Source organism: Saccopteryx bilineata, chromosome 8, assembly GCF_036850765.1.
Source record: "Saccopteryx bilineata isolate mSacBil1 chromosome 8, mSacBil1_pri_phased_curated, whole genome shotgun sequence".
NCBI lineage: Eukaryota > Metazoa > Chordata > Mammalia > Chiroptera > Emballonuridae > Saccopteryx > Saccopteryx bilineata.
This window is the reverse complement of record NC_089497.1, coordinates 84,513,111-84,639,838: the sequence shown is the minus strand read 5'-3', so window position 1 is coordinate 84,639,838 and position 126,728 is coordinate 84,513,111. Positions and strand designations below refer to the sequence as shown.

Genomic DNA, 126,728 nt, shown 5'->3' with positions numbered 1-126,728 from the left:
CAGAGCAGAAAAAGGAAAAGAGACTCAAAAAGTCTGAGGAAACTCTAAGAGAGCTCTGTGACAACATGAAGAGAAATAACATCTACATCATAAGGGTTCCTAAAGAAGAAGAGAAAGAACAAGGGATAGAGACTTTGTTCAAGCATATCATAGCTGAAAACTTCCCTAAATTAAGGCAGGAAAACATCTCACAAGTTCAAGAAGCACAGAGAACTCCATTAAAGAGAAACCCAAAAAAATCTATACCAAGACACATCATAATTAAAACACCAAAGCTAAGTGATAAAGAGAAAATATTAAAAGCTGCTACAGAAAAAAACTATCACCTACAAAGGAGCCCCCTTAAGGATGACTTTCGACTTCTCAACAGAAACACTTGAGGCCAGAAGGGAATGGCAAGAAATATTCAAAGTAATGCAAAACAAGAGCCTACAACCAAAACTTCTTTATCCAGCAAGGCTATCATTTAAAATTGAAGGAGAAATAAAAAGCTTTCAAGACCAAAAAAAAACTCAAGGAATTCACTACAACCAAACCAAGGCTGCAAGAAATGCTAAAGGGCTTGTTTTAAACAGATCAAAGGGGAAAAAATATATAGCAAAAGAGGAATACAGTTTTAAAGAATAAAATGGCAAAAACAATTACATATCAATAATAACCTTAAATGTAAATGGATTAAATGATCCGTTCAAAAGACATAGAGTCGCTACGTGGATAAGAGAACAGGACCCATACATATGCTGTCTACAAGAGACACACCTTAAAACAAAAGATGCACATAAAAGGATGGAAAAAACCATTTTACGCAAATGGAAATTTAAGAAAAGCTGAGGTAGCAATACTTATGTCAGACAAAATGGACTTTAAAACAAAGACTATAGTAAGAGATAAAGAAGGTCACTACATAATGATAAAGGGAGCAATTCAACAGGAAGATATAACCGTTATAAATATCTACACACCTAATATAGGAGCAACTAAATATATAAAGCAGACTTTGATGGATTTAAAGGATGAGATCAACAACAATACTATAATAGTAGGGGACTTCAATACCCCACTAATATCACTAGATAGAACCTCAAGAAAGAAAATTAACAAAGAAACAGTAGACTAAAAGGACTCACTAGATCAACTCAATTTAATAGATATCTTCATAACCTTTCACCCCAAAGCAGCGGAATATACATTCTTCTCAAGTGCTCATGGTACATTCTCTAGGATAGACCACATGTTAGGGCACAAAAGTGGTCTCAACAAATTTAAGAAGATTGAAATAATATCGAGCACTTTCTCTAATCACAATGGCATGAAACTAGAAATCAACCACAACAGAAAAACTGAAAAATACACAAACATTTGGAACTAAATAGCATGTTATTAAATAACAAATGGGTAAACAGTGAGATAAAATAAGAAATTAAAAAATTACTAGAAAAGAACGATAACGAGTATACATCAACTCAAAATTTATGGGACACAGCAAAAGCTGTCCTGAGAGGGAAGTTCATAGCATTACAGGCATAACTCAAGAAGCTAGAAAAAGCTCAGATAAACAACTTGACCCTGCATCTAAAAGAACTAGAAAAAGAACAGCAAGTAAAGCCCAGAGCTAGTAAAAGGAAGAAAATAATAAGGATCACAGCAGAAATAATGACATAGAGGTTAAAGAAACAATACAGAGGATCAATGAAACCAGGAGCTGGTTCTTTGAAAAGGTAAACAAGATCCATGAACCTTTAACCAGACTCACCAAGAAAAAAGATAGAGAACTCAAATAAATAAAATTAGAAATGAGAATGGAGAAATAACAACTGACACATCAGAAATACAAAATATTATAAAAAAAATACTATGAAGAACTGTACGCCAAAAAACTAGACAACCTAGATGAAATGGACAAATTCCTTGAAACATATAATCTTCCAAAAATTAATCTGGAAGAATCAGAAAACCTAAACAGAACGATTACAACAAATGAGATTGAAACAGTTATCAAAAACTCCCAAAAAAGAAAAGTCCTGGGCCTGATGGCTTCACAAGTGAATTCTACCAAATATTCAAAGAAGAACTAACTCCTATCCTTCTCAAGCTATTTCAAAAAATTCAAGAGGAAAGTAGACTTCCAAGCTTCTTTTATGAGGTGAGTATAATTCTGATTCCAAAACCAGGCAAAGACAACACAAAGAAAGAAAATTATAGGCCAATATCCCTGATGAATTTAGATGCTAAAATCCTCAACAAAATATTAGCAAACCAGAACCAGCAATATATGAAAAAAAATCATACATCATGATCAAGTGGTATTTATTTTGGGGAGGCCAGGCTGGTACAATATTCACAAATCAATCAATGTAATTCATCACATAAACAAAAGGAAGGAGAAAAACCACATGATAATTTTAATAGATGCAGAAAAAGCATTTGATAAAATCCAGCACCCATTCATGATCAAAACTCTCAGCAAAGTGGGAATACAGGGAACATATCTCAACATTATAAAGGCCATCTATGACAAACCCACAGCCAACATCATACTCAATGGGAAAAAATTAAAAGCAATCCCCTTAAGATCAGGAACAAGGCAGGGTGCCCTCTTTCACCACTCATTCAACATAGTTCTGGAAGTCCTAGCCACAGCAGTCAGACAATAAAAAGAAATAAAAGGCATCCAAATTTGAAAAGAAGAAGTAAAACTATCATTATTTTCAGATGCAATCCCCTTTATCATTGCAACCAAAAAAATAAAGTACCTAGGTATAAATTTAACCAGGGAGATTAAAGATTTGTACTCAGAAAATTATAAAACATTGATTAAAAAAATCAGGGAAGATACAAACAAATGAAAGCATTTACTATGCTCATGGTTAGGAAGAATAAACATCATTAAAATGTCTATATTACCCAAAGCAATTTATAAATTCAATGCAATACTGATTAAAATATCAATGACTTACTTCAAAGGTATAGAACACATATTCCAAAAATTTATATGGAACCAAAAGAATACACAAATAGCCTCAGCAATCTTGAAAAGGAAGAATAAAGTGGGAGGTATCATACTTCCGGATATCAAGTTATACTACAAGGCCATTGTACTCAAAACAGCCTGGTACTGGCATAAGAACAGGCATATAGATCAATGGAACAGAACTGAGAACCCAGAAATAAACCCACACTTTTATGGACAACTGATATTTGACAAAAGAGGTAAAATCATACATTGGAGTAAAGCCAGCCTCTTCAACAAATGGTGTTGGGAAAATTGGACAGCTACCTGCAAAAAAATGAAACTAGACCACAAACTTACACCATTCACAAAAATAAACTCAAAATGGATAAAAAACTTAAAATGTAGGCCATAAAACCATAAGCATCTTAGAAGAAAACATAGGCAGTAAGCTCTCTGACATCTCTCGCAGCAATATTTGCCGATTTATCTTCACAGGCAAGTGAAATAAAAGACAGGATAAACAAATAGGACTATATCAAACTAAAAAGCTTCTGCACAGCTAAAGACAATAATAACAGAATAAAAAGACAAACTACACAATGGGAGAATAAATTTGACAATGTGTCTGATAAAGGGTTAATAACCAAAATTTATAAAGAACTTGTAAAACTCAATACCAGGAAGACAAACAATCCAATAAAAAAATGGGCAAAAGAAATGAATAGACACTTCTCCAAAGAGGACAGACAGATGCTCAACAGGCATATGAAAAAATGCTCAACATCACTAATCATTAGAGAAATGCAAATTAAAACCACAATGAGATATCACCTCACACCAGCCATAATGGCGCTCATCAACAAAACAACACAGAATAAGTGCTGGCAAGGATGTGGAGAAAAGGGAACCCTCCTGCACTGCTGGTGGGAATGCACACTGGTGCAACCTCTGTGGAAAATAGTATGGAGATTCCTCAAGTATTAAAAATCAAACTGCCTTTTGACCCAGCTATCCCACTTTTAGGAATATACCCCAAGAACACCATAGCACTGTTTGAAAAGGAGAAATGCATCCCCATGTTTATGGCAGCATTGTTCACAATAGCAAAGATCTGGAAACAGCCCAAGTGTCCGTCAGAGGACGAGTGGATTAAAAAGCTTTGGTACATACATACTATGGAATACTACTCAGCCATAAGAAATGATGACATTGGATCATTTACATTTACAACAACATGGTTGTACCTTGATAACATTATACTGAGTGAAATAAGTAAATCAGAAAAAACTAAGAACTATATGATTCCATACATAGGTGGGACATAAGAAGGAGACTCAGAGACATGGACAAGTGTGTGGGGGTTACGGGGTGGGGAGGAGGAGAGGGAAGGGATTGGGGGAGGGGAGGGGCACAAAGAAAACCAGTTAGAAGGTGACGGAAGACAATTGGACTTCGGGTGATGAGAATGCAGCATAATCAAATGGCAAAATAACCTAGAGATGTTTTCTCTGAGCATATGTACCCTGATTTGCCAATGTCACTTCATTAAAATTAATTTTACAAAATTTTGTGTTTATTACATTTAAAGATGGAAACGGATGGAATGTATCAGAATCAAGATTCACAATGACTGCAGTAGAATAGGAGAGTGGATTTTAACCAAGAAGTTAAGCAGTGGTGAGTATACAGTTCAACAAATCAACTCTACGTCTGTGGATGGCCGGTGACTAGGGAGCTGATACAGTAGAAGGCTTGAGTGCTTCAGCTCAGCAAGGTGCCTGGCCCAAAGCTACTGGGATGTTAGGTAGCATAATAAAAATGTCACACCTAGAACAAGGTAAATGTTCACCCATTCTCTGATTAGATGACAACCTTTATTACTTGTATATTTGTGCCCATATGGGTCAATTGTATTGCGTTGGAGAGGGGAGAAAAGAGAGATGTTTCTTATCTCAGAGAATTTTGGAAACATCCCTCAACTCCAACACAACCACACTATGGCTGCTGGTGTTCTCGAAGTTCATACTCTTCTTTGGAGCTAGTACTGTACTTAGATTGGCTAAGGAGCAGATACCTTATGCAATTTCCCTAACTTGTAACTTCCTCCCCCATGAGAGTATTTGTAAAAATATATTGCATAAATTCTTTCAAAATTGTTAGAACTAAGCTTGTTTCTGATGTCCAGGCCACAAATGAATTTAAAATTGATGGCTAGAAGTATTCTACTTTCATTTGTTAAAATCATGAACTTGGATTTGGTCTTGGGCGGAGGAAGTGTTTTTTGCAATGACATCTCCTATAAGAGGAGATGGCTATTTGGCTTAATGGATGTTGATTGACTGTTTGCCAGAAGTCTTTTAGCTGGCATCAGGATAGGCTCTCTGATTAGTCATCTCAGTTTAAAATTTGCAGCCTTTCTTTCTTTTCTTTTCTTTTCTTTTCTTTTCTTTTCTTTTCTTTTCTTTTCTCTTCCTTCTTTCCTTTCTTTCTTTCTTTCTTTCTTTCTTTCTTTTTTTCCCTCCCTTCCTTCCTTCCTTCCTTCCTTCCTTCCTTCCTTCCTTCCTTCCTTCCTTCCTTCCTTCCTTCCTCCTTCCCTTCTTCTCTCTCTCTCTCCTCCCACTTCCCTCTGTATTTTTCTTTCTTCTCTATCCCTTTCTTCCTATCATCTTTTTCTAGAGTCAGAATGCTAAGCACAAAATAGTCGGTGACTGATAGTAATAGCTGCAATCTTTATATAATTGAAGCCCAAAGCCCACCCTAAATTATTGCAGATTCAGACAAGCTCAGGGACATTCCAGGTCCAGCTGGCTGAGGACTTCCCTGGGGAAAAAAACTCCCAAGGAAAGAGAGTCAAGGCCAGAGACTTGGCCCAAAGATAAAGTGCTAGATCAGACTGGGACCGTCTGCCAAGGACACACAGCAGCACAATTACTTCAGCAGCTGGAGGAAGGCATGGGGCACAGGGCCACCTAGAGGCAGCTGGAGGAAATGAGTGTGGGAGGCTGAGCCGCAGGAATGGCAGACTCCCAGCAAGACATGAACATTATCCTGGAGAACTGGGACAGTCCCATAACTAACTGCAGGTGGCAGTAAAGCCAGAGGAAAATGGTGCGGTCTGGGGAATCATAGTGTTTTGAACTATTATGAAAAATCTGAAGAGAAAAGTGATGTTCTTCAACAAGCATCTTTCCTTATGAGGAAATACTGATAAAAGGCAACTCACCTGGGCAAAGCAGCATCCTCTGTTTACAAATGCCGCCTTTAGATTAGAGAGACCAGCTGATTGCTTATTCTACAGCTACTGAAATGGGTATTCAAAAGGAAGACGTTTGCTCACTACAGTGCACCAGAAAATGTTGCAAATCTCCCCTCTAACAAAATAAGAGCACAAGATTTGCCGAACTGAAATAATTACACTTTTCAACACATAATTAAATCTATGTTGTAAATACTTCCTGTGTTCGACAAAACATATGTGTGTATTGAAATGTCTCTTATAATTACTACTTTTTGTAACCCAGAATTAACAAGAAAAAAAGTAAATAGATTTAGGGGAAATTTGTATTGCCGTTATTATTGTTGTAAATACATAAAAATGAATTCTTCACAGTATGTGTGGGTTTAGCCAACCACAGCCAAACATTTCTAGTACTTTAATGATGTTAGACTTCCATAAGCTTCTTAGTAGCACCTTGTAGTAATGCGGTCTGCCCTCCTCACTGCGTCTTCCCTTCTGTGGCTGTCACACAGGCTTCAGTGAGGGCTCTCTGGGGCCCTGCTGTGGGTATTAAAAGCCCGTGGTTTATCACTGGCCTAAAAATGCATATCACTGGGAGTATTAAACCCCGTTTTATTTTTATTTTTTCTATATCAGGAAAGGAGAAAATATAAATTGTGCGTGAGCTGTCTTCTGGGACCCTGACTTGCATTAACTGTATGTGGCTTTGTCTCTGGGACTCGGACCGTGTGCTCATTTCAATATTTACAGAATGTATTATTAGAAATGGGGCAAAAGAGTAATAATTTGTTTTTTATTTTGCCTTTTGTAGAGCAATTTGTCTCAATCTTGGCACGAACTTGAAAAATAGAGGTTGTTAAGCTAGCCTGGAAAGAATTTTAAGCAAGAGCAGGACCCATATTCAACTTTTTGGAACTATGAAAATGAAACCTGCTTGGAGGATAGAAAGGGATGGTAAAGATTGGTACATGACATTAGAAGAGCAGTGTTTAAAAAAAACATTTGTCAATTTAGCATTAAGAAAAACAAAGGGTAAGCATTTTGTGATTTGTGTATGTATGTCTGTGTGTGGGTGTGTATAAATGTTGTCTGCTTTCAGAGCTCTTACTGTGTCTTACTCCCTACACACACTGCACAGACTCGCCTGCCAATGGCCCAGATAGAAGGGGTCTGCTAATGATGGCAGAGACTGCCTCAGGGCCACCACGCTGTGCTGCTCCTTCCTGCCAATGGCCCAGAGATAAGGGGTCTGGCTAACGATGGCAGAGACTGCCTCAGGGCCACCGCGCTGTGCTGCTCCTTCCTGCCAATGGCCCAGATAGAAGGGGTCTGCTAACGATGGCAGAGACTGCCTCAGGGCCACCACGCTGTGCTGCTCCTTCCTGCCAATGGCCCAGAGATAAGGGGTCTGGCTAACGATGGCAGAGACTGCCTCAGGGCCACCGCGCTGTGCTGCTCCTTCCTGCCAATGGCCCAGAGAGAAGGGGTCTGGCTAACGATGGCAGAGACTGCCTCAGGGCCACCGCACTGTGCTGCTCTTTCCTGCCATTCATTAAATGCCGATTTCCAAATAGAACCCTTCAACAATTCTTCCTTTTCCCCATTATAGGAAATAATTCTCTTCACACATAAACACCTCACCCCAAGTTTACAAGAACATGGATCAGGAATTTGACCTGACTTTTTAAAAGTTGCCCACTTTAATATGGAGCCTAACAAAAAGAAATGCCAAAATAACAGTGGATACTATGTTACATATCATTGAGGCTCTAAGGGGCAGGGAAAGGAGAATCTTTGTGAAGACAGAATTGAGAGAAGAAGTAGAGTTCACTCTGTTTTTAAACATTTTAAGTGAATCTGGTATCAAAACCACAAAGCAGGCCCTGGTCGGTTGGCTCAGTGGTAGAGCGTCGGCCTGGCGTGCAGGAGTCCCGGGTTCAATTCCCGGCCAGGCACACAGGAGAAGCGTCCATCTGTTTCTCCACCCGCCCCCTCCTTCCTCTCTGTCTCTCTCTTCCCCTCCCACAGCCAAGGTTCCATTGGAGCAAAGTTTGCCTTGGCACTGAGGATGGCTCTGTGGCCTCTGCCTCAGGCGCTAGAATGGCTCTGGTTGCAACAGAGCGACGCCCCAAGATGGGCAGAGCCTCGCCCCCTGGTGGGCATGCCAGGTGGATCCCGGTCAGGCGCATGCGGGAGTCTGTCTGTCTCCCCGTTTCCAACTTCAGATAAAAAAAAAAACAAAAAAAAAAACCCACAAAGCATAGTTGTATCCTCAAAGGATGTAAAGGAAACAGAATCTTTAGAAAAGAATATCTGTGTTTGGGCTGAAAAGAACATTTTGTAAGAAAGTGAAACTTCAGCCAAGTACTTAGTGTTTTCAACCTAAAACCAAAACTATAAAAGTGAGAAGAACCCTTGTCTTTGGGACCAGACCGAAGGATTTACATGATCGATCCTACGAGCTAACTTGACGTGAACTATTCCTCTCCCTTTTCTAAGCTCTGCAATGTGATTTAGGAGCTTCTGTCCTCCACTTTCTTTTCTGCTAAAAACCTATGCTGTTATCAGCATCACTGCCTGATTATTGGTATTACAAATAGTTATTGGTAAATAGCCCCCAAAATTTTATGTTTAGCAACAATATGGGAGGCATTGTTTTGTTATATATATCTAAAAAGTTTTAAAAGCAGTAAAAGATAATTATAACATATGCGACTTGTAGAAGTTGAACATTTATGCTGAACTTATACCAAATTTTACCAAGTGGAAAGAACCGAGTAATGATATTAAAGATTTATATTTTATACCTGAATTTTATAACCTATAAACTGAAAGGTGAATTGGAAATTTGCTCTCTTCTTAAAATACAAACTTGTGTAAGCATGACCTGTTTCTTCCTATGGTGTTACCATTCCCATTGTGTACCACTGAACTAGTCTAATGGCTCATCTGTCACTAGAGGGGGTTAAAGCATTTCCGTCCTCATTTGCCATGGGAAAAGAAAAGTTCTAGGAAGTTGTCCTTTCTCCCACTTTGTCTGTGTGGGAGTATTAAACCCCCAATAGAACAGCGCTAAACTTTTTTTTAGATTTTGTTTTTCTATAAACAAACTTTATCTGTGGCCTTGTAACAGACAAGTCAGTTCCAGTAAACACACAGCTAACAATGTCATTCCCCTTGCACTGCACATAATATAAAAACAGAGTTTAAGTAAATATTTGAATTAGGACAATTTGAAAAATTTAACTTTGGAGTAGCCTTTCCCTGGCATATATCGATCACTTTCCAGAGCAGCTGTTTCAGTGGGTTCAGTATTTAATAGAAGTTAGTTCAATGAAACATGTAATATTCTAGCAGACTATAATCTTAAAAAAAACAACAACAGCATTTGCAGACTAGAACTCAAATGAACAGGTCCAGTTCCTGATGCATATCAAAGGAACACCAGTCTATAAATAGCAGAAGAGCAGCACCTAGTGTTAAAGGCAGATATAGCAGAGAGATCTTTGGCCACAGCTGACCTATTATATTTTAGGTTAATGTTACCATTAAATGGCTTTTCCCCTTGGTATCTTAACCATGGAATTATTCTGTGAAATGTCAGGCGAGGATTGGCTGATCTCTCAGTCCTTTCAGCTGTGTTTGTAATTCTCCAATTAGGTTATTCCTGTATACTTTTCATTCTCATTGCCCCACCGTCTTTTTAAGTGAACATGTCCATTAGATAAGGGAAATTTACTTAGGCCTAGCTTTTCTCTTTTATGTCGATTAGGTTTTTGTGGAACGTGGGAAGAACCAGACAGGTTTATGTACACTGGGACAATGTGATGGGAAGTCCCAAGAAAGTCCCTTCTCTCCTAGTGTGCTTCTTTAAACAAAAAACAAATAAACAAACAAAGTAAATAAAAGCCAGAGCAGGATATCTGCATATCTGCATTGTTGAAAGAAAAAAGAAAAGTGTGGGACTTTTTATAAAAATTATGCCAATGATCTGCAGAGAGTAGGTGGTGTTTATACTATGCTACCCTGTTCCTATGTCATAGGGATGCACTCCATTTACTGGGGCTGTCTTATCTCAGAAAAGATCACAATATCGATATGGAAATACAATAGGAACATAAGTTTGCAAAGTAAAGTTATCCCAAGTAAAAATTTTAATATCTTTATTGTTTCATTATTCTATGGATTAGGGGAAAATACTTATTTTCTATAAAAAGTGGTCAGATAAAAAAAAGTACAAAAGTATGTGAAAAAATAAACACCAGTAAATTAGATAGATAACCATGAACATGAACTTTTTTAAGAGTTAGTATTATCAGTACATTAAAAAGGTGCACATCAGAACTATCTCCCAGAAGCAGAAGTTCTTGCTTGGATTCATGCGGTTAGTCTGTGACCTGATGTCTTCCTCTATTTAACACAGAGTCATATGGCAGTATGTCACATGCAAGACCAAAATAATCCCAGAACGGGGCATTTGAGTCCACTTCTCCCATACATCTACATACAATGCTCATGCGTTTATAGTGCAAATCTCACCTCTTGGTAACCTAACCTGGAAAACTGTGCTTGTGCTTCTGTGTGGATTTTCATGGAGGTATTTAAGGTATCAAGATATTAAATGTTTCTAAGTGATGTCCTGAAGAGCTAACTTTCATAGCAAAATACTCCAGATGATTAGAGATTGTGATAAACAGTGACCTCCTCATTCATCAATACTTCCTAGGTTTTCACTATTGACCAGGCATTATTTTTGGCTCTGCAATGTAGCCGTGAACAGAACTAAGCCCTTGTCTTCATGGAGACTTCATTCTAGTTGAGAAGACACATAGTAAACATATAGCCAAGATCTACACAGAATAAAGTCAGGTAGAAAATTGAGGCTCCTGATATTTTAACAATTGCTTATAAAACACGGAGTAAGGCCTTTGTTTCCTGAATAATCAGAAACTGGTTTAGAGAGGTTCACTCTACCTGGTCACCTCTGGCCAGGGGATGAAGATTTATTTGCCATGAATTCTCTGCATGTCCAGAGCTGCCCTGAATTCTCACCTCTCTGTTCATCTACACCAGGGGCTCCAGGCCTGGGAATGCCACCAGCTCCTTCCCAGCTTTTCATCCCTTTTTAAGAGCTGGGTAAGAGGAGTGAGACATTTTCATGTTTCTTCAATTCTTGCCTTCCTTGGCCTCTGCTGTTTGTAGGTAAGTTTTAATTATTTTATGACATTGTCACCAGAGCTGGACTGAGGTCACCAATTTGTTATTCAGAGGCTATTAATTATTCAGCTGGTGGATGCTGGCCCCCGGTTGTGGCCTATTTATGTGCCATGAGGGTCAAAATGAGGCCACCTTTGAGGAGCCCTAGTTGAAACCTCTCTAGCAAGAATCCACTGACCAGTATACAGTGTGCAGTGCTTATTATGTATGCATTGCTTGTACCAGCTAGAGGGGGATCTAGCTGGCAATCTGGCCCTGAAGGAGATTACATTCTTACTGATAAAGTCTTCTTGGAAACAGGCATTTTGGCCACATGGGCATGTTTGCTCTTTGGGGATTTATTTTAGGTCATGAAATCATAGATATAGAAGGAGCCTTAGAAATTATATAGTCTACCCTCCACATGTTGCTGAGAAGGACAACAAGATTATGAGAGGTTTGGATGTACTCAAGCCAAACAGCCCTGCTCTCTTTCTACTGCCCTGGGCTGCTCCTCATCTTCTTCATTTTGTTTTAGCCCATGCGCCCCGAAGCAGCCGTCCAGCATGTGACAGCCATCCATCCCATCCCGGTCCACCTCCATATTTTGGGAAAGAGCCCACACATGAAGTACTAAAAAGTGGGAAAATAGCCACCACAATGCACTCGTTAGGAATTCTGGGATTTTTACATCAATACAAAGAAATGAAACTTTGGTTTTAGGTCTCTCCCCTTTGTTCTAATTTTAAAACAGAAATACCAAGAAGTCTGTTGTTGTTTTTTCTTTTCCTTTGTAACTGGGAGTAGAATCAGCAGTTCTAATAATGTCTCTTTCGTGCAGATGCAGCAGCATCTCCATTCCTGTGTGGCCTTGGTTTGGGTATAGCTCCACATGCTTTGGCATACTTCATGGTTCAATTTTCAGGTGTACGTGTGTTTGAAAAGACGTACACTTGTGTACTGATCTAGTAGAGAAAAAAATTGCAAACTTTGGAGTTAAGCATTCCTAGGTTCAAAATCAGGATTCGACACTAATTTGTTGTGTTATCTTTGTCATTTAATATCTCAAAACCTCAGTTTTGTCATCTTTTAAATGGGACTAATACTGACAACTATAAAGGACTTCTATGAATGCACCTTCACCATCCTTACCTCCTGTGCCTTTTGCATAATTGGATCAAAAAATGTGTTTAGTTTTTCACTAAACAATATCAGCCTCATTATTCTCAATGATTCTCAAGGATTATTGAGGCAACATTACTGTCTGAGTAAAATTTTAGCCTTTTATTTTATGTAATTAATAAAGCTAATCTTTACTTCCCTTCTGTTCTCTTACTTATTAATTTGAAATTTTCAAACTTAGAGAGAGGTTGAAAGAAAGCAACTTTTGGTTCTTTTCTTGAAAATGCCCAGAGAAGGAACTAAATGAATATATTATTTCCTGTTTGAGAGGACTTAAGGTTTGTGCCTAAAAAGCACTTAAAACAAGCACAATCTGAGAACAATTCAAGCACTTAGAGCTTCTTTCTCATTCTGCCTTTTTTTGTTGTCAGTTTTCCTCTGTTTATTTCCCCTTGTTCTCCCTCAAACATCTTTTATAAAACGTACAGGAACAACCCATATCCCCCATTGCTCCTCTGTCCCAGAATCAGCCCTGTCCAGGCCCAGGCTCTGGATCTGTGAGTGATGCAAGAAGCTGTTTTTGGCTTCAGAAATGTTTTCCTCTGTGTTTCCACTCCTCTCTTGTTGTTCTTCTCCATCTTTTCTGCCCCCCCCCTTCCCCAGATTCCCCCACTGTTTCTCTCTTCCTGTTTTCTTAGTGTCTCTCCTTTCCTTGGTTGCCAAAGCACCAATCACAACCACTGTCACAATCACAGTTCTATCTGCGGCTCGTCTGTCTCCGTGATAAAACAAGAGAAGAGTGAGTAGCCTTCTGAAAGACAGACAGTAGCCTGTGGGAGGCTGCCTGGCACGGTCAGGTCTGCCAGTGAGAGCATTTCCTTGCAGCTGCGAGGCTTGGGAAAGCAAACCAACAGCTAGCTGTACAAGTTAGTCGGTGACACACTTAAGTTGTTTGGCTTTGCAGAAACATGGGAAAATTCTGATAAATTCCAGATGATTTCAAAACATATCTGAAGGTCAGATATACAAAAGGCAGATAAAATCTGAATTAGGTAAGTCCAAGCTGATGCACAAATCTCTACTTAGGCCCAAACATCTTGCAGATTGGAAGGCTTTAAATTTGACAATTCCCAGTTAGGGATGATAAAAATTGAACTTTCCTCTCCTTAAACCCCAAGCCATTATGGGAAGAGAGGGTTCATTCAGAGTTGAAGTCCAACAGCTAGTAAAAAGCTGAGGGAAATTTGCATTATAAGCAAGCATTGGAAAGGCTTTTCATCCAGTTAAGAAACTGGAACTGGAATACTGGAAAGGCAAAAAAAGAAAAGCTGTACAGGATAACCTAACACACCTGTTCCATCGTTCCTGCTGGAGGAAGACGGTTTCTGTACAGCGCTGGGGGAGGGCAGAGCAGCCCCCGCCTCACCTGCCTGACACTGCGACCTACACCCATCAATATTCCCAAGGAGCACTGAGCCACCATGGCTGTATGACTGAGGAAAAGTTAGACCATTCGCTGTATGCAGTTCATAAAGCTAAATCTTTTCTTTCTCTTTTGTTCTCTCACGTTTTAATTTTAAATTTTCAACGCCACAGAAATGTTGGAAGAAAGCCTAAAGAACACTGTTGCCTAGTTCTAGGCTATTCTCTTACATGATTACAATGGCATTCCTACTCTCAAGGTACTTAACGCTGATACACTAGTATTGTCTAATATTAATGCCATATTTGAATTTTCCTGACTATCCCTGTAACTTTTTAATTATCTTTTATGACATGGACATTTTGACTAGTCCAGGCTAGTGCGTAGTCAAATGTTCCTGTAATCTGTATTTGTCTGATTGCTGCTTTGGGATTGGATTCAGACTAAACATTATTTCCAGAAACTCTATATGGGTGACAGTGTGTACTTCCAGTGCGTCATATCAGGAGGCAGTGATGTCAGTTTGCCCCGGTGTTGATAATATAAAATTTGATCACTTGATTAAGGTGGTGGCTGCCATATTTTCCATTGTAAAAGCATCCTTAAGCATTGTGTTTCTATCAGTTATGTATTGAGGGTAGCAGAGTTTTGATTTTCTAGGTTTTTTATTTTATTTCTTTTGTATAGATCAGATGTAATCCCTAATATCAAACCCAGGTCTTTCTCAGGCCAAGCTCACACTCTTTCTACTATAGGTGCTACCTCTCTGATGTGTGAACAAATAAAGCTAGCCATCTGAAGCTGCTGAGGAAATAAAGCTTCTTAAGATTTTATCTCTTGTTTGGAGCTTTATTTTCTTTTATGCTGGCAATTAAAATGGACCTCTTTTGTAGCTTTAAAACCTAATTTTTTTTAAATGCTATAGCACACCCAGAGCTCTTGTTTCTAGGGTTCACAGATGAAGGAACATATTTAAGGAGACAGAGAACATCCAAATCTGCTTCTTTCCCTCAGCTGGTGTTGTCTCATCTCCTTGGGGGATCAGCTACTTATTATTGTGTGGCTGGATGAGTGAGTGTTGGAATCAAACTGTCAGTTTGCTGGGGGGGGGGGGGGCGGTGCTTTTTGTGTATGTGGTAAAGAAGGATTGAAGAGTTTGGTGGAACTTCTATCATTCTTCTGTGAGCCAAGATCATGGGAGCCCCTGGAGACAGGGGCCAGTAGAGTCTGCAAAGCAAAGTCCTCGACTCCACCACGTCCACCAAGATTACAAACCCACCTTTCAGTAAATTAGTGTCAAACAGGAGGGAAGGGTCCTGGAAGGGACAGAGGCCCTATGAACCTTGCTGGCTGCTGGACACTGAGAACAGAGATGTGAAAGGAAGCCCCAGCCAGGAGCAGAATGACACTTTCTCTTCCTGCCTATTCGCTGCCCTCCCTAAAACTCACCTTGCTTTCGGGAACATGTGGAAAGATTCCTACAGGAAGATGCAGCTAGGGAAACAGACAAACTCCTAGTTCTACCTGTCCCTTCTCTTTGTTATGTTAAACAGCAACTCTCATGATTGTTAATAAATTCAAGTTTACAAGTCACATTGGCAATGTCAGGGTTAGCCTGTCAGTATTACAAACAATAATTGAGCCGCCCCCCCAAATTGAAACAAAAAATATTCTCTTTGTTTGTCATCTTTGTACTGTTTAACATGAGTATTTCAACAGTCTTTATTTTCCAAACAGGATAAAGTGATCTGACCCACACAGTATATTGACATACTATGTAGCTATAACCTTGAGATAAAAGTAAAGGAAAAAGTCAAAACAGCTCAAATCAAATACTAACACACGAGTCTTCTTCAGTACAGACCGCTTCCCTGGATACCAAGCAAAAGCACTAACATTATTAGCACACCCTGGCGACAGTGGACACACAAAGCAGATCCACACCTGGCAGACCCATAGGACACCAAATGCATAGCTCACAAGTCTAATGCGTTAATTCACTAATTCAACAACTGTATACTGCTCTGAGCTGGACATGATTCTAGGTGTTGGAAATGTCATGTACATCTAGGGCAGCAATTTTCAATCAGTGTGCCACAAGAATTTTTAAAACATACAATGCTTGACTATTGAGTCAGGGCAAAGATCTTTTCCCTTAGATAAAAAATGACAATGGCCAAAACACAACAATAGCCATCTGGTGTGAATGAATCAAAATTATACGTATTATTTTTGTCAGTTCTTCAAAAAAATTTTTGGTATACTGCAGAATTTTAGTTTTCATTGGTTTATGTGTGTTATGACACAAAAAAATGTTGAAATTGCTGATCTATGTGGTGTATGAGGCTTGTAAGCATCTGCCTTTGTGGAATTTATCTAGTGGCATTAGGAAAATGTAAAGCAGGGAATGTACTCTCACAATGTGGAGAGAAGATGGAAAATAACAGCGACAGTAGAAAGCCTAGGCTGGTTTCCTGGATTCTGTACCTCTAGGCATGCAACTGCTTCAGATTCTGGCTTACCTTGTGGAATGGCTATTAAAGACAAATAGAAAGAAACAAAAGTAGGAATCAAAGAAGCTTTATTTCTCACTATACAGGAGGTCCTTTTGGGAGCTTCTACCAAATTGATCTGGAAGAGTCAAATCTAATGTTTAGGGAAAAAAGATAGCAGTGGAGTAAGCGGATGCACAGACGCACAGCTCTCACCACCAAACTGGAATACAAATCAATTCAGGAAAAATCAGCATGAAAAACCAACTCTGAACTGCAAGAACAGCTCTCAAAAACCAAGGAGCAGAGAAGAAGCCACAAAAAAACCTGGTAGGGAGCGCCTGAATCTCCCTGCTTACAGGAACGGAGGGGGGGAGTGTGAGGCTGAGAGTCCAGAGGGGATCTCAGACAGGGAAAAGAGCAGAAACTACTGCTCACAGCCACTTGCCTGGTGACCAGGGAGTGAGGTGTGTTGAAAAGACCAGCTTATCTCCCAAGTGGAAAGGACGGGGAGAGGGACAGACTGTGAGGGGCTAAGGAATCCAGGAAATGAACTAAAAAAGCTGACTCATCCATGCTGGAGGCGGCCATATCTGGGGGAGGGACTGAACCTTTCACAAAACAGAGCTGAATTGCTTCCGGATCAGAGATCTCTGGACATCTATCCAGCTACAATCAGCACAACAAGACACAGCTGAAAACAAGAAGTGGAGAGGAAGGGCAGTAACTCAGGTCTCCATGGAGATCTGAGATACACCTCCCCCTACTGAAGCTGAGAAAAAACCCTGCCCCCAGTGAGATTAGTTGGTGGAACAGACCTTCAGCGTCTCAGTTTACACCCACAGCATTCCTGGTTACAGTTTCAAGGAAGCCCCCTGCTGAGATCAGTAAACAAGACTATCACCTGTTAAGAAAACAAACAAATCAAGACTTCACAGCTGCCCAAATCCGAAAGTGGCTTACAGATAACAGCTAATACCAACCCAAGAAAACCTAAAAATAACACAATTGAAAACTGGAGGCAGACAACACCAAGCCTAGACTCAACCAACTCTACAAATAAAACACCCAAACACAATGAGAAGACAAAAAAGTTCAATCCAAATGAAACCACAAGAGATACCTTCAGGAGATGACCTGAGTGATATGGAAATAATCAAACTTCCAGATGCGGAGATCAAAATAATGATTGTAAGGATGCTTAGGGATCTTAGAACAACAATGGATGGTCATTATGAAAACCTAAATAAAGAAATAGCAAGTATAAAAAAGAATCAGTTGGAGATGACAAATACAATATAAGAAATAAAGACCACAATGGAAGGAATTAAAAACAGGATAGATAGAGCAGAGGATTGAATCAGCAAGTTAGAGGAAAACTGGAATAAAGGCATGAAAGCAGAGAAGAAAAGAGAAAAGAGACTCAAAAAGTCAGAGGAAACTCTTAAAGAGCTCTGTGACAACATGAAGAGAAATAACATCCGCATCATAGGGGTTCCTGAAGAAGAAGAAAAAGAACAAGGGATAGAGATTTTTTTCAATCATATCATAGCTGAAAACTTTCCTAAATTAATGCAAGAGAAACTCACACAAGTCCAAGAAGCACAGAGGACTCCATTAAAGAGAAACCCAAAGAAACCTACACCAAGACACATCATAATTAAAATACCAAAGCTAAGCAATAAAGAGAAAATATTAAAAGCTGCAAGAGATAAAAAAGTTATCACCTACAAAGGAGCCCCCATAAGGATGACATCCGACCTCTCAACAGAAACACTTGAGGCCAGAAAGGAATGGCAAGAAATATTCAAAGTATTGCAGAACAAGAACCTACAACCAAGACTACTTTATCCAGCAAGGCTATCGTTTAAAATCAAAGGAGAAATAAAAAGCTTCCCAGACAAAAAGCAACTCAAGGAATTCAATACAACCAAACCAATGCTGCAGGAAATGTAAAGGGGCCTGTTGTAAACAGATCAAAGTGGGAAAAGAATATAGCAAAAAAGGAATACAACTTTAAAGAAGAAAATGGCAATAAACAACTACATATCAGTAATAACCTTAAATGTAAATGGATTAAATGATCCAATCAAAAGACATAAGGTAGCTGCATGGATAAGAAAACAGGACCCATATATATGCTGTCTACAAAAGACATACCTTAGAACAAAAGACACACATAGATTGAAGGTGAAAGGATGGAAAAAAAACATTTCATGCAAACGGAAATGAAAAAAAAAAGCTGGGGTAGCAATACTTATATCAGACAAATTGGACTTTAAAACAAAGGATATAGTAAGAGATAAAGAAGGCGACTACTTAATGATAAAGGGTGTAATCCAATAGGAAGATATAACTATTATAAATATCTATGCACCTAATATAGGAGCACCCAAATATATAAAGCAGACTTTGATGGATTTAAAGGGAGAGATCAACAGCAATACTATAATAGTAGGGGATTTCAATACTTCACTAACATCACTAGATAGATCCTCAAGAAAGAAAATTAACAAAGAAACAGCAGACTTATTGGATACACTAGATCAACTCGATTTAATAGATATCTTCAGAACCTTTCACCCTAAAGCAGCAGAATATACATTCTTTTCAAGTGCTCATGGTACATTCTCTAGGATAGACCACATGTTAGGGCACAAAAGTGCTCTCAACAAATATAAGAAGACGGAAATCATATCAAGCAGTTTCTCCCATCACAACAGCATAAAACTAGAAATGAACCAAAACAGAAAAGGTCAAAAATTCTCAAAAACATGGAAACTAAATAGCAGGTTGTTAAATAATGAATGGATTAAGAATGATATCAAAGAAAAAGTAAAAAAATTCCTAGAAACGAATGACAATGAGCATACAACAACTCAAAATTTATGGGACACAGCGAAAGCAGTGCTGAGAGGGAAGTTCATAGCACTACAGGCACACTTTCAGAAGATAGAAAAAGCTCAAATAAACAACTTAACCCTGCATCTAAAAGAATTAGAAAAAGAACAGCAAGTAAAACCCAAATCTAGTAGAAGGAAAGAAATAATAAAGGTCAGAGCACAAATAAATGACATAGAGGCTAAAGAAACAATACAGAGGATCAATGAAACTAGGAGCTGGTTCTTTGAAAAGGTAAACAAGATTGATGAAGCAATACCCTTAAGATCAGGAACAAGGCAGGGATGGGTGCCCCCTTTCATCACTCTTATTTAACATGGTCCTGGAAGTCCTAGCCACAGCAATGAGACAAGAAGAATAAATAAAAGGCATTCAAGTTGGAAAAGAAGAAGTAAAACTATCATTATTTGCAAATGATATGATATTGTATATAGAAAACCCTAAAGTCTCTGTCAAAAAACTACTGGACCTGCTAAATGAATTCAGCAAAGTGGCAGGATATAAAATCAATACTCAGAAATCAGAGGCATTTTTATACACCAACAATGAACAGTCAGAAAGAGAAATTAAGGAAACAATCCCCTTCACAATTACAACCAAAAAAATAAAGTACCTAGGAGTAAACTTAACCAAGGAGACTAAAGACTTGTACTTGGAAAATTACAAAGCATTGATAAAAGAAATCAAGGAAGATACAAACAAGTGGAAGCATATACCATGCTCATGGTTAGGAAGAAAAAACATCATTAAAACGTCTATATTACCCAAAGCAATCTATAAATTCAATGCAATACCAATTAAAATACCAATGACATACTTCAAAGATATAGACCACATATTCCAAAAATTTATAGGGAACGAAAAGAGAACACGAATAGCCTCAGCAATCTTAAAAAAGAAGAATAAAGTGGGAGGTATCACACTTCCTGATATCAAGTTATACTACAAGGCCATTGTACTCAAAACAGCCTGGTACTGGCATAAGAACAAGCATATAGATCAATGGAACAGAACAGAGAACCCAGAAATGAACCCACAGTTCTATGGACAGCTGATATTTGACGAAGGAGGTAAGGAAATACAACGAAGTAAAGACAGCTTCTTTAACAAATGGTGTTGGGAAAATTGGACAGCTACTTGCAAAAAAATGAAACTCGATCACCAGCTTACACCATTCACAAAAATAAACTTAAAATGGATAAAAGACTTAAATGTAGGCCGTGAAACCATAAGCATCTTAGAAGAAAACATAAGCAGTAAGCTCTCAGACATCTCTAGGAGCAATATATTTGCTGATTTATCTCCACGGGGAAGTGAAATAAAAGACAGGATAAACAAATGGGACTATATCAAACTAAAAAGATTTTGCACATCTAAATACAACAAGAACAGAATAAAAAGACAAACTACACAATGGGAGAACATATTTGACAATACGTCTGATAAGGGGTTAATAACCAAAATTTACAAAGAACTTGTAAATCTCAGCACCAGGAAGACAAACAATCCAATAAAAAATGGACAAAAGAAATGAATAGACATTTCTCCAAAGACGACATACAGATGGCCAATAGGCATATGAAAAATGCTCAACATCACTAATCATTAGAGAAATGCAAATTAAAATCACAATGAGATATCACCTCACACCAGTCAGAATGGCACTCATCAACAAAACAACACAGAATAAGTGCTGGCGAGGATGTGGAGAAAAGGGAACCCTCCTGCACTGCTGGAGGGAATGCAGACTGGTGCAGCCACTGTGGAAAACAGTATGAAGATTCCTCAAAAAACTGAAAATCGAACTGCCTTTTGACTCAGCTATCCCACTTTTAGGAATATACCCCAAGAACACCATAGAACGGCTCCAAAAGGAGAAATGCACCCCCATGTTTGTGGCAGCATTGTTCACAATAGCGAAGATCTGCAACAGCCCAAGTGTCCGTCAGAGGACGAGTGGATTAAAAAGCTTTGGTACATATATACTATGGAATACTACTCAGCCATAAGAAATGATGACATCGGATCATTTACAATAACATGGATGGACCTTGATAACATTATATGGAGTGAAATAAGTAAATCAGAAAAAAAAACTAAGAACTATATGAATCCATACATAGAAGGGACATAAAAATGAGACTCAGAGACATGAACAAGAATGTGATGGCAACAGAGGTGGGTGATGGAGGGATGGGGAATGGGGTGAAGAAGGAGACAGGGGTTGGGGGAGGGCAGGGGCACAAAGAAAACCAGATAGAAGGTGACAGAAGACAATATAACTTTGGGGGAGGGGTATACAGCACAATCAAATGTCAAAATAATCTAGAGATGTTTTCTCTCAACATATGTACCCTGATTTATCAATGTCACTGCATTAAATTTAATAAATAAATTTTAAAAAAGATAAAAAACCCTGAATAGCCAAAGCAGTCCTAAAGAAAAGGAACAAAGCTGGGGGCATTACAATACCTGACTTCAAACTACATTATAGAACCACGACAATCAAAACAGCATGGTATTGGCAGAAAAATAGACACTCAGACCAATGGAACAGAATAAGAAGTCCAGAAATAAAACCACATATATATGATCAAATAATTTTTGATAAAGGGGCCAACAACACACAATGGAGAAAAGAAAGCCTCTTCAACAAATGGTGCTGGGAAAACCGGACAGGCACATGCAAAAGAATGAAACTTGACTACAGTTTGTCCTCTTGTACTATAATTAATTCAAAATGGATCAAAGACCTAAATATAAGACCTGAAACAATAAAGTACATAGAAGAAGACATAGGTACTAAACTCATGGACCTTGGTTTTAAAGAGCATTTTATGAATTTGACTCCAAAGGCAAGGGAAGTGAAGGCAAAGATAAATGAATGGGACTACATCAGACTAAGAAGTTTTTGCTCAGCAAGAGAAACTGATAACAAAATAAACAGACAGCCAACTAAATGGGAAATGATATTTTCAAACAACAGCTCAGATAAGGGCCTAATATCCAAAATATACAAAGAACTCATAAAACTCAACAACAAACAAACAAACAATCCAATAAAAACATGGGAAGAGGACATGAACAGACACTTCTCCCAGGAAGAAATACAAATGGCCAACAGATATATGAAAAGATGTTCATCTTCATTAGTTATTAGAGAAATGCAAATCAAAACTACAATGAGATACCACCTCAACCCTGTTAGATTAGCTAATATTAACAAGACAGGTAATAGCAAATGTTGGAGAGGCTGTGGAAAAAAAATGAACCCTCATTCACTGTTGGTGGGAATGTAAAGTAGTACAACCATTATGGAAGAAAGTATGGTGGTTCCTCAAAAAACTGGAAATAGAACTACCTTATGACCCAGCAATCCCTCTACTGGGTATATACCCCAAAAACTCAGAAACATTGATACGTAAAGACACATGCAGCCCCATGTTCATTGCAGCATTGTACACAGTGGCCAAGACATAGAAACAACCAAAAAGCCCGTCAGTAGATGACTGGATAAAGAAGATGTGGCACATATACACTATGGAATACTACTCAGCCATAAGAAATGATGACATCGGATCATTTACAGCAAAATGGTGGGATCTTGGTAACATTAAACAAAATGAAATAAGTAAATCAGAAAAAAACCAAGAACTGCATTATTCCATACATAGGTGGGACATAAAAACGAGACTAAGAAACATTGATAAGAGTGTGGTGGTTATGGGGGGGAGGAAAAAGGGAGGGGGAGGGGCACAAAGGAAACTAGATAGAAGGTGACAGAGGACAATCTGACTTTGGGTGATGGGTATGCAACATAATTGATTGACAAGATAACCCGGACATGTTTTCTTTGAACATATATACCCTGATTTATTGATGTCACCCTAGTAAAATTAATAAAAAATAATAATAACCACGTAAAAAAAAATCTAATGTTTATTAGATGATAGATAAAAGCAACATAATGACTGTGCCTCTGTCCCATGCTGAAATAATTACAAAGATGAAATTCTCAACACAAGAACAAAGAACTGAGTATCTTTGCTATGCGAGGCTCAGTGCTAAGTAAGCATTTTACATGTTTGTCTCATTTAATCTTCTCAGTCAACACCTGGTGAGATAAACGTTGATTTATTCCCATTTCCTATATGAAGAAACAGACCTGGATAGTTAAGTACATTGGCCTTGCCCAAGGAAACATACCTGGCAGAGAGTGGGCCAAAACGAGGATCCTAGCTCTGTCTGAGACCAAAACCATGTTTGAAACCACTGTATTTCCATCCATAAAATTATTTTTCATCATTTTATGTAAATAAAAAGGTACTGACATTGAATAGAAAAATAATTTTGATAGCTTCAGAATAAAGTCTGTGTTTTTAAGATATTATCTTGGAGAGACAGCCAAACATACCTCTAAGTCACAAACACGTATGTACCATCTTCTTAGATACAAGGAAGATTTCTGCAATTCCTTAAATGTACAGAAGCCTGACCTCTAAATCTTAAATTATGATTCAAGAATAAATGGAAGTCAGTCCTTTATTTAACTACTAAATCACTCATCAAAATTTATTTTACAACTGCATACATTTCTATCTTTGCAGTTTACTTGATAATTGAATTATCAATAAAATAATTAAGATGAAGCCAGTTTAGTGAAAACAGTGTAGGATTCCAGAATAAAGTGTATGCCTATTTAGGAATAAATTCATATAAAAATTTCTATTAAAAAATAATTATAGAGTGACGTCACGGAAATGGCGCCGTGAGCAGCGCGTCGGTCAGCTCTCCCCTAAATCACAACAAATTTATCACCTAGAAACAGAAAAATTTATCCTCGGAGCATTCCGGAGTTCCACACAAACTGATAGTGAAAGGACTGTTATCACTTGAATCTGAGAGACGAGGGTGTGGAGGAATCTACCACAGGGACGTTCTTTCAAACCGCAAGGAAGTGCGCCTGTGGTGAGTCAGCCCATATAGTTGGGAACGGCGAGCCGCCGCCGCGAGCCACCATGAGCAGCCCCGCGCGCGCCCGGTCCGGTTGAGCACCGCTGACGTTCCCAGCGGCCTGCACACTGCGAGTGGGGGTCGCCGGCCACCGGTGCCCGGAGCGCCCCATTCGCGCGCGTGCCTTGGGCATTCCACGCGCCCAGGGCGCCCTGCTGGCCCGCACACCCAGGGGGCTCCATTATCCTGCGCCTGGTGCAGTCCAGCTGCCAGTGGCAGGGCGAGTGGGAGAGGCTTGGGAGATTCTCTCCGTGGGCGGGGCACCTCACCCAGCCATTCAAGCTAACAATCAAGCGTTGGGGGAGGGGCACGCGCAGGCAGCCTAAAATACCTTCGGAAGCACAGCTGCGACCCAATCACTGAAATTAGCTTAACCCATGAAATCTGCGCACCCTCGGTTCTAATGGATAAGATCTCTCTCAGTTCAGCGATCCAAGACAAGAGGCGTGATATTTTTTAGTGCCTCTCACTAAAGGGGCGGGGGCAACTTCTGATTGATAGAGCCTCCATATTCAGGGATAAACGCTAACAAGAAGGATTTGGCAGATAATAAGGTCTATACTACACTAGTCGTAAGCAGAGACTAGTGCCTCTTCTTCCCTGCAAAAACAGGCTACAAAGTGTGGAAAGCCAGGGTTGAGAGGTCCAACTAAATGATAGGCGCTGAACAGTCACCTTGACAACAATTGACTCCCACCCCCGCCTGATTACACTGGAGGCCCTGACTCTCAGAGCCTTTCCCAAAGCCTTGCACTGAGTGGGGATAGAGTGGGGATTTCCCAGCTCTTTGAGCCTCTTACTCCCCAGGCAGAAGCAGTTGCAGCCTTATAGCTGGATCACCAGGCTGCTAATTCAGAAAGGGGGGACTAGGAGAGAGAATCCAGGAAAGCAAACTCTCTCATCGTTGGACCCTGCAAACGCCAACAAGCCTTTACTTCCAGCAAGACTAAAGCCAATTATATGACATTGCCATAGAATCCCATCAACTGCAAATCCCTACCTAAGAGTGACACAGGGGCAGAGCCTGGGGTACAGAGTCACCGACCAGGAAGAGGGAGAGAAAAGAAAAAGGAAGAAGTTAACCTCTCAAAATCAAGAAAAACCCACAGACTTTACAACTTGATCCACTAATTTTTTGTTGTTGTTGTTGTTGTTGTTTGTTTCTTCTATCTTTTTGCCTTTATTTCCTCCACCTCGGTCCTTCTATTCTCTGCCCATCTTATGCTTCCCCTTTCTTGAACTGCACTACCCATGAGTGTTGCATTTTATTTTTCTTCTTCATCCTCACCCTCCTTTAAGGTTATACTCCAAAACACTTAACTCTCACTCTCTCCTCTTTTGTTTTTTTTTTTGTCTTGCTTTATTTTGTTTTTTTCTCTTCCTATTTTATTTCTTCCTTCATTTTTCTCTTTTTCTTATTTTTTCCTTTCTATTCGTTTTTTCTTTTCTCATTTTACTTTCCTCCCATATAATCCTCAATCACGAACAAATTAGTTAATTTGGGACTCAAGGCTTTTTTTTTGGCTTTATTTCTCTTTTTTGCTTTTGTTTTTATTTTTTTTTCTTGTTTGTTTATTTTTGTGGCATTTTGGGTCCTCCCAACCCAAGGTCTCCATTGCATTTAGTCTTCGCTCCACTTAATACAATAGATTTTTACTTATTATTTTTATTTTTTCTTCTTTATTATTCTTTTTTGGTCCTTTTTTCTGGTTCCCTCTTATCCCTCTCATTATATCTCTTAGTTGACCATCACTTACAAGCAAATCATCTTATGCTTGTCTAAGATTTTCTTCCTTTTTTTTTTTTTTTTTTTGCATTTAGTAGGTCCCTACTCCCTTTTTTTTTGCCCCTTGAACTCTTCACCCCAAATCAGGCCCTCCATTATAGGCACGATATTTCCCTGAGGAGGGAAGAGGAGGGAAAGAGAAGAGAGAAAAAAAGGGGGAAATAATAAATTATTACTGTTTTTTTTTGTGGGGTGTTTTACCTTTTTTTTTTTTTTTTTTTTTTTACTTTTTACTCTTTATTAATTCTAATTAGTGCTATCAATAAGACCACCCTCAGATGCCGATAAGAAAGAGGAAATCGAATATTATGGATACAAAAGAAAGAGAGGTAACACAAATAGATGTGGAAAAATCTATGGAGAAAAGACAACATATTGGAAGCCTTGGAGCTAAATGACAGAGAATTTAAACTAGAAATCTTAAAAATACTCAGAGATATACAAGAAAACACAGAAAGGCAATTTAGGGAGATCAGAAAACAACTCAATGAACACAAAGAATATATTACCAAGGAAATTGAAACTATAAAAACAAATCAAACAGAAATGAAAAACTCAATTCACGAGCTGAAAAACGAGGTAACAAGCTTAGCTAACAGAACAGCCCAGATTGAAGATAGGATTAGTGAAATAGAAGACAAACAACTTGAGGCACAACAGAGAGAAGAAGAAAGAGACTCAAAAATAATAAAAAACGAGAAAGCCCTACAGGAATTGTCTGACTCCATCAGAAAGAATAACATAAGAATAATAGGTATATCCGAGGGAGAAGAGAAAGAAAATGGAATGGAGAATATACTCAAACAAATAATAGACGAGAACTTCCCAAGCCTGTGGAAGGAACTAAAGCCTCAAATTCAAGAAGCAAACAGAACACCAAGTTTTTTTAACCCCAACAAACTCACTCCAAGGCACATCATAATAAAGATGACACAAACCAATGACAAAGAAAAAATTCTCAAAGCAGCCAGGGAAAAGAAGAGTACAACATATAAAGGAAGGCCTATTAGATTATCATCAGATTTCTCAGCAGAAACTCTACAAGCTAGAAGAGAGTGGACCCCAATATTTAAAGCCCTGAAAGAGAGGAACTTTCAGCCAAGAATACTATACCCATCAAAGCTATCCTTCAAGTATGAAGGAGATATAAAAACATTCACAAATACAGAAAAGATGAGAGAATTTATCAACAGAAAGCCCCCACTCCAGGAAATACTAAAGGGGGGTTTTCCAACCAGATTCAAAGAACAAAAGAAAACAACACCACAAGTAACAGCTCCACCAAGAACACAATAAAACCAAACTTAAACTGTGACAACAAAGGAAAAAAAAGGGGGGAGAGGATGGAGATTAACAGTAGCAAAGGATGAGGAAGTGCAGAAATACTTATAAGATAGGGTACTACAATGAATATGGTAGGTACCCTTTTCATTACTTAATGGTAACCACCCTTAAAAAAACCACCACAAAAACACTTGACTTAAAAAAGGTAGCAACAGAGGAAAGAAGTATGGAACACAAACAAACAAAAACAAATGATAGAAAAACAAAAGAGAAGAATCAAACTAGATACAAAAACTAACAGAAAGCAATTTATAAAATGGCAGTAGGGAACCCACAAGTGTCAATAATTACACTAAATGTAAATGGATTAAACTTACCAATAAAAAGACACAGAGTAGCAGAATGGATTAAAAAAGAAAATCCAACTATATGCTGCCTACAAGAAACACATCTAAGCAACAAGGATAAAAAACAAATTCAAAGTGAAAGGCTGGAAAACAATACTCCAAGCAAACAACACCCAAAAAAAAAGCAGGCGTAGCAATACTCATATCTAATAATGCTGACTACAAGACAGAAAAAAGTACTCAGAGACAAAAAATGGTCATTTCATAATGATTAAGGGGAAGTTGAATCAAGAAGACATAACAATCCTTAATATATATGCACCAAACCAAGGAGCACCAAAATATATAAGACAGCTACTTATTGACCTTAAAACAAAAACTAACAAAAATACAATCATACTTGGAGACCTCAATACACCGCTGACGGCTCTAGATCGGTCATCCAAACAGAGAATCAATAAAGATATAGTGGCCTTAAACAAAATACTAGAACACCTGGATATGATAGACATCTACAGGACACTTCATCCCAAAGCGACAGAGTATACATTTTTCTCTAGTGTACATGGAACATTCCTCAAGATTGACCATATGTTGGGCCACAAAGACAATATCAGCAAATTTAGAAAAATTGAAATTGTACCAAGCATATTTTCTGATCATAAAGCCTTGAAATTAGAATTCAACTGCAAAAAAGAGGGGGAAAAACCCACAAAAATGTGGAAACTAAACAACATACTTCTAAAAAATGAATGGGTCAAAGAAGAAATAAGCGCAGAAATCAAAAGATATATACAGACAAATGAAAATGACAATACGACATATCAGAATCTCTGGGATGCAGCAAAAGCAGTAATAAGAGGAAAGTTCATATCACTTCAGGCCTATATGAACAAACAAGAGAGAGCCGAAGTAAACCACTTAACTTCACACCTTAAGGAACTAGAAAAAGAAGAACAAAGACAACCCAAAACCAGCCGAAGAAAGGAGATAATAAAAATCAGAGCAGAAATAAATGAAATAGAGAACAGAAAAACTATAGAAAAAATCAATAAAACAAGAAGCTGGTTCTTTGAAAAGATCAACAAAATTGACAAACCCTTGGCAAGACTCACCAAGGAAAAAAGACACAGGACTCATATAAATAAAATCCAAAATGAAAGAGGAGAGATCACCACAGACATCATAGATATAGAAAGAATTATTGTAGAATACTATGAAAAATTATATGCCACCAAATACAACAATCTAGAAGAAATGGATAAATTCCTAGAACAATACAACCTTCCTAGACTGAGTCATGAAGAAGCAGAAAGCCTAAACAGACCAATCAGCAGGGAGGAAATAGAAAAAACTATTAAAAATCTCCCCAAAAATAAAAGTCCAGGCCCAGACGGTTATACTAGTGAATTCTATCAAACATTCAAAGAAGACTTGGTTCCTATTCTACTCAAAGTCTTCCAAAAAATTGAAGAAGAAGCAATACTTCCAAATACATTTTATGAGGCCAACATAACCCTCATACCAAAACCTGGCAAGGATGGCACAAAGAAAGAAAACTACAGACCAATATCTCTAATGAATACAGATGCTAAAATACTAAACAAAATACTGGCAAAACCGAATACAACAACATATTAAAAAAATAATACATCATGATCAAGTGGGATTCATCCCAGAATCTCAAGGATGGTTCAACATACGCAAAACGGTTAACGTAATACACCATATCAACAAAACAAAGAACAAAAACCACATGATCTTATCAATAGATGCAGAAAAGGCTTTTGATAAAATACAACACAATTTTATGTTTAAGACTCTCAACAAAATGGGTATAGAAGGAAAATATCTCAACATGATAAAGGCCATATATGATAAACCATCAGCCAACATCCTATTAAACGGCATAAAAACTGAGGACTTTCTACCTTAAATCAGGAACAAGACAGGGTTGTCCACTCTCTCCACTCTTATTCAACGTGGTGCTAGAAGTTCTGGCCAGAGCAATCAGACAAGACAAAGAAATAAAAGGCATCCATATCGGAAAAGAAGAAGTAAAGCTATCACTTTTTGCTGATGATATGATCCTATACATCGAAAACCCGAAGGACTCCACAAAAAGATTATTAGAAACAATAAACCAATACAGTAAGGTCGCAGGATACAAAATTAACATACAAAAGTCCATAGCCTTTCTATATGCCAACAATGAAATATTAGAAAACGAACTCAAAAAAATAATCCCCTTCACGATTGCAACAAAAAAAAATAAAATACCTAGGAATAAACATAACAAAGAACGTAAAGGACCTATATAATGAAAATTACAAAGCATTGTTAAGGGAAATCGAAAAAGATACAATGAGATGGAAAAATATTCCTTGTTCTTGGATAGGAAGAATAAATATAATCAAAATGGCCATATTACCCAAAGCAATATACAAATTTAATGCAATTCCCATCAAAATTTCTATGACATTTTTTAAAGAAATGGAACAAAAAATCATCAGATTTATATGGAACTATAAAAAACCCCGAATAGCCAAAACAATCCTAAGGAAAAAGAATGAAGCTGGGGGCATTACAATACCTGACTTTAAACTATATTATAGGGCCACGATAATCAAAACAGCATGGTATTGGCAAAAAAATAGACACTCAGACCAATGGAACAGAATAGAAAGCCCAGAAATAAAACCACATATATATGGTCAAATAATCTTTGATAAAGGGGCCAACAACACACAATGGAGAAAAGAAAGCCTCTTCAACAAATGGTGTTGGGAAAACTGGAAAGCCACATGCAAAAGAATGAAACTCGACTACAGCCTGTCTCCGTGTACTAAAATTAATTCAAAATGGATCAAAGACCTAAATATAAGACCTGAAACAATAAAGTACATAGAAGAAGACATAGGTACTAAAATCATGGACCTGGGTTTTAAAGAACATTTTATGAACTTGACTCCAATGGCAAGAGAAGTGAAGGCAAAGATAAATGAATGGGACTACATCAGAATTAAAAGTTTTTGCTCAGCAAGAGAAACTGATATCAAAATAAACAGACAGCCAACTATATGGGAACTGATATTTTCAAACGACAGCTCAGATAAGGGCCTAATATCCAAAATTTACAAAGAACTCATAAAACTCTACAACAAACAAACAAACAATCCAATAAAAAAATGGGAAGAGGACATGAACAGACACTTCTCCCAGGAAGAGATACAAATGGCCAACAGATATATGAAAAGATGCTCAGCTTCATTAGTTATTAGAGAAATGCAAATCAAAACTACAATGAGATACCACCTCACTCCTGTTAGATTAGCTATTATCAACAAGACGGGTAATAGCAAATGTTGGAGAGGCTGTGGAGAAAAAGGAACCCTCATTCACTGTTGGTGGGACTGTAAAGTAGTACAACCATTATGGAGGAAAGTATGGTGGTTCCTCAAAAAACTGCAAATAGAACTACCTTATGACCCAGCAATCCCTCTACTGGGTATATACCCCAAAACCTCAGAAACATTGATACGTGAAGACACATGTAGCCCCATGTTCATTGCAGCACTGTTCATAGTGGCCAAGACATGGAAACAACCAAAAAGCCCTTCAATAGAAGACTGGATAAAGAAGATGTGGCACATATACACTATGGAATACTACTCAGCCATAAGAAATGATGACATCAGATCATTTACAGCAAAATGGTGGGATCTTGATAACATTATAAAGAGTGAAATAAGTAAATCAGAAAAAACAAGAACTACATGATTCCATACATTGGTGGAACATAAAAATGAGACTAAGAGACATGGACAAGAGTGTGGTGGTTACCAAGGGAGGACATGGGAGGGAGGGAGGGAGAGAGTTAGGGGGAGGGGGAGGGGCACAGAGAACTAGATAGAGGGTGACGGAGGACAATCTGACTTTGGGCGAGGGGTTTGCAACATAATTTGATGACAAAATAACCTAGACATGTTTTCTTTGAATATATGTACCCTGATTTATTAATGTCATCCCATTACCATTAATAAAAATTTATTAAAAAAAATAATTATAATAGAATTGAAGTTTGAGGGAGAGAGAGGTCTTATTTTTGCTTTAAATCATTTACATTACAGGGAATGAAAAGTGATCAAAGTGCTTTTTTGTTAGTTTGTTTGTTCGGTGGGAAATTGTGCTGGGAATGTGGATCTATTGTGCACAGAGGATGTTGGCTTTATGCTGGAACCACCAGGCAGGTTGAGCTGAGAAACAGTTAGCTCAGTCAGCAAGATTTTGAATATGATTAAGCCAGGAAGTGGTCACTCCCCAGGACAGGGCAGAAAGAAGGAAATGAAGGCATTAACCCCAAACGAGGAATGATCTCTCCCTCTCTCTCTAAAGTAAACTATTAGGAGAATTTATTGTGTCTTTCAAGGATTATTTCATTACATTTTATCATCATAGGTCTAATAAATCAGAGTCTTGTTTCCAAGTAGATCAACAGTCCGCGTATGTCGTGGCTACCGTCTCTAAGAAACTTCTGTTTGTTGAGGGCTGACATACCCTCATGTTTTAGTAACAGAACATCATTGAGACCAAGGACCCAAGTCACAGCGTAAAATGTAGGGCCTGTAGCAGGTTGCTGGCCGAGTTCTCATTACTTTGGGGGCTCTCAGTGTTTTCTCTGTAGTCACTGCTTTCTTCCCTCTCTTTTCTTACAAGCTTTGGTTCACGGATGGAGCGTCTGGATTGCTTGTCCCATTTGGAATGGAGCTTTAGTAAGAAAACATTTTATTACATATATTGAGAGAATATAGGAAGGAGGCAGGGAAAGAGGAAACAGAACACATGTCCTTTTTAAGTTTTCCAACAATATGAAAAAGTCAAAATTCTACAGAAAATCAGGACTTAGCCTAGTACATTAATTTCTATTAGCTGCATTTTAAATATAGAATTTTTCTTAAAATCATTTTATCATGTGTTATGTATACTATAACATAAATACTGTTCAAGAAATTCTTAAAAACTTATTTTGTTTTAGCCTGACCAGGTGGTGGCACAGTGGATAGAGCATTAGACTGGGATGTGGAGGACCCAGGTTTGAGACCCCAAGGTCGCCAGCTTGAGCACGGGCTCATCTGGTTTGAGCAAGGCTCACCAGCTTAAGCCCAAAGTCACTGGCTCGAGCAAGGGGTCACTCAGTCTGCTGTAGCCCACGGTCAAGACACATATGAGAAAGCAATCAATGAACAACTAAGGTGCCGCAACAAAGAACTAATGCTCTCATCTCTCACCCTTCCTGTCTGTCTGTCCCTAACTGTCCCTTTCTCTGATTCTCTCTGTATCTGTCACACAAAAAAAGTTATTTTGTTTTAATCCCCTCACCTTGATATTCTGAGAAATTTAAATCTTTTTTTGAAACTGGAATTTAAATATATATATATTATATATATAATTTCATTTTAAATACATATATTTGATTATAAGATATCTATTATAATATATCATATTATATATTATATGTTATATGTTATATATTATATATCAGGAGGTGGTGGGAGGTAGAAGAGGATAAAGAAGGATAAATGGTGATAGAAGGAGACTTGACTTGAGGTGGTGAACACAGTACAATATACAGATGATATAGAATTGTACACCTGGAACCTATATAATTTTATTAGCCAATGTCATCCCAATAAATTCAATAAAAAATATCAACCATGAGAAAGAATTTTAAAATGGAAAACAGAGTCAAATAACTTTCAGACTTAATGCTTTCATTGGAAATGCTGATATTTGTCTGCATGACCCAGATTCACAAGCCCAAAATCTTACTTCTCCCTCCTTCTCTGTACACAACTGTTTGACCTGAAAATAATTCAGGAAGTTGAGTGATGGATTTCACACCTTCCAGTTCCCTAGGAAGGTATGCATGTGCCAAGTATAAGTTAGCACCGAGTAGGTGCTCAGAGTCTGCTCAATGACTGATTGCACATATGACAGGTCAGACTGGGAGGTTGGCTCTGTGGGTCACAGAAGTGAGCTCATCTAGCCCTGGCTCCAAGGTAGTAAGACTGAGGAATTACAGAGGCACACAGGCCTCTTTTACTCATTATTTCACGAGTTACCTGACATTCATCACTGAAGAATTCAACTGTGGAGCTTTTGATCTTAAGAAGTTTCCTATTAAAATGTAGTCACTCTTGGGAGGGGAAACATTTTAAGTCTTTTAAAAGATCAGACTTTAACTGAGATGTTACCTAAAAGTGAGGCTTTGACGTTCTTGGTATGTGGTCAGGCGCAGAATCTCCACTTAGCCAGTTCCCCATTGCTTTTGCCTATAAAATGTGGGTATTTACAGGTAAGAAAGCCTATGAGAAACTGTCTAACTCTAAGACACTCAGAATGAATACAATTTGAACATAGATTGTATGATAAAGAGCTTTGCCAATACTAAAGCCCTATACAAGTGCTAGTTGTCACCACACCTTTCACCGGTGCTATCTCTCTGTCCAAACCCTTTGTTGCTAATCCCTTGCCACCTGATGCACCCATCCCATCCCCTGATGACCTGCTGAATTCCCCATCCTGTCACCTCCCGGACTTCATCACCTACCACTCTCCATTAGCTCATTTCTTCCCCATCACATTGGTTGACTTCTTATTCTTTTCAAAGATGCCAAGATGTGTTTCTGCCTCAGGGCCTTTGTACTGCCTGTTCTCTGCCTGAAGCCTCTTGCCATATGTGGCTGGTTCCCAAACCTCTTTTAATTCTTTGAACAAATGCCACTTTCTCAATGATGACTTCCCTCATTACCCTATTTAAAATTGTAAACCTCCCTTACAATTGGCATTTCCTGTTCTATTATTTCCCCAAAGCCCTATCACCATCTAATATACTATATAATTTACTTATTTATTGTTTGTTTGCTCTCCTCCAATGTATATTGTACAAGGTCAGGGATTTTTTAAAATTTTTGTTTACTGCTGTATTTCCAGCACTTGGAAAAGAATGAGTCATATACTAGATGTTCAGTAAATATTGTCCGATTAACATTATTGAATAAGTGAACAAATCCCATGCAATCCATGCTAGTGGTACAGAATTATTTATACGGTTGAACTCTGATTAGGTTGCAAAAACTAAAGATCAAGCTGGTATTTATACTGAAGCAGGAAAAAATCCTCATAAAAAGGAAAGTATTAAGAGTGCTCACTCTTTTAATAATGTTTAAATTTGAAACACAATTTCTCTTTCCTAGTGTGAGTTTCCTACTGAACCACACAGCTCTGTCTGATCAGGGTCAGCCTCAAAGGTCTCGGACTCATTTCACAACCTTCCTTGCCAGTCACTTCTCAACTTGCCTGCAAAGTGTATCTTCCTCTGGTAAAAAGATAATTTATACACTTCAATCGTATTGACATTTCCCTTTGCAAATAACTCCATATCTCTTTGGAGACTTGAAAGAGATTTTTACAAGTGGCACAGCTCTTTGAATTTGTTCGGTGCCTTTTATTCAAGGCTTCCTAAATTCTTCACAAATTTTAGTCCTCAGACTCCCCTAGTACTAGTCTGCCAGCCACGTGATAACCAGTTTTCCTAGAATTTCTGAACTAATTATTTAAAGGCATGATCTGCTAGAAAGCATGCAGCAAGGAGACCATAGCAGCTTAACTACTGAGTTCTACTTTAATCCCAGAAAACCTGGCTTTTAAATCAAGCCTGATGAAGAAACCAAAGTACAGTGAGTTTCACAAGATCTGAAACTTGAGGGTCCAGTGACTTGACTAATGGTGAGCAAAAGTGCTTCACTCAGAACCCTGCATTGAGACGGGAAGTTGGGAGGAAGGTAGGGCTGGATCTCCACATGCCTTTCCGGATCCCTCCTCTGCTACAGAAGGGACTCAGTTTCACCATGGCTCAAGTCTCTTACGCTACAATGGCCCTGTGATTTCTAGCCACCTGATGGTCAATTCTCCAAGTAGATATTCTAATTTTTTTTTAAGTTTAGTGTAAGGCCAGTAGTCACCTGGCCTTTGCAGGTTTGCATTTGATTTGAACAGATGGTAATGAAACAACAGAGCCAAGAACTGGTGGGCCATTAGCTTTAATCCTAGCTTGCACCCGGCAAGCAAGAAATACACACAGTGGGAAAACACTTCCCTTTCCATTCAGGGCTCCCAAAGCCACTGACTCATCCGAGTATTCCTAGAATCAAAGGTTTCTACCTCATCAGGCTTATTCACCTCTGTTCCCATCTTCTTCTCTCTGCACAAACTCTGCACAAACTGGCTTCTCCTTCAGCACTCTGCCATCTTGGCTGCCTCTCCTCTGCAATGCTGATGGCAGGAACTGAGAGAGAGAAAGAGAGAGAGAGAGAGAGAGAGAGAGAGAGAGAACTAGCCCCCGGTCTGCCTTATTTTATAGTGTAGACATTAAAGCCTTTAAACCAATATACAAATAAGGATGTCTCTGATACAAAGTCACTTATCTGAGGCATAAATGGGATTCCTCATAAGAGTGCACCACCCCACATCATGCAACAGTCAAGGGTGTGGGGAAAAGCTTAGTTTTGAGAAGATCTTAGTATTAGAAGGATGTTGAAAAGACCTTAGCATTAAAAGGGAGGGAAAGGCTTAGTCTTAAAACTAAGCCTATAAGGACTTTGCCAGCTTACAGCCTGTCCCCCACACCCAATGCAAACTATAAGCAAGTAAACATATACATCATATTTACAAATTTATTTGACCAACGTTCAGCTTATCCAAAAAAAGAAATTAATTGTCTTACCACCACAAGCAACTATTTCTTCTTCTGACTTCCTTGTCTTTGAACCTAGTTTTAAACCTTGGAGCAATGTTTGACTCAATCCTTTCCTCTAAATTAGTGCTTCTAGAACTGTAATGTGTATGTGAGTCACCTGGGGATCTCGTGAACATGTAGACTCTGATTCAGTAAATCTGTGGGAAGGCCTGAGACTCTGCATGTCTGACAAGTTCGCAAGGACTCATCCTGCTGTCCCAGGACTGTGCTCTGGGTTACACTGCCTGAAACCTCCCACCCTCTGTCCCGCTCCTGCCCCGTCGTATCCAGTTGTCACCAAAGTGCACTAATGAAGTTCATTCTGTCTGCACACTCGGGCCAAAAAGTGCACACAAGCTGGGGGTTTGCAGTAAAGAAAGGAATTCATTTATTAAGATTGACCAACCTGGAGATGGGCAAGCTCATGTCCTGAGAAAGCCAACTCCCTCATGACACCATAGACTACAGATTATATAGGGGTAAGTCACAGGACACTATGGGTTAAAGATCCAGGTCTGTTAGGATTTGATTGGTCAGGGATGAGATAAGGGTAATAAATCATTCTGTCAGGTCTTGAGGACAATTCGAGGTCAGCTCTGGGATCCAGAACTAGTTTTAAGGAGAGATAGCCAAGGGAGTCATGCTGCCTTATTGGCTCAGGAGCTAAAACACAATTTAGATAAAGATGTTATCCTTTTTAGCCTGCCAGGGACTTAAACCTTGTGACTGTTAGTCAGAACCCAGCTATTATTTTTTGCTACCTCAGGGGTCAGTTGTCATCAAGGTGAGAGACTATGGTCTTGTCACATGAGAGAGAAAAGGAGGCAAAAAATGATTGCTTTAAAACTACAGTTTAACTTTAAAATTACAGTTTAAATCGAATCAGAACTGCGAGGACCCTCAGTTTCACAATCAGTTTCCAAGTAACGTTTGTTTTGTTATGAGGCGTATTCGTATGCCTCACTGCTCACTCCTCTTGTTCTCACTGTGCAGCCACCCCCAACGCTGTGCCACTTCCCATCCCTCCCAGGTTGTATGCCTACACAATTTTGGTAGCCCAACTGCGACACTCTCACCGTTGGTGAGTTATAAAATCAATTCATCGTGTAGCTAACAGCATTTATATAACATGAATCAAATAGAATAGAACAGAGAATATTAGAGTGTACCACACAAAATAAGGATATTATTATTTTTGCTAGATATAAAAATATTTATAATTTGGCCATGATCCAAAATATAAGGTCTCCCGGAAAGTTCTGTCTGTTTCTATCACAAGTTTCGACACGTAAGGACATGTTTATTTGGTGCATGTGTGCCTCTCTATTTTTATCACTTAATGTATACATACTGACGTAGCAAATTAACTAAAACAAAGTTGATTCACGTTAGTCTTATGTGTGAAGCGATAGTGTACCCATGGCTACTGATAAAGTTCATTTACGCCACTGTAATTTTTACGAATTTCAATAAAGAAGAAATGCTACAGAAGCATGTCTGTCGCATCCACCATATTCCCCGGATTTAGCACCCTCCGACTATCACTTGTTTTTGTCCTTACAAAATTTTTTGAAGGGCAAAAAATTCAAAAATGAAGAAGATATCAAACAAGCACTGGTTCAATTTTTCGCATCAAAAGATAAAACATTTTTCAAAAATGGGATATATAAATTGCCCTCATTGCCCTCACGCTGGCAAGAAATCATTAATAATAATGGCAATTATATTATTTAATAAAGTTTATTGACGGTAAGAAAAATTTGTATTTTGTTTTATTCCAAAAACGGACAGAACTTTCTGGTAGACCTTAAATATTTCTTACTGTGAGTAGAGATTTAAAAAAATGTGAAGACCAAGGCCCTACGGTGACCTCCCATGCTCACTCCATTTCAACCCAGTATGCTTGCAGTAGTGTTGGGCAAGCCAGTGTGTTACAAGAGCATTAGGTTTGCTTGCTTATACTCTCCTGGTTGGTGCTTGAGCACGGGGCAGCACCATGTGTGTGTAGTCTGTGTAAGACTGCGGGTGCTTGCCTTCAGGGTGGCAGATTGCAAATTGTGGATTGCCTGCCACCATTGGGAGGGGTCATTGCTTGCTATTGTTTGCTGGAGAAAGGGTATTTTCCCCCAGCCAGTTTTGCCTGGGAGTCCTGAGAGAGAGAAGCGGTTTTTCCTGCCTGCTTCATCCACCATTGTGAGACTAATAAGGAAATGGCCCACCATCCTCAGGCTCCACAGTTCCTTTACTGTCTGCTCGAATCCAGTGGGAACCTGCATGGCCACGGCCACCGCCATTACAAATAGAAAGCTCAACTTTCTGAACCTCTGCTGTGTCAGAAACCTTTCGTGTTGCTTCATTGTCTGAAATTTATGTATGTCAGCCTGAATTGCGAGGCTCCTCAACCTGGTTTTCCATGGCTTTCAAGCCTGATTTCCCGCTCTGCCCTGCTGAGGAGCGACCCTGCACAGGGCTGGGCCCCTGCATGACTGCTCCCCCAGGGTGACTGCCACTTGCCTACCTGTGCGCCTGCTGCTGTGCTGCCTGCATGCACTTCCTTTTGATTCCCACTGAAATCACAGCTCTCTTTCAAATCTACTTCAAGTTGTAGGGGCTAAAAATAATATTTTTTTTCCTCCCACTAAGTTCTTCTAGCTGAGCTAATAATCAAATTAAGAGAGGCAGAGAAAATCAAATTTGAATACATGTGCACAGGAAACTGACATAGGCAAGAAAATTCCAGAAACAGTGAGGCAACATTGGGTACATATGACATTTTGGACAAAAGAGAAGGGCAGGAAAGGTGGGGAAGATTTCGGAAAAGGACCTTAGATTTCTGAACTGAGAACTGGTGATGTACAGGTGATTGAGGAAGAGTTGAGCACACAGGACAGACATATTCTTGCTAGGCAACCCAGAAACAATGGGACACTCTGGGCTTTCTAGTAACAGGCCCCTGCCTAAAGCCTTCCTATTTACTACACTTAATTTAAACTAAGCTAAAGGGAACATCCTATGATTTCCTTCCTGAAGCTGGTTTTTCTATTTGACTCTCTTGGCAGAAAGAAGGGGAATGAGCAAAGTTTCTTCTCGAGTCTTGTATTTCATTTTTTTCTTTTCTTTTTTTTAATTAAATTTAATTCAGTGACATTGATAAATCAGGGTACATATGTTGAGAGAATACATCTTCAGATTATTTTGACATTTGATTGTGCTGTGTACCCCTCCTTCAAACTTAAATTGTCTTCTGTCACCTCCTATCTGGTTTTCTTTGTGCCCCTCCCCTCCCCCACCACCTCTGTCCTTCCTCGCCCCATCCCCCCTACCCCCGCCCCCATTGACATCACATTCTTGTCCATGTCTCTGAGTCTCATTTTTATGTCCCATCTATGTATGAATTCATATAGCTCTTAGTTTTTTCTGATTTACTTATTTCACTCCGTATAATGTTATCAAGGTCCATCCATGTTGTTGTAAATGATCCGATGTCATCATTTCTTATGGCTGAGTAGTATTCCATAGTATATATGTACCAAAGCTTTTTAATCCACTCGTCCTCTGACGGACACTTGGGCTGTTTCCAGATCTTCGCTATTGTGAACAATGCTGCCACAAACATGGGGGTGCATTTCTCCTTTAGGAGCCGTTCTACGGTGTTCTTGGGGTATATTCCTAACAGTGGGATAGCTGGGTGAAAAAGCAGTTCGATTTTCAGTTTTTTGAGGAATCTCCATACTGTTTTCCACAGTGGCTGCACCAGTCTGCATTCCCACCAGCAGTGCAGGAGGGTTCCCTTTTCTCTACATCCTCGCCAGCATTTATTCTGTGTTGTTTTGTTGATGAGCGCCATTCTGACTGGTGTGAGGTGATATCTCATTGTGGTTTTAATTTGCATTTCTCTAATGATTAGTGATGTTGAGCATTTTTCATATGCCTATTGGCCATCTGTATGTCCTCTTTGGAGAAGTGTCTATTCATTTCTTTTGCCCATTTTTTGATTGGGTTGTTTGTCTTTCTGGTGTTGAGTTTTACAAGTTCTTCATAAATTTTGGTTATTAACCCCTTATCAGACATATTGTCAAATATGTTCTCCCATTGTGTACTTTGTCTTTTTATTCTGTTCTTATTGTCTTTAGCTGTACAAAAGCTTTTTAGTTTGATAATAGTCCCATTTGTTTATCCTGTCTTTTATTTCACTTCCCCGTGAAGATAAATCAGTAAATTTATTGCTCTGAGAGATATCAAAGAGCTTACTGCCTCTGTTTTCTTCTAAGATGCTATGGTTTCATGGCCTACATTTAAGTCTTTTTATCCATTTTTAGATTATTTTTGTGAGCAGTATAAGCTGGTGATCTAGTTTCTTTTTTTACAGGTAGCTGTCCAATTTTCCCAACATCATTTGTTAAAGAGGCTGTCTTTACTCCATTGTATTTCCTTACCTACTTTGTCAAATATCAGTTGTCCATAGAGTTGTGGGTTTATTTCTGGGTTCTCTGTTCTGTTCCATTGATCTATATGCCTGTTCTTATGCCAGTACCAGGCTGTTTTGAGTACAATGGCCTTGTAGTATAACTTGATATCAGGAAGTGTGATACCTACCACTTTGTTCTTCTTTTTTAAGATTGCTGAGGCTATTCGTGTTCTCTTTTGGTTCCAAATAAATTTTTGGAATATGTGATCTATATCTTTGAAGTATGTCATTGGTATTTTAATTGGTATTGCATTAAATTTATAGATTTCTTTGGGTATATAGACATTTTAATGATGTTTATTCTTCCTAACCATGAGCACGGTATATGCTTCCACTTGTTTGTATCTTCCTTGATTTCTTTTATCAATGCTTTGTAATTTTCCAAGTACAAGTCTTTAGTCTCCTTGGTTAAGTTTACTCCTAGGTACTTTATTTTTTTGGTTGTAATAGTGAAGGGGATTGTTTCCTTAATTTCTCCTTCTGACTGTTCATTGTTGGCGTATAAAAATGCCTCTGATTTCTGAGTATTGGTTTTATATCCTACCACTTTGCTGAATTCATTTATCAGGTCTTGTAGTTTTTTGACTGAGACTTTAGGGTTTTCTATATACAATATCATATCATCTGCAAATAATGGTAGTTTTACTTCTCTTTTTCCACCTTGAATGCCTTTAATTTATTCTTCTTGTCTAATTGCTGTGGCTAGGACTTCCAGGACTATGTTAAATAAGAGTGGTGAAAGGGGACACCCCTGCCTTGTTCCTGATCTTAAGGGGATTGCTTTTAATTTTTGCCCTTTGAGTATGATGTTGGCTGTGGGTTTCTCATAGATGGCTTTTATCATGTTGAGGTATGTTCCCTGTATTCCCACTTTGCTGAGAGTTTTGATCATGAATGGGTGCTGGATTTTATCAAATGCTTTTTCTGCATCTATTGAAATTATCATATGGTTTTTCTCCTTCTTTTTGTTTATGTGATGAATCACATTGATTGATTTACGAATATTGTACCAGCCTTGCCTCCCCAGAATAAATCCCATTTGATCATGGTGTATGACTTTTTCCATATATTGTTGGATCCGGTTTGCTAATATTTTGTTGAGGATTTTAGCATCTATATTCATCAGAGATATTGGCCTATAATTTTCTTTCTTTGTGTTGTCTTTGCCTGGTTTTGGAATCAGAATTATGCTCGCCTCATAAAAGGAGCTTGGAAGTCTTCCTTCCTCTTGAATTTTTTGAAATAGTTTGAGAAGGATAGGAGTTAGTTCTTTGAACATTTGGTAGAATTCAGGTGTGAAGCCATCGGGCCCCAGACTTGTCTTTGTTGGAAGTTTTTTGATAACTGTTTCGATCTCAATTGGCGTAATCGGTGTGGTTAGGTTTTCTGATTCTTCCAGATTGATTTTTGGAAGATTGTATGTTTGAAGGAATTTGTCCATTTCATCTAGGTTGTCTAGTTTTTTGGCATACAGTTCTTCATAGTATTTTCTTACAATATTTTGTATTTCTGTTGTGTCAGTTGTAATTTCTCCTCTCTCATTTCTAATATTATTTATTTGAGTTCTCCCTCTTTTTCTTGGTGAGTCTAGTTAAAGGTTCATCGAGCTTGTTTACCTTTTCAAAGAACCAGCTCCTACTTTCATTGATCCTCTGTATTGTTTCTTTAGCCTCTCTATCATTTATTTCTGCTCTGATCTTTATTATTTCCTTCCTTCTACTACATTTGGGCTTTACTTGATGTTCTTTTTCTAGTTCTTTTAGATGCAGGGTTAAGTTGTTTATTTGAACTTTACCTACATTCTTAAAGTGTGCCTGTAGTGCTATGAACTTCCCTCTCAGTACTGCTTTTGCTGTGTCCCATAAATTTTGAGTTGTTGGATGTTCATTGTCATTCGTTTCTAGGAATTTTTTTACTTTTTCTTTGATCTCATTCTTAATCCATTCATTATTTAGTTTCCATGTGTTTGAGAATTTTTGAGCTTTTCTTTTGTGGTTCATTTCTACTTTTATGACCTTGTGATCAGAGAAAGTGCTTGATATGATTTCAATCTTCTTATATTTGTTGAGACCACTTTTGTGCCTAATATGTGGGCCATCCTAGAGAATGTACCATGAGCACTTGAAAAGAATGTATATTCTGCTGCTTTAGGGTGAAAGGTTCTGAAGATATCTATTAAATCGAGTTGATCTAGTGTATCCAATAAGTCTGCTGTTTCTTTGTTAATTTTCTTTCTTGAGGATCTATCTAGTGATGTTAGTGAGGTATTAAAATCCCCTACTATTATAGTATTGCTGTTGATCTCGCCCTTTAAATCCATCAAAGTCTGTTTTATATATTTGGGTGCACCTATATTAGGTGCATAGATATTTATAATAGTTATATCTTCCTGTTGGATTACTCCCTTTATCATTATGTAGTGGCCTTCTTTATCTCTTACTATATCCTTTGTTTTAAAGTCCAATTTGTCTGATATAAGTATTGCTACCCCAGCTTTTTTTTCATTTCCGTTTGCATGAAACATTTTTTTCCATCCTTTTACCTTCAATCTGTGTGTGTCTTTTGTTCTAAGGTGTGTTTCTTGTAGACAACATATGTATGGGTTCTGTTTTCTTATCCACGCAGCTACCCTATGTCTTTTGATTGGATCATTTAATCCATTTACATTTAAGGTTATTATTGATATGTAGTTGTTTATTGCCATTTAATTCTTTAAAGGTGTATTCCTTTTTTTTTTTTCTGTATTCTTTTCCCACCAGGCCCCTTAATATTTCCTGCAGCATTGGTTTGGTTGTAATGAATTCCTTGAGTTGTTTTTTGTCTGGGAAGCTTTTTATTTCTCCTTCAATTTTAAAAGATAGCCTTGCTGGATAAAGTAGTCTTGGTTGTAGATTCTTGTTCTGCATTCCTTTGAATATTTCTTGCCATTCCTTTCTGGCCTCAAGTGTTTCTGTTGAGAGGTCGGATGTCATCCTTATAGGGGCTCCTTTGTAGGTGATAGCTTTTTTTTCTCTTGCAGCTTTTAATATTTTCTCTTTATCGCTTAGCTTTGGTATTTTAATTATGATGTGTCTTGGTGTAGGTTTCTCTGGGTTTCTCCTTAATGGAGTCCTCTGTGCTTCTTGAACTTGTGAGGGTTTTTCCTACATTAATAGGGAAGTTTTCAGCTATGATATGATTGAACAACATCTCTATCCCTTGTTCTTTTTCTTCTTCTTCAGGAACCCCTATGATGCGCATGTTATTTCTCTTTATGTTGTCACAGAGCTCTCTAAGGGTTTCCTCTGACTTTTTTGAGTCTCTTTTCTCTTTTCTTCTCTGCTTTCATGCCTGCATTCCAGTTGTCCTCTAATTCGCTGATTTGATCCTCAGCTCTATCTATCTTGTTTTTAATTCCTTCCATTGTGGTCTTTATTTTTGATATTGTATTTGCCATCTCCGACTGATTCTTTTTTTTTTATAAATAAATTTTTATTTTAATGGGGTGACATCAATAAATCAGGGTACATATATTCAAACAAAACATTTCCAGGTTATCTTGTCATTTAGTTCTGTTGCATACTCCTCCCCCAAAGAGAGATCATCCTCTGTCACCCTATATCCAGTTTTCTTTGTACCCCTCCCCCTCCCCTTCCTCCTCTCCCTCCTTCCCTCCCCCTACCCCCCGTAACCACCACACTCCTGTCCATGTCTCTTAGTCTAGCTTTTATGTCTCACCAATGTATGGAATCCTGCAGTTCTTGTTTTTTTCTGATTCTCTGATTCGCTTATTTCACTCCGCATAATGTTATCAAGATTCCACCATTCTGATGTAAGTGACCTGATGTCATCATTTTTTCTAGCTGAATAGTATACCATGGTGTATATGTGCCCCATCTTCTTTATCCAGTCTTCTATTTTTTTTACAGTGATTTAAAGCATTTAAGCAAACTTTTGGCCAATACAGCAAGAATCCATAAAAGAGTAGTGTCCTTAACATGTTCACCAAGTCCAAGTTGGCCCCATCACCATGCCAAATCCCTGAAAAATGCAACCCAACCACAGTTCAGTCTGTTAGGAGCTGTCACAGGGAGCAGGAGTCCAGAAAAGTCCACATCCAGGAAAAGTCCTCATGGCACTGGAATTGTTGTCACCATTCTATACTTTGCAGCTCATGTCCAAGTCCCAATGACCGCTGCTTCTAGCTGGTAATGATTCAGGTAGACTGGAAAAGCCATTTGCAGCATGCGTGGATATGGAGCTTCTGTTCTCCTCTGCCTGCAGAGTTGAGACCAGGTTGCTTTTCCCTGGAGCTCTGCGACTGTGACATGGTAAAGAGAACCTTGGGATACACTAAGCTGGGTGGCAAAGGTAAATTCATAATACAAAGTGGCAAAAGGGGGAAAGAGAGCTCTAAATTAGGATTAGGTCCCAGCCTGAAATCTGAGTGGGACATTGAGGTAGGAGGGATAAAGGAAACACTATATTTTAAGCAAAGCAGAAGAAAATAGGACTATCAACACCCACAACAGAGATCTTTGAGGGAATAATAAAAAATCTGACTATTCAGGCAAAACATGGTTAAGTGGCCCTTGTGCAAATGAGAACAGTTTACCTGCTTCTTGGAAGAAATACCCTAGGCTCGTCCATAGTGTCATAGATGCGGCCGATGGCCCTGGGCACCTTCAGCCTCCAGTGGCAAACCCCAGTACTCTGGGCATGGTTAGGTCATAGGTGGCTGGAGCAGGGCTGGAAGAGACTGAACCCTCCCTTAGAGGAGCGAGGGTGAAGCCTACCTTCCAGTGTCCCTGTTTCCTAACAGCAGAGGCATGTAAGCCTGGCAGGCTTTATTTAACTCAATGACCTTCCTTTCCACTATTGAAGCAGGACCCAGATGGCATCCTATGAGACCCCTTTGGGGCATTGGAGCCTTTAAGGAGTTTTTAAGGGTGTATCCTAAAAGCTGGTAGTTCCCCTGATCTCTGTTGGGCTTTTTCTGCCTCTAGGTATCTTAAAACCCATGCTCAGAAGATCTCGTTGAGGGGTTTGAGGATCCCCATCCGTCTATATAAATCTTTTCCATATATCTGGAGCTATTTGGAAAAAGACAAAACAGTGTTATTAGCTGGATCTAATAAAGAAGGTAGCAGTTTGCAGGCGAAAAAGATTTGGTGTCTCCTGTTCATCAGCCTTCAAAAGAAATGTAATTTTTTTTTTTAAGTAAAAAGCATGATATGGTAGACCCGTAGAAGTCATTGGCCTGGTGTGCAGGATTTCCAGGTTCGATTCCTGGCCAGAGCACACAGGAGAAGCGCCCATCTACCTCTCCACCCCTCCCCCTCTCCCTCCTCTCGGCCTCTCACATCCCCTCCCTCATCCAAGGCTCCACCGGAGGAAAGTCACCCCGGACACTAAGGATGGCCTCATGGCCACCGCCCCAGTCACCAGAATGGCTCTGGTTGTAACAGAGCAACATCCCAGATGGGCAGAGCATTCCCCCCTGGTAGGCATGCCAGATGGATCCCGGTCAGGCGCATGCGGGAGTCTGTCTGACTGCCACCCCATTTCCATCTTCAGAAAAATACAAAAAATAAATAAATAAAAGAAAACATACTACAACAAAAAAAAAGAAAGAAAAAGAAAAGATGAAAGAAAAAAAAAGGGCATTCCCTTGTGTTATACCTCCAGGGAGCATGGAGTGAGCTTCAGTATGTCCTATGAAACATGGAGCTCTATGTTGACATATAAGTTTTTGAAGAAGGGGGAACTGCTGAAATAGTTCATCAGCATTTGTCCCTAAGACAGCAGTCTTTATAGTGGAAAAACCATAAGTAAATATTTGCTGTCTGTCTATAGATTAAAGAAGAAATATGGCAAATGCTGAAAAGCCATGCTCTTTGTGCCCTCCCCTCCCCCTCCCCCCTCCCTCTCTTCCCCCCACCCTGTACCCCCAACACTGTTGTCCATGTCTCTGAGTCTCATCTTTATGCCCCACTTATGTATGGAATCATATAGTTCTTAGTTTTTTCTGATTTACTTCTTTCACTCAGTATAATGTTATCAAGGCCCATCCATGTTGTTGTAAAAGATCCTATGTCATCATTTCTTATGGCTGAGTAGTATTCCATAGTATATATATACCAAAGCTTTTTAATCCACTCGTCCTCTGATGGACACTTGAGCTGTTTCCAGATCTTTGCTATTGTGAACAATGCTGCCATAAACATGGGGGTGCATTTCGTCCTTTCAAACGGTGCTGAGGTGTTCTTGGGGTATATTCCTAACAGTGGTATAGCATGGTCAAAAGGCAGTTCGATTTTTACTTTCTTGAGCAATCTCCATACTGTTTTCCATAGTGGCTGCACCAGTCTGCATTCCCACCAGCAGTGCAGGAGGGTTCCCTTTTCTCTACATCCTCGCCAGCACTTATTCTGTGTTGTTTAATTGATGAGTGCCATTCTGACAGGTGTGAGGTGATACCTCATTGTAGTTTTAATTTGCATTTCTCTACTCATTAGTGACGTTGAACATTTTTTCATATGCCTATTGGCCATTTGTGTGTCCTCTCTGGAGAAGTATCTATTCATTTCTTTTGCCCATTTTTGGATTGGATTGTCTTTCTGGTATTAAGTCTTACAAGTTCTTTATAAATTTTGGTTATTAACCCCTTATCAGACGCAATGTCAAATATATTCTGCCATTGTGTAGTTTGTCTTTTTATTCTGTTCTTATTGTTTTTAGCTGTGCAGAAGCTTTTTAGTTTGATAAAGTCCCATTTGTTTATCCTGTCTTTTATTTCACTTGCATGTGGAGACAATTCAGCAAATATATTGCTGCAACAGATGTCAGAGAGCTTACTGCCTATGTTTTCTTCTAAGATGCTTATGGTTTCACGGCTTACATTCAAGTCTTTTATCCATTTTGAGTTTATTTTTGTGAGTGGTGTAAATTGGTGGCCTAGTTTCTTTTTTTGCAGGTAGCTGTCCAATTTTCCCAACACCATTTGTTGAAGAGGCTGTCTTACTCCATTGTATTTCCTTACCTCCTTTGTCAAATATCAGTTGTCCATAGAGCTGTGGGTTTATTTCTGAGTTCTCTGTTCTGTTCCATTGATCTATGTGCCTGTTCTTATGCCAGTACCATGCTGTTTTGAGTACAATGGCCTTATAATATAACTTGATATCCTGAAGTGTGATACCTCCCGCTTTATTCTTCCTTTTCAAGATTGCTGAGGCTATTAATGTTCTCTTTGGTTCCATATAAATTTTTCAAATATGTGTTCTATACCTTTGAAGTAAGTCATCGGTATTGCATTGAATTTATAAATTGCTTTGGGTAATATAGACATTTTGATGATGTTTATTCTTCCTAACCATGAGCACGGTATATGCCTCTACTTATTCATATCTTCCCTGATTTCTTTTATCAATGTTTTATAATTTTCTGAGTACAAGTCTTTAATCTCCTTGGTTAGATTTATTCCTAGGTACTTCATTTTTTTGGTTGCAATGGTAAAGGGGATTGATTCCTTGATTTCTCTTTCTGACAGTTCATTATTAGCGTATAAAAATGCCTCTGATTTCTGAGAATTGATTTTATGTCCTGCCACCTTGCTGAATTCATTTATCAGGTCTAGTAGTTTTTTGACTGAGACTTTAGGGTTTTCTATATACAATCTCATATCATCTGCAAATAATGATAGTTTTACTTCTTCTTTTCCAATTCGGATGCCTTTTATTTCTTTTTCTTGTCTGATTGCTGTGGCTAGGACTTCCAGAACTATGTTGAATAAGAGTGGTGAAAGGGGGCACCCCTGCCTTGTTCCTGATCTTAAGGGGATTGCTTTTAATTTTTGCCCATTAAGTATAATGTTGGCTGTGGGTTTGTCATAGATGGCCTTTATCATGTTGAGGTATGTTCCTTGTATTCCCACTTTGCTGAGAGTTTTGATCATGAATGGGTGCTGGACTTTATCAAATGTTTTTTCTGCATCTATTGAAATTATCATGTGGTTTTTCTCCTTTCTTTTGTTTATGTGATGAATCACATTGATTGATTTGCGAATATTGTACCAGCCTTGCCTCCCAAGAATAAATCCCACTTGATCATGGTGTATGACTTTTTCCCATATATTGCGGGATCCAGTTTGCTAATATTTTGTTGAAGATTTTTGCATCTAAGATCATCAGGGATATTGGCCTATAATTTTCTTTTTTTGTATTGACTTTGCTTGGTTTTAAAATCAGAATTATGCTCACCTCATTAAAGGAGTATGGAAGTCTTCCTTCCTCTTGAATTTTTTGAAATAGCTTGAGAAAGATAGGAGTTAATTCTTCTTTGAATATTTCGTAGAATTCACTTGTGAAGCCATCAGGCCGAAGACTTTTCTTTTTTGGGAGTTTTTTGATAGCTGTTTCATTCTCATTTGTAGTAATTGGTCTGTTTAGGTTTTCTGATTCTTCCAGATTGATATTTGGAAGATTATATGATTCAAGGAATTTGTCCATTTCATCTAGATTGTCTAGTTTTTTGGCGTACAGTTCTTCATAGTATTTTCTTACAATATTTTGTATTTCTGTTGTGTCAGTTGTTATTTCTCCTCTCTCGTTTCTAATTTTATTTATTTGAGTCCTCTCTCTTTTTTTCTTGGTGAGTCTCGTTAAAGGTTCATCGATCTTGTTTACCTTTTCAAAGAATCAGCTCCTGGGTTCATTGATCCTCTGTATTGTTTCTTTAGCCTCTGTGTCATTTATTTCTGCTCTGATCTTTATTATTTCCTTCCTTTTCCTAGCTCTGGGCTTTACTTGCTATTGTTTTTCTAATTCCTTTAGATGCAGGGTAAAGTTGTTTATTTGAGCTTTTTCTAGCTTCTTGAGGTATGGCTGTAATGCTATAAACTTCCCTCTCAGGACTCCTTTTGCTGTGTCTCATAAATTTTGAAGTTGATGTATGCTCATTATCATTTGTATCTAGGAATTTTTAAATTTCTTCTTTGATCTCAAAGTTAACCCATTTGATATTTAATAACGTGCTATTTAGTTTCCAGGTGTTTGAATGTTTTTCAATTTTTCTATTGTGGTTGATTTCTAGTTTAATGCCATTGTGATCAGAGAAAGTGCTTGATATGATTTCAGTCTTCTTAAATGTGTTGAGACCGCTTTTGTGCCCTAATTGTGGTCTATTCTAGAGAATGTACCATTCTTGAAAAGAATGTATATTCTGCTGTTTTAGGGTGAAAGGTTCTGAAGGTATCTATTAAATCGAGTTGATCTAATATTTCCTTTAAGTCTGCTGTTTCTTTGTTGATTTTCTTTCTGGAGGATCTATCTAATGATGTTAATGGGGTATTGAAATCCCCTACTATTATAGTATTGCTGTGGATCTCGCCCTTTAAGTCCATCAAAGTCTGCTTTATATATTTAGGTGCTCCTATATTAGGTGCGTAGATATTTATAATGGTTATATTTCCTTTATCATTATGTAGTGACCTTCTTTATCTCTAACTATGATCTTGGTTTTAAAGTCCATTTTGTCTGATATAATTATTGCTACCCCAGCTTTTTTTTCATTTCCATTTGCGTGAAATATTTTTTTCCATCCTTTTATCTTCAGTCTGTGTGCCTCTTTTGATTTAAGGTGTGTCTCTTGTAGACAGCATATGTATGGGTCCTGTTTTCTTATCCATGCAGCTACCCTATGTCTCTTGATCAGATCATTTAATCCATTAACATTTAAGGTTATTACTGATATGTAATTGTTTATTGCCATTTTTTTTCTTTGAACTGTATTTCTCTTTTGCTATATAATTTTTTTTTATCTGTTTACAACAGGTCCCTTATCATTTCTTGAAGCCTTGGTTTGGTTGCAGTGAATTCCTTGAGGTTTTTTTTTTGTCTGTAAAGCTTTTTATTTCTCCTTCAATTTTAAATGATAGCCTTGCTGGATAAAGTAGTCTTGGTTGTAGGTTCTTGTTCTGCATTACTTTAAATATTTCTTGCCATTCCCTTCTGGCCTCAAGTGTTTCTGTTGAGAAGTCAGGGTGTTCGTAATGACCATCCATTGTTGTTCTAAGATCCTTAAGCATCCTTACAATCATTATTTTGAACTCCACATCTGGAAGTTTGATTATTTCCATATCACTCAGCTCATCTGAAGGTTACTCTTGTTCTATTTGGATTGTACTTTTTTGTCTTCTCATTGTCTGTGTTTGGGTGTTTTGTTTGTAGAGTTGGTTGAGTCTAGGCTTGGTGTTGTCTGCCTCCAGTTTTCAGTTGTGTTATTTCTAGGTCTTCTTGGCTTGGTATCAGCTATTATTTGTAATCCACTTTCGGATGTGGGCAGCTTTGAAGTCTTGATTTGTTTGTTTTCTTAACAGGTTTTAGTCTTGTTTACTGATCTCAGCAGGGGGCTTCCTTGAAACTGTATCCAGGAATGCAATGGGTGTAACCTGAGACTCTGAAGGACTCTTCCACCAACTAATCTCTCTGGGGGCAGGGTGTTTTCTCAGCTTCAGTAGGGGGAGGTGTATCTCAAATCTCCATGGAGACCTGAGTTACTGCCCCTTCTCCCCACTTCTTGTTTTCAGCTGTGTCTTGTTGTGCTGATTGGAGCTGGAGAGATGTCTGGAGATCTTTGATCTGGAAGCAATTTAGTACTGTTTTGTGGAAGAATCAGTCCCTCCCCCAGCTATAGCCACATCCAGCACAAATGAGTCAGCTTTTTTAGGTTGTCTCCTGCATTCCTTAGCCCCTCAAGTCTGTTTCTCTCTCTCTCCTTTACATTTGGGAGATAAGCTGGTCTTTTCAACACACCTCGCTCCCTGGTCACCAGGCAAGTGGCTGTGAGCAGTATTTTCTGCTCTTTTCCCTGAAGTGAGATACCCTCTGGGCTCTCAGCCTCACCACCCCCCTTCCATTCCTGTAAGCAGGGGAGATTCAGGCACTCTCTACCAAGTTTGTTGTGGCTTCTTCTTTGATCCTTGGTTTTTCAGATCCTTGGTTGTTCTTGTAGTCCAGAGTTGGTTTTTCATGCTGATTTTTCCTAAATTGATTTGTATTCGTTTGGTGGTGAGAATTGGGCATCTGTGCGTCCGCCTACTCCACTGCCATCTTCAGGTCTCTCGAGTCTTGTATTTCTTAACAGCCCCTTAAAATCAGTAATCCAAAGGGCAGCGTCAGGGTGTGAACTCTGGTCCCTGTCCAAGTCTTGCTTCCTCCACGGTGCCTTCCCCCATGATCGTGCCTCTGCAAGTGGCATCTTGTCCTTGAGCTCTTCTCACATCGAAAGCACCCATTCTTGCCTACTTTGTGGACAATCGTATATATGCACTATTTTCCCATCTGGACTGTAAATTCCATTGAGAGTCGAAATCATTATTTATAAAACTATTACTTAGTGAGCTTGTTCACCTTATTTAGCTTCTCTGTGCTTCACTTTAAAAGTGCAGCAATTCCTGACCAGTGGTGGCACAGTGGATAGAGTTTTGACCTGGAACCCTGACGACCCAGATTTGAAATCCCAAGGTTGCCAGATTGAGTGTGAGGTCACTGGCTTGACCACAGGATCATTGACATGATCGCAAAGTTGCTGGCTTGAGCACAAAGGTCACTGTCTTATAGCCCAAAGTTGCTGGCTTGGCCTGAACCCCCAGTCAAGGCATGTAGGAGAAGCAATCAATGAACAATTAAAGTGAAGCAAGTATGAGTTGATGCTTCTCACTCTTTCTCCCCTCTCTCCCTCTCTCAAAATCAGTGAATTTAAAAAATAAATCATAAATTATTTTTGCATTTAAATTGGTCATCTGGACAGCTATGATTGACTGTGGTCAGGGTGAAAAGAAAGAAAAAGAAAGTTTAATAATATAAAATTGAATAAAATTATGATTATTTCAAGTTATAGTTATAGAAACATTATAGTAATTATTATAGTACAATAAATGTCATGGATTTTGTCAAAAAATATATATATAAAGTAGACGATCTATATCACAGAGTCATAAAATGAACACATGTAAAGTATTTAGAATAGTGCTCAATAAATGTTCACTGTTGTCATTATTCCTTGTTCTGGTATCCCTTGTTTTGGTATCCTATATTAAAATGATTCTTCTAACAGTTTCTGTTCCTGTTGTGACTGCTGCCTGCTACCTTCAATGCATCTGATTCTAGGAACTGCACCCTTTGTTGCACAATTTAAAGATTTAGTGGGAGGGCTTACAATTACAGTACAATCAGAATATTAGCAGCAACTGTTGCAAAACTCAAGTACTGTCCCTAGAACTGCCCATCTAGTTCTTCTATCAAGAAGAGCTGAGGGAGGAGAGTGCACCCTCCCCAGCACACCTCCCTCTCAGTCCTTCCTCACTACCTGACTACCCTGTTCTGCCCAACTGCTCAGAAACGCCCTTCCTCCCTTTCCTTTCCCACGTGACCTCTTCCATAACTCAAATCTCTTCCTTTTTTATTCTTTTCCTATCCCTATATAAAAACAAAAAAAAATTTTAAGAAATAAAAGGGGAGGGCTTTGAGTCCTGGGGAACACCCCCACTCCATTTCCCATGCACAGTTGAGGGCACCAGTAAAGACAGATGTGCAGGCTCAGTGTGCATGTGTGCTGCTCCAGCCCCAGCCACGTCTGCAGAGTGGATTTAACAAGTTACTGCTATTCACACACCAGCCTACTCCATGAAAGGTCTTTTTCAAAGTTTTGTGTAAACAAAGCAAAATTCAAGCTGGCAGCTACAACAGCATTTTTCAACTTTTGAAAGGAAAGAAACCATTCAAAGTAGTTAAGGCAACTTGGAATCAAGCATCTGATAACGTGGGCTGTCTTCTCTGAGTTAAACCAGGAGGGGGGTGTCTCCTTGGCTTTCATCTCCTTGGCTTCAGTGTTTCTCACAGAGGAGTGATGTGTCATTTGAGCACCTTGCCACCGAAAGCATAGATTAGCCCGGGACTTAGCCGGCAGTGCTACAGTTACTCTTAATAATTCTCCTGTTTGGTTGTACTATTTATGCTGCCCTAACCTCCCTAAGATCCCCTGGAAACTTTCCTCTTGCAGAATCAAGCCAAGCTCTTTTGACTACAGATGGTTTCGTTTTAATCTATGGGAGTTTCATGGTATGGCGATGCCAAGTCTGGAATTTCAGGCTTATCTACACAGAAGTTTTGTGTGAGTGTGTGTATGTGCGTGAAGCCCCTCCACTCAAATTCTCTAAATCCAACATTCAAAGTAAAATATGCCAGGAAAGGACTAAGGAAGATGGCAGAAGAGTAGGCGGATGCACAGACACCCAGCTTTCACCACCAAACTGGAATACAAATCAATTTAGGAAAAATCAGCATGAAAAACCAACTCTGAACTGCAAGAACAGCTGTCAAAAACCAAGAAGCAAAGAAGAAGCCACAATTCTCGTAGGGAGCGCCTGAATCTCCTCTGCTTACAGGAACGGAGGGGCGGGGGGGGGTGAGGCTGAGAGCCCAGAGAGGATCTCACATAGGGAAAAGAGCAGAAACTACTGCTCACAGCCACTTACCTGGTGACCAGGGAGTGAGGTGTGTTGAAAAGACCAGCTTATCTCCCAAATGAAAAGGACAGGGAGAGGGACAGACTGTGAGGGGCTAAAGAATGCAGGAAACAAACAAAAAAGCTGGCTCATCCATGCTGGAGGCAGCCATAGCTGGGGCAGGGACTGAACCTTTCATAAAACAGAGCTGAAGTGCTTCCAGGTCAGAGATCTCCAGACATCTATCCAGCTACAATCAGAACAACAAGACACAGCTGAAAACAAGAAGTGGGGAGGAGGGGCAGTAACTCAGGTCTCCATGGAGATCTGAGATACACCTCCCCCTACTGAAGCTGAGAAAACACCCTGCCCCCAGAGAGATTAGTTGGTGGAAGAGGCCTTCAGAGTCTCAGGTTACACCCATCACATTCCTGGATACAGTTTCAAGGAAGACCCCTGCTGAGATCAGTAAACAAGACTAAAACCTGTTAAGAAAACAAACAAATCAAGACTTCAAAGCTGCCCAAATTCGAAAGTGGATTACAGATAACAGCTGATACCAACCCAAGAAGACCTAGAAATAACACAACTGAAAACTGGAGGCAGACAACACCAAGCCTAGACTCAACCAACTCTACAAATAAAACACCATGAGAAGACAAAAAAGTGCAATCCAAATGAAACCACAAGTGACACCTTCAGGATAATCAAACTTCCAGATGCGGAGTTCAAAATAATCACTGTAAGGATGCTTAGGGATCTTAGAACAACAATGGATGGTCATTATGAAAACCTAAATAAAGAAATAGCAAGTATAAAAAAGAATCAGTCAGAGATGGCAAATACAATATCAAAAAAATAAAGACCACAATGGAAGGAATTAAAAACAAGATAGATAGAGCAGAGGATCAAATCAGTGAATTAGAGGACAACTGGAATGAAGGCATGAAAGCAGAGAAGAAAAGAGAAAAGAGACTCAAAAAGTCAGAGGAAACCCTTAGAGAGCTCTGTGACAACATGAAGAGAAATAACATCCGCATCATAGGGGTTCCTGAAGAAGAAGAAAAAGAACAAGGAATAGAGATGTTGTTCAATCATATCATAGCTGAAAACTTCCCTAAATTAATGCAAGAGAAACTCTCACAAGTCCAAGAAGCACAGAGGACTCCATTAAAGAGAAACCCAAAGAAACCTACACCAAGACATATCATAATTAAAATACCAAAGCTAAGCGATAAAGAGAAAATATTAAAAGCTGCAAGAGATAAAAAAGTTATCACCTACAAAGGAGCCCCCATAAGGATGACATCCGACTTCTTAACAGAAACACTTGAGGCCAGAAAGGAATGGCAAGAAATATTCAAAGGAATGCAGAACAAGAACCTACTACCAAGACTACTTTATCCAGCAAGGCTATTGTTTAAAATCGAAGGAGAAATAAAAAGCTTCCCAGACAAAAAAACAACTCAAGGAATTCATTACAACCAAACCAATGCTGCAGGAAATGTTAAGGGGCCTGTTGTAAATAGATCAAAGTAGGAAAAGAATATAGCAAAAAAGGAATACACATTTAAAGAAGAAAATGGCAATAAACAACTACATATCAATAATAACCTTAAATGTAAATGGATTAAATGATCCAATCAAAAGACATAGGGTAGCTGCGTGGATAAGAAAACAGGACCCATACATTCGTTGTCTACAAGAGACACACCTTAGAATAAAAGACACACATAGATTGAAGGTAAAAGGATGGAAAAAAAACATTCCATGCAAACGGAAATGAAAAAAAAAGCTGGGGTAGAATACTTATATCAGACAAATTGGACTTTAAAACAAAGGATATGGTAAGAGATAAAGAAGGCCACTGCATAATGATAAAGGGAGTAATCCAACAGGAAGATATAACTATTATAAATATCTATGCACCTAATATAGGAGCACCCAAATATATAAAGCAAACTTTGATGGATTTAAAGGTGAGATCAACAGCAAAACTATAATAGTAGGGGATTTCAATACCCCACTAACATCACTAGATAGATCCTCAAGAAAGAAAATTAACAAAGAAACAGCAGACTTATTGGAAACACTAGATCAACTCGATTTAATAAATATCTTCAGAACCTTTCACCCTAAAGCAGCAGAATATACATTCTTTTCAAGTGCTCATGGTACATTCTCTAGGATAGACCACATGTTAGGGCACAAAAGTGCTCTTAACAAATTTAAGAAGACTGAAATCATATGAAGCACTTTCTCTGATCACAACGGCATGAAACTAGAAATGAATCATAACAGAAAAGCTCAAAAATTCTCAAACACATGGAAACTAAATAGCAGGGTGTTAAATAATAAATGGATTAAGAATGAGATCAAAGAAGAAACAAAATTCCTAGAAACGAATGACAATGAGCATACAACAACTCAAAATTTATGGGACACAGCGAAAGCAGTGCTGAGAGGGAAGTTCATAGCACTACAGGCACACTTTCCGACGCTAGAAAAAGCTCAAATAAACAACATAACCCTGCATCTTAGAAAACGAACAGCAACTAAAGCCCAAATGTAGTAGAAGGAAGGAAATAATAAAGATCAGAGCAGAAATAAATGACACAGAGGCTAAAGAAACAATACAGAGGATCAATGAAACTAGGAGCTGGTTCTTTGAAAAGGTAAACAAGATTGATGAACCTTTAACGAGACTCACCAAAAAAAGAGAGAGAGGACTCAAATAAATAAAATTAGAAATGAGAGAGGAGAAATAACAACTGACACAACAGAAATACAAAATATTGTAAGAAAATACTATGAAGAACTCTATGCCAAAAAACTAGACAACCTAGATGATATGGACAAATTCCTTGAAACATACAATCTTCCAAAAATCAATCTGGAAGAATCAGAAAACCTAAACAGACCAATTACAACAAATGAGATCGAAATAGTTATCAAAAAACTCCCAACAAAAAAAAGTCCAGGGCCCGATGGCTTCACAACGGAATTCTACTAAATATTCAAGGAAGAACTAACTCCTATCCTTCTCAAACTATTTCAAAAAATTCAAGAGGAAGGAAGACTTCCAAGCTCCTTTTATGAGGCGAGCATAATTCTCATTCCAAAACCAGGCAAAGACAACACAAAGAAAGAAAATTATAGGCCAATATCTCTGATGAATATAGATGCTAAAATCCTCAACAAAATATTAGCAAACCGGATCCAACAATATATGGAAAAAATCATACACCATGATCAAGTGGGATTTATTCTGGGGAGGCAAGGCTGGTACAATATTCGTAAATCAATCAATGTGATTCATCACATAAACAAAAAGAAGGAGAAAAACCATATGATAATTTCAATAGATGCAGAAAAAGCATTTGATAAAATCCAGCACCCATTCATGATCAAAACTCTCAGCAAAGTGGGAATACAGGGAACATACCTCAACATAATAAAAGCCATCTATGAGAAACCCACAGCCAACATCATACTCAAAGGGCAAAAATTAAAAGCAATCCCCTTAAGATCAGGAACAAGGCAGGGGTGCCCCTTTCACCACTCTTATTTAACGTGGTCCTGGAAGTCCTAGCCACAGTAATCAGACAACAAGAAGAAATAAAAGGCATTCAAGTTGGAAAAGAAGAAGTAAAACTATCATTATTTGCAGATGATATGATATTGTATATAGAAAACCCTAAAGTCTCAGTCAAAAAGCTACTGGACCTGATAAATGAATTCAGCAAAGTGGTAGGATATAAAATCAATACTCAGAAATCAGAGGCATTTTTATACACCAACAATGAAAAGTCAGAAAGAGAAATTAAGGAAACAATCCCCTTCACTATTACAACCAAAAAAATAAAATACCTAGGAATAAACTTAACCAAGGAGACTAAAGACTTGTACTCAGAAAATTACAAAGCATTGATAAAAGAAATCAAGGAAGATACAAACAAGTGGAAGCATATACCGTGCTCATGGTTAAGAAGAATAAACATCATTAAAATGTCTATATTACCCAAAGCAATCTATAAATTCAATGCAATACCAATTAAAATACCAATGACACACTTCAAAGATACAGACCACAATATATTCCAAAAATTTATATGGAACCAAAAAGAACACGAATAGCCTCAGCAATCTTAAAAAAGAAGAATAAAGTGGGAGGTATCACACTTCCTGATATCAAGTTATACTACAAGGCCGTTGTACTCAAAACAGCCTGGTACTGGCATAAGAACAGGCATATAGATCAATGGAACAGAACAGAGAACCCAGAAATAAACCCACAGTTCTATGAACAACTGATATTTGACAAAGGAGGTAAGGAAATACAATGGAGTAAAGACAGCCTCTTTAACAAATGGTGTTGGGAAAATTGGACAGCTACCTGCAAAAAAAATGAAACTAGATCACCAGCTTACACCACTCACAAAAATAAACTCAAAATGGATAAAAGACTTAAATGTAGTCCGTGAAACCATAAGCATCTTAGAAGAAAACATAGGCAGTAAGCTCTCAGACATCTCTCGGAGCAATATATTTGCTGATATATCTCCACGGCCAAGTGAAATAAAAGACAGGATAAACAAATGGGACTATATCAAACTAAAAAGATTTTGCACATCTAAATACAACAAGAACAGAATAAAAAGACAAACTACACAATGGGAGAACATATTTGACAATACGTCTGATAAGGGGTTAATAACCAAAATTTATAAAGAACTTGTAGAACTCAACACCAGGAAGACAAACAACCCAATCCAAAAATGGGCAAAAGAGATGAATAGACACTTCTCCAAAGAGGACATACAGATGGCCAATAGTCATATGAAAAAATGCTCAACATCACTAATTATTAGAGAAATGCAAATTAAAACCACAATGAGATATCACCTCACACCCGTCAGAATGGCACTCATCAACAAAACAACACAGAATAAGTGCTGGCAAGGATGTGGAGAAAAGGGAACCCTCCTGCACTGATGGTGGCAATGCAGACTGGTGCAGCCACTGTGGAAAACAGTATGGAGATTCCTCAAAAAACTGAAAATCGAACTGCCTTTTGACCCAGCTATCCCACTTTTAGGAATATATCCCAAGGACACCATAGAACGGCTCCAAAAGGAGAAATGCACCTGCATGTTTGTGGCAGCATTGTTCACAATAGCGAAGATCTGGAAACAGCCCAAGTGTCCGTCAGAGGACGAGTGGATTAAAAAGCTTTGGTACATATATACTATGGAATACTACTCAGCCATAAGAAATGATGACATCGGATCATTTACAATAACATGGATTGACCTTGATAACATTTTTCAGAGTGAAATAAGTAAATCAGAAAAAAAACTAAGAACTATATGAATCCATACATAGAAGGGACATAAAAATGAGACTCAGAGACATGAACAAGAATGTGATAGCAACAGGGGTGGGGGGTGGAGGGTGGGGGGAGGGGATGAAGAAGGAGACAGGGGTTGGGGGAGGGAAGGGGCACAAAGAAAACCAGATAGAAGGTGACAGAAGACAATTTAACTTTGGGGGAGAGGTATACAGCACAATCAAATGTCAAAATAATCTAGAGATGTTTTCTCTCAACATATGTACCCTGATTTATCAATGTCACTGCATTAAATTTAATAAATAAATTTAAAAAAATATGACAGGAAAATGAAAAGCTAGGTCTCAAAATAATAAATATATCAAATCTGGAGCTACAAAAGCGGCATACCACAAAACTACATTGGTACAGGCTCTGATTTTTTGCCTTTAAATTTGTTGATACTATATATCCATTCATGTTTATTTCTCTGTCAAAAGCCTAAATGATACTATTTTTAGTCCTGTCTTCATTCTGTATCTTATAACAAGCACATCTCTTCCTGTTTTTTTTCTCTCAATCTCAAAACATGTCTTGACTAGGAACAAATGATGTATGGGTTAGGAATAAGTGATTTCCAGGCTGTAAAGCCAGTAGCTACGGCCACCATCACAGCCGCCTGGCCCATGCAGGTTCAGGTTTGATTTGGACAGACGGTAATGAAACAATGGAGCCAAGAACTGGTGGGCCTTTACCTTTAATCTAGCTTGCACCCAGCGGGCAAGAAATACACATAGTGGGAAAACACTTCCCTTTCCATTCAGGGCTCCCAAAGCCACTGACTTACCTGAGTTTCCTAGAATCAAAGGATCCTAGCTCACCAGCCTTATTCACCTCTGTTCCCCATCGCCTTCTCTCTGCACACACTGGCTTCTCCTTCAGCACTCTGCCATCTTGGCTGCTTTCACCTCTCCTCCACGTGGCCTTTCTCTGCTCTCCTCACTAATGTTAATTTCAGGAACCAAAGAGAGCCAGCCCCTAGTCTGCCCCCACTTTATAGTGTAGAAATCAACACCTTTAATCCAATATACAAATAAGGAAGTCTCTGATACAAAGTCACTTATCTGAGGCATAATGGGATTCCTCATGAGAGTGCACCACCCCCTATTATGCAACAGTAAAGGGTGTGAGGAAAAGCTTAGTTTTAAAACTAAGCCTTAGGCTATAATGACTTTGCTGGTTTACAGCCTGTCTCCCACACCCAAAGCAAGCAAACATATATGTTATATTTAAAAACTTATTTGACCAGCACAGGCTCTATGACCACAAAGGTCTCCTTTATAAGACCTAATGCTGGATCAAGGATGAGCCCAGAATTTTTTTTCTTTCTTTCATTACCTATTGCATAATTCTAGTGACACCATTCCCTTCTTTGTTTAATTATTTTTATTCTGCCCTTTGTGCCTTTTTACTTCAATGGAGACTATAAAGAACTCTCTTTTGAAAAGCTTGACACCACTGCACCCAGAACAATAAATGCCCCATCATGCATTCATTCTAATGATAATCTTTGTTACTTGAGAAACAAGGATCATGTATTTGTATCCCACCAGCAGGCTTTTTTAAGAGAAAACAAATAGTAAAAGATAGTGCTGCTGCTGAGAGGGTTTGCAGGGATTTGTGACACATTTCATTCCTGTTCTTCCCATGTACAGTTTCAGCAATTAGTACGAAGGATGAACAATAGACAGACAATTAATCAAAAGAGAGTATACGGCAAGGGTTATAAAGCCAAGCTTCTATCACCATGACACCTTACTGTAGCAAAGGTTATATAACTGTGATGGCCGAGGCAACTCAGAAAAAAAGTTTTTTTAAGTGAGCTTTCATGTCTTTATGACACTGATGGCTTCTTTCCCTCATTGTCATAACAGATGAAGAGGAGATTGGAGCCATAAATCCATTTAGCCATTTGCTGTTCCTTCTAGTTCAAGATAAAGTTATCAGATTGGGAGACAGATGGAGCTCTTTGCAGAGGTACATACTCGCATGGATGTTATTGTCCCGTCTTCTTTCACAGGCCTTCACAGCTGGCATACTCCTCCTGCTGGCTCACAAAGAGTGGACCTGGAGATACTTGGTACACACGTAGACATGGTTGACATGAGACACATCCAAACTTGTAACGAATTTTTTAAAGATTTTATTTGAGCCAAAATGGATGACAGTTGCCAAGAAGCAAGATCTAAACTTCTTCAGAGAGTGACAGTTTTGCAGTTTCTTTTAAGCCTTTGATATTAAGGAGGGAACGTAGGAAGATGACATGGAGAGGGGGAAGCCGGGTGGGGATTGGACTACAGGACAGCGCACAGGACTCCGTACTCTCTTGAAGATGGCTATGTCTTAAAAGGAGGGGTCTGAGAAGAGTCATTTCAAAAGTGTGTTAACCCAGATACATAAGAATGATGGACAAGATTTGCTTAAGACAAAGATAAACCTTTTACTAAAGAAGTTATGTGACTGGGATGTGACTACCTACCACATCTGCCCAGTTAGTTATTTATTATCAGATCACCCTGTGAGGTTACTTCCCAGCACTGGACTTGTCAGTTTTATTACAGAATCCCTTTTACAGCATCAAGGAGAATGGTGGTGTGGGTTTAAAGATCAAATCTCTACTAGTTCAGCGTGGAACATAAAAAATGTGGTTTTCAATTATAATTGAATTCTTTCTGATTGATGCCTTATTATGATGAATTTTAGTAATAAACTATGTTCTCAATTAAAATTTTTAAACCTGATTCCTGCTTCAAACCTCTTCTACAAGTTTCCCTGGTTATTGTATGTGTTGTCCTTGGGGGAGGACAGCCAGTGTTAAGGCTCCTGGATCTCATCTAGAAGAAACAGATCTTTAGGTTTCTCTGCTTTCAGTATATATTTTCAAGTCTTAACTCCTCATTTTGAAATCTCTTTCCAACTGCCTGTATTCTTTCTCTTTAAAAAAGAATGAAAAGTCTTAAGATCTTGAATTTTAGTAGTATATAACCAAGTTATCCCACAATATAGAAAAACTACCTTGGCCTGACCAGGTGGTGGTGCAGCGGATAGAGCATTGATCTGAGACAGTGAGGACCCAGGTTTGAAACCCCAAGGTCACCAGCTTGAGTGCGGGCTCATCTGGCTTGAGCACGGGATCACCAGCTTGAGCATGGGGTCACTGGCTTGAGCGTGGGATCAGAGACATGATGCTATGATCACTAGCTTGAGCCCAAAGGTCACTTGACTTATAGTCCAAGATCACTGGCTTAAGCAAGGGATCACTGGCTCAACTGGAGCCTCCTAGTCAAAGCAAATATGAGAAAGCAATCAATGAACAACTAAGGTACTGCAATTATGAGTTGATGTGTCTCATCTCTCTCCCTTTCTGTCTATCTAAGATCTGAAGTTCTATGTTTCTAACAATTTCTTAAGGGATGTCAGTGGCAAGATCCTCGGATAAGGCAAGGATTCTATTTACTCATCTGTTTTTACCACCCCAGACTGGTTTTCAACACATGACAGGAGATAAATGAATATTTGTTAAGTGGTTTTATTCTTTGCCCCAGTTGGCTGATGGTATTCTTCTGTAATGTAGATTGGAGAGAATACAAGATTGAGACCCATTTGTTCTTCATTTCCCAGTAAGAGTGATTAAGACCTGGCTTCTTTCTCTTCACATTGCTAAGAAGCTTTGGAAAAATCTAATTCCCAAAGTAACAATTTGTTTCTGCTTTATTTGCAGTAGGAAGCTAGTTTCACTTTTGTGATTCTGAACCATATGGGATGTCCACTTTATTTTGCAGTAGCCTTGGAATCGGCTCTCCTTGGCTTGTATTGCTTCTACTCATTTTCAGGGGTTGCAGGGACCAATTATCTTGGATATGCAGTTGCCTTTCCTTTTCCATATGCAAAATTCCAATCAGTTTGTGTGGACCCACCACACTATGAGGAATTCCACCTGACGCTTCAGACCTTTAACTTGTGCCTGAGCTTGGCCCTGCTCTGTGCGTTCCTGACGGTGTTCCTCCAGCTCTCTGCAAGACTCACCTGGAATGGACACATAAATGTAAGTTTCAAGAAAGGGGGAGCTGGTTCTCATTCCATCCTGAATGCCACAGTGGAAAGTTTGGTATATTAATATTTAATCTGTCTCTCTTATTCACCACTGTATCCTGTATCACTAAACCAGTCAGTGTGTAGCACATAATAGATGCTTAATAATTGTTTTTGTAGAAATAACTGGAAATATGCTGAGGTGATATGGCTATAGGTAGCACCAACTAACTTTTATCTCAACTGGCTTTATGATTCAAGTCAGTATTATATTCAAATTAGGTGAATTTACATGATGTTAACCACTTTCCCCCCCAATTTCATCCTATCAACACTAATCATCGAAGCTGAAAGACAAGATTGATGCTCTCAATGCCGTTTGTGGTCAATCTTGTCCTTGTAAACTTCTACATAAATCTGCAAAGGAAATTCTGTACATTCTTCTGAACGGAGTTGATTTTACCAGAAGCTCGCCAAGAATTGAGATGAACAGACCAAAATTTCCACTCCTATTGTATTGCCAAGGCATCTAGAAGATTTGTATTTGAGATTTCTCTCTTGTAGTGAACACCTCTAATTTCTAGAGCTCTTTGTTAAAAGGATCATATATCTAAGAAAAACACAAATTAAAGTGTTGGCAACCATAACCCCTCAGCTTGGATGGGTAATCAGACACCTGTCATTTTAGGCATGACATTTATAACATTTAGATTTAACATAGGATAGAAAGCAGTGAGAAAATAAAATAAAATTTTACAAAGAACTAGATAAGTCAGGCCCGTGGAGACCCAATTATACAAGGCCACCTAAAGTGCCTGAGAAGAAAGAAAATTAACTGAAAACAGGGCAAAGTTCTCTAACTACAGAGTTTTGCAATGGCCTATCTTGCTAAGGATATAGTTCTTGGTATACTACTTCTAAGCCAGGTATAAGACCCAACACGACAGCAAGGCGGGCAGCAATGGGTTTCCAGTTGTTCACATGAGAAATAAAACAATAATTAATAAATAATAATATAAGAGTCAATTCTGTGTTTTGCATACTCACAACTGTAAATATCCTTGTGCCACACCCTGGCAGCATGTTTGTCCAAGTGGACCAATGACGTCAGAATCGCCCAGCTTTATTATTAAACAAGATTTCTGGATCTAATCCAAGACCATTCTTAACAGGTCAGAAACTCTGGGGTTGGAGGCAGGGAATGTGCATTTTTAATACATGACCCAAGAGATTCTGATGAAAATTCTTTTCCTAGCACAAGATTCTCTTAGTGTCACTTCCAGACAGAATTACATTTTTCCCATCTACATAGAGTGCAGCACTAGTTTGGGTGAGAGTTTCAGATAAATTCAATAAGCAGCATGTCTTGGGTGAGTGTTTCCGGATGACTTGACACCACTGAGTCCACAATGGTGGCGGATCATGTTTCACTAGGGAGGATGAGTAGCTGACATAATGGAATATGATGTTAGGCCTTAATCAACACACTGCTGCACCAAGCCCACAAAGAGCACATGCAGCTTGAACAAACCTTTGTTACCATGTAGAAATCTTGAATATATTAGGCAAAATTCCCAGCAGTGAAATGAATGTACTATTTATCAAAATTCTAGAAAACACACAACTTTCTTAAAAGAAAAAGTGGATCATTTTTTGAGATACAGAGTTATATAGAGTAGTTCCATATTTACTGAACCTTCATATAGTTATATTGTTAGATTCCTCACATGCTAAGAAAAGTAAGTAACATTTTAAAATTTTATTAAAAACTATAAATATTGTAAAATATGCTAATGATTTTCATTTCATATATAATCAAAACATTGAAAATGCTTTTAAAGGCTGAACTTTTAAGTGCCTAAATTTTTAATTCTGTTATATATATATAATATATATTAGGACACTCAAGAATTGTGAACATTTGTAAAAAAAGAAAATATGATGGTTAAAAAAAGATTTGGGCCTGACTGGGCGGTGGCGCAGTGGATAAAGTGTCGGACTGGGATGTGGAAGACCCAGGTTCGAGCCCCCGAGGTCGCCAGCTTGAGCGAGGGCTCATCTGGTTTTAGCAAAAGCTCACCAGCTTGAGCCCAAGGTCGCTGGCTCAAGCAAGGGGTTAATTGGTCTGCTGAAGGCCCATGGTCAAGGCACATATGAGAAGGCAATCAATGAACAATTATGGTGTTGCAATGCGCAATGAAAACCTAATGATTGATGTTTCTCATCTCTCCAGTCCTATCTGTCTGTCCCTGTCTACCCCACTCTCTGACTCTCTCTCTCTCTGTCTCTGTAGAAAAAAAAAAAAGATTTGGGAAAAAAATTGTACTTTATTATATCATAGAACAAAATCAATTTTTTTTCAGATTCATATGTAACAGTCAGTATTATAGATAATATTCACTTGTAAGGGTTCCAAGATGGCAGCAGAGTAGGCCGACACACAGAGTGCCACCTCCCATGACCAAACTGGATTACAAATTAATTTAAGAACAATCATCATGAAAAACCAACTTCAGACTAAAAGAACAGGACTCAAAAACCAAGGAGCACAAGCCCTGGCTGGTTGGCTCAGCGTTAGAGCATCAACCTGGCATGTGGTGGACCCAGGTTCGATTCCCGGCCAGGGCACATAGAAGAAGCACCCATTTGCTTCTCCACCCCTCCCCTTCCTCTCTGTCTTTTCCCCTCCCGCAGGCAAGGCTCCATTGGAGCAAAAGATGGCCCGGGTGCTGGGGATGGCTCCTTAGCCTCTGCTTCAGGCGCTAGAGTGGCTGTGGTCGCTGCAGAGCGACACCCCGGAGGGGCAGAGCATCGCCCCCTGGTGGGCAGAGCGTCGCCCCTGGTGGACGTGCTGGGTGGATCCCAGTCGGGCGCATGCAGGAGTCTGTCTGACTGTCTCTCCCCATTTCCAGCTTCAGAAAAATACAAAAATAAAAAATAAAAAACCAATGGCCCTGGCCGGTTGGCTCAGCGGTAGAGCATTGGTCTAGCGTGCGGAGGACCCGGGTTCGATTCCCCGCCAGGGCACACAGGAGAAGCGCCCATTTGCTTCTCCACCCCTCCACTGTGCTTTCCTCTCTGTCTCTCTCTTCCCCTCCCGCAGGCAAGGCTCCATTGGAGCAAAGATGGCTCGGGCGCTGGGGATGGCTCTGTGGCCTCTGCCTCAGGCATTAGAGTGGCTCTGGTCGCAACATGGCGACGCCCAGGATGGGCAGAGAATCGCCCCCTGGTGGGCAGAGCGTCGCCCGTGGTGGGTGTGCTGGGTGGATCCTGGTTGGGCGCATGCGGGAGTCTGTCTGACTGTCTCTCCCTGTTTCCAGCTTCAAAAATAAAAAAAATAAAAAATAAAAAACCAAGGAGCACAGCCTGACCAGGTGGTGGCACAGTGGATAGAGCTTCGGACTGGGATGCGGAGGACCCAGGTTCAAGACAGCCAGCTTGAGTGCAGGCTTATCTGGTTTGAGCAAAGCTAACCAGCTTGGACCCAAGGTCACTGGCTTGAGCAATGGGTTACCTGGTCTGCTGAAGGCCCGCGGTCAAGGCACATATGAGAAAGCAATCAGTGAACAACTAAGGTATTGCAACGAAAAACTGATGACTGATGCTTCTCATCTCTCTCCGTTCCTGTCTGTCTGTCCCTATCTGTCCCTCTTTCTGACTCTCTCTCTGTCTCTGTAAACAAACAAACAAACAAACAAAACCCAAGGAGCACAAAAGAATCCAAACCAATCCTGGTAGAGAGTGTGGGGGTGTGGTGGAGGCTCCCCCCACTCCCAGGAGCGAGCAGAGGCTGAGGCTGAGAGTCCAGAAGGGCTCACATTACAAGGAGAGAGACACTGAGAGGTGGGGTTCCTCAGTATCAGGACCGGAGACCCAGTCTCGAAACCCAGGGTCTGAAGAAGATAGCTGGACAGCATTGAGAGGGGAGAAGAATGAGAGTTCTGTCTGTGGGAAGCGGCTGGTGAAAGAGTAGCCTTAAAGGGAAAGAGCAGAAAATAACACTCACAGTCACTTGTCTGGGGTTCTGGGGGCAAGGATGGCTAAGAGGACTGACTGGTCTTGCATGAGGAAAGTGAGGAGAGTGAGATAAGGGGACCTGACACGAGCTAAGATGACTCATTCTCCAGTGTGGAGGTGGCTATAGCTGGGGGAGGAGTCACTAGAGTAGAACCTAGAGTAGAACCAGGTGACCCACCTCCAAAAAGCTCTCCAGCTCCAAAAGCATGAAAGGCCTTCTGGAAAGGAGGAAGTAAGGGGGAAGGGCAGTGACTCAGGTTTCCAGGAAAACCTGAACTACACCTCCCCTTTTATACTGAAAATGCACCAGCCCTTGAAGAGTAACTGGGCAGAACACACCTTCAAATTCTCAGAGGTCACACCCACCCCATTCCTGGATACAGTTTCAAATAGGGCCAAAAAACAAAAACAAGATAAGCCCACTTCCCCTCTCCTAAACATAGAAGCCCCCTGCTGAGATCAGCAAACAGAAGCTCCCTGCTGGGTTCAGCAAACAACCAGCAGAAAAATCAAGATTTTAAAGCAGTTCTACTAGTTAAGGAGAATTAAAATCCAAGCAACCCACAGAGGCAGAGGAATAAAGGCCTGGAGGAGAAGCCAAATTAAATAAATCAACCTCAGACCAACAACTCTAACAAGCCTGCAAACCACACACAGAAACAATGGTAAGACAGAGGAATGTAAACCATATAAATCAACAAGAAAAATCTCCAGAAAAAGAACTGAATGAAATGGAAGTAATCAAATTACCAGATGCAGAGTTTAATATAATGATTGTTATGATGCTTAAGGATCTCAAAGCTACAATGGATGGACTTAATGAGCACTTAAATAAAGAAATTGCAACCATCAAAAATGACACTGAAATCACAAAAAAGAACCAGACAGAAATGACAAACAAAATACCAGAAATGAAGACTTCACTAGAAGGAATTAGAAGCAGGCTTGATGAAGCAGAGAATCAAATCAGCGATTTAGAAGACAAGATAAGTGAAAGCACTGAAGCAGAACAGAAAAAAAAAAAAAGAGGATCAAGAAGTGTGAGGAGCCTGACCTGTGGTGGTGTAGTAGGTAAAGTGTCGATCTGGAACGCTGAGGTCGCTGGTTTGAAATCGCAGGCTCGCCTGGTCAAGGTACATATGGGAGTTGATGCATTCTGCTCCTCCCCCTTTTTCTCTCTCTGCCTCTCTCTCCCTCTCTCTGTCCCTTCTCTCTAAAATAAATAAATTTTAAAAAACTGTTTAAAAGAAAAAAGTCTGAGGAAACTCTAAGAGAGCTCTGTGCCAACATAGAGAGAATTCACATGATAGGGATTCCTGAGGAAGAAGATAAAGAACAAGGGATAAAGAACCTGATTGAAAAAATCACGGCTGAAAATTTCCCTAAATTGTTGCAGGAAAAAGGCACACAGCTTCAAGAAGCACAGAGAACCCCATTAAAAAGGAACACAAAGAGATCTACACCAAGACACATCATAATCAAAATACCAAAGCTAAGAGATAAAGAAAGAATACTAAAAACTGCAAGAGAAAAGCAGTCAATCACCTACAAGGGAGCCCCAAAAAGAATGACATCCAACTTTTCAACAGAAGCACTTGAGGCCAGAAGGGAATGGCAAAAAATATTCAAAGTAATGTAGAACAAGAACCTATAACCAAGACTTCTAGACTTCTTTATCCAGCAAGGCTAGCATCTAAAATTGAAAAAGAAATAAAAAGCTTCCCAGACAAAAAAAAAAAACAAACTCAAAAAATTCATTACAACCAAACCAATGCTCCAAGAAATGGTAAGGGGCCTGATGTAAACAGAACAAAGGGAGGGGGGGGAATCTAGTAAAAAAGAAATGTAGATTTAAAGAATAAAATGGCAATAAACAACTACATATCAATAATAGCCTTAAATGTAAATGGATTAAGTGATGCAATTAAAAGACATAGAGTAGCTGCATGGATAAGAAAACAGGACCCATACATATGCTGTCTACAAGAGACAGACCTCAAAACAAAAGATGCACATAGACTGAAAATAAAAGGTTAGAAAAAAATATTTTATGCAAATGGAAATGAAAAAAAAGCTGGGGTAGCAATACTTATATCTGACAAAATAGACTTTAAAACAAAGGCTATAGTAAAAGATAAAGAAGGTCACTACATAGTGATAAAGGGAGAAATCCAACAGGAAGATATAACCATTATAAATATCTATGCACCTAATATAGGAGCACCTAAATATATAAAGCAGACTTCGATGGACATAAAGGGCAAGATCAACAGCAATATATAATAGTAGGGGATTTCAATACTCCACTAACATCACTGGATAGATCCTCAAGAAAGAAAATTAACAAAGAAACAGCAGACTTAAAGAACATTCAAGATCAACTGGATTAAATGGATATCTTCAGAACCTTTTACCCTAAAGCAGCAGAATATACATTCTTTTTGAATGTGCTCATGGTACATTCTCTAGGATAGACCACATGTTAGGGCACAAAAGTGGCCTCAACAAATTTAAGAAGACTGAAATCAAATCAAGCATCTTCTCTGAGCACAATGGCATGAAACTAGAAATTGACCACAACAGAAAAACTGAAAAACATTCAAACACTTGGAAACTAAATAGCATGTTCTTAAATAACAAATGGGTTAACAATGAGATCAAGGAAGAAATAAAAAATTTTCTTGAAACAAATGAAATTGAGCATACAACAACTCAATATTTATGGGACACAACAAAGCAGTCTTGAGAGGGAAGTTCATAGATTTACAGGCATAGCTTAAGAAGCTAGAAAAAGCTCAAATAAACAACTTAACCTTGCATCTAAAAGGACGAGAAAAAGAACAGCAAGTAAAGCCCAGAGGAAGTAGAAGGAAGGAAATAATACAGATCAGAGTGAAAATAAATGACATAGAGGCTAAAAAAAAAAAAATACAGAGGATTGATGAAACGAAGAGCTGGTTCTTTGAAAAGGTAAACAAGATCGATGAATCTGTAACCAGATTCACCAAGAAAAAAAGAGAGAGGACTCAAATAAATAAAATTAGGAATGAGAGTGGAGAAATAAAAACTGACACAGTAGCATACAAAGGATTGTAAGAAAATACTACAAAGAACTGTATGCCAAAAAATTAGACAACCTAGGTGAAATGGACAAATTCCTTGAAACATATAATCTTTCAAAGGTCAATCTGGATGAATGAGAAAACCTAAACAGACCGATTCAAAAGATGAGATTGAAACAGTTATCAAAAAACTCCCAGTAAACAAAAGCCCTGGGCCAGATGGCTTCACAGGTGAATTCTACCAAATATTCAAAGAGGAACTAACTCCTATCCTTCCCAAGCTATTTCAAAAACTACAAGAGGAGGGAAGACTTCCAAGCTCCCTTTATGAGGAGAGCATAATTCTGATTCTAAAACTTGGAAAAGACAACACAAAGAAAAAAATTATAGGCCAATATTCCTGATGAATTTAAATGCTAAAATCCTCAACAAAATATTACCAAACCAAATCCAGCAATATATGAAAAAAATTATATATCATAATCAAGTGGGACTTATTCTTGGGATGCAAGGCTGGTACAATATTCGCAAATCAATCAATGTGATTCATCACATAAACAAAAGGAAGAAGAAAAACCATATGATAATTTCAATAGATGCAGAAAGAACATTTGATAAAGTCCAGCACCCATTTATGATCAAAACTCTCAGCAAAGTGGGAATACAGGTAACATGTCTCAACATGATAAAGGCCATCTATCACAAACCCACAGCGAACATCATACTCAATGGGCAAAAATTAAAAGCAATACCCTTAAGATCAAGAACAAGGCAGGGGTGCCCCCTTTTACCACTCTTATTCAACATAGTCCTGGAAGTCCTAGCCACAGCAATTAGACAAGAAGAAGAGATAAAAGGCATCCAAATTGGAAAAGAAGAAGTAAAACTACCATTATTTGCAGATGATATGACACTATATATAGAAAAACATAAAGTCGCAGTCAAAAAAATACTGGACCTGGTAAATAAATTCAGCAAAGTGGCAGGATATAAAATTAATAGTCAGAAATCAAAGGCATTTTTATACACCAACAATGAACTGTCAAAAAGAGAAATTAAGAAAAAAATCCCCTTCACTATTGCAATAAAAAATATAAAGCACATTACCTAGGAGTAGATTTAACCAAGGAGATTAAAGACTTGTACTTGGAAAATTATAAAACATTGATAAAAGAATCAAGGAAGATACTAACAAATGGAAGCATATACCATGTTTGTGGATAAGAAGAATAAACATCATTAAAATGTCTATATTACCCAAAGCAATTTATAAATTCAATGCAATACCAATTAAAATACCAATGACATATTTCAAAGATATAGAACACATATTCCAAAAATTTATATAGAACCAAAAAGAACACGAATAGCCTCAATAATCTTGAAAAGGAAGAATAAAGTGGGAGGTATCCCACTTCCTGATATCAAGTTATATTACAAGGCCATTGTACTCAAAACAGCCTGGTACTGGCATAAGAACAGGCATATAGATCAATGGAACAGAGCAGAGAACCCAGAAATAAACCCACACCTTTATGGATAACTGATATTTAACAAAGGAGGTAAGAGCATACAATGGAGTAAAGACAGCCCCTTTAATAAATGGTGCTGGGAAAATTGGACAGCTACTTGCAAAAAAATGAAACTAGACCACCAACTTATACCACTCACAAAAATAAACCCAAAATCGATAAAAGACTTAAATGTTAGCTTTGAAACCAGAAGCATCTTAGAAGAAAACATAGGCAGTAAGCTCTCTGACATCCCTTGCAGCAATATATTTGATGATTTATTTCTATGGGCAAGTGAAATAAAAGATAGGATAAACAAAGGGGACTATATCAAACTAAAAAGCTTCTGCACAGCTAAAGACAATATGAACAAAATAAAAAGACAAACCACACAATGGAGAACATATTTGACAATACATTCGATAAGGAGTTAATAACCAAAATTTATAAAGAACTTATAAAACTCAACACCAGGAAGATAAACAATCCAATCAAAAAATGGGCAAAAGAAATGAATAGAGACACTTCTCCAAAGAGAACATACAGATGGCCAATAGGGAGATGAAAAAATGTTCAACATCACTAACCATTAGAGAAATGCAAATTAAAACCACAATGAGATATCACCTCACACCAGTCAGAATGGCACTCATTAATAAAACAGCACAGAATAAGTGCTGGCGAGGATGTGGAGAAAAGGGAACCCTCCTGCACTGCTGGTGGGAATGCAGACTGGTGCAGCCACTGTGGAAAACAGTTTGGAGCTTCCTCAAAAAATTAAAAATGGAACTGCCTTTTGACCCAGCCATCCCACTTTTAGGAATATATTCCAAGAACACCATAGCACTGACTCAAAAGGAGAAATGCACCCCCATGTTTATGGCAGCATTGTTCACAATAGCGAAGATCTAGAAACAGCCCAAGTGTCCGTCAGTGGACGAGTGGATTAAAAAGCAGTGGTACATATACACAATGGAATACTTACGAAAAAGGAAATCTTTACCTTTTGCAACAACATGGATGGACCTGGAAACTATTATGCTAAGTGAAATAAGCCAGGCAGAGAAAGAAAAATATCATATGATCTCACTCATTCAAGGAATCCAATGAACAATGTGAACTGAGGAGTGGAATAGAGACAGAGGTGGGATCAAAGGGACCAGAGGGAAAGCAGACAGAGGGAAATGGGATGATAGGATGGGATAATCCTGGAAGAAAAGGGGAGGGCGTTGCAGGGAGGGTGGCAAAGTGGATGTTGAGGGGAACATGGGGGAGGGGGATGCATTCGGGGGGACCTTAGAGTCTAGGTAAACAGAATAAATTAAAATCAATAAAATAAAATTTAAAAATATATATTCACTTCTAAGAGTTTTGTTCTATAAGTTTAAAAACATGTTTTCAAAAATAAATTAAATACCCCTTTAGGAATTACCACATTCATTATTTCTTTCTACTCCTGTGCCTTTCAGTTTAGTAGAATTGAAGTCATCTTGTGTCCCAGTCAGCTTGAGTTGCTATAACAAAAAGCTATAGATGGGATGGCTTACTGAACACACATTTTTTTTTTTCAGTTCTGAATGCTGGAAGTTCAAATTAATGGTTGGTATTTGGTGAAACTTCTCTCCATGGTTTATGGATGGCTGCTTTCTCACTATGTGCTCACATGACCTTTCTTGTGCCTGCTTCTGAAAAGAGGAAGATCTAATCCCATTATGGCGGTTCCATTCTCATGACCTCTCCTAAACTTTATTACCTTTCTAATGATACACCTCCAAATATCATCATAGGGGTTGGGGAGGGGAGACACAAACATTTGAGAACATCTTGCTGAAGGTCACACAGTGATGGTATATGAGCATGCAGTGAATGGGTACCCAACCAAAACCACAGTGAAAAATGCTTGAGTCATAAAGGGTTTGACAATTTTGATAAACACTCACAAAGGCATTGTGTGAGGGCTCTAGGTGTCTGTCACACCCCAACCAAATTCATGTTGAAGCACTAATTTCCATTGTAATGGTATTAGGAACTGGGGCCTTTGGAAGGTAGTTAGGTATAGATGAGGTCTTAAGGGTAGTGCCCCATTATGAGATTAGTGTCCTTATGAGACATTAAATAGACCAGACACAGCTCTCTGTTTGCCATGGAAGGAAAAAGCAAGAAGATGGTCATCTTCAAACAAAGGAGTGGGCTCTCAACAAACACTGCCTCTGCTGGCACCTTGATATTGGATTTCCAGCTTTCAGAACTATGAGAAATACATGTTTGTTGTTTAAGCCACCAAGTTTATGGTAGTCTGTTATAGCAGCCTGAGCTGACTGAGGCAGTGAGCCCTTCCAAATTTCAAGGGCCTCCTGGGAAGGGGTGGAGCTGTGAAAGGAGTAAATCCCCCCTGCTTGTGTGGCTCCATGCACACAGGCTGAAGTGACCCTGTCAGCTTAGGACACAAGACTTTAAGTCGAGAAACTAAAACGCAAAACAACCATAGCCAGAATTGTCTACATTCTTGGTTCAGTAAGTAATAAAGTGACAGGAAGAAAAGAACTGGGACGCCAAACGCACTGCAGCTGTCCCCTGCAGCCACTCTGCTCTCCTCCACAGAATGGAATGGCTTCATTTGTTTTCCTTTCATTATTCATTGTTATGTTTGGGTTTTAGGTGTGTTTTTTTTAATGAAAGGGAGAAAGAAAATATTTTCCCCCTTATCATGTGAGACAGTGGTTTTATTTTATTTCAATGAATTGAAAAACATTTGCTTTCCATAAAAGTTGTAGGTAACTCTTTTAAATGCAGTTGAAAAACATATAAGGACAGGCCCTGGCCAGTTGGCTCAGTGGTAGCACATCGGCCTGGCGTGCAGGAGTCCCGGGTTCGATTCCCGGCCAGGGCACACAGGAGAAGCGCCCATCTGCTTCTCCACCCCTCTCCTTCCTCTCTCTCTCTCTCTTCCCCTCCCGCAGCCAAGGCTCCATTGGAGCAAAGTTGGCCTGAGTGTTGAGGAAGGCTCCATGGCCTCTGCTCCAGGTGCTAGAGTGGCTCTGGTCGCAACAGAGCAATGCCCCAGATGGGCGGGGCATCGCCCCCTGGTGGGCATGCGGGGTGGATCCCAGTTGGGCGCATGCGGGAGTCTGTCTGACTGCCTCCCATTTCCAACTTCAGAAAAATACAAAAAAAAAGGAAAAGACATATAAGGACAGAATATTTATCAGTGGAGGACTCTTTTCTTCCAAAATGAAGACATAGCAAGTAGCAATATACTGGCTCTGAATTACCAGTGGCCCTACCCATATTATTAGCAATATAAATATGGTGGGGGGGGTTGTTTGTTTTGTTTGTTTGTTTTTTTGTGACAGAGACTGAGAGAGAGAGAAACAGGGACAGAAGGGAAGGCAGAGAGATGAGAAGCATCAATCCTTTGTTGTGGCACCTTAGTTGTTCATTGCTTTCTCATATGTGCCTTGACCAGGGTTCTACAGCAAAGCGAGTGACCCCTTGCTCAAGCCAATGACCTTGGGCTCAAGCCAGCGACCTTTGGGCTCAAGCCAGCCATTATAAGGTCAAGTCTATTATCTCATGCTCAAACCAGCAACCCCACTCTCAAGCTGGTGAGCCCACGTTCAAGCTAGATGAACCTATGATCAAGCTGGTGACCTCAGGGTTTTGAACCTGGGTCCTCTGCATCTCAGTCTGCTGCTCTATCCAATGAGCCACCTACTGCCTGGTCAAGCTATAAATATGTTTTGAAATGAGTTTATCTCTGACTCATTCTCAAGGTCTGAGGCCTCAGGTCGGGCTATAGTAGATCTTTCTGGTGCTTTTTGAGAAATAAATCCCCTTGGATTAAACTCAAATAAAACTCAAGCAGGACTATAGAACAGTAAGAATCCATTGTATTTCTTCCTTACAAATTTCTTTATGTGGTCTCTTCAAATTGGTCAGTAGAAAAAAAAATCAGAATCTAGAAAAATAATCACAATTCAGACTATTACTATTTCTGTGATCTCATTATTTTGTCTGGAATAGTAATAGCCATGACATAAAACTGGATAATAGAAGGACAGTTGTAGGTGCTCCTTATTAGACAGTTACTACATTTCGGTGCTTTACCTCCTTCATTCTCCACAAAACTTCAAAGCTTATTACCTGCATTTCCCAGGTGAGGAGCCCGGATTCTCCTCCAGGTCTCGTGGGTTTGGAGCCCAGGCTCGTGCGACTGGGCCACACCTCCTGGCTGGGCATCTTCATTGTTCTCTATTCCAAGTGACCTTGCATGGTTTTGCTTTTTGTGGACAATCTTTCTTATGTTTCTCACAGACAAAAATACACTCATATTTTAGAAATAAATGCTATTTTTTCCAGAATATTTTAATTATATTTAATCAGAGGAACCATGCTAAGGGTGACAGCAACTTACTAAGGGATGGAGTGAAACTAAAGTAATATATTAAAATAAGCTTGATATTTTTTCAAAGAGAAAACAATAGGTGGGAAGGGGTTAGTAACCTGAGAACAGCTCTTTGTCAATTTTTACTTTATAAATTAGTGTCAACATATTTTCCTTTTGACATGAAGTCAATTTAGTTTTTTAATATAAATTACCCTAGTGGGTTTTTTTTTTGTTCCCTACTCGTATTGTAAGATATAATTATTAATATATTCTCAATCAAAATTTAAGTGTTATATTTAAAACAAATAACAACTTTTTGTTTTCTGAAAAGACAAAATATTGAGTAGAAATCAGAAGTCTCAATTTTCTATAATCGTATAAATTGAGTTTTCAACAAAGAAAACTGAATTTATTCTAGTAACTATTTCAGAATGACTATAGTGGTACTAATATGTAAGCACAAAACCATTTAAATATGTAACAGTGTTACTTTAGGACTTTAACATTTATTAATTAAAGAAGAGAATTAAAGGCTATCATTGGATGCCTGAGTTCACTTCCCATAGGAAAGAAAGGAGAGAAACAGAGGAAGTAAATGGGGTGAAAAACAATGGGGTTTGTGTGGAGTGGGGGAATAACAATGATACTTTCCCTCCCAGACTAGCCCAGGAGCCAGCAGAAACTTTGGACAACGCAGCAGTCTACCACTGCACACATCGGTAGAGGTGAACGTGAAACTTCATCTCTAAGACCACAGGGTTTGCCAGCCAGCCTCTTAAGACCTATCCAAGCTGTGTCAACCTGTGATTTTGAAATACAACTTTACTCCATTGGAGAAGATTACCGTTCAGAAGGGGGAAATCTGAGCAGCAATGACTGGCTCTTTACCTGTCCTATGCCACACTGATGTGTCGTTGGGGTACACCACATAGCCTTACTATGGTAGTTCAAGAAGTTACATATGCCAGCAATATTACTCAGGAGAGAGAGTCTGAGAGCTGTCACAGATTCACAGCTCACTTTGACCGCTTTAGAAAAACACCTTTCTTTGCTCAGTATTCAATGTGTTGCCTGACCTGTGGTGGCACAGTGGATAAAAGTGTGGACCTGGAACACTGAGGTTGCTGGTTCAAAACCCTGGGCTTGCCTGGTCATGGCACATATGGGAGTTGATGCTTCCTGCTCCTCCCCACCCTGCCTTCTCTCTCCTCTCTCTAAAATGAATAAAATCTAAAAAAAGAGAAAGAAACCAGAAAATAAATTCAATGTGTCATATCAAACCAACCCAATTATCTTGTTAAGCTGTCTTTTTTTAAAAATTACTGTCATATTACTGTTTAAGTAAGAAACTTATAACTCCAGATTATTTGCAAAAAAAAAGATTGTTTTAAAATGTTTTTCTTCTCTTAGTTATCACTTAAGTACTCTAGATGAGAAGGAAAGCTGCCAGTTAAAGCAAAGAATCACTAGGTGCTGGGTAGTAACTAGTATCTATTTGATAAGAGAAATATCTTCTGTTCTCTGTTACTAAATATGACTTTTCTCAAGGAGTATGAACCCAATGCCCTAAATACAACAATCATTACTTATACTTTATTCTTTATATTTATTGAGCATATATTAACTCCCAAAATTATGCTAGAGGGTAAAGGGTAGAGACTGAAAGATGATCAAGACACATTCAGGTCTTCTATTGACTTGCAGGGCCTGAGGAGAAATAAGACTTGAGCCAGGCCTGACCAGGCGGTGGTGCAGTGGATAGAGCATTGGACTGGGATGCAGAGCGACCCAGGTTCGAGACCCCGAGGTCGCCAGCTTGAGCTCAGGCTCATCTGGTTTGAGCAAAAGCTCACCAGCTTGGACCCAAGGTCGCTGGCTTGAGCAAGGGGTTACTCGGTCTGCTGAAGGCCTGCGGTCAAGGCACATATGAGAAAGCAATCAATGAACAACTAAGGTGTCGCAATGCGCAATGAAAAAGTAATGATTGATGCTTCTCATCTCTCCATTCCTGGCTGTCCCTGTCTATCTCTCTCTCTCTGACTCTCTCTCTGTCTCTGTAAAAAAAAAAAAAAAAAAGACTTGAGCCAGCAGACCAAGAGGAACAAGATCTGAGTGAGGGAGTGATGGTGAGCATGAAGAAAAAGTGATACATGTAACAGATATTTAAGAGGTAAAATCAATACGACTTGGCAAGAGTGAAAATGTGGGACATTGGAGGGGCCCAAGAAGATGCAAAGGGGTTTCTTGACCATGAAGACAAGACAGAGCAATTGGAGTCAATGTGAAAGTCTTACTCTTTTCATTTGGGGTAAATATTCAGTTCCACATTTCATCATTAATTAAAAACCACTGTGAAAACTCATAAGAAATCAGAGGACTTAAGCTTGAGAGTCTAGCCAATGAGGTACTGGACATTTTATGACTTTTGTTGGTCACATATCAGATGTTAATGATGACTTGCTTTGAGTTTAGAATACATCTAGTATCGAAGGACATGGGCTATGAGACAGTTTGAATCTAGTCCATATTTATTTAGCAACTTTGCCTTTCTTCTGCTGGATCTCCCATGGCAAAGACTGACCTGTAGATAACCACGCCTAATAAAGCCTTCTCAGTCCACATCTTCCTGGATCTCTCTACAACCTTTGAAACTATCAACCACTTTTTAATGAAATTCTTCCCTTTGACTTCCAGGCTCCTTTTGCGTTGGTTCTCTTCCTTCTTCATGGTTTTCCTCCTCCACCTGAGAGAGCTCCTTTGCCCTATTCACCCTTTAAAGGCTGGTGGCCTTCGTTACCACTTCAGGGCTGATGCCTGACACATCTATACCTGTAACTCAGTTTCCTCTTCTGCTCTAATGAGCTCTACATCTGACTATTTTTTGGACACTCTCCTGGCTGTCCTCAGAAACATCAAACTCAAGATGTTCATGGAGCTGATCATCTCCTTATCCCCCACACCTGCTCCTCTTCCTGCATCTCCAGCTTAGTCGCCAGCACTTGGAGCACTCAGGAAAAATTTAACATGTGGAGTCAACCTTGACTCCTCCTCACACCTAGGTCAGTCACCACATCCTGATAACTGCACCTCTTAAACATTCCTCCATTGTGTCTCCCATTCTCTGTGCTAACCATGGCCCTAGTTCTGCCCTCCAACTTCTGTCGTTAAGATGTCTTTGCTTCTAGTCTTGCCATCCTGTCTTTCTTTTCCTTTTCTTTTTTTTTTTTTTGACAGAGACAGGGAGAGAGTCAGAGAGAGGGATAGATAGGGACAGACAGACAGGAAGGGAGAGAGATGAGAAGCATCAATTCTTTGTTGCAGTACCTTAGTTGTTCATCTTGTCTTTCTTAAGAAGTATCCTACACCTGGGCTCTCAAATAAGCTCCCTGAAGTTCAAATCTGCTCCTATTATTCCCCTGCTTTCCATCCTTCTGTGGCTCCCCTTCACACTCAGGTTACAGCCAACCTCCTCCTTGTTACATCCACATGTCTAGCTTCTCTTTAAAAATTTTAGTTCCGTGAGGACAGGAACTGTCTAAGGTAAGCAGGAAAGGTGGAACTGAGAGTATAGAATTCAAAGTAGCAGAGTAGTAGACTGCAATACTAAATGTCATTTTTAGGTCTTCCTAGCCATGGCTAAACGCTTACCTAAACCTACAGCAGGAGTATTTCAAATTTAAAAATAATTCACGTGTCATGGGGAATTTACTGTGGTGATTGGAATCCAAGAAGAATCTCCAGGAAGGAATGCACAGGAAAAAGGAGATTTGAATTCCCATACCAAGGAGCAGTGGTTTATTGAAGAAAAATTGCTTTCAGCATTATTTATGGCACACAGGGAACTTGATATGCCACGGTACTTTCGAAATCAGACAGTTTGAGGTGTAATTGTTTCATCTATCACATACTATCTGAGTAGCCTTGTGCAAATTAATATAGAACCTCTCTGAACTTAAGATTCCTCATTTGTAAGATGGAAATAACATCTACCTCACATGTTGCAAAATGAAATGATGTGATCACTGCTAAGAGCCTTACACTGGGCAAGGGACTTGATAAGTACTCAAGAAACGTTTGCTATCTTCTCATTCCTTCTAATCAAATTTAAATTCTTGGCTGCCATCCAAAGATTTTGGAAAGTGCCCTTTACCTTTTATATTAATTTTCAAAAATCCCCAAACCAATCCAAACCAGACAAAACAAACAGCAAATGACCAGGAGAGATATTCAACACAAAGTTCAAAGTTTCCCCACTTCCTTAAATGACCCCTGCCCACAAAACTCATAGTTCTTCCCGACTGCTTTGCACTCGTACCGCATATCTTATTTCACATATATTTCCCTTTTATATCTGTCTGCCACTCCCTTTACCAGTATCACCAGTTTTGTTCTTTCTGGTGATTACTCTTAAATTCTTAAGTGGCACCCTGGTGCTGTTACTTCCGTCATCCTTCACTGGGTTCCATTGACATAAAAAAAAAAGACTAAATTAAATGTCAGAAGTGACACTCTGTTCTCTTTGATAAATTGTAGAAATAAACACTACTTTATTTTTCTTCTCTTCCTAGGGTCAAAAGAATGAACAATAAATTTGAAGCAATGTTCCCCTTAAATTTGTTATGTCTGTGGCCATTATTTTGAAATATTTACCAAATTATTTTGATCTTTGAACATTTTTCCTCTGTGTTCTTATAAAATAAAAATTGAAATAATTGTAAATTTTAGTCCTTTTTAATTGTTAACCTTGTTTTTTTCTGATTTACATGTTATCATTGAAAAACTGAAATTTCATCATTGTTGGCATAGAAATTTTAAAACCTGAGATAAAAATTTGCAGTGAATGAATGTTTTCTTCAAATTTCTCTTGTTCCTGAGTGATGTTTCATTAAATTGTAATTTCAAAATACCTATATTAAGGGAACTTTTTTTTTTTTTGAATTCTTCCCTGCCATTACCAAAGTGACTTTAGATCTTCAAACACAATTGAAACACTGAATAGCAGCCAGAATGAGACAGGTCCCCTGCGAGGAGAGTCTAACCTTCCCTCCTGGCCTCTCTGAAGTCTGTGTTTGGCACTCCTGACAAACAGTTTAATAGTGAGAAAGAATCTTAGACACCCTTTACTCCAACTTTTCATCAAATACCTCAAGACCCATATGACAGCTGAACCACTCCCCAGAGGCAACCCCCTCCAGCTGTTGAATGTCTCTGAATGTAAGAAGTTTTTATTAAATCTGTCCAGAGATCTGCTCTTATCTTCTCTGTGTCCTGGTCCCACCTGTAGCTCCTAATAGCACAGTGCAGTGGTTCTCAAATGTGGTCCCCAAACCAGCATAATTACCATCACCTCTGGGGCTAGGTCCCAACAGCCTTATTTTAGAAGCCCTTCTGATGCATGCTAACATTTGGGAACCACTGGTGTAGTGTAGCAGAAAGAGGTAGGGGCTTTGGAATAAGAAACCCCTGGATTCATATCCTTGTCCTCTGCCATTTTAAGCCATAGCCTCAGTTCAAATAGAGTTAATTTCCAGATTTGCTGAGAGAATTCAGTAATACGATATAAGTAAAGCACATAGCAGAAAATCTAACACACATTAAGCACTCAAAAATAGTGTCTAGAGTTATGGATGGATTCATTCAACACACTTATTAGATTCCTTTGAACATCAGTGTTTTTGGGTATAGACAAGTACAGAATAAAAATTTTAGATATAACACTTTAGGCATATCATAAATAAAATATGATCCTCAGGAAAGCTGAACGACATATTCAAGGACACACAGATAAACTATTGGTGTCTGGATGTCCTATAGGGTGCCTCCCAGGCCTCAGCTCTTCAATCAATATATTTATCTGTCACTTAATGCAGCAATATGACATCTAGTCCTGGTCCTGGTGATCACATAGGTAGGGACTTCAAATTTACCAGAATACTGTCTGAATTAATTTTAATATTATTTGAGCATTCCCACCCAATATTGGACATCCTGACTATTTATTGACTCGCTTACATTTTGCTTTCTTACTTATATTCCACTTGGCTCTGAAAGAATTTAAGGTGACTATTGGGCATTGTATTGAGAGGTGAAGTGCCAGCTCCTGTGGCACCAACTACAGGACCCGTGAAGTTCCATAGTCACTTCCCAGAACTTGAGCAAGAGACAAATGTGCAAAACTCTGAGGATCTCAAATGAAGACTAAGTGAAATAGTCTAATACCAGGTGCTTTAGGTTAACTAGAATCCTATGTATAAGCTGTTCAAACATATAGTCAGATGTCAATAAATATGAGGAGTTATTTCTTACTTTTGTGTTCACAAAGAAATGAACAGACAGCCCTGGCCAGTTGGTTCAGTGGTAGAGTGTCGGCCCAGCGTGTGGGAGTCCCGGGTTCGATTCCTGGCCAGGGCACACAGGAGAAGCACCCATCTGCTTCTCCACCCCTCCCCCTCTCCTTTCTCTCTATCTCTCTCTTCCCCTCCTGTAGCCAAGGCTCCATTGGAGCAAAGTTGGCCTGGGTGCTGAGGATGGCTCCATGGCCTCCACCTCGGGTGCTAGATTGGCTCTGGTTTCAGCAGAGCAACGCCCCAGATGGGCCAAGCATCGCCCCCTGATGGGCATGTCAGGTGGATCCCAGTAGGGCCCATGCGGGAGTCTGTCTGTCTGCCGCCCGCACCCTGCTTCTCACTTTGGAGAAGAAAAGTTAAATTTTTTTTTTTAAATGAACAGGCCCTGGCCAGTTTGCTCAGTGGTAGAGCATCGGCCTGGTGTGCGGAAGTCCCGGGTTCGATTCCTGGCCAGGGCACACAGGATAGGAGCCCATCTGCCTCTCCACCCATCCCCCTCTCCTTCCTCTCTGTCTCTCTCTTCCCCTCCCACAGCGGAGGCTCCATTGGAGCAAAAGATGGCCCCATGGCCTCTGCCCCAGGCACTAGAGTGGCTCTGGTTGCAACAGAGCAATGCCCCAGATGGGCAGAGCATCGCCCCCTGGTGGGTGTGCCGGGTGGATCCCGGTCGGGCACATGCGGGAGTCTGTCTGCCTCCCCGTTTCCAGCTTCAGAAAAATACAAAAAATAAAAAATAAAAATAAAATGAACAGACATTTTGTTATGCACTTGCCCAAAGAGAACTAAATGGTTAACGCTCACCATCCTGTGCCAAAATGTCTGCTTTACAGACTAGAAGGAATAAGGCACCTTTACTCTACACAGCCTGTTTCCAGTTTTGTGTGACTGTTAATATTACTGGACGAGTAACAGAATCCAAGGCTGAAAACTGGGCTGGTTACTTATAATTCTTTGAATGTGGACACATCAGCTTGTGGGAAGGAAGCTATTTAAAATGGGGCTTAGGAAAAAGGGGGGAAAAATCCCCTTTCCCCATATGAGATTCTTCCATGGTGTTGTCATGCAATTTTAAAAACCTCCACAGAACAGTAGATCGCTCTCATTGGATGTATGCAAATTATCTGAGACCCTGTGGTTTCCTGCCAGGGAAAAACTTATAATAACAGAGCAAGAATGCAATCTGAGCCCTTGTTCTCTGAAATCCCTGAAAGAACAGAGTTGTTCTTGACAGGTCAATTTCAGCCCTTGACATTCCAGGAAATAGCTTAATAATGTCATTTAGGCTGAGGTTTTAACCAATCCTAAAACATAGAGACCCAAATGCAATATTTAAGATTTAAAATATCAGTTTGGGGATCATTATTTACAAAGAGTTTAACAACAAAAACTCCCACCACTATTTAAATGAAACAAGACATCCTAATTAAATTGAACATCGTCCCTACTAATTAAACCCAATATAGGAAAAGGAAGGGTTTCTGCCAAGAAATGACAGATACATCCTGAACACCATTTTCTTCCCCTTTCCTTTTCTAGATACTGGGTCCGTGCCATATCCAGGATGTGATAGCCAAACAAAACTGTACTTTAATCATTAATATTTATGCAGAAGTGAGCCCCGCCCTGGACCTCAAAGGCCTTTATGAGACATGCTGGCCTTTACTTTTCAATGTGTTTCATTTTCTCTGGGTGCAGTACAGCTGAAAAAGGTTACAAGACTCAGGTTAAAAGTCAGGAAATGGGTCTGGGCCCCACGATGACATCATTTTCTTGCAATGCAATGGAGCAATGACATTTCCTGTAGGAGAAATGATCAGAGCGGACAGGCAGCCCGGTTAGGCAGTGTTCTCCCAGGGAGGTTGCCGGCCGCCGGCCTCGCTCCAGCCCCAGGCTCCCTTCTTCTGTTCCTTGGCCAGGGCTCTTCAGAGGTCAGAGAGAGAGAGCCAGGCCACTTTACTTGATGACAGTCTTGATATCTTTAAAATGAAGGTGTGTTATAACTTAATTATCAAAATTGTGGAAGTTTTTATTTGTTAAAACAATTACTACTTTAAGACAAAAATACATAATTTGATGCTTACAAAGAGTTTTCCGATTTATTTTTGAAAGTGGCATATCGATAGAGCCCCCAGGAATGATGTGCAGCACAAAGACAGCCCTATTGGTGATTTACAAACAGGTGCTGCCAAGGTGCCCACACAAGCTGTGTGAGGCACGTTGTTTAGTGCAGGGGTCCCCAAACTTTTTACACAAGGGGCCAGTCCACTGTCCCTCAGACCGTTGGAGGGCCGGACTATAAAAAAAAACTATGAACAAATCCCTATGCACCCTGCACATATCTTATTTTAAAGTAAAAAAACAAAACGGGAACAAATACAATATTTAAAATAAAGAACAAGTAAATTTATTTATTTTTTTTAATAAATTTTTATTAATGGTAATGGGATGACATTAATAAATCAGGGTACATATATTCAAAGAAAACATGTCTAGGTTATTTTGTCATCAAATTATGTTGCAACCCCCTCGCCCAAAGTCAGATTGTCCTCCGTCACCCTCTATCTAGTTCTCTGTGCCCCTCCCCCTCCCCCTAACTCTCTCCCTCCCTCCCTCCCATGTCCTCCCTCCCCCCCCACCCTTGGTAACCACCACACTCTTGTCCATGTCTCTTAGTCTCATTTTTATGTTCCACCAATGTATGGAATCATGTAGTTCTTGTTTTTTTCTGATTTGCTTATTTCACTCCTTATAATGTTATCAAGATCCCACCATTTTGCTGTAAATAATCTGATGTCATCATTTCTTATGGCTGAGTAGTATTCCATAGTGTATATGTGCCACATCTTCTTTATCCAGTCTTCTATTGAAGGGCTTTTTGGTTGTTTCCATGTCTTGGCCACTGTGAACAGTGCTGCAATGAACATGGGGCTACATGTGTCTTCACGTATCAATGTTTCTGAGGTTTTGGGGTATATACCCAGTAGAGGGATTGCTGGGTCATAAGGTAGTTCTATTTGCAGTTTTTTGAGGAACCACCATACTTTCCTCCATAATGGTTGTACTACTTTACAGTCCCACCAACAGTGAATGAGGGTTCCTTTTTCTCCACAGCCTCTCCAACATTTGCTATTACCCGTCTTGTTGATAATAGCTAATCTAACAGGGGTGAGGTGGTATCTCATTGTAGTTTTGATTTGCATTTCTCTAATAACTAATGAAGCTGAGCATCTTTTCATATATCTGTTGGCCATTTGTATCTCTTCCTGGGAGAAGTGTCTGTTCATGTCCTCTTCCCATTTTTTTATTGGATTGCTTGTTTGTTTGTTGTTGAGTTTTATGAGTTCTTTGTAAATTTTGGATATTAGGCCCTTATCTGAGCTGTCGTTTGAAAATATCAGTTCCCATATAGTTGGCTGTCTGTTTATTTTGATATCAGTTTCTCTTGCTGAGCAAAAACTTTTAATTCTGATGTAGTCCCATTCATTTATCTTTGCCTTCACTTCTCTTGCCATTGGAGTCAAGTTCATAAAATGTTCTTTAAAACCCAGGTCCATGATTTTAGTACCTATGTCTCCTTCTATGTACTTTATTGTTTCAGGTCTTATATTTAGGTCTTTGATCCATTTTGAATTAATTTTAGTACACGGGGACAGGCTGTAGTCGAGTTTCATTCTTTTGCATGTGGCTTTCCAGTTTTCCCAACACCATTTGTTGAAGAGGCTTTCTTTTTTCCATTGTGTGTTGTTAGCCCCTTTATCAAAGATTATTTGACCATATATATGTGGTTTTATTTCTGGGCTTTCTATTCTGTTCCATTGGTCTGAGTGTCTATTTTTTTGCCAATACCATGCTGTTTTGATTATCGTGGCCCTATAATATAGTTTAAAGTCAGGTATTGTAATGCCCCCAGCTTCATTCTTTTTCCTTAGGATTGTTTTGGCTATTCGGGGTTTTTTATAGTTCCATATAAATCTGATGATTTTTTGTTCCATTTCTTTAAAAAATCTCATAGGGATTTTGATGGGAATTGCATTAAATTTGTATATTGCTTTGGGTAATATGGCCATTTTGATTATATTTATTCTTCCTATCCAAGAACAAGGAATATTTTTCCATCTCATTGTATCTTTTTCGATTTCCCTTAACAATGCTTTGTAATTTTCATTATATAGGTCCTTTACGTTCTTTGTTATGTTTATTCCTAGGTATTTTATTTTTTTTGTTGCAATCGTGAAGGGGATTATTTTTTTGAGTTCGTTTTCTAATATTTCATTGTTGGCATATAGAAAGGCTATGGACTTTTGTATGTTAATTTTGTATCCTGCGACCTTACTGTATTGGTTTATTGTTTCTAATAATCTTTTTGTGGAGTCCTTCGGGTTTTCGATGTATAGGATCATATCATCAGCAAAAAGTGATAGCTTTACTTCTTCTTTTCCGATATGGATGCCTTTTATTTCTTTGTCTTGTCTGATTGCTCTGGCCAGAACTTCTAGCACCACGTTGAATAAGAGTGGAGAGAGTGGACAACCCTGTCTTGTTCCTGATTTAAGGTAGAAAGTCCTCAGTTTTATGCCGTTTAATAGGATGTTGGCTGATGGTTTATCATATATGGCCTTTATCATGTTGAGATATTTTCCTTCTATACCCATTTTGTTGAGAGTCTTAAACATAAAATTGTGTTGTATTTTATCAAAAGCCTTTTCTGCATCTATTGATAAGATCATGTGGTTTTGAACAAGTAAATTTAAATCAACAAACTGACCAGTATTTCAATGGGAACTATGCTCCTCTCACTGACCACCAATGAAAGAGGTGCCCCTTTCAGAAGGGCGGCAGGGGCTGGACAAATGGTCTCAGGGAGCCGCATGCGGCCTGCGGGTAGTAGTTTGGGGACCCCTGGTTTAGTGAGTAGGGGTTTGGGGCTAGGTTTCAGCCTGGTCAGGTGGTTTTGTGCGCACATTGCATAAGTGTAGTGGCACTGCTGGTCCCCACATGTAGGCCCTGCTCTGGATTCCACATGTAGACAGACCTGCTCCAGACCACTGCAGACACTTGAATCAAGGCGAGAAGGATTTAGGGGCTTGGGCCGATACACTGGGACTCCACATCAAACAGCCCTTGTCTGCATCTGTGGCCTGGTGGCTTATTTCTGATAACTGGGTTTTTGTCTTGTATGTGGGTCCAGCGGCTGGGTGCCAGGTGAGTGCTACCTTGGACTAAAGATTTATCCCTTGAGCTTCCATCAAAGACTGGAGAACTGCCCCATAAACAATGAAACGAGGGGTCTTAGGCTGCGCTCTCATTTTTCTTCTTCTGATCTCCCTGCTTGGATCCTCCTGGGAATTAGTAGAACCCACCAAGCAATGACTGGTTGCAATAGGACAGAAGGGAACAGCATGCTGGTGCTTCTTCTTTCCATTTAAAAACAAAATGAGAGGAACAAATATATGAGTGAAGGGCACACAAAGCAATCAACAGTTCAAGTGCCATGGAGATGTTCATCTGAAACCTGTGTGCTCTTGTTGATCAAGGTCACCCCATTACATTTAGTTTCTAAATTCAAAAAGAGTACAAAAAGAAAAAGAATTCTGAGTCACTTTTCCATCAGTAGAAGAGAGTGAGCAAGAGTGAAAAGTTCCTACTCACTAAATAAATAAATAAATAAATAAATAAATAAATAGAATCAAACAGTTATGACTTCAGAAAGGTAAAACCCAAGTATCCATCATGAGTCCAACACTCACTAGAAGCAGTGTTTCTAAATATCGTGCTGGGTTTGCCAAACAGATTTAAGCTTTCTTTGGAAGTTGAGTGGGTGGGTGTCAAGGGTGTTCAGAGGCACTGTTTACACAGCTCTCACAAATCAGGAGTGTTTCCACAAATCATTATGCAGTAACTGGATGGACCTCGCAGAGACAAATATGCTATCTCTGGAAAAATTAGCAAATATCTGAAGGGCTTAACATTTCGCTATCATGAGTCAAAACACAAGCATGGTTGTCCCAACTTTCCTTCACTGTCCTGCAGGTGTTCTTTCAAAAGCTGGATCTTCATAAGTGAGTCACTATTCCTCAGGTCTGTCCAAAGCATCTGTGGCTACGTGTCTAGGAAGCATAACAAGCTCAGAAAGAACTATAGAACTTTAAATTATGAATAAGAATATAAACTCTCCGAAATTACTAGGGTTTTATTACTCAGCATTCTATTTTTTTTTAAAGATTTTATTTATTGATTTAAAAGAAAAATGAGAAAGAGAGGGAGAAGGGGTGGGGGGGGAGGAGCAGGAAGCATGAACTCATCGCTTCTCACATGTGCCTTGACCAGGCAAGCCCAGAGGTTCGAACTGGCAACCTCAGCATTTATCCACTGCGCCTCAACAGACCGGGATACTCACATTCTTATAGTATCTAGTCACTCGCTTGTAAGGGCGCATTATTTCCGATCGTTCAACCTATTGTTTTTTACTTTACATCTGGTATATTTTTATAGTCACAAGATCAGCACCCTGTGTTTTTCACCATTTGAGTAACCCTTCCACCTGCCCGCACATGTTGAAAGTGTCATTTAACTTAAATACACAGACTTGTTTGAGACTCTACCCTTTCACCTTGCTCTAGGCATGGAAAAAGATCAAAGCTTCCTGTATTTTTAAAGGATGACCCTTTCTTTGTTCTGAATACTTCTCACAGCTGCTGTTTGTAGAAGCTTCTGCAAAGATTGAATTGTTTTTCTATTTTATAAATCTACTTCTTACATACAAGACTCTCATTGACTTGGCATTTTAGAAGAGGGAATTTACTTTTGTAGATAGATTCTCTACATCATGGTGATTTTTAAAATTCATAATATTAAAACAAATATTTTTAGTAGAAATAATTGTCAGAATTAAATTTTTTTAAAAAAAAGGTATTTGTAATTGATATTCTATAATAAGGCTGATTTAGAACAATGAAAAACTCATCAATTCTGCCATAAAATATCATGACTGAAAGATTTTATGTATTTTATGTATTTTTACTTTAAAGTGACTCTAATTTATGTATTAATTCATTATTTTTGTGGTTGACATTGAATATAAAATAAATGATGATGATATTATTTCACTTAGTTCATTCATTTATTATCAACTAAAAATATGTTGAGTGCTCTTTATGGTACAAATTATCATATAATGAATTGGGAAATGAAATCTAGTTCACAAAACAGCGATGACATGGAAATAAACAGCATAAAAGAGTTTGAATAGGTTCAATACTTACCAGGCTAAGGACTTCAAAGCGTATCGTTTTACTTTTGGGGGGTTTTAGTTTTCTCATGAGTAAATGCAAGAGCTAAAATTAAGTGTAAGATCCCTGTAGTTCTAAAATTCTGGGACTAAATTTTATATATGCCAGTGTGACAAGTAAATTTAAAGTGCACAAATCTCCCGTACTTTGTTTGGCAAATATCATGAGGAAGATAAGCTCAAATTTGAATTATGGTTGCAGATAAAGTGATAGATGCTATTATAGACCTAGCAAACAACAGTAGGGAAAACATGGAGCTTGGCTGTAAATAAGAGAAAAGATCTAAATGGAATGGACAGACCAGGCAGGAGGGACCAGAGCAAAGAGCTGTAGTGTACTGCAAGCCTCTCTCAATCAATCAATCATCAAGGATTTTATTCTACTCAGGTTACTTTATTTGTGAAGGAATTCTTAAGGGGGGCGCCTGAGATAACGTGGCCAAGGATTATAAGCCATGCTAAGTATAGCAGACTGAAAAATATCATAGCATCTAACTCTATAAGACTATGGGAGGAAGGGCATTTGTAAAGAGGACATAGAAAATATTTTAAGAATGCTCTGAGGCTCAGCTTCCAACAGTGGGTCCTGGCTGAGGATCATGCAGAAACAACAGGCACAGGCAGACGGGGGTGATAACAAAAACTGAGTTATTCTCTCTAAGCAGAGACTATGGACAACCACCACTTGGGAGGGTATTGCCAATTTGTTGCAAACAATCACTTTGGCTGCAAACCAAGGAAGAACCTTCACAAGTCCTCAAGCCATAAATGACACTTGTGTGTTGTAGAGGGATTCCTCACATGCCTCATTTCTCTAGGAAATAAGAAAACATGTGAGCCTCTGGATTGCTGTGTGCTCCTCCACAGTAAAACTAAGTGAAGCCCACTGCATCACTCTGGCTTGCTTGCCAGAAAGCTGGAAACGGAATCTAGACATCAATCTCAGGACTTAAACTTAAATAGCTAACCCCCTATTAAAAAACTTTTAACTTGCTTGATCTTTTGCTCTGAACAAGTTTGCTATATCTGTACCTTTCATTACATGACACCTCATTGATTCATTTATTTCACAGATTATTTATTAAGCATGTACTATGTGCCAGGCAGATCAAGTACTTCTGGAGGCCAGGTGCAATGTGGCCTGGCCTGGCAGGTAGAAGTCTGCCTCTGGCTTGTGCCATGCTTAAGTCACAGGGTTTGATGTTTTTATTTGGGATACAGTTCAGACATTTTCCAGATGAATAAGGATTCTGGGGCATATAGCTGGTTTGTCTAATAACTTACCCGTCTTCATTTCAGTGGATTTTTCCCCTGAGAGTCTTTGATCCTACAGCTGCAGACATTCTGGCACCAGGGAGCCTTACAGGTCAAGGCTCCAGGACACACAGAGGTCAATGAAATCAGGGGACTTTTTAGCAATGGCTGTGAACCCATGGGGGTGAGCACTGTGGCTTCCAAGATGTATGATTGATGTCGTTTGTGGTATAAATAAGTGCACTCTCTAAACTCTGACTGGGATCCAATACATGTGTTGCAAAGAAGTGCTGTTTGGAAGAGACCCTCAGAAGAAAAACACTCAATAAATTTTATGTTTCCTTTAACTTGTCTCCTTGTTTATGTCAGTCTCCCCAAAATTGAGCATTGTGGGATACAAAGGCAAGAGTGTGAACCTGAACTTCAGTTTCCCCATTTGTAGAATGAAGGAGCTGGACTCATTAGTTTTCTAGCCTCTTTGAGGTCTAACCCTTTGTCATTTTATGACTATCAATTATACTTCCAGCCTTTGTCCTCACCACTCCAGAGAGTTATCATTATCATCCTCTTCAAAAATAAAAAAAAAAATGCAAACAAGTGAAAACACCTATATAAAGGACAGGATTGAGATCTACTTAAGAGTTACTAAGCTATAGCCAAGACTTATGGCTAAATGTGGTTACTTCCCAGACTAGATCACTTCCTTCATAGCATGTCCAAATCCGCAGCCAACTGTATTCACACAGGCTTTTTTTTTTATATTAAACCTTTTTTTTTTATAGGAACAGAGAGTCAGAGAGAAGGATAGACAGGGACAGATAGACAGGAACAGAGAGAGATGAGAAGCATCAATCATCAGTTTTTTGTTGCGACACCTTAGTTGTTCATTGATTGCTTTCTCATATGTGCCTTGACCACGGGCCTTCAGCAGACCGAGTAACCCCTTGCTCAAGCCAGCGACCTTGGGTCCAAGCTGGTGAGCTTTTGCTCAAACCAGATGAGCCCGCACTCAAGCTGGCAACCTCGGGGTCTCAAACCTGGGTCCTCTGCATCCTAGTCCGATGCTTTATCCACTGTGCCACCACCTGGTCAGGCTCACACAGACTTTTAATACATGAATAGAGGCGCACCCATATTTACATATTTCTCAGTACAGTGATGTCTGCAGAATAAATGTGAAAGAATAACTTTTAAACTTAAGAAATAGTTTACAAGTATTTTTATTTCATATCAGTGATTATATATATAAAACAAATAACTGGAAATATAAGACACAAAAGTAAGGAAAACACAGTTCCTGCCCAAAGAACTTATGATTTAGTGGAAGTGGTTAAAAATGTAATCAACACTGTGTGCAAAACATTTTGGTTTGGGGGTATTTAAAATATGTACATATGAAAGCTACAAAGGATTTTACAGTCAAAATCAGTTTGGGTATGTCAACCAATGGTTTTTGGTGCAGTTCAACACCAACAGAAATCCCCAATCTGGGGTGCAGTGAAGAAGGAAACTTATGCAAAAAGCTCAATTGTGATACAGCACGGGCTGTGAAAAAGCTTGGTTGTGAGGTGGCCCTGAGGCCCATCCCCTTTCTGGCTATATAGCTCTGCTCTGTTCCTCCACGGCCAGCTCTGCTCTGCTCCGCTCTCGATGCCAGTCTACTTTGCACTGTGTGGGTCTACTTTACTCTGATCTGGCGAGATATCATCAGTGCTTCAGCTCAGCTAGAGAGACACAGACTTCAGTAAAAGGAAATTGCACTGTCCAAGCTAGGGGGGAGCTGACTTATAAGGACAGAGGTCCCTACTCTTGTCCCTGATTGGTCCATTCTCATGCAAAGGAGGACTCCAAATCCTTATAGTTTGAATGGTCCAAAAGGCAATGTCTTGGTTGGTCAGAATAGAGCTGCTCTGATTAGTTGGAGCTGCACTGCTCCAATTCGATGGGAAAAGCCTCACTTTTATTGATTGACATAGAATTCTAGGAACTCCTTTATAAGGGCTCGCTCAGATGGCAGAAACACAGTGCAGGCAGGCAGTTCTGTGTAGAGGCAGGCAGTTGAGCACAGGCTTGGCCTTGAAGTGCAGTTTGTGTGACAGGCCCCTGTGTAGAAGTGACTGCCAAGGCTCTGCATTTTTTTTTTTAATTTGAGCCCAGTTAGCCACTAGGAGACCTTCTTAGTAGGTGTCTTTTTTTCTCAGGATTCTCAGATACTACCCACCATACTAAATGCTGAAGTATATTAAAAAGGTAGCAAAATTTCTGATACTTCATAATCCTATAATCTGATAAAATAGTATATTCACTCATTCATTTATTCATTCATTCTTCAAACAATTATCAAATGCTGACTATGGGAAAAGCACTGAGGTGGGCACTTTGAGAACAGGCAAGATTTCGTAATGGTTCCGGCCTTCATGGGCCTTACAGTCTAGTAGGAGTGAGGAAGTAGCTAACAAAGCAGAATGGAAAGCAGGGTCAGTAAAGGGCTATCGGGAGCACTTAGAGGATAGAATAATTATACTCAGGGAGTAAGAAAGGCTTTACAATTGAGGTGGTCCTTCATTACAACCTGGAAAAAAGAAAAGTATTTTAAGAGTAGAGAAAAAGGGAAAGGTCATCTCTGAAAGAAAAAACAGTGAGGACAAAGATCAGAGGCCTAGAAATTAATGAATTCTCTAGGAATAGCAAGTAGACTGGTTCAGCTGGAACATGGAATTCAAAAAGGGTATGGGGCTCAGCAGTAGAGTGTCAGCCCGATGTGTGGAAATCCCAGGTTCAATTCCCGGTCAGGGCACACAGGAGAAGTGCCCTTCTGCTTCTCCACCTTTTCCCCTCTACTTTCTCTCTGCCTCTCTCTTCCTCGCCTGCAGCCAAAGGCTCCATTGGAGCAAAAATTGTCCCGGGTGCTGAGGATAGCTCTATGGCCTCCACCTCAGGTGCTAGAATGGCTCTGGCCACAACGAAGCAACAGCCCAGATGGACAGAGCATCGCCCCCTGGTGGGCATGCCAGGTGGGTCCCAGTCGGGCGCATGCAGGAGTCTGACTGCCTCCCCACTTCTAACTTTGGGGGGGGAGGGGAGGGTATGGGGCACTGAGGTCAGGAAGTGAGGATGGGACCAGCGCATGGAGGACCTCCAACGCCATGTTAACCTACTGATTCTATTCAGCTAGTAGTAGGGAGCCAGAACAGGTACCTGAGGGCAAGAACAGATAGGAGGGACGTATTCAACATCATACATATAACTTCCGAAACGAACAACTACTAAGGAGCCATCAAGTAGGATAGAAAGAAAGGGTCATCTAAATAAAGAAATTTGGGGGCAGCAGGGCAACTGGAGAAAGTCTGGAGTGGGATTGTATTGATACCTTTCACCTATACAACATAGTCTGTAGGTCTCAAAAGTAACATTTCTTCCTCAGGGAAGACTCCTTGATTGAAACATGTCTCTCTGATGTGGCACCACAGAGACCCTTATACCTTTCCTTGGTGGCACTTAGTAAAATTTATAAATACTTGCATCTGATTAATGTGTATGTGTCACTCATTGGACTGTAAACTCCATAAGGACAAGGTGTTATGCTTCTGTTTTGTCTTCAATTTTACTGTATGTCTGACCAGAGTCAGGACGAATATATTTGGTGAAAGAGAAAGAAAGAGAGAAAGAGAGAGAGAGAAGGAAGGGAGGGAGGGAGGGAAGGAGGGGGAAGAGTGGGAGAAAGGAAGGGGAAGAAAAAAAATAAAGAAAGAGAGAGAATCTGACCAGGTGGTCGCGCAGTGGATGGAGCGTTGGACTTGGATGTGGAGGATCCAGGTTTGAGACCCCGAGGTCACCAGCTTGAGTGCGGACTCATCTGGTTTGAGCAAAGCTCACCAGCTTGGACCCAAGGTCGCTGGCTCGAGCAAGGGGTCACTTGGTCTGTTATAGCCCCCAGTCAAGGCACATATGAAAAATCACTCAGTGAACAACTAAGGTGCTGAAACGAAGAATTGATGCTTCTCATCTCTCTCCCTTTCTGTCTGTCTGTCCCTATCTGTCCCTCTCTCTGACTTTCTGTCTCTGTCACAGAAAAAAAAAGAAAGAGAGAGATGAAGGGAGGGAAGAAAGAAGAGGGAATGGACAGACTGTTAGACAAGAATAATGAGAAATAATATTTGGGACCTGATAAATAGGTGTAATGGTTTTAAAATAATGGCTTCAAAATCCTTCAACATTGCCCTCATCAAAAGGTGGAATCTATATCCTTTGCCTTTGGATCTGGGCAGTTTGTGACAAACGGAATGCAGTGAGAGTAATGGTGTGTGATTTCCAAAACGAGGTTGGAACCACTTGGTTCTCTTGGTATGCTCATTCTGGGAAAAGCCAGCTGGAATGTAAAAAGTTTGACTGCCTTTGAACCACCAGGCTGGAAAAGCTACCATGATGGACAAGCTAGGTGCAGGTGTTCCAGTCCACAGAATGAGCTAATCTCTGCCAAGAAATGTTAACTAAGTTGTCTTAAATCCTCCAGACCTTCTCATCTGCCAGCTGAGCACCTTAAAAGGAATTGCCCAGCTGAGCCCTGCCTGGCTATCTGACCCATGGAATCTGTTTACACAATAAAATAGTGGTTGTTTTATGCCAGTGAATTTGGAATGATTTGTTACATAGCAATAGCAACAGACATTAACCAAAGTCTCAAAGACTCCTCCTCAACAAGCCCCTGTAACAGCTGAGGAAACTGAGATCCAGAGAGATGAACTAATTTATCCATGGTTCTAAATTGGTAGCAGTAAAACAAGACTTAAGAACCAGTCTTCTGACCCTAGACCATTGCCTTTTTTCTTCTAACATACGATAATGTATTAAAAATATTTCTGTATAATTACATGCAGGGTTCAAAGAACAACTCTTTGTCATGCCACAATTTTGTCCCTGTTGATGCCTTATTCCCATTGATAATTAAATGGATTAGTAAGACTCCTTGGCATATAAACAAAAAGGGAACTGTGGCTCACATGTGTGGAATTTACAAATGCTGTAGATAACTTAAATATAAATATTTGAATGCAACTACCTCCCAATTAGAGGAAGAAGCATGCTTGAGTATATAAAACACATTTCTTCTTATGTGGCATTCTAATTCTTAGCTGACTAGGTTTTTAAGGTTGTCAGTTCCAAATTTACTGAAAGATGTTTCCTACTGAAAGAAAAATACTGGCTCTATTAATATCAACTTTTCTTCCTTGGAACAATTGCTTGCTGGCAATTCATTTTTTACCTACTTATTTGTTTACTTTTCGATGTTCAATCAACAAGGCTTTATTTGCACTTCTGATTAAATTCGGAAACAATGTGATGTAGTGTGCAGCAGCCAGTTATAAACAACGTGGAGCCTCTGCTGCCTAGGACAGTCCTAGGCTTTACTACTGAGCCACAAGCAGCTGCGTCAGGCTCCACAGGTCCAAGCTTTACACACAGATCCCTTCCAGCCTCCATCACACGCATGTCAGCAGTCAAATGATCGGTGATCGGGGCCCATAATGAGGGCAAAGTCTTCTTGAGACTTAGTTTACAATTAAAACTTTTCCCAGGAAATTTGTTTCTTCTTTCTGGATCCAGTGAATCACAGAATTCTATAAGCAACTTATCTTTTATTTCAAAATGTTCATGGAGCATCTTCTCATATAAACCTGTTTTTCTGGGACATCTTTTTTGTCTATACAATTAACATGAGTATGAATTTTTGGACATTCTTTGCAGAGAAATTCAACCATGGATGGTGCTTTATTTTGCTGCCCTACATGGTCCACAGTCTCTCCAAAAGCCACTGCAGTGTCATAAGTTGCATCTAAATAATTTTTCATAGAATCAAAAGCAACATGAGTGCCCTTTATTCTTGGTGTCAGCACATGTTTTAATACTGCAAGGCCTTCTTAAGCACTTGCTGGTGATTTATTATGGACAAGCTGCTTCCTGCTCCTTTTGAAAGTTAGATTAAAAAAAAATTCTGCAAGAGGAAGACTTCTTCATCTCTTGTCCCCGGGGCAATTCAGTGAAGGCTAACCTTCAGGAGAGAGCTGCATATTTACAACTTACAAATTAATGCTTCCTGATACCACACGAAAGAGAAAGGGTCGTGCTGCTGTGTCTGATGTCAATTGGGAACTAATCCAAAAACAAATAAGGAAAACCAGCCCATGCAGCATGGGTGGGAAAAGTTTCTTTTCGATTGTGGAACTTTGCAATTATATCATAGAAATGGAAAATTTCTCCCTTAAAAAGATCAGAGATACTAATTATCCTTTGTCTTACTGGCAATGCTGTGACTTTTTTTTAAATGCTCCATTTGAGGAAAACAACTAAATAATCTGTTGCATATGTTTCCCATAACTATATCTTCAAGAAAACAATGTAAACTGATGACTCAAAAGTCAATGCTCATTTTATTACATTTTTCCTGTTCCTACAGTGAAACCCATCAAAATCTAAGGAAAGACAAATGTTCAATTTAATTCTATTCAGAATTTCTTATAATCACAGCTTCACAGATTTTAACAAGTGTTAATTTTGTTTAAATCCCACTTGAGATGTAGAAGGCTCTTGCGCAGGGTATGTGTGAGTAGCTTTAGGTGACTTTGGTATTAGGACTCTCCCAGTTACAAATGGCAGAACACCCAACTCAAACTAGTTTTAGCAAAAAGTGAGATTGATTGGCTTACCTAACAGAAATGTATCGTTTAGAACTTGTTTCAGGCACAGCTGGAAGCGGGCCATGCTGGGACTAGGCTTCTACCTTTATATTCTGTTTCTTTTTTTCTCAGTGCTGGTAACACTCTTAGGCAGGTTCAACCCATGTAATGGAAAATGGCCACTGGCAGCTCTCAATTTAAATTTGGCCAATTTCCAAACCCAGTAGAAGAATTCTGGATCACTGCAGACACATCCTGGGGCTGATTCCATCTTGGCCCTCTTGAATCACGTGCCCACTCTTGTGGAATTCTCCCTGGCCACACCTAAAAAGCACTGAGGATATAGAATTTACCAAGAGTTGTAGCTAGATTTTAGCACAATTTATTTTAAATTAAGACCTTGCCCTAAGGAAAGTATATAAGAATAGCATGCCAAGGTATACAGCTAAGTCTTCCAGAAAATTTCTCTTAAGCTATTTTCCCATACATATTTTACCATCTTTTCAATCCCAAATTTACCAAAAGCATAACCTATATTCGCTTCGTCCTTTTTTTGCCATAATCTTCCTGCTGTTTAATCCCACGTCTTTGCTAAAATGTCTTTCCCAAACAGCACTCATCACCCCTCAACAGCCAAATCCAGTGTCTCTTTCTGTTGCTCCTCTGTTTGCCCGTTGGCCCTGGGAGGCACTCTGGGCCACTCTCCTCTCCCCTGGATTTCTCTACTCCTGAATCTTGTTCTCCTCTGTCTCCGATAGATTCCTCTTGGTTTTCTTTACTAGCTTCCATTATGTTCAGCATACTCCCTAAAGGCAGATAGATGTTTTCCAAAGTTCAGTCTTTATTCTTCCTTGTTATAATAAATTCCTAATTTATTATTTTATCTAAACCATATAACTGAAAACGCACATCTAATACACTCAAAATTGTTGATTGCATTTTATGCTACAAGTCCAAAATGCTTAATTTTCAAAGCTTTCTATTACTAAATTCTATCCTTTTTTCTAATCTCATCTCCCACATGTTCATTTAAGCATTCTCTAATTAAGGCGCACCACCCACCCTTCCACATGTCTGCTCACATTATTCCTTCAGTTTCAACAGTGTTCTTTCTTTCCCTGTCAATACCCTACTGAGCCTGTAAGATTCGCTCATGGAAGACAACAGTGCAGTTCACCAAGTATTTCTGGTTCTCCTCCTGCTAAACACGTGGTAGATTGCACTCTTCCTACCCCTTTGCATCCCAAGTCATGTGAGTTGCTTTGAGGGGTGAGGCTTAAAAAATGTCAGCAGTGCAACATCAAAAAATGAAGTCAGTCTTTTTAATTACATAGAGACAACCTACATTTTTTTCTTGTTCCTGCTACTTATCCATCATGGTTTGAATGGGGCCTCTGGTCCATTACAACTTTTTTTTTTTAATTGCTTTTTTGGAGAGAGAGGAGGGGAGAGAGAGAAACTGAAACTCACAACCTTTGCCTATCAGGATGATGCTCTGGCCAATCAAACCATACCGTCAGGGCTGGTCCATGACAGCTTTACTTTAGGATCAGAGCAACCACTGACAAAGCCAGTCTTGTTAAACTGTAAAGCTTCTTCCTAGAAGTGGTTGGAGAGAAGACAGCATTTTTGGTAGTATATCAGTCAGGGTAGGTGAAATTATGCTGCATAACCATTATCTTGATTTCCATTACCATTGCTATTTGTAAGTCTTGCCTGTCTTTGAACTTCATATAAAGAAAATCATATGGTATGCATTCCTTCAAGTCTAACTTCTGTGCCTCAACATTATATCTATGGGATCCATTCATTTTGCTACATGTTTTGTAACACATTCGTTCTTATTGCTCTGTAGTATACCATTATATAGATATACCCACAATTCATTTCTCTATTTTCCTGTGATGGTCAATTGGGCTGTTCTCAGTTTTTGACTATTATAAATAATGTTCTGAACATGTCTTTTGTAAACATATGAATGTTTTTCTATTATATACTCCTAGAAGTAAAATCATAGGATATACACATGTCCTGCTTTAAGAGAAACTGACAAACTGTTGTCTAAGTGATTGTACTAACTTACATTCCTGCCAGCAGTTGTGTGTTACTCTGTGTCTTTGCTGGTTCTTGGTATTGTCAGCATTCTCAATTTTAGCCATTTCCGTAAAGGTGTAGTGAAATCACATTGGTATTTCTCTGATTACTAATAATATTTATTAAGTATCTTCTTTTGTGGCATCTCTGCTCTAGTTTTTTGCACACACTTTACTACTGGATGGTCTATCTTATTTTTAATTGATTTACAGAAGTTGTTTAAATATTGTGGCTATGAGTCATTTGTAAGTTCTATGCATTGCAAATATATTCTTCTATTTTGTGGGTGCCTTTTTAGTCTCTTAAAGGTGACTTTTGATGACAGAAGCTCTAAATTTTATCAAAGTCCAATATGCCAGTCATTTTTTTATTGTTAATATTTGTTGTACACTGTTTCAGAAATATTTTTCTACTCCAAAGTTACAAAGATATGTTTCTATGTTAATTTCTAGAAGCTCTATTGTTTTTCCTTTCACATTTTGTCACATAATCCATCTGTAATTACTTTTTTGATATGGTGTGAGGTAAGTCAAGATTCATTTTTCATACATATATAACATAATTTGACCCATTATATGCATTAATTATTTCTAAAATCTCAACTTGCTTAAGGTTATTATATTATTCTTGAAGTTCTTAAACCATTGACTGTCAGGTGGCAACCCTTGTTAAAACTCCTCACAATTTGTTGAAGTCACTTTACTGTTGGGGGTAGGAAGAAAGCATGATGCCCCCTTGTTCTAGGTGCTGGCAGACTGGCATTTCCACCCTAATCAGCAATTTTAAGGATTTGAGGAAATAAAAATTTTTGTCCACCAAAATAAAGAAACTCTGCTCTTCTCTTTCGGTCCTTTCAGCACACTGGGATACATATATTCTTTATGATAAATTAAATTTCATTCTCTTTCACAGTATTTTGTGGACCCATTTTTTTTCATGAGTTTATGAGTTTTGATATTCTACATAGAATGAGTGTTCATCAGACAGTGAACTACATACAGCCTAGTAGCTATGGAAAGATGTTTTCTTACCTCCCTAAATGTTGACCCAGAAACAGCAACTGGATGAAGCTTCTGGAAGGTCTAAGGACCTGCCTCTGGATAAAACTGCCCAGGTTCTGATTCCAGTTCTATTTCCCATGCAATTCCCTTATCCATTTTAAGTCCACTCTCACTCATCTGCTCACTCAAGATAATATTACCCTGAAAGTATCCTGGGCTTTGTATTCATATTTCATAGGGTTGTTGTACATGTAAAGTCGTTGTGTCACTGCCTCTCATACAGATCACAGCCGATAAATGTCACTTATTATTTCTGCTATTAATGCAGAAGCCCAACTAATCTTTGTCCTAAAAGTCCTTCTTAATAGGAAGTTAACAAACCTGACCTGAGGAGGTGAACTTGCTGGGCATTATTAGTGCACAGGGAGCAAATGCCCTGCCATGTGTGCTCAGGTTTCTTCTTCACAGTCCAAAGACATAGTCTGGTAAAAGGAAAAATATCTTTAATGTCAAGCTTTTTCCACAGATAGACAGAGTGAAATAAATTGGGAATTAACATGCTAGCTGTGAAATGAAAAATAAATGTGTTTTGTGGTTACATTGTGCTTGGATTATCACAGTGACATTGCTTTGGGAGGTCACCTCCAAAATGACTTTTTCATTTGACTCTTAAGTTCTTGGGGCAAGAAAGTCCTCTCTAATTGAATAAGCCCTTAATGATATGTAGAGGAAAAAGAATAATTATAGTTATCAAAAATAAGTCAAGCCCTGGCCGGTTGGCTCAGCGGTAGAGCGTCGGCCTAGCGTGCGGAGGACCCGGGTTCGATTCCCGGCCAGGGCACATAGGAGAAGCGCCCATTTGCTTCTCCACCCCTCCGCCGTGCTTTCCTCTCTGTCTCTCTCTTCCCCTCCTGCAGCCAAGGCTCCATTGGAGCAAAGATGGCCCGGGCGCTGGGCATGGCTCTGTGGCCTCTGCCTCAGGCGCTAGAGTGGCTCTGGTCGCAATATGGCGACGCCCAGGATGGGCAGAGCATCGCCCCCTGGGGGGCAGAGCACCGCCCCTGGTGGGCGTGCCGGGTGGATCCCGGTCGGGCGCATGCGGGAGTCTGTCTGACTGTCTCTCCCTGTTTCCAGCTTCAGAAAAATGAAGAAAAAAAAAAAAAAAAAAAAAAAAGAAAAAAAAAAAATAAGTCAATATTAGGATTATAAATCTTTTAGATGTTAATTAATATAACAACAAGGACTAAAGGCCATATTTCTAAAGCAAGGCTGTATGCAGACATAAGATGGATGTAGCTACAGAAGTGCTAAAGACAAGTCCTTTGACTTTTTCTTCCACATAAGTCCTAGAAGTTACTCTGGGAACAGATCAGATAAGAGCTGTCACCTTTACAAACATCCTCCACCCAATCCCAGTAGTCTGACACTATCCCCTCACTTCTCTTGATGTATAAAATTATTTCAAAAAAAATAAAACGTATGCCTAAAAAGTGTTTTTAGCAAAGAAGAGCTTTATTGTTAACTTTTAAATTGAGGTTTTTGACTAGCTGGCTACTGTGGTTAATAAAGAAAAGGAAAAAAGTCCTATTGTAACTTTATCTGCACCTCTATACCACAAAATGAATTTCTTCATTCTAGAACTCCTTGAACGAGTCTTATTTTGTTAAAGGCCCTTCTAATCTCTTAACAAATGAAAACCACGAATCAAATACTTCCATCATCTTACAAATCAGTGGCTAATGGGTAGCTCTAGGATTATATTTGCTTTCAGAAATGGAAAGAAAACATGGATAACATTTTTCACTCAAGAATTGTGGAGCATTAATACTGGAGCACTATTGGCAACATACTATCAAATTTCAGGCAAGCCACTTAACCTCTCTGCCCTTTTCCATCTGGAAATTCAGAAAATAGCAGCCCACATCAACAATATTCTTCCAAAGGCAAACTGGTAAAAGATTGATAAGCACTTCACAAATATTAAGTGCTCCGTAACTATTGCTTGTTGTGACCAACTCAATTTCCATACATGTCCAGGATACCAAGAAATACCCCCTGATTGCTGATCTAAGCAGAACGATGTGATCTGCACTAAAAACAGCAGGAAGGAAAATTAGTCCTAAGTAGAACTTGGCTACCGTGAAAAACGGTGCTTCTGGAGAGAAATATGAAGAAGGAAATTTTGATGTGTTGAAGGAGGTGTGAAAACAGAAAGGCTACTACTCCAGGAACTGATTCCTGTATTTGCTTCTAACTGTTCAACACAGAGCGCCTCAAAAACCCTCTTTTGTTAAAATGCATAACTTGAAATGGATACTACAGCAAGGATGGGTAGTTTGTCTATGAAAGATAAGGCATTACTAGAAGAGAGAATTGGAATTATCCTCAACCTCCCGTCCCACAAAATGAAACCTTGAAGGAGTTCAGTTCTTCATAAAGATTTTCTGCTCACGAAGATTGTTAAACCTTGTTCTTTTAGCCAACAGAGTGATCTTGAAAAATGTCCTATTTTCTCAACTGTTTAATCAATCAACAGATTGTTATTGAACATGTTTAAAGCACTGTACTCAGTCAGCTCCCATGTAGGATACGATTTAAAAACAAAAAACAAAGTAGATCTTGCTCTTAAGAGCTCTGAATTTAATTGGACAGATAAGACATTCACATGGGACAAGATAAGTGGCACCACCAGGCTGTCATAGATAGGGGCCAAATGGCTAGTGCAAATAGTAAGTGAGAGACCAGGGAGCAAACTGCCCTGGGCGGGGCTGCTCAGGGAAGGCTTTGAGGACAAGAAGATAAACACCAGATCTTAGTGTTTTGGGGTGGTCAGAGATGGGGGATAGGTTAAGGAGAACTAATTTAAAAATGACTCTGTGAAGTAAGTGAAATGAAGATTAAAATACAAACCAATTATACCCATTATCTTCTTCTCCCCTCTCTTCCTCTTCTTCCTTTTCCTCTTTCTCCTTTTTTCTTCTCCTCTCCTCTCTCACACATGTGGGTGCACACCCACACATGCGCATAGAACATAAGGGGAGAAAGTACTCAGAGATAAGTATGCCATAATTTTTGGCCTTTAAATATTAAACAAACTTCTGTTGTCTTTTGTTTTTTCTCTCCTCTTTCCTCCCTCCCTCTCCTTTCTCCCTCCCTACTCCTATTTCTTCCTTCTTTCCTTTAACCCTAATCTCTTTAGAAATCAGAGTACCTATCCCTTTGAACTGTCCTTAGGCACTACAAAAAAAATGCAGAAATTCTTGTGACTGCTCCTGAGGAATTCCAAGCCTTCCAGCTCTCAGAATCACAGAATCCTATCAACGGTGATGCTCACAAGACACTTACTTCATGCTCCTCTGAATCAGGCCTCATGAACCCTTGACACAACTAGCATGTTTTTAGCCCACTCCTAATATAGTTGTGATGCTATTAGAAGAAAATACCTCTACGATCCTCCAACTTACTCTGTTCAGAAATTATATCTAAGTTTCTCAGATTGTGATAAATTTTTCTGTTGTTGCCATTTATTATCTGTATTAAATGAGTTATTACACATCAGTGAAGTATTTCAGCAAAATGCTGATAGCACAGATAGGAAGATCTACTTTCAATGGAAGAGCCAATTGCAGATCAGAGAAACTAACTGCATACATCAGAGTTTCCTCCTTGATCGTGTCCAGTGGACACCAGGGAAGAGCAGGAGAGGAAGGCACAAGGCAGGAAGTGAGTAACTTTAATTAAGGGTTCCCCTAGGAAATTACCCAAGAAGTAAGTTGAGGTCCATGTTTGCAATTTCAGATGTACAGTATGTTTGTTATGCTTACAAATAATAACTGAGTCATCTTACTGAGCTTTTAAATTAGGGGAACAGTAGTCTAGCTCTTCCAGATTTGACTATTTCTCAAGTTGTAATGTGATCCTTTTATTTCAAATAAAATAAATTACTTAGACATAACTGACCATATTGTATTCTATCTAACCATTCCCCTTGCCCCATAAACACAGAGGGAGAGAGAGAGAAGGGAGGAAGGAAGATAAAGTTCGTGACCACGACACATTATATGTATGGGAGATTCTAATTTAGAAACTAAAGAAACTGAGACATTGCTAGAATAACAAAACACTATAATTCACTAAATAATAAATAAGTCACTTTTTGTAATTGTGTTCTTTAATGTAAGAGGTTTTCACAAGAGATATCCTTTGTTCCTTAAGCAAAGCATTTCAATCCTCAAAGGGGATTTGTGGGACCTTGTGGTTTTAAGGACAATTTCTAAATTGGCATAACCCTGGAGAAAAGTTTGGAACAAAGCTGACGTACAGAAGATTTTAAATTCAATTTTAGCTGTTTGAATTTGTGACATTTGAAAAAGTTTATTAAAAGCTAGAATTAAGCCTGGTCATTTCCATAACCCTTGGCAAAAACTGAGAACATTATTATCAATTTTGGTATCTGTAAGGCCAGAAGGCAGGGCCAGGGCCACTAACACAGCAGCCTTCTGGCCCATGCAGGTTCGCATTGGATTCGGACAGTCGGTAAAGAAACAGTGGAGCCAAAAACTGGTGGGCCATAGTCTTTAATCCTAGCTTGCACCCGGCGGGCAAGTAAAAACATACACTGGGCTCCAAAACCCAATCAAATTCAGTGCTCACAAAGCCACTGACTTATCCGAGTTTCCTAGAATCAAAGGTTTCTAGCTCACCAGCCTTATTCTCCTCAGTTCCCCATCTCCTTCCTTATCCCAGATACAAACTCTACACAAACTGGCATCTCACTCAGTACTCCGCCATCTTGGCTGCTTCTCCTGGCCTCCTCCACGTGGCCTCCTTCTGCTGCTCTCCTCTGCTCTCTCCTGCTAATCTCAGGAACCAACAGAGCCCCAGTCCCCGTTCTGCCCCTATTTTATAATGTAGCTTCACAACCTTTAATCTAATATACAAAATAGGGAAGTCTCTAATACAAAGTCACTTTCTGAGGCATGATAGGATTGTACCGCCCTACATCAAAAAGGGTGGAAAGGCTTAATCCCAAAACCAAGCCCCAGGCTACAAGGATTCTCAACACACATTAATATCACCTGGGTGACGGCATCTTCAACAAAGTGAGCATAATACATTTTATCCTCCCAACAGTATCTTTCTAATTATTAATTTACTGGACTTAGCAGTTTTTATTTTTGTAGAAAAATTCAACACATGAAGCTAAAATTTAAAAATCAAGAGATTGCTGCATTACATCTAGTAATATTTTTCATATTAAAAGCCTGGTCAAATGTAAAGCCAGCAGGCAGGGCCAGGGCCACCATCACAGCAGGCCGGTCCATGCAGGTTCGCATTGGATTCGGACAGTCAGTAAAGAAACAACGGAGCCACAAACTGGTGGGCTGTCATCTTTAATTCTAGCTTGCACCCGGTGGGCAAGTAAAACACACACTGGGCTCCAATACCCACTCACATTCAGTGCTCACAAAGCCACTGATTTATCCGAGTTTCCTAGAATCAAAGGTTTCTAGCTCACCAGCCTTATTCTCCTCAGTTCCCCATCTCCTTCCTTGTCCCAGATACAAACTCTGCACAAACTGGCATCTCACTCAGCACTCCACCATCTTGGCAGCTTCTCCTGGCCACATGGCCTCTTTCTGCTCTCCTCTAATGATAATCTCAGGAACCAAGAGCGCAAGCTCCCGCTCCATCCCCATTTTATAGCGTAGAAATCCAAACCCTTAATCCAATATACAAAATAGGGAAGTCTCTAATACAGTCACTTCTCTGAGGCATGATTGGATTGTACCGCCCCACATCAAAAAGGGTAGGAAAGGCTTAATCCCAAAACCAAGCCCCAGGCTACAAGGATTCTGCCTGCCTTTAGCCCACCCCAACACACATTAATATCACCTGGGCGACGGCCTCCTCGTGGGCAGCATAATCTTTAACAAAGTGAGCATAATACATTTTATCTGCCCAACATCAAAATAATGTATTTTGAAAACTTTTTATTAGGTTATTGCCGAAGAATAAAAATAGTCAACATGTGTTTGTCTCCGTCTTTTTTTTCAATTTGTTTATTTCCCCAAGTATATTCATTATCTTACTGAAAAAGACTGTGATTCTCTATGTATCCCAAAAGTTTGTAAAACTGTTTTTTCCATTTTTTTTTCTTTTCCTTTCTCTCTCTCTTTTCTTTCCCTGGGAACTGTCCTGAAATGCCTAGAGCAAAGGGGGTATTGACGGCTTCCAGGACTTGAATGAGAGAACAGCTCTATCTCCTAGGCAGACAGACACCACACAATGTTTGGTTTACTGCATATCACTTAGTTAACAAGGTTCTTATAGTTTCAAGGAAAACAGATTGTATAAGACTTTGCCTGGAGGACTTATTAGCATTCTAGAAGGAGAAAAAAAAAAGACCTAACAGATAAGTCTGAAGTGATTGAAATTTTAAAACAACTTCGATTTACACATAATCCTACAGGAAAATGTAAACGATAGAGTGGGAGTTTTTAGCAAAGATGGAAATAAATGTAAACAGCCAAGAAAGAGGTTGTTTTTTTAAATTCCTGTCATTAAGATCACCTATCCTAAGAAGATGGCCTATGCATTACAATTGCTGTCCTTTGTGACCTAACAATTCAATCTTATTATTCCAAATTGTTCCAACCCTAGGAAAACCTGATGAAAATAGCTCTTTCGTTTCACTGGCATGTTTCAGGTGAGTGTTCAGTACATCTTGCAGCTCAGCTTAAAGAACGCAGTTCATCTGTAAGCTGCGCAGGCTTTTTCCACAGCTCTGTCCTCCCACTGTCCCCACGAGAAGGAGGGAATGAAGTGCCTTAATATGTTCATCAGGAGTGTGCATCTGCCTGCTTTGACTCACCAATGGGCTCTGTTTGTGAGGAAGTTAACAAGACTGACATTTACAGCTCTCCAGGCAAATGACAGCAGAGAGGATACTGAATCTTAAAGCTGTTTATCAGCTCCTGGGAAAGGTTGGCTTTGGGCACCAGCAATCCATACAGATCCGAAGGTATTCGAGCTGTCGCTTCTCCTCTTCTCCTGTCGAGCTGTAAAGAACACGAAAGCAGCACAATAGCTGCAATATATTACCAAGCTAAATGAAGGCATGATGAAGAAATTACATGTACTTCTGTGTGAAAAGGAGTCTTAAAAGGCCAGTTGTTTGCTCAGATCCCCTGAGTTAAATTGCTTAAAAGCAGACATTGAGGTTATGGTTCCCTGCCATGTTGTGTCCATTGCGTTCTAACTGCATGTCCTAAACACGTAAGCCCAAAGGCTTAGGACATCTTTGGAGGTCATAATTTGGAGATAACAACTTTATCTTTGTGGGCAAGCAGGACACATACAAATATTTGTTGGATTCCTTCTGTCTTCTTTGACAAGGAGCTTATCAAACTGTCCTCAAGCAAACTGTTACGAAAGTAAATGATTTCATGAAAAAGAATTCTTGTGGTTGAGAACTCTAGGCTAGAGGCTTTAGTCAGACAATGCTCTGAGTTTACAGGGAATGGAAGGCAAGTTGGGACACAGTTTATCAAAAGTCACGAAGGTTCAGGTCATATATCCCACATGGGACTTGCAGGGAGATGCCAAACGGTTTCAGATGCGAATATGAAACAACAGCAGAGGGGTAAGTGTTCCAGGCAAATGGGAGACAGGTGGGAAGAGTGGTCAGCGAGTACCTAGTCAGGAGTTTTCTAACTTCTCTTATGTCAAAGGCATTACTTGGGCCATAAGCACTTGAAGGGGACGATGAGAACAGTGGAATTTTAGACTGACAGGGATATAGAAATATTCACATACCATACATGTGTCATCTCATCTCTGCTTAAAATCCACCAAGGGCTTCCCACTGCTCTTCAAATGAACCCGTGGCCTGGCCTTCCCACGTTCCCATGTCCCACAGTTTGGGTCCACAGGGCACCCCTCCCGCTTCACCTCCCACCGCTGTGCCCAGCGTCTCCTCTGCCGGCAGTGCCCATGTTCGGCCATCCTGCCAGCCCCAGGGTATCTCTCTGGTCATCAACTTGCTTTAGCCTTAACGCCCTTTCTTCACCTACCTGTTGGACCCACCATCATTTGAAATGATTTCTTTTCGATGTTTGTTTTTGGTCTACTTCTACTACATGGTAAGCAATATAATGGTAAAGACTGTTGCCCTCTTGTAATCTGTTTCATCATTGGGATTTATCACATACCTAGCTGATAGGCACCACTCAATACTTTGCTAAACAAAAGCATACAAGTGAGGGCACTGAGGTGATTCCCTGGAGTTCTCTCAAATCATTAATAGCAGAACAGTGCCAATCACTCAGGTTTTCTGAGAAATTTGGTTTCCAAGACTAGTGGGAATATTCTCAGGTAAGAGTCATCATTGATGTTTATTTATACGGGAGTTGTGTCTTCAGTTGAAAGTTATGCTGTTTGCGAGATCACTGGGAGAAAACATTTTGAGGATGAGACTGAGTGAAGCCAGCTGCCCTCGGGTTGTCAAGAGGGTGCGCTGGGTTACAGATTCAGTTCTTCTTTCTTCTCGACCCTGTGTCACCACCTCCCACACCTACCTCTTCCCAGAGCTGCTCTTGTTGGTCTTGTCTCTCTCTCTGGTTTCTCTTCTTTTCTTTTTTCAAGTACATGCACTGTTCTGCCCTTTGGAATGTCCTATCTTTGATCTACAGGTATTGCTTTGAGATGAAACTTAAGCTTTTAATTTCCAATGCTAACTTCGGGTGGGCTGTGGGAAGGAAGGATAGGATGGTTAAGTAGTGTAGGTTTAAAGCCAGTCATTTATCAGATGGCATCTTATGTGAGGAAGGGAAAGATCCTATTTATGTTAGGAAGAAGATACTATATTTATTTACTTTTTTTGTTAATATTTTAAAGGAAATCTTAATTTTGGTTTTGTAACTCCCCAGAGAATGTTCAGTAGCACAAAGTCTAAAGTCTCAAGAAGCTAAATTACTTAAACTAATAAACATGTCACACAATACTCCATGGGGCCCAGAGAAGGGTAATATCATGAAATCAAGCAATGATCAGCTTTTAAAACTCCCCAAAGGACAGTCATAACAGGCTAAGTGATTTTTTTGTTGGTACTACTTTTTTAAACCTCTTCTTTTCTCCCTAATCATTCTGTTTAGGTTACTGGACCTTTTCACAGGCAATACTAATACTAAAAATAGCTACCCTATGCTTAATTCCTACTGTGTGCCAGGCACTTCACACTGTTGTCCATCCTTACCTTACAACAAGCTTAACAGGTAGGTATGGTTATCAATATTTCAAATGAGAAAATTAACATCTAGAGAAGTCAGGTGAAGTGAAGTTAAGCTCAAGATCATGTGACAAGGTCTGTTAGACACGCCAAACCTGTATCAAAAACCAGTGCCTGTGCCCTAGGTGGCTGGGGGTGGCTTCAGTCCTGCCTCACACACCCAACCCAAATACACAAGCTAAAGAAAACCAAGTCTTATGTTTGCTGTGCAAACTCTGCTTCAGAATAATTTGGTTTGATCTCCTCACACCCCCACCCCCATCCAACAAGTTTGCCACATCTGAGATAATTCTGTATACTGTATATAGAAATTCTAGAAATGGAAGTGCTTTGCATTATGTCATAGTACAAGCAAACAAAATTAATTGGCATGGAAATTTGAATTTGAACCATTGGATTCAAAGTCTAGTGTACTATATAGATGTTGCATTATGGCCAATCAACTAAATGTTTTAAAATCAAACCCAGCCCTGGCTGGATAGCTGGTTAGAGCAGTGGTCCCCAACCTTTTTTGGGCCACGGACCCATTTAATGTCAGAAAATATTTTCACGGACCAGCCTTTAGGGTGGAACAGATAAATGTATCACGTAACCGAGACAAGCGTCAAGAGTGAGTCTTACATGGAAACAACCAAAAAGCCCTTCAATAGAAGACTGGATAAAGAAGATGTGGCACATATACACTATGGAATACTACTCAGCCATAAGAAATGATGACATCAGATCATTTACAGCAAAATGGTGGGATCTAGATAACATTATAAGGAGTGAAATAAGTAAATCAGAAAAAAACAAGAACTACATGATTCCATACATTGGTGGAACATAAAAATGAGACTAAGAGACATGGACAAGAGTGTGGTGGTTACCAGGGGTGGGGGGAGGGAGGACATGGGAGGGAGGGAGGGAGAGAGTTAGGGAGAGGGGGAGGGGCATAGAGAACTAGATAGAGGGTGGCGGTGGACAATCTGACTTTGGGCGAGGGGTACGCAACATAATTTAATGACAAAATAACCTAGACATGTTTTCTTTGAATATATGTACCCTGATTTATTAATGTCATCCCATTACCATTAATAAAAATTTATTTAAGAAAAAAAAAAAAAAAGAGTGAGTCTTAGATGAATGCAACAGGGAATCTGGTCATTTCATAAAAATAAAACATCATTCAGACTTAAATATAAATAAAACAGAAATAATGTAAGTTATTTATTTCTCTGCAGACCGGTACCGGTCGGTGGCCCGGGGGTTGGGGACCACTGGGTGAGAGCATCACTGCGAAGGACCAAGGTTGCCAGTTTGAGCCCTGGTCAGGAACAGACCAATATTCCCCCCCCTTCCTCTCTATTAAAAAAAATTACATGAAACTGAGTACTTATTTTCTACAGCTCTCTGTGTATCCAAAATGCCTTTAGTCAGTATTATTCACCCAGCTGTGAGCTGCTTTAGAATATGGGGAACATTATTTGGTCTTTCAAAGCATCAGCCTCTTGAGGAAGCACATAACCATAGAACTTTGTTCAATATAAACAGGACTAGAAACCCAAATAAAACATGTTTAATTCATTATCTCTATTATGTCTATATCTCTAAAGCACTAACACTAGCAGCAACAAGTCGAGGATCCCAAAGTCACCTTGGATACAGAGCCTCCCGTTACCCTGTCCTGAAGCCAACCACATTCTGGCATGCTTCACCTGTCTCTTTTAGACCAGAGAACACAACAAACCCCACACCCTCACAGAATTTAAACAACATATTAGGCAAGTGCTAAAAACTGTCATTTAAACACTATGTGATAATATTTGACCTACTTATGGTCAATACAGAAAAAGCAGAAAACAGAATTTTATCTATGCTATTCTGTCAGAAGAGCATTTTTGAAATATTAACAATTTTCCCTGGTATTCCTTTTTCTTCCTTGACCCTTCCCTCTATTCAAACACCAAATTAGATCTTTGTGTCAGGAAAAAGTCAAGATAGCATCAAGCAGAGAAAAGAAGTACTTTCAAATGTCTGAGTCTAGTTCCTTAGGAGAAAAGAAAGGACTCAGACTAGAAAAATATTAGGAAAGGAGAGTTGGACAAGCACCGAGAGCAGAGACCCTACAAGGCATCATAGAGAGGGGCTGATGCTTCCCTCAACAGGCTGCGCTCTGGAGAGGAGGCAAGATCCAGAGAAGAGAAACTGACATGGGCAATGGCTGAGAGCCCTGCAGAGTCCCCCAGGCCTGTCCTGGTGAGAGGTAAACAATGACCCCTCCACACTCAAAACTGTCACAGAGGGGACACTAAATTAAGACAAAACCGCATAGGTTGGTACAATGCTGCTCTATTCAGTGGCTGACATTAACCAATGCTCAAGGAAAAATCAGGATGGTATTCATTTCAGACAATACCAGTGTGGTTAGATGACATTGGGTATCCAACACAAGCTCCCTAAAACATAGATGTAACCCAGGAGAAGGGAGAGAGGTATGGAATATTGATGAAATTTTCACCACAACCAAAAAAAAGGGTCAGAAACAGAAATGAATAAATTGAGTCAGAGAAAACTGAAGAAAAGTATTTTATCCTTCTGAACTTGAGAACTAAATTTCATACCTTCTAACCTGCGATTAAAATCATAAGTGAGATCTGTGAAGTAACATACACAAAAATGAGGAAATGTGATTTCTTTGAAACTTTGATTCTTCTTCTTCAAAGGCAGCAATAATAAACATGTCTCTGACTTAGAATTAGTATGCACATAAATAAATAATTAACTACCAATAAATGATACTAAATAAAAAAGTAATTATGCATTGGGGTGGTTGGATTGTGATTTTTTTCTTTCACTTTTATTTCCCATGTTTATAGGACTTATTGCTGTTATTACTACTGTTTTAAGAAATTTGGATAAAAAGATAATGAGAAGATGGAGAGAAAAGGAAGAAAAGGAAAAAAAGGATTAAAAAGGAAGGACCTTTCAGTAATATGCAGCTTGAACATGGGGCCTATGGTCAAAGACAAAGAGGGAAATGAGGACAGGGAGAAACTTTAGAGGGTCTTAAATCTCAGACTGACATTCAGACTAGGTCCTGTAATCCTGTAAGAGCTGCAAGAGGGTTCAACATGGGAGTAACATGCTCAAATCCATTTAAAAACACCACTTTGGTCATTTGGGGGTGGGGTTTCTAAGAACAGAGGCAGGGAAGTCAGTTTCCAGGCTATTACAAAAACTAGAGAGAAGGTAAGACAAGATGGCGCTGGAGTAGGCGGATGTACCAACATCTACCTCCCAGAACTAAAGTGGATTACAAACTAATTTTAAGAACTATCATCTGGAAAAATCAACTTTGGACTAAACTAAGAGGACTCTAACCAAGGAACACTGAAGAAGCCACACTGAGACTAGAAGGAAAAGCAGAAATACGGAGAGGGCTGCCCAGCTCCCCGGAGCAAACGGCAGCTGGGAGAGACTTGTGTGGTGGGAAGTGAGTTTAGCAGAGAGGGAGGGTCCTGAGCCCCAGGAACAAAGCCCCAGCCTGCAGTCCCAGAGCTTAGAAGAGGCATATGGACAGTACTAAGCTGGAAACAAGTCAGGATACTGTTTGTGAGAAAGAGACTGATTTCTCATACCCAGGATTCTTCTTAAAGGGACTGCGCAGAAAACGTCTCTCACAACCACTCACCTGGGGCTCCAGGGGATGGGGAGAGAGAGGAGAGTACCGGAGTAGCAGGAAAAGAGTGTAATCTAGGAGGCACAGGGATAAACATTTTGAGGGACAGCCACCCTAACCCCTGGGATGAGTCTCTCCCCAAATCTGAAGTGAATATTTCCCCCCGAAAGAGCAATACCACCAAAGGGAAGCAGGAGAGCAGCCAAACAAGCTCTCCCACAGAACTCAGAGCAGAGTCGCTTAGAAGGAGGGAGCTTTTGAGACTACAGTAGTGAGTGTTAGGGTCTGAGTTGCAGTACCCCCACCCACACGGCTGAGGGCTCACTGGAGGGCAGGTGGCGGCAGGACACAGAGGCGCGGTTCCGTTGGCAAGGGCGGAAGCCTGCTGGCCACCACTGAGCCCCAGGTGTGAGCTCGGCCTTGCCCGGCTGGGGAGGAGTAGGCGTGCAAAAATGGTCAAGCCCAGCTGCCGGCAGCCTGTAATCCAGCCTGCAGGAGAAGGGCAGGAACCCCAGAAGGGGTGGAGACCAGCCCTTGAGCAAGGGCACAGGAGCACAGCCTTGCCCCACCTGTGGAACTTAGGCTTGTGGCCTGACTTGGGAGCCAGCTCCTCCCGTGGAGGTGGAGCCAAAAGCCCAGAACAGGCAGAGTTCTGCTACTAAGCTGAGGGTGGGCACACACTCCTGCCCAGCAGGTAGAGCCAAGGCTAGCAGCAGTTCCACCGATGGGCTCCTCCTGCAAGAGCGGGGCGAAAGCCCAGAAACAGGAAGAGATGCGCAGCTGAGCAAAGGTGCTTGCCACTGTCCCCAGGGCCGAGCATAATGGCACCCATGGGGGCAGGGCAAAGGGCAAGGCCATAAAGGCTTGTGCACCCAAGCATGTGATGACAGCCACTCCCATAAAGGAGAGGTGGAAAGCATAAAAACAGCCCCAGTGGGCAGGCTCTGGCAATGCCCAAACCCAAAAGCCCTAGGCAGCAACAGAAGAGGGGGTGGCGGGCCTGCAGACAGACCATACCTAGGGAACAGAGGCCAAACCCAGTGGACTCCAGTGGACAAAACCTTCCTTTACACAGAAAAAATGTGAAGGGAGAGAAATGCAACACAAATGAACCAAGAGAAATACCCAGAAAAGGACCTAAATGAATTAGATATAACCAAATTACCAGATGCAGAGTTTAAATTAATGATTGTTAGGATGCTCAAAGATATTAGAACAACAATAGATGGTCCTGATGGCTTCACAAGTGAATTCTTTTTTTTTTAATTTTTTTAAAACTTTTTTTAATATTTTATTTATTTATTCATTTTAGAGAGGAGAGGGAGAGACAAGAGAGAGAGAGAGAGAGAGGAGAGACAGAGAGACAGAAGGGGGAGGAGCTGGAAGCATCAACTCCCATATGTGCCTTGACCAGGCAAGCGCAGGGTTTCGAACCGGCGACCTCAGCATTTCCAGGTCGATGCTTTATCCACTGCGCCACCACAGGTCAGGCCACAAGTGAATTCTATCAAATATTCAAAGAAGAACTAACTATCCTTCTCAAGCTATTTCAAAAAATTCAAGAGGAAAAAAGACTTCCAAGTTCCTTTTATGAGGCGAGTATAATTCTGATTCCAAAACCAGGCAAAGACAACACAAAGAAAGAAAATTATAGGCCAATATCCCTGATGAATTTAGATGAAAAAATCCTAAACAAAATATTAGCAAACCAGATCCAGCAATATATGAAAAAAAATTATACACCATGATCAAGTGGGATTTATTCACGGGAGGCAAGGCTGATACAATATTCGCAAATCAATCAATGTGATTCATCACCTACACAAAAGGAAAAAAAAAAACCACATGATAATTTCAATAGATGCAGAAAAAGCACTTGATAAAATCCAGCACCCATTCATGACCAAAACTCTCAGCAAAGTGGGAATACAGGGAACATACCTGAAAATGATAAAGGCCATCTATGACAAACCCACAGCCAACATCATACTCAATGGGCAAAAATTAAAAGCAATCCCCTTTAGATCAGGAACAAGGCAGGGGTGCCCCCCTTTAACCACTGTTATTCAACATACTTCTGTAAGTCCTAGCCACAGCAATCAGACAAGAAGAAGAAATAAAAGGCATCCAAATTGGAAAAAAAGAAGTAAAACTATCATTATTTGCAGATGATATGATATTGTATATAGAAAACCCTAAAGTCGCAGTCAAAAACCTACTAGACCTGATAAATGAATTCAGCAAAGTGGCAGGATATAAAATCAATACTCAGAAATCAAAGGCATTTTTATACACCAACAATGAACAGTCAGAAAGAGAAATTAAGGAATCAATCCATTTTACCATTGCAACCAAAAAAATAAAGTACCTAGGAATAAATTTAACCAGGGAGATTACAGATTTGTACTTGGAAAATTATAAAACATTGATAAAAGAAATCGGGGAAGATACAAACAAGTGGAGGCATATACCATGCTCATGGTTAGGAAGAATAAACATCATTAAAATGTCTATATTACCCAAAGAAATTTATATATTCAATGCAATACCGATTAAAATACCAATGACTTACTTCAAAGATATAAAACACATATTCCAAAAATTTATATGGAACCAAAAGAGAACGTGAATAGCCTCAGCAATCTTGGAAAGGAAGAATAAAGTAGGAGGTATCACACTTCTGGATATCAAGTTATATTATAAGACCACTATACTCAAAACAGCCTGGTACTGGCATAAGAACAGGCATATAGATCAATGGAACAGAACTGAGAACCCAGAAATGAACCCACACTTTTATGGACAACTGATATTTGACAAAGGAGGTAAGAGCATACAATGGAGTTAAGACAGCCTCTTCAACAAATGGTGTTGGGAAAATTGGACAGCTACCTGCAAAAAAATGAAACTAGACCACCAACTTACAACATTGACAAAAATAAACTCAAAATGGATAAAAGACTTAAATGTAAGCCATAAAACCATAAGCATCTAAGAAGAAGACAGGCAGTAAGCTCTCTGACATCTCTCACAGCAATATATTGCTGATTTATCTCCACAGGCAAGTGAAACAAAAGAATAAACAAATGGGACTATATCAAACTAAAAAGCTTCTGCACAGCTAAAGACAATAAGAACAGAATAAAAAGACAAACTAGAGATGACATCAGAGTAATGGCGCAGTAGGAAGCAATACCAATAAATCTCCCCCAAAACTCAACAAGATCTTCAACCAGAAACAGAAAAACCTATCCTTGGAGCCTCCAGATGTTTTGCAATACACCCAAAGGTATGGTCAAGTGAAAAATTGGCTAAATATATCATCAAACCCCGAAGGAAATAGGGAGTAAGAAAGGCTCCGCCTTCCTCACTAACCTAAATAGGGCTGCTTTCACTGGGAACTGAGAGTATAGAAACTAAGGCGGGCAAAGGGGGTGGATAGATCCAGGCCACGGCACAAACGGCTGAACCAGGCTGTGGCACGGAGATCCAAGCTGAGGAAAAACTGTTCCTGTGGCAACCCAGGCAATACAAGCTAGCACTCACACCAAACCCAGACAAAGAAAGACAAGTGGGGCAGCCATTCGCCCCGATCTCCTGGTCAGTGAGCCCAGATAGTCGGCGAGAGATTCCTTTGAAAGCCCCCAGAGTGGGCGCCCGTGTTATCCCACAGAGAGGCAGAGTCAGAGGCCTTTGTGTGGGCCGAAAGCAGAATCTCCAGACCGCCCCAGCGCCCTGAAAACACCGTGCACAAGGAGGGAGCGAGAACTAATTCCAACACTGAAACTTTTCCGTGCGGGCGAGGGTTTCACTCAGAGGGTGAGAGACGGTCGGCCTGATATCCTGGTCTGCACACATGGAGAGTGGCCAAGAGATTCCTCTGAGCACCTCAGGAGTGGGCGCCCACCTGTGTTACTGGACAGAGTGCCAGAACCAGAGAGAGGTCTTTGAGTGGGCAGAAGACCCGCCTGATTATGCTAGCAGTTCTGACTGACTGAGCCTTACCCAGAGCCCTGTGCTGAGTGGGAATAGAGTAGGGAGTTGCCAGCTCTTTGAGCCTCTTACTATCCAGGCAGAGGCAGCAGCAACCCCATAGCTGGATTATCAGGCTACTAATTGAGGAAGGAAAGACTAGGAGAGAGGCTCCAGAAACATGGACTCTCTCACTGTCAGAGCCTATAAATGCTAATGAGCCTTGACTGCCAAAAAAACTGAAACACAATACATGACATTGCCATAGAGACTTATCAACTGCAAACCTCTACCTGAGCGTGCTAAAGGGGTAGAACCCGGGGTACAGAGTCACTGACCAGGAAGAGACAGATAAAAGAAAAAGCAAGATGATAACCTCTCAAAATCAAGAATAATCCGCAGACTTTATAACCTATCCCATTTTATTATTTGTTTATTTGTTTCTCTTATCTTCATTCTTGATTTTTTTTTTCCTCCTCCAATTTGATTGTTTAACTCTCTACCGGTCTTACTCTCTCCTCTCCTTGAACTACACTACCCATAAGTGTTACATCTCCCATTATCTTTTCTTTCCTCTTCCTTTCTCTCTATGAGGGTTGCACTCCAAAACCCTTAACTCTCTCTCTCCGTGTCCTCTTTTTTCTTTTTTCTTCTTTTAGTGGTTCCCTCTTTTTTCTCTCTCTCTCTCTTTCTTTTCTCCCTCTATATTACCTTCTTCCTTTCTCCTTTATGTCTCCTCTCATTCAAACCTCAATAACGAACAAATTATCTTATCTGGGACTCAAACTTATGTTTGTGGCATTTTAGGGGGGTTTTATTTCACCTTTTTAACTCACTAGCAGTGCTCCCATCCCTGGCTCTCCATTTTATCTAGTTCTTGTTCCACTAAATACAATAGTAATTTTTTAATTTGTCCCCCCATTTTTCTGTTTCCCTCTTATTCCTCTCATCATAACTCATAGTCAACCAACACCTAAAAAAAAATCATTTTATTCTAGACCCAATTTTTTTCCTTATTTTCTTTTTGTGGGTCCATATCCCCTTTTTTTCTCTCTCTTATTTTTTTTGCCCCTTTATTACTTCTCCCCAATTCAGGCCCTCCATTACAGGCATTGTTTGTTCTATTTAGTACAATATAATTCACAGTTCACCACAAGATTTTCTCAAGAAAGAGGGGAGAGGAGAGGAGAGAAAAAAAAGAAGGGGAGAAATAATTTTTTTTCATTTTTATTTTATTTTATTTTTCTTTATTTCATTATTAATTTTTTTAATCTTTTTGATTTATTATTTTTTTAACTTTTTATTCTTTATTAAATCTCATTAATACTATCAACAAAACCACCCTCAGATGCCATTAAGGAAGAGAAAATTGAATATCATGGATACAAAAGAATGAGAGGTAACAAAGATAGATGAGAAAAAAATCTATGAATAAAAAATTTAATATATTGGAAACCTTGAAGTTAAGTGATAGAGAATTTAAAATAGAAATCCTAAAAATACTCCAAGATATACAAGAAAACACAGAAAGGCAATTTAGTGAGCTCAGAAAACAACTCAATGAACACAAAGAATACATTTCCAAGAAAGTTGAAACTATAAAAACAAATCAAACAGAGATGAAAAACTTAATTCAGGAGCTGAAAAACGAAATAACAAGCTTAGCTAATAGAACAGGCCAGATAGAAGGTAGGATTAGTGAAATAGAAGACAAGAAACTTGAGGCACAACAGAGAGAAGAAGAAAGAGACTCAAAAATTGTAAAAAATGAGATAGCCTTACAGGAATTATCTGACTCCATCAAAAAGAATAACATAAAAATAATAGGTATATCAAAGGGAGAAGAGAGAGAAAATGGAATGGAGAACATACTCAAACAAATAATAAATGAGAACTTCCCAAGCCTGTGGAAAGAACTAAAGCCTCAAATTCAAGAAGCAAACAGAACTCCGAGTTTTCTTAACCCAACAAACCTACTCCAAGGCACATCATAATGAAATTGGCACAAACCAATGGCAAAGAAAAAATTCTCAAGCCAGTCAGGGAAAAGAAGAATACAACATATAAAGGAAGGCCCATTAGATTATCATCCGATTTCTCAACAGAAACTACAAGCTAGAAGAGAGTAGACCTCAATATTTAAAGTCTTAAAAGAGAGGAACTTTCAGCCACGAATACTATACCCATCAAAGCTATCCTTCAAATATGAAGGAGAAATAAAAACATTCACAGATACAGAAAAGATGAGGGAATTTATCATCAGAAAACCCCCACTCCAGGAATTACTAAAGGGGGTTCTCCAATCAGATACAAAGAACAAAAAAACCAAAGCCACAAGTAAAAGCTCCAAGAAGAACACAATAAAACCAAATTTAAACTGTGACAACAACAAAAAGAAAGAGGGGGAGAAGACGGAGATTAACAGTAGCAAAGGACGATGGAGTGCAAAAGTACTCACAAAATAGTTCGCTACAATGAACAGGGTAGGGACCCTTTTCATTACTCAAAGGTAACCACCATTGAAAAAACCACCACAGAAGCACATGAGATAAAAAAGATAGCAACAGAGGAAAGATGTATGGAATACAACCAAATAAAAACAAAAGATAGAAAAACGAAAGAGAAGGATCAAACAAGACACGAAACTAACAGAAAGCAAGATATAAAATGGCAATAGGGAACTCACAAGTGTCAATAATTACACTAAATGTACACGGATTAAACTCACCAATAAAAAGGCACAGAGTAGCAGAATGGATTAAAAAAAATCCAACTGTATGCTGCCTACAAGAAACTCATCTAAGTAACAAGGATAAAAACAAATTCAAAGTGAAAGGCTAGAAAACAATACTCCAAGAAAATAACATCCAAAAAAATCAGGTGTAGCAATACTCATATCTGATAATGCTGACTACAAGACAGCAAAAGTACTCAGAGACAAAAATGGCCATTTCATAATGGCTAAGGGAACACTGAATCAAGAAGACATAACAATTCTTAATATATATGCACCAAACCAAGGAGCACCAAAATATATAAGACAGCTACTTATTGACTTAAAACAAAAACTGACAAAAATACAATCATACTTGGAGACCTCAATACACCACTGACGGCTCTAGATGGGTCATCCAAACAGAGAATCAACAAAGATACAGTGGCCTTAAACAAAACACTAAAGCACCTGGATATGATAGACATCTACAGAACATTTCATCCCAAAGTGACTGAGTATACATTTTTCTCCAGTGTACATGGATCATTCCCAAGAATTGACCATATGTTGGGCCACAAAAACAACATCAGCAAATTCAGAAAAATCAAAGTTGTATCAAGCATATTTTCTGATAATAAAGCCTTGAAACTAGAATTCAACTGTAAAAAAAGAGGAAAAAATCCCACAAAAATGTGGAAACTAAACAACATACTTTTAAAAAATGAATGGGTCAAAGAAGAAATAAGTGCAGAGATCAAAAGATATATACAGACAAATGAAAATGACAATACGACATATCAGAATCTATGGGATGCAGCAAAAGCAGTGATAAGAGGGAAGTTTATATCACTTCAGGCATATATGAACAAACAAGAGAGAGCCCAAGTGAACCACTTAACTTCCCACCTTAAGGAACTAGAAAAAGAAGAACAAAGACAACCCAAAACCAGCCAAAGAAAGAAAATAATAAAAATCAGAGCAGAAATAAATGAATTAGAGAACAGAAAAACTATAGAAAAAATTAATAGAACAATGAGCTGGTTCTTTGAAAAGATCAACAAAATTGACAAACCCTTGGCAAGACTTACCAAGGAAAAAAGAGAAAGAACTCATACAAACAAAATCCAAAATGAAAGAGGAGAAATCACCACGGACACCATAGATATACAAAGAATTATTGTAGAATACTATGAAAAACTTTATGCCACTAAATTCAACAACCTAGAAGAAATGGATAAATTCCTAGAAAAATACAACCTTCCTAGACTGAGTCAAGAAGAAGCAGAAAGCCTAAACAGACCTATCAGTAGAGAAGAAATAGAAAAAATCATTAAAAACCTCCCCAAAAATAAAAGTCCAGGCCCTGACATCTATACCAGCAAATTTTATCAAACATTCAAAGAAGACTTGGTTCCTATTCTACTCAAAGTCTTCCAAAAAATTGAAGAAGAAGCAATACTTCCAAACACATTTTATGAAGCCAACATAACACTCATACCAAAAGCAGGCAAGGATGGCACAAAAAAAGAAAACTACAGAGCAATAACTCTAATGAATACAGATGCTAAAATACTAAACAAAATACTAGCAAATTGAATACAACAACATATTAAAAAGATAATACATCATGATCAAGTGGGATTCATCCCAGAATCTCAAGGATGGTTCAACATACGTAAAACGGTTAACGTAATACACCATATCAACAAAACAAAGAACAAAAACCACATGATCTTATCAATAGACGCAGAAAAGGCTTTCGATAAAATACAACACAATTTTATGTTTAAGACTCTCAACAAAATAGGTATACAAGGAAAATATCTCAACATGATAAAGGCCATATATGATAAACCATCAGCTAACATCATATTAAATGGCACTAAACTGAAGGCTTTCCCCCTTAAATCAGGAACAAGACAGGGTTGTCCACTCTCTACACTCTTATTAAATGTGGTACTAGAGGTTCTAGCCAGAGCAATCAGACAAGACAGAGAAATAAAAGGCATCCATATCGGAAAAGAAGAAGTAAAGGTATCACTTTTTGCAGATGATATGATCGTATACATCGAAAACCCCAAAGAATCCACAAAAAGACTACTAGAAACAATATGCCAATACAGTAAGGTCACAGGATACAAAATTAACATACAGAAGTCAATAGCCTTTCTATATGCCAACAATGAAACAATTGAGAACGAACTCAAAAGAATAATCCCCTTCATGATTGCACCATAAAAATAAAATACTTAGGACTAAACATAACAAAGAATGTAAAGGACTTATATAATGAGAACTATAAACCATTGTTAAGGGAAATCGAAAAAGATATAATGAAATGGAAGAATATTTCTTGTTCTTGGTTAGGAAGAATAAATATAATCAAGATGGCCATATTACCCAAAGCAATATACAAATTTAATGCAATTCCGATCAAAATTCCAATGACATTTTTTAAAGAAATGGAGCAAAAAATCATCAGAGCCCTGGCCGGTTGGCTCAGCAGTAGAGCATCGGCCTAGCGTGCGGAGGACCCGGGTTCGATTCCCGGCCAGGGCACACAGGAGAAGCGCCCATTTGCTTCTCCACCCCTCTGCCGTGCCTTCCTCTCTGTCACTCTCTTCCCCTCCCACAGCCAAGGCTCCATTGGAGCAAAGATGGCCCGGGCGCTGGGGATGGCTCTGTGGCCTCCGCCCCAGGCGCTAGAGTGGCTCTGGTCGCAACATGGCGACGCCCAGGATGGGCAGAGCATCGCCCCCTGGTGGGCAGAGCTTCGCCCCATGGTGGGCATGCCGGGTGGATCCTGGTCGGGCGCATGCGGGAGCCTGTCTGACTGTCTCTCCCTGTTTCCAGCTTCAGAAATATAAAAAAAAAAAAAAAATCATCAGATTTATATGGAACTATAAAAAACCCCGAATAGCCAAAGGAATCCTAAAGAAAAAGAATGAAGCTGGGGGCATTACAATACCTGACTTCAAACTCTATTATAGGGCCACGACAATCAAAACAGCATGGTATTGGCAGAAAAATAGACACTCAGACCAATGGAACAGAATAGAAAACCCAGAAATAAAACCACATATATATATAGTCAAATAATTTTTGATAGAGGGGCCAACAACACACAATGGAGAAAAGAAAACCTCTTCAATAAATGGTGCTGAGAAAACTGGAAAGCCACATGCAAAAGAATGAAACTGGACTACAGTTTGTCCCCCTGTACTAAAATTAACTCAAAATGGATCAAAGACCTAACATAAGACGTGAAACAGTTAAGTACATAGCAGAAGACATAGGTACTCAACTCATGGACCTGGGTTTTAAAGAGCATTTTACGAATTTGACTCCAAAGGCAAGAGAAGTGAAGGCAAAAATAAATGAATGGGACTACATCAGACTAAGAAGTTTTTGCTCAGCAAGAGTAACTGATAACAAAATAAACAGACAGCCAACTAAATGGGAAATGATATTTTCAAACAACAGCTTAGATAAGGGCCTAATATCCAAAATATACAAAGAACTCATAAAACTCAACAACAAACAAACAATCCAATAAAAAAATGGGAAGAGGACATGAATAGATACTTCTCCAGGAAGAAATATAAATGGCCAACAGATATATGAAAAGATGGTCATCTTCATTAGTTATTAGAGAAATGCAAATCAAAACTGCAATGAGATACCACCTCACACCTATTAGATTAGCTGTTATTAACAAGACAGGTAATAGCAAATGTTGGAGAGGCTATGGAGAAAAAGGAACCCTCATACACTGTTGGTGGAAATGTAAAGTAGTACAACCATTCTGGAAGAAAGTATGGTGGTTCCTCAAAAAACTGAAAATAGAACTACCTTATGACCCAGCAATCCCTCTACTGGGTATATACCCCCCAAAACTCAGAAACATTGATACGTAAAGACACATGCACCCCATGTTCATTGCAGCATTGTTCACAGTGGCCAAGACATGGAAACAACCAAAAAGTCCGTCAGTAGATGCCTGGATAAAGAAGATGTGGCACATATACACTATGGAATACTACTCAGCCATAAGAAATGATGACATCGGATTACTTACAGCAAAATGATGGGATCTTGATAACATTATACGAAGTGAAATAAGTAAATCAGAAAAAACCGGGAACTGCATTATTCCATACGTAGGTGGGACATAAAAGTGAAACTAAGAGACATTGATAACAGTGTGGTGGTTACGGGCGGGGGGGGGAGAGTGAGAGGGAAATGGGAGGGGGAGGGGCACAAAGAAACTAGATAGAAGGTAACAGAGGACAATCTGACTTTGGGTGATGGGTATGCAACATAATTGAATGACAAGATAACCTGGACTTGTTATCTTTGAATATATGTATCCTGATTTATTGATGTTGCCCCATTAAAAAAATAAAATTATAAAAAAAAAAAGTGAAAAAAAAAGACAAACTACACAATGGGAGAATATATTTGACAATGCATCTGATAAGGGGTTAATAACCAACATTTATAAAGAACTTGTAAAACTTAATACCAGGAAGACAAACAATCCAATCCAAAAATGGGCAAAAGAAATGAATAGACACTTCTCCAAAGAGGACATACAGATAGCCAATAGGCATATGAAAAAATGCTCAACATCACTAATTATTAGAGAAATGCAAATTAAAACTACAATGAGATATCACCTCACACCAGTCAGAATGGTGCTCATCAACAAAACAACACAGAATAAGAGCTGGCTAGGATGTGGAGAAAAGGGAACCCTCCTGCACTGCTGGTGGGAATGCAGACTGGTACAGCTACTGTGGAAAACAGTATGGAGATTCCTCAAGAAAGTAAAAATCGAACTGCCTTTTGACCTAGCTATACCACTGTTAGGAATATACCCCAAGAACCCCGTAGCACTGTTTGAAAAGAAGAAATGCACCCCCATGTTTATGGCAGCATTGTTCACAATAGCAAAGATCTGGAAACAGCCCAAGTGTCCGTCAGAGGACAAGTGGATTAAAAAGCTTTGGTATATATGTACTATGGAATACTACTCAGCCATAAGAAATGACGACATCGGATCTTTTATAAAACATGGATGGACCTTGATAAAAATATACTGAGCGAAATAAGTAAATCAGAAAAAACTAAGAACTATATGATTCCATACATATGTGGGACATAGAAATGAGACTCAGAGACATGGACAACAGTGTTGGGTTACAGGGTGGGGGGAGAAGAAGAAGGGGGTTGGGGGAGGGGAGGGGCACAAAGAAAACCAGTTAGAAGGTAACGGAAGACAACTTTATCAATGTCACCCCATCAAAATTAATAAAAATAAATAAATAATTTGTCTCATGGCTAATTCAGGCAGTTAGAAGAATAGTATAAGGATGCTAATTCTGCTTCTCAGGCCACATCCTGCAAAAGGGGCCCCAAGAAAATTGGTGATTTGACTCCTCTGATTCTGCCAATTGGATTTGAAAAAAATAGGTCAGGAACGCCCTGAAATGGAACTAACAATACATGAGCATAAATTTAAAGGACTT

At 39.4% G+C, this 126,728-nt stretch overlaps 1 protein-coding gene across 1 annotated transcript; it reads left to right on the top strand.

Moving 5' to 3' along the window:
- The first annotated feature begins 32,369 nt into the window (after positions 1-32,369).
- Positions 32,370-64,009, top strand: TMEM212 (transmembrane protein 212). The gene is given in 4 exon segments (XM_066241844.1): positions 32,370-32,478; positions 32,481-32,527; positions 61,913-61,972; positions 63,614-64,009. Coding segments are annotated over 4 exon segments (612 nt in total).
- Positions 64,010-126,728: the final 62,719 nt, after the last annotated feature.